At 44.2% G+C, this 144,179-nt stretch overlaps 3 protein-coding genes across 6 annotated transcripts in view; 2 read left to right on the top strand and 1 right to left on the bottom strand.

Moving 5' to 3' along the window:
* The window catches only part of acvrl1 (activin A receptor like type 1), a 19,000-nt gene extending 7,192 nt beyond the window's left edge, over positions 1–11,808 (top strand). The window contains exons 2-11 of one of the 2 annotated variants that reach the window (XM_036532627.1): positions 1,604–1,679; positions 3,110–3,142; positions 3,406–3,639; positions 4,172–4,377; positions 5,328–5,427; positions 5,767–5,913; positions 6,580–6,855; positions 7,127–7,324; positions 9,976–10,106; positions 11,068–11,808. In XM_036532627.1, coding sequence (XP_036388520.1) covers positions 1,610–1,679; positions 3,110–3,142; positions 3,406–3,639; positions 4,172–4,377; positions 5,328–5,427; positions 5,767–5,913; positions 6,580–6,855; positions 7,127–7,324; positions 9,976–10,106; positions 11,068–11,214 — 1,542 coding nt within the window. In that variant the 5' untranslated portion in view covers positions 1,604–1,609 and the 3' untranslated portion in view covers positions 11,215–11,808. Of the gene's footprint in view, positions 1–1,603; positions 1,680–3,109; positions 3,143–3,405; positions 3,640–4,168; positions 4,378–5,327; positions 5,428–5,766; positions 5,914–6,579; positions 6,856–7,126; positions 7,325–9,975; positions 10,107–11,067 lie in introns of both variants that reach the window. The other variant, XM_036532626.1, reaches the window with a different exon arrangement.
* Positions 11,809–31,762: 19,954 nt separating this feature from the next.
* acvr1ba (activin A receptor type 1Ba) lies at positions 31,763–55,648 on the top strand. Of its 2 annotated transcripts, none has more exons than XM_036532887.1 (9): positions 31,763–31,908; positions 50,207–50,449; positions 50,738–50,998; positions 51,471–51,701; positions 52,074–52,241; positions 52,447–52,603; positions 52,990–53,114; positions 53,687–53,817; positions 55,107–55,648. In XM_036532887.1, the coding sequence occupies exons 1-9, from the start codon at positions 31,818–31,820 to the stop codon at positions 55,161–55,163; spliced, it is 1,464 nt and encodes a 487-aa protein (XP_036388780.1). In that variant the 5' UTR covers positions 31,763–31,817; the 3' UTR covers positions 55,164–55,648. The 2 variants fall into 2 exon arrangements, with proteins under 2 accessions (XP_036388780.1, XP_036388779.1); XM_036532886.1 differs by lacking the exon at positions 55,107–55,648 and adding an exon at positions 54,073–54,430.
* A 26,403-nt stretch (positions 55,649–82,051) lies between these two features.
* On the bottom strand, positions 82,052–139,686 carry kmt2d (lysine (K)-specific methyltransferase 2D). Of its 2 annotated transcripts, none has more exons than XM_036534069.1 (55): positions 138,765–139,686; positions 134,010–134,094; positions 132,984–133,074; positions 131,505–131,707; positions 130,722–130,831; positions 129,899–130,061; positions 129,626–129,797; positions 127,954–128,068; positions 127,131–127,309; positions 125,433–125,596; positions 124,649–124,813; positions 122,037–122,845; positions 121,751–121,861; positions 121,514–121,627; positions 121,311–121,415; positions 121,024–121,205; positions 120,412–120,576; positions 120,186–120,295; positions 119,973–120,017; positions 119,055–119,225; positions 118,636–118,824; positions 118,156–118,278; positions 117,530–117,660; positions 115,162–115,315; positions 114,994–115,080; positions 114,815–114,901; positions 114,174–114,326; positions 113,611–113,680; positions 112,857–113,095; positions 112,402–112,475; positions 112,161–112,211; positions 110,157–111,740; positions 109,903–110,070; positions 109,384–109,517; positions 107,304–109,231; positions 106,828–106,951; positions 106,333–106,420; positions 105,856–105,922; positions 104,073–104,305; positions 100,562–103,618; positions 100,132–100,278; positions 99,594–99,758; positions 99,109–99,262; positions 98,918–98,996; positions 98,530–98,705; positions 97,852–97,994; positions 97,518–97,632; positions 96,901–97,037; positions 88,345–89,662; positions 87,935–88,071; positions 86,221–86,351; positions 85,501–85,786; positions 84,582–84,655; positions 84,370–84,478; positions 82,052–82,980 (listed from the first exon to the last, which is right to left on the bottom strand). In XM_036534069.1, the coding sequence occupies exons 2-55, from the start codon at positions 134,056–134,058 to the stop codon at positions 82,888–82,890; spliced, it is 15,228 nt and encodes a 5,075-aa protein (XP_036389962.1). In that variant the 5' UTR covers positions 134,059–134,094; positions 138,765–139,686; the 3' UTR covers positions 82,052–82,887. The 2 variants fall into 2 exon arrangements, with proteins under 2 accessions (XP_036389962.1, XP_036389963.1); XM_036534070.1 differs by having other exon boundaries at positions 119,973–120,014.
* Positions 139,687–144,179: the final 4,493 nt, after the last annotated feature.

Below are 144,179 nucleotides of genomic sequence, written 5' to 3'. Positions count from 1 at the left end.
CCACTGCTGAGAGTTTTTATTCTGTCCGTGAATGACATAGTGCTTTTTTTTTTGGCTGACAGGTGATATCACATTTCACAGGTGAAATAAGGCTGACAATCCTGAGATCCATGTACATCTATCAATTGCTCTCACTATATAAATGCAGGAATTAGGGAGAAAAGAAATTAATTCTGCTGTGAGGGAATGTTCTGTTCAGTGTTTCCCAATCGGTGAGCTTTGGGTGGTACAGTTTTCTGTATTCCTTATTGACTCTTATGAACTACAAATCAGTTGACTACGAGGTTACCTAACCCAAGAGTGTCACAAGGTTGCCAGTGGAAAAAGAGTGGTGACTTTAGAGTTCAAAGGTTGGCTGTTTGTATTTTACGTGGATAGTTTTCTGATTAGAGAGAAAGACCTGCGTGAAGTTGGCACCCCAAGTATTTAAAAAGTTCGAAATGGTATTACTGTACGTTTGTGCTACGTTTGTGCCGTAAAAAAATTCGTTGGTGCTGCTATAGTTTTTTAGATGTAACAAATTATATTGCATGTGCTGTGACGTCACCCAGCACCCCAACCTTCTCCGAATTGCTCCAAAATGGTCTCATTCGTTTCTGCTACGTTTGTGCCGTAAAAATTTTCGTTTGTGCTGCTATGGATTTCTAGATATAAGCATTTTATTTTGGGGCGATGACGTCACCCAGCACCCCAATCTTCTCCGAATTGCTCCAGAATGGTCGCATTCATTTGTGCTACGTTTGTGCCGTGATCATTTTCGTTCGTGCGTCATGCTTTGGATAAACACTGTACTTCATGGCAAACATTCTGTGACAACTTCCAGAACGCTGCTTTCTCCATAACGAAGAAAGTGGCTTCTACTGTGCAACGTTTTGCTGGTTGGTGCCCTGAAAAAAACCTTTGGCATTACATTATTTCCTGATAGGCCTACACAGAGCGCTTCAATGCCAAGAGCAGTAACATTACATGGGATCCCAGTAAACTTACGTTGCAGCGCTATTTGGAAATATCCAACACTTAAAAATGACAAGCACTTGTAGCTATTTTTTAAGCCAGCTAATTACTTACAAGGCCTGAGTTGCATTTGCTAATTAGCTGGTTAACGTTAGTTACATAGTAGCCATAGTAGAAGTGTTGGATATTTCCAAAAGTGTGGCAGCATTTAACTCTTAACTCTGCCAAGAAGGTTGTGAACTGCAACATTTGCAAACCTAACCTTGCCTGGCATGGGAGCACATCAGTTATGGTCGAGCATCTGAAGAGGTGGCACGTTAGCTCTCTGGATGATGAAGACTCGTCTCGTTAAGTTAGTTAGCTAGCTAGTTAATGTTAAAGGCCATGTTACTTCACGTACCAGTTATAACGTTTTCTATTTTGAAATACATTTTCTCTTGATCAATAAATTGTTAATGAAGGTGAACATAAAGTTTTCACATTCCAAATGTGCCCTGACTTTACAGTGTTAAACCAGAGCCCGTCTGCTATTTAGAAATTCTCTGCTTAAACGTTGCACTGAAGAGTTGCATTACCTCCATCCTTTTGGAATCTCAACAGTGTAGCCTAGCATATTAAAATGATATGATCTCTGTTCTCTCCCTTTTAGAAAGAAATGCCACAAGTCATTCTGTTCAAAGTGCTGCTAGCCGGGTGGGGTCTTTGGGTCTCACCAGCTCTTGCAGGTGAGTCAATATTACGGAAAATGTCACAATCACATTTTTGTGCAGAGGAGCAATGTTAACTGAATGGCCCAAACAGAAAACATTTATTAGTTACTGTTAGTAACTCACTTAATTGACATTGAACTAAACAAGATTAATGAAAGAAATACAATTAACATGGCTTGAACTGCTACTAAAGCACATAATTACATTATCTGTGTAAATAAGCATGTAACAAGTTTTGTGCTTAGTAGCACAATCGCTCTGAAATGTTCATATGTGTATGTATGACTCTTCTGTATTCATTTGATTGCAGAGTCAGATTTTATACTTACAACCCTAACGATATAACCAACTGAAAATGTGTAAAAACATTTCCAACTGATAAAAATGTGTTGGCAAGATGAACTGTATTGATAATTCATTATACACTGAAAATATTTGTATGAGGTAAAAAGCATAATAACAGGATAAACTATTTGCTATTTGCTAGCATCACAAACAGTGCATAAAATAGTTATAGTTTTAGTCTTGAAATGTTTTTATTTAGGCAAATTAATTAGTGAAAAATAAAACTGGATATACACTAAAATAATCTTAAAAATAGTTTTATGTGTTCCTCTACAATACATGACTTTGTCACTATCAGGTGATACTCACAAGATCTTGGCAACATCTGTGGTGTAGTTGTGCTTACCTGTGTGATTGTGTAGAGGACAGCCTACCCCTTATACTATTTTGTCATTATGCTTAATTAATAAATTGAAGTGCTAGATGAATTGGGGTGCTATTTTTTTAAATTCTTGCACCATTCTGTGACGATAGTTAAAAATAATGAAATAATTACTTTAAATTAATGTTTGAGTGCAAAACACCATAGTTGCTAGCTTAAAAGCCACCTGAAAATACACAAGTGTGTGTGTGTGTGTGTGTGTTTGTGTTTGTTTAGCTGATGAAGAGTGGGCTGAGTGCAGATGTGGAGATGTGCTTCTCTGAGAGTGAAACAATGGCACAGAGGAAATGTGTGTCTTCCTGCTCTACCCAGAGGCACAGCTCCTGGTGCTTGCAATAATGAACTATTCCAAACTCACAGCTCCGGGTACATGCAATACTCATCTATTCCAAACTCACAGTTCCTGGTGCTTACAATACTGACCTACTCCAAACTCACAGCTTCCAGTGCTTGTAGTACTGACCTGTTCCAGAGAGACAGCTGCTAGTGCTTGCCGCACTCTACTTTAGGGCAAACCTCTACAGTTCCTTTGCTGCTCATAGTTTCCCAGGACTCCCCATGGTCTCCACATCTCTACAAACTAACAATCCCCCATCAACTGCAGTGCCAGTTCTCAGGTTCATTTGAAGAGGAGAATCCTGTCTGGAGATTACTTCAGACATTGGATATGAATGATATGATTAACTCCTAGAAATAATTGTCTTTTGTTCTATTGCAGACCAGGTATCTGATGGGTCATCCTCAGGACAAGGTATATTTTGTCCAAACACATCTATATGTGTAAATATATATTTATGCGTGTATATGTGTATATTAAATCCTGTATACGTATGTTTGTAGATTTGAGTCTATGCATGTGTAATCTTGAAATTCTCTATTTTACTTTATTTTCTGGGTGTTCATTGTGATGACTCTATTAATATTCCTGTCTGTGTATATTTCTCTCTTTCCCTCTGTTGGCATCTTTGCCTGTGTCTGTGCCTGTACCTGCCTGTGTGATGCGGCATCCCCCAGCACGGCCTAGCACAGGCAGACTGCTGTGTGTGTGTGAGAACAGACACACCTGTGTGAATGGCACCTGTGAGGGTGACGCCTGCTACTTCACACAGGTCAAAGGTTTCGAGGAGAAGGGCTGCTTCATGAGGGATCATATGGAGCAGTGCCACACTTCTGGAATCCCGGGAGTGTATACTGAATGTTGCTTCACGCACCGCTGCAATGAATTTTCCACCCCGCCCCCTGACCCAGGTCTGCCACCGGGGGCACTCTGCGAGGTTGTGGGCATGGGGGTGGGGGTGGTTTGGGACCAAATTGCAGCCTACTATACTTGAGGCAGTGACCAAACAAGTCAAACTACAGCCATAGATGGAATGAAATGATGTCCAACTACATAAGTCTGAGTTGAGGCAAAAGGAAGCGGGTTATGCTGGAAATCTTGGGTTACAGTTTTAATGGCAGAAACTTTGTCAGGACTGCCACCTTGTGGCCTATATTATTTTAAGAAGCTGACAACTTGGTGAAGAGCTCTCTTTCTGCCACAGAATACAGATCAGGATTTCCTGTACTATGGTGTCACAAATACATGTTCTTTACTGATCAAATGCTCCATTCCCTACATTTATTTACAGATCTCATTTTTGCTTTTTTGTGTAATGAAACAATACAGAGCACATAGTACTGCACATATAGAGGAACTTTTGTGATTGAATGACTTTGGCTGAGGCACGTAGAGTCTTTGATCCTAACCCATCCTCACTGTCCCTCTCTCTGGGTCCAGTAGTTAAGCCGACAAGCCCAGAGGGCAGCATGGTTCTGATGGTGGCTGTCCCACTGCTGTTGCTGTTGGTTCTGCTCATCCTGTCTATGGGGGTGTGTGGGCTGGTCTGGTGGAGGCGGTCAAGACACCAGCATCACAGATTGGCTTACACCGATGACCGCGACACTGCCATGCTGAAGGTGTCCAATGGGGCAGACCCAACTTATGGGGTAGGTGTGGCCGTGATAGTCACCACCCATTCACCGTTCAGTCAAATCCAGTTACCTGAAATCATTCTGTTGTTTCTATCACTTGGAGGGTCACACACTCTGAGAAAAGGCAAAGAGAGAAAGATTTATTTTAGACTGCCCGGGTCCAGCACTTCCCCCTTGTCCGCAAAAGTTCATTGCTTTTTTCTGTGATCAGCTACAAATCAGTGGGTGATGATGATGGTGAAATTTATTTCGTATACTATTTCCATTCATGACCATGGAGGCCAGTGGACCCCTTGCCATTTAGCTGACCTAGTCCTTGTCATAGGAGAGGTGACCTGATTGCAAAGGAGGTTGTTTTGCAACAGGAAATCCAGTGAATGCTGAGAACTCAGAAGTTCCTTTCCAGCAGTGCCATTCAGACTGACTAATGCGATGAGCAAGGGATAGGCCTGCATCCAAATAAAGCAACAGGGAAGAGAAGCTGGTTTTTCACGTGAATGTGTTGCAAGTGTGTGTGTTCTGTTGTTCTTTGTGAGTCTGAAGTGAGTGCATTGGTATATCTGCTGATGTTGGTACATGGATTTGTGAGGTGATGTCTTTACATGGATACATAGGGTGATGTCAGTACATTGGTGTGTCAGTATGTAGGTGTGTCTGATGATGTCAGTAGAATAAACTAGAATAGAACAGATGATTATTTTCCTCAGAGAGAGCATTTGTTGTCACAGCCATGAACAGCATTATACATACAATATCACCAAACAAAGATACAACCCAGTGCAAGATCAAATATTTAGTCAGCAATGAAATATTTAATCAAAAGATTATAATCCACAGTGCAGTGTACTATATGCAGTAGATATCACAACAGTAGGAATGAGTGTCCAGTGAGTGTCTGAGGCCAAGTGTGTAAATGTAGATGCGTCTGGTGATGTTGACACATGCATGTCTTTTGTGCCCCGCAGGATATATTTGATGAGTTCTGTACATCGGGCAGTGGGACGGGCCTGCCTTACCTGGTACAGAGGACCATGGCTCGGCAGATCTCCCTGGCAGAGTGTGTTGGTGAGGTGCCTCCCTCTGCATATACACACCAGATGACACTCACACACTCATACCCACAGCCCCACATTGACAGGTATTTCCATGAATGTAAAAGTGTGCTTACACAATCAGTGAGTTACACATTCTCATGGAAGGAATGGTTTGGATCCAGCAGACCTGGTTCCTTCTTCAAGAAATATTTTAAGTGAAATGCAGAAATCCAGAAGTTTCCAAAAGCACTGATACCAGCAAATACCAACTCGTTTGTCATCATAATAGAGTGCCTGCCACTCTAATTTTTCTTTTGTTTGTTTCCATCTGTCTGTGATCAGGTGCATCTGTCTGTCTCTCTCCTTGCAGGTAAAGGACGTTACGGTGAGGTGTGGCGGGGCACCTGGATGGGTGAGAGTGTGGCAGTCAAGATATTCTCTTCACGGGATGAACAGTCTTGGTTCCGTGAGACTGAGATCTACAACACGGTGCAGCTCCGCCATGAAAACATCTTGGGTGAGACCTCCCACCAGCAGAGGGTGCTGTGTTTCTGAAGCCTGGCACAGGATTGCCTCGTGAAGACCTCTGCTACAAGAAACATTTTGACTCCATTTGTAAACTACAAATGAACAGATGCAGAAGTTGCCTGTTAATGATCTAGGACCAGATTTCTCAACTAACAATTCTAACCTTAACCATTATAAGATAAACAAAAAAACTGGTCCTAGATCAGGAATTCCCATCATGTATAGTAACTGTGCTTCACTCTTGACACACTGAGATCTGATAATGTCACACTTATGATAATAGATTTTTTTCTTTCCTGTTTCATGCTTATTTCAGAGGAGTAATTTATGTGAGAGGAAGCTGCAGTGCCCCCCCCCCCATTTAATTATGATCCACTCCACAATGATCTATATTTACAATATTTATAAAGATGTCATTGATTACTTCATGACATAAAATCCAGATTTATGGTACTTTGTTTAAGAGAACTCAAATAAAATTTGTAATCATTTGCACTCAACCCCCTTACCCCAGATCTGAATCAACACCTTTCCTTCCCTTCAGTACTAAAGTTCACATATTGCACTTGCCCTTGAGACCTCTGTAAATGGTACTCTTAAACAATTCATGTGTTGGTACGGTGTTACTTGAGCCTGACCTCCTTTCACCTGGCAGGATTCATTGCCTCAGACATGACTTCCAAAAACTCCAGCACCCAGCTGTGGCTGATCACACATTTTCACGAGCTCGGCTCCCTCTACGACTTCCTGCAGTACAGCAGCCTGGACCCAGAGAGCTGTCTGCGGATGTGCCTGTCTATAGCGTGCGGGCTGGTGCACTTGCACACTGAGATTCTCTCCACCCAGGGCAAACCTGCCATCGCCCACCGCGACCTTAAGAGCCGCAACATCCTGGTCAAGAGGAATGGCCAGTGCTGCATCGCAGACCTGGGTGAGGACAGGGGGTGGGGGCTGACATGGAGTAGTAGTGACTTTTGTGATGGTGGTGAGGGGGGGTGGGGAGGGCCTGGTAGGATTTGGGGTTGTTGGGAATGACCTGGTCACATGAACTAGGGGAGACCTTGACTGTTGTTTCATGGTATGTTCCTCCAAAATTAATATTGTCACCCCTGTGTCAAGTGGCCGTTTGTTCTTGAATGTATGATCTCTGACCTTGCCATTGTGTTGGACCTGTTAGCTCACATAACACTCCATGTCCATAGGGCTGGCTGTCATGCACTCTCAGACCAGTGACTACCTGGACGTGGGAAACAACCCACGAGTCGGAACCAAGCGTTACATGGCTCCAGAGGTTCTGGATGAGAGCATCCGGGTGGATGTCTTTGAATCCTACAAGCAGACAGACATCTGGGCCCTGGGCCTGGTGCTGTGGGAGATTTCTCGCAGAACTGTGGTTAACGGTGAGGGCTCCTGTTCTACACCTCATAACATTTCAGACAGGTCACTCAGATCTGTAATTCCGCAAGTGACCCCTGACCCACCACTGATCTAAGACTTACTGTGTATATCTTGCCGATTAATCAGCAAGATCATTTTCACAAGTCCCTTGAACACAACTCAGGAATGCAAGAAAGCTTAATGGTGGAGAACAGACAATTCATCCCATTTCACCAAGACATTTTGTCCCTTTTTACCACACGAGTCCGAGTGCATTGGACTTGACTTTCAAAGCTTTAGACTTAAATTTAGAATTCCATTTCATTGGAACAGTGGTGTTTTATCTCTTTGATAGTCCCAATGGAGAAGTCCATAATTTTGGTTGTTGTTTATCATATATATATAAGTAGGTGCAACGTCCACCGTAAAAAAAAAAAAAAAATTATTTTGGACTCAAACAGGCACTTACGCTCCCTGTATTTGGCTAGTAAAATAACAATTTCGTCATGAGTGAAATTCTTTTTTCTTGGTCTATGTTCACCGGACGTGGCCAAGCCTGAAATATATAACACCATGGTCCGTTATACAATGAATGAAAAGCGAAGCAAACACTTTTCTGTTATCGCCAACTTCAACAATGTTGCACTAAAGATTACGGCAATAAGTCAGCTGAACCTTTCTGTTACTATTGTTATAACGTTAACTTACCTCTTATTGTTTCTTCGTTCTTAACTTGGCTCTTTTGTTGGTTGTTCAGTGAAAGTTATTCCATTAATTCAGTTAAAATTTGTTGCTAGACAACCTTCTGCACCTCAAGAGAAAGCAGACTCCACAAACCATAGTGAATGAGCAAATGCACATCGGTACAAAACAAATACACACAAGAAATGAATATGTTAAGTACTTTGCTTTATTGTAAAATACACCGCTGCCCTTGTAAGACACACATATACCGGGGTACATTCATGTAGGGCAGCCAGGCAGCGATCAACAGGCTTGTATGAAAGTTTAAAAGAGGGCAAAATTGTCTATGATAATTATTACAAATTTGACACTCTGACTCGGAAGGTTGGAACACTTGAATTAGCACAATGACACATGCAGGCTACTGTGCACAGCAAATGTCGAAAATGCCGTATTTCCTGTATATATTGTATGGTGCCGTTGATTGGCTTGAAACGATGGAAACGTCATTAAATGCGACAATATTTTGATTAAGGATTGCTTTACGCACTATTAGTTAAGTTGCGTCTTAAGTGATCGTGGTGCAACCGAAATTCAGTGCGGCGCTAGTTTGAAACTAGCTACTCCGAACGTAAGGTTAAGATGGACTTTACACCCGAACTTACGATCGACCTTACGCTCTGCTGGTGCAACCAGCTGCTGCTGTATAAAAAGAAAAAAATTCAATACACACTGTGCAGACTTTTTTAAAATTTTATTTCCTGCATAAGTTAATATATGATGCTATTGAATGCAGTTCCCCACAATCTTGTGACCCCCAGCGAAGCATTGGTTTTCTCAATTGAATCTGAGATATTCCTAGAGAGAAATCTGAACTCAAAGCCAGTGACAATATTGACACGGGAGGAAAGCATTTCTGATATCCTTCATGACAGGAAATGTGTGCATAGGTGGCACAAATGTAGGCGTTAGTTAGGAATGCAAGTTAGGAGTGTGTTGTAAGCAAATAATGAATCCCAGGATCCTTTCTTACACTGAAACAAACCTGCAAATTTACACCAGGTCAGATCCAGCTCTGGAGCCAGGCAACTTTCCCAGGTTCTTTAACCCAGAAAGACCCATTCATACCAAAGGCAAACCTAAGAAATCCCAGAAAAAACCCAGGGTCCCAGGCCAGTGTAAAAGGCGTCATATTGACCTGTATTGGAGAGCCCTGCATCACATCTTCTGTCCCCCAGGCATGCCTTCTTCTCCTACTCTCTCTTTCTGTTCCCATCACTTCCTTTCTTTCCCTATTTCATCTTCTCTCTCTCTCTCACACTGTTATTCATCCCCCCCCCCCCCCCCCCCCCCCCCCGGAATGCTGTCTTCTATCCTCCTCCTTGATTAGAAGTCCAGTAATTATAAACAGTCTTATCTAGTGTCAGCACTCTTGCTCACACAAGCCAGACTCTTAGACATGCACTCACATGCCAGCCAAGTTTTGCTGAACACCACAAATACAGTCCTTGCCCTGGGGACCAGCCCATATCTCTGCCTCTCTCTGTCTAGCTTTCTTTACATCTGTTTCACTCATCGTCTATCTTAACATTCACAGCTAGTGTTTCAGCACTATACTCATCCATTGCTATGGCTCAACACAGACGTGCACACCATTTACAGATGAGAGTGAGTAAAACAACTTCAGCTTGAGCCAGGCTGAAGTGGTTTTAGCCTGTCTCTGTCCCTCCACCTCTCTGTAGCTGCATTTCCTTTCTCTGGCTTTTATCTCAGACTATGAGTTTTTCAGTTTTCTTGGCTGGCCAAAATTTTAAAGCTGCAGACTAAGCCCTCTTTCCCTGCAAAGGTTTGCTCATGGTCCTCCAGACATAACAGCTGTATGACATTGAGCTCCCAGCTTTCCCCTGGCCCAGTGAGGAAGAAGACAGGAAATGTCAGGAAGTTTTCCATCAGTAATTATAGAGTGCTGTCTTTTTTCTGATATATTCAGGGATCGTGGAGGAGTATCGCCCCCCCTTTTTTGATGTGGTGCCCTCTGACCCCAGCTTTGAGGAGATGAAGAAAGTGGTCTGTGTGGACCAGCACAGGCCTAGCCTGCACAACAGGCTTCATTCCCACCCGGTGAGCCATCCAATCACAAACAGCCGTTTAAGTGTCAAGTTAGAGTATGCACATCTTGGAAAATAATGAAACACACCCTAATTTTGAGCAACCTGCCCTCGTTTTGGACAAACTACACTCCAAACATACATCTCCCATATAGGAGTTTAAGTGGCCCGTGTCTAAATGCACTTAATCGTAAGAGAGGTGTGCAACTGTCTGCAGAAGCACTTAAGCAGGGTTTACACATGTGTATCTCAAGTCTGAATCGGCCCCACAGCCAGGAAACATACACGCACATACAGCCAATCAGATAACACGGTTGTATATTCACTAAAATACCCAGCCAAAAATTACACATGCAAATTTATGTTTACACATATAGACACAATAAAAAAACTGTCAACACAAGCATACACCCAATAAAATACTACCCAGTAAGAAGCTACCATCATATACAGTTACACAGAAAAAGGAGCCACCAGTATATACACACATACACCCAATTAGAAACTACCAGTACTTATACAGACACCCTGTCAGACACCACCATTACTTGCACAAGCATACACCCACTCACAAATCATCATTAGACATACACTGCCTGACAGAAATTACCATATCTCATTTAACCTTAGACACCCAATGAAAAACAACTGTCACTTGAATAAAAAGGCACAGAACCACAAACAGCCATTTCTATTCACACATACTGTACATTGCGTCACGTACAGACACAAGGACTTTTGCACAATACAATCAATACAAAAGTACACTTTCTAACACATGCTCTTGTTATCATCACTCTTCTCACTTTTCATGTCATCTCTGATTTTATTGTGAAATATGTTCTTTTTGAATGTTTCTGTCTTTTTTTCGTAATTATTTGCTGATCACACTTTTTGCCTTAAGTAGCACAGTAAGACTTTAAGTAAATTGAGAGAAGTTTCCCATTGCTTTCCCCTTTTCTTGGCATGTCCAGATTCTGTCTGCCATTGCGAAAATAATGAGGGAGTGCTGGTTCCAGAACCCCCCCGCCCGCCTCACCGCCCTTCGTGTGCGCAAGACCCTTGCCAAACTGGACCAGGATCATGACTACAGCCCTGACAAACTCAAACAGGACCTCTAGACCCTGGACTGCACTAAGCAGTTCACTCTTGCACTTTTCATTTGCTGGAACCCACAGACTGCCTTTACTGAAAACTGACATGTTTTAACCAACATACAGTTTTAATACAGTTATATATACAGGCTGTGTTCACATGTAGTGTCTTTTTTTGAAGAAAAACCCTGGCCAGAGCTCTTTTTCAGGTAGAAAAAAAGCTGGCAGCGTTTGTTCCAAAAAGCAATTGAGAGCGTCTTTTGTTGCCATAACAACAGCTACTGCAACATCTAGCGATCTAGCTGGCTGTACATTGTTGCAGAGCTAACGTTAGCTAACAGGCTAGTTCTGCTAACGACAAACAGTAAACACAAACACCAGAAACTCCTAGGATCCATCCAATTTGACTCCAAACTGCCTCTTTATGATGAACGTTATGATACAGTTTAACTGTCATGTACAGTTCACTGTGCTTGGAAACTTGCACAATTAACTTCACCGCTATCTTCTCCATTTTTGGCAGCTGTTATGGGAAATGACGGGTCTCACTACTACGCTTGTGATTGGTCAGCTGTCAAAAAAGTGCTTGACGTAGGGAGTTTTTTTCTGAGAAGTTGAACTTGAAAAAAACACCCTGAGCTGCAGAAAAAAAATGCAGGCGACGGCATTAAAAAAAAAACACTTAGGACGTTTTTGAAAACACGGTCTACCCCATAGGATTATTGTGTAAAACAGACGCTGACAGCTTCAAAAAAGACGCTACGTGTGAACACGTCCTAATATTTCACCACCACTACCCTCAGAGTTCCCTGTGTCTGCAATAGGTGAGGCCCTCACTCTAAAGAGTGTGGCATTGTGGCATATGCCCCAGGTAGCCCTGAGGCCCTCTGGTGAAACCTGTTAGTTTCTACAAGATGCTATTCATGCAATATGCTTTGTCATACTTTTTAACAGGAATGCAGTTTCAGTGTTGTAATGCATTTTTGTTTCCATGAAACTATCATCTGTGTTGTTCATTTCTGTGGAGTTGTATGATTTATTAGTGTCCCCTGCTTGTAGGGCCTGGCACAGCCCACACCACCAGCTGTAGTGAAATTCACCCAAGCTGGCACTGCAGATCAGATCAGAGTACCCACAGCAAAAGCACAGAAGTAAGATGAGGAAGAGTAGGGCATATTTAAACTGCAGGTATCCGTCGCTGTAACCATGGTCTTGGGTGATAGGAATCACATAGCTCAGTCAACTCAATCTTTCAAATGTGCAAATTTTCAATTATTTTCTTAAAGCACATCAAGGCTATAAGCCTTGATCAGGGTAGATCCTCTTATTTTTAAATTCTTATGTTGCAAGAATTCTGATTTTGCAAACAACCAATGGGAGCCCTGGGGGGGGGGTCTTTCTTTTCTTTGATCAGATGGACAGGGTCTTACTAAAAATGTTTCTTTTTCTAGAATCCTTTAACCAAACACTCCATTGACATTTCAGATATATTGATATATAAATGACAGAGTAATTCACACTACCACTGTTGCATGCTAACACACTCTCATTCTAAGGGAGTAATTCTACACCAATAGACCTGTTTTATTGCCAGGTCTTAGTGCCTGTATCTCTGACCAGCCTTGAATTTGGCTGTAGCTTGCTGCCACATGTACTTCATTTTATTTGCGACTTTGATGTATTTTTTTTCTTAATTGAAATATAATATGTTATATCTTTATTCTCAATGGGTAATATAATCAGACATAAGATTATTGTAATCTTTTATCTCATTCCACACTGGCAACATGTACAGAATGTTAAAGAGAAATAAAAAAGTACATTTGTTTTTTTTTTACCACTTATGAAATATGAAGTGGGATTTGTGTTGTTACTCAATTGTAATTTGTGTTTTTTTGTTTTTTGGTTTTTTTTTTGATTGCCTTGAGTATTTTTGTACACTGGATTTGTTGGAGTTGATTACTATATATGGAACACATGATCTTATATCAGAGTGAAAAATGAACCTGAAATACTACATTTTATCTGCTAGAGCAGTGTTTCTCAACCCAAATGATCAAATGATCAACTCCTTATGAACTCCTGAAGCTGCTTAATAACAAACTGATCATTTGAATCAGCTGTGTTGGAGCAGGGAGAGATCTAAAACATGCAGGGCAGGGGGTCCTTCAGGAGAGGGTTGAGAAACACTGTGCTAGAGGGTGCAAGATGTTTCCTCTTACCCTGCTGCATACACTGAAAACAACAATATCAACACACCTCAGTCCAGTGCTGTAAAGAATGTGCAAAGTTGTTCCTAATGTTCGTTTGCTTGTGCAGAAATTGCTGCCAAGTGATGCTTACATGATTTCTCATCTGCTTTTGTATGACAATCTCAGCTACTTTGAGTTTTACTGCTTTTGAGAAATGAAATTTTAGAAAACTGATGTAAATGGCACAGCAGAAATGCTATTCCACAGACATATCAGGTACTGTAGGACAGAGTCCAGCACAATGCTGCAGTTTCAATCAAATTCAGCCTGTCATCTCTGGTCAGATTTCATGTAGGTCTATATTTACTCCAGAGAAATCATGGTTGTTTCTCCATTCAGGTGGACCCTAGATTAACCTCCTTTTGTGGTAATACATCATGGGGGTTTAGCAGAGATTTCTACCCTTTGGGGAAAATCAGAGAGACAGACCCAAAAAAGAAGTTTATTCAAGTGTGCTATTAGTATACTTAAACTAAAATAAGTGAATATGCTTTCAGTTTACTTTTTATGTAGTTTAAGTATATTCTATAAATAGAATGTAACTGGTTCAAACCTATCATTCCCTCATTTTGTATTGGGGGAGGACACATCCTACCCACCATTGCTCAGGCCCTAAACATGTTACCGTTTTCAAGAGAATCAGTCAAGTTGGAGTAGGTGACGTCATGCGACACATCATTGATCAGACTATGTAGCTTATGGTACATACAGAGAACTAGAACAAAGGTAGCAATATTAAGTCCCCAGATACTCTAAGACATTACCACCCAAAGCCACCCACAAGGGGTCACAGTTGTCGCCTTTCTAGCTGCACTATGGTAGTGCTCATCAGAGCGTAGGGAGGCATCATCAGCTTCCCGAGTAGGGATGAGAGTGTGCTTAATCTCTGCACCAGTTTCTTTAACTAACCTCTCAATTCTATCAGAAACTGCCATAAGCGCTCTCCCAAAGGAGTTAATGGGGTCCAACACCCAGCTATCGAGTGCTGGAACGGAAGTGTTAGCGGTGACATCCGGAGCGACTAGAATAGAGCCGATAGTGTTAGAGATACCAATTGCGTTAATGCAGTAGGAAGTGTTAGGCATTACGCAGAGTTTTTTGCCAGAGCACAGAGGTCCAAACCCACACCAAGTGGTAGCATTGGTTCTCACTGCTATTGATCCAGGAGATTCAGGCAATACTTGTACTTGTAGGTCAGGTCCCATACTATCTGACAGGGCTTGTCCCGACTCAAATGAAGCAGTACATAGTACCCAGCCACCGACGATAGAGCACTAGTCCTGTGAAAAGGCGGTGTGTCTTTGGTGGTCGGAGATGATATACCTGATATTACGCACATGGCACACATGACCATTACAGGGGAACGGAAGCAGGTGTATGAGTTGTGCCTTTACTATAGGTCTCTGCCCTACTGGAATCAGCACCCCACCCCGGATGGTCTCACCATCGTTTCAAGCACCCACTACTGACAGGGACCCCTCCCGGGCTGCCACCCAGGGAGCTGGCTCTATATCCTTAAGGACAGCTGACCGCACCCAACCTGGTACACGTGAAGCAAGCAGGTCACCTGTCAAGGCTGCCACCTCCATGCTGAATGCCATGCCAGTCCTGTAAAACATCTCAACCCTCATGCGCTTTCTCCCACCAGAATTTCGCCATAAAATTTACTGTTTTTGGCCAAATGCTGGAGCAGAACAGTGATCACCTCCCCAGTATCATGCATAGCGGAAGCAAGATGGCGAGTAGCTTGGTTAGAAAGTAGTCTTCCTTTTGCCACCCATATAGTACCTGTCATTAACAGGTTATCAGATTAGACTCTAGTGCCATTGAAATTGCGTTTACTGTTGACCCAGCAGCTCCCACCCATGAAACACTTAAGGTTACACAGGTAACATTTTTCTAACATAGTGCTGATAAATGTTTGGATGGATTCTTCTAATTCTGTGAAAACGGAACAGTTTTTAGGCCATGTAATGTTGTAAGGAAAAACAAGGTGCAATTCCGATCTCCGCAGAAAAGACTTCTTTATTTACAGGAACGGCAGTTGTCAGAAATACGTGAAAACGCACTCTGGGTTCAGTGGAGTCAATCTGAACCCCGAGCACTCAGCGAAAGCATTCTTTATACTGATACAGAGCTTTGATCAGGATCGACAATAATTAGCATACAGGTGGTGAAATACAGGAGGTCTGGTAATTACATTATCTTCCCTAGCAAGAACAGTTCTCAATCACCCATCACCGGTTTCTTTAGAAGTACCAATTGCTGCAATGGCCAGCCACAGCCAAAGTGACAATTGAAGTCTGTGAGCAGAACTGTGGTTACAATAAGGCCATCTAGACAAATGAATACAGGTATTAGCATACCTTAAGTGAGAGGATCTGTGCTATCTTATGCTGCACTGAGAGAGCTGGTTTAGGGATCTGGACCAAAATCTTACAATATGATTCACTGTGACAATTAAACGAGGGTGTCTGATTGATACACCTACTAGGCCGGGCAGAGGTTTTCCTTTGGAGGACAATCCAATTTTAGGGCCATTGCACAATTTAGGGCATGCGCCAGGCTTCTCTGGAGGACTGCATTTAGCACGTGTCTCACCTCTTTGCTGAAGGGCATGCTCATATATGGCCTTCGCAGTGGGACAACCATCTTCTTCCAGTCCTGCAGCAGTTTTATTCCAGTTACATAAAACATCTCATGTATTCTAATTGCCTCTCCCCAGCCCATTCCTGTATCTACCCACACTCTTGGATCCTTCCAAATCAATATACCTGATCCATTACCATTCAAAACATTACAACAGGGGTCTTCTATCAATTTACCAGGGTTCCTTCCACCCCAAAAATGACAGTCAGTTATCCTCCAGGTATCGCTGTTGCATCGCATGGAGCCCCATCAGGTGCGATTGACAGTTGCGGGTCCATCCCAGGTCCAGCCTGCAGGGTTGGAGCACATTTTCGTACTGCGGATCCGTGTGTCCGCCTGGAGACACACAAGCGAAACGGCTCCCAGGAGCCAGAAGGGTAGACAGGGATTATTGTGCCCCATGTTGGGTCTCACCCTTGTATTTCTTCAGCCTAGTGATATGGATCCACACTGGAATTCCAGTCACTCAGACAGCTGACGGGGTTGTGAGTAAAACTGTATGTGGTCCGGACCAGTTCGGATCGGAGGTCTTCTTTTGGTATGTAAGTAAAACTGTATGTGGTCCGGACCAGTTCGGATCGGAGGTCTTCTTTTGGTATGTTTTTACCAGGGGATGGACTCCTGGTTCAACTGTACAGGTTTCCTCTTTGTCCCCTGCCTGGTCAAGTCCGGTTCTGTGGTCCTGTGAAATACACTGTGACAAGAGCCTGCAATATTCAACCAAACAGTCACCCATAACATGCAATTCACCATCACCAATACACAGATCACCAGGGGTCCTCATGGATCGACCTGTAAGCATTTCAAAGGGTGAAAGTGAATCTGGGTTAGTTGGCCCTGCTCTCATAGAGAGGAGCACCGCTGGTAGATTTGTCACCCAGTCGTCACCCAGTCCTTCCCTGAAATGGAGAACAGCTGTTTCGTTAATTTGTTCACTTTCAACACTGCCAAATTTGCTCACTTTCAACACTGCCACCCATCTTGGTTTTCTGTATTGCTTCACGTAGTTTCTTCACTACTCCCCCATTTTGTATTGGGGCTCCCCTATTCACCCACAAGCTCAAAAACCATATGCTTCACAAGCTGCGGCTAGAGTGTATAATTCAGCTACCTGAGCAGACTGGCCTGGCAATTGCCTATGTCTTATTACTTATCTCAGTCCCTCTCTCTGCCTCCCTTTTTGTTCCTAGCAGTATGCCATTTGGTTATACGCACTGCCCACGCCAATAGCTCGCTACAGTCTCCTGGGATATAACCAATTTCCCCAGCTTTGTCTTTAAAAACGGGAAGACTGCCCTCTATTACTGCACTCAGGAAATCGCCGCTATCTCTGCTGGGTTCGTTTCCTGGGTTACCATAAGCTGCATACAGTTTAAATTTCTCTTCAACGTATCTCTCAAAAGGCCCATTCTCTCCTTGTTCCCTAGCGGAGAACACAGAAAACAGGTTAGATCCAGTACCAAGAGCTTGCGTTAAAGCTCTTTTAAAAAGTTCTACAGCATCGCTCATTGTTTGGGTAGACTCAAACCTTGCTGTAGCCCATGCTGAGTCCCGGTGGTTGTCACTCAGATTCAGCCAGACCGTCTCCGGACATTTAGCTCTAGTTAGAGTATAGATCGGTAACGGTTCAGAGATTATAGTTATTTTGGTAAGCATAGCCTAAAGAATTTTACAGCTAGCGCCAAAGTACTTAGCTAATACTTGTCGGTAGCTATGTCCCCGTGTGTAACAGTTTCTAAGGGCAGGGGAAGTATGTGTTTTGTTTTTATCGTATAAGGACCTATAATTCCTATGTGTGTTACTATTTTAACTTTACTCCTTTATCTCGGACTCATAGACTACAACTCCCTTATTTCGGACTCATAGAATCAAGAATATTTAGGGGCTCATACTGTCCAGGGTCCTCATGCTATTGGACAGGAACCTCGACAAGTTTATATCAATATTTATGATAATCCTATTATATTATATATAGGCTATTATATTCTATAGGCTATATTTGTCAGTACTCCGCCTCCCTGGCTGTGGTGTTTTTTTTTTTTTTTCTTTATGTCCATGTGCTTTTGTTTGTTGTTTTTCCTTGTGTCTCAGCCCTGCCCCGCTCTCCGCCCACCTGATCAGTTCCACCTGCCTGCCCGCACACCTGTTCCCAGTCCCCTTATCAGCCCAGCCCTATCTCTACTCTGCTTGTTTCTGTCTTGTTTGCTAGTTCGTCTCAGTGTGTTTTTCGCCTGTTTCGTCCCCGCCTTTTTCTCTCTGTCTGTTAGTTCCCGATTTCGATCCTGCCTGCGCCTCGACCTCGTTTTTCCCTGCCGCTTTGTCCTGTTTGCCTGATCGCCTGCCTACCTGGTTCCTGACCCTGCCTTTTCCTGTTTTCTGCCCCTGGTTCTCCCCACGGACTGCCTTGCTGGTCTCGACCCTGCACGTGTTTGATTTCGCTTTTGTCATACGTTACAATGAACCTGCCTGGAACCTGAAGCTCCCGTGGTCTGAGTCCTTGTGTCGTTGCAATATTCGTGTAGGCTACACTTCATATAACAACATATCACACAGGCCTAACACAACAAATACAACCGTTATTCCGCCGGCATACAAGCACTTCAACTCATGCACATAAAACGCAAAACAAAAACTGAGCTCAGAACAAACGATAGTGCACTTTCTCACACACATTCATTCGCATTGGCAAACAACCAAGGTTCTTCTTACACACACAGCCCAGTTTCTCACAACTCACAATGTTCCTTTTTTACCGAAACCGTGAAAAAGGCTAAAGCATTACCCCAAGCGTAACGTACTTCCTACAGCTTTAGCTAATGCCAACAACAACTGCAGCGGTACTCGGAAGCACCCGCTAATAGAAACCAATGTGCCCAAACGGTACTGACACCTAAACATGTACGATGGCACTCGAAAGCACCCAACGACTGCGGAAGCAACCGCTAGCCGCAATCAAAAATGCCCGAACGGAAATGACACCCAAATGTGTCCAACAATGGGTTCGATCTGACCCCTCTAAATGCCCCAAACGGCAATGACACCTAAATGTGTCCAACTATGGGTCCGATCTGACCCCTCTTGATCATCCATTGGTTCAATCACAACGCCATCCCTTTCCACACTTTCTTTACAAAAACAGGAGTCACTCCACTATTTGGCTCAAGAACAATCAAAAATCTAAATGATAAAATGCAATTTAAATAGAATGTAACCGGTTCAAACCTATCACTATCTTATAAACTTGCATGTACAAGTTTATAGTGACAAGTCAGCTTTGGGGTGGAATAGCTTAGAGTAAATAGTAGTACATGGGTGGAACTGAACCGATAAACCGAACTGAACAGATAAACAGATAAACCGAACTGAACAGATGAACAGATAAACATTTGGCTGATTCTTCCAAGGTGTGAGAGTTAGAGCCCGATTGATATAGGATTTTTAAGACCGATTTCGATATTTGAGGATTTTAAAATCCGATAATGATATATTGCCGATATTCTTTTTTTTCAGAAACACATAATATAAAAGATTTTCTCTAACATTTGTTATGTGTAATTTACATTTACATTTTACATTTATTTAGCAGACGCTTTTATCCAAAGCGACTTACAAAAGTTGAGTCCTCACCAAGATAACATGACACAATGCAGTTTAAAAATTAACTTGTTTTATTGTCATAAATAGTACTTTGAACAAAAAAGTACAACAAAATATATTCAAGTTTTGATAAATAAGAGTATAATGTATAAAAATACAAAAAATAAACGATAAAACGATAACAATAATTATCGCGATATAATTTTCCTCGATAGAAATATAACAAATGTTCGATATTAATTTTCATGCTTAGATAACATGCACAGGAATGAATCATGAACTGCCAATCATGTCGCAGGAATAGAGGTAAACATTGCGCAAGCTAGGTTGCACAGTGAGAGGTATAAATTCAGGCCAGTACTTGGTATTGTTTACAGACACAGTGGCTGACAGGCTTGTAGTTGGAGCTGAATAATCAAAATAAGCGAAATGAGCGACACCGAAGAAAAAGCAGTGCCCATGACCAGCTCGAAGGACGAAGACATCGCCGACAAGAAAGGTCACTCAACTTCAGTAGTTTTGAGATATTTGGTCTATTTACAATCCGACAAAAAAAACAGAGGCACTAACTGTGCCAAAGACACATGCCATCAAAGGCAGGCAACACCACAAACCTGTTTCATCATTTGAAATAATATCACCCGTTAGAACACGCAGAAAGTAAGAAATTACAGTCCCAAACGAGTGTTGTTAGTGGACCCTCGACAAGCACTGGGCCAGTACCCAGTGCGACTACCTAGCAGCAAACGATCTTATCAGCATTTTCCAGCACCGTGCCTTACAGCAAAAAAAAAAAAACGAAACTGTACAGTTCGGTACGCAATTATTTGTGTTTCCATCATCAACAGTTGCGAACCTTACCAAAATAAGCGTACCGTACTGGTTTTTGGTACCCTTTGGTGCGTTTCCACCGAGCAGTACAGTACAGTTCGGTTCGTTACGTAACGGTTTGGTACGGTAAACCCTGGTACAGCTTGTGTCTCCACTGCCAACCGTACCCTACTTAATAGGCGGGGCGTATGCTGGATGGCGATTGCTGCGTCGGCTAGGTAGCCTAAGTAACGTGACATCATAAAATCGTGCGAAGAACGCAACACAGCAAAAATGGTTGATGAACTTTTGTGTTTGTATTAGGACTGTCAACGTTAACGCGTTAACGCTCGTTAATCTGGAAACTTTAACGCGTTAATGTTTTAACGCAAATTAATCATATTATCAAGTTTGACCGCAACTTCCTTCCGTAATTCCAGCGCGGATATTTACCTGTCTGAATTACTGAAAGGCGTGGCAAACGCAGATGTGCTGAACGGCAAATTTCGTTTTAACCCTGAACTGTACTGTACTGCTTGGTGGAAACGCACCATCAAAAATGCAACTGCATGTTGCATTGCAAAAGACATGCTTCCCATTAGCACTGTTGAAAATGAGGGATTCAAAAAGTTTATCAGCTGTCACAGGGCAGCTTTAAAACTTGAGACTGTAGACAGACTTGTCTTTCTTGCCCGTAACTTTCAGGGTAGGCTAATGGCTTTGCTTGCTTAAAACCTGTACAGAAGATAGTGACCACAGTTGAGATTTTTCTTTTGTCTATTTATTTTGTTTACATTGTCAGCTAAAACACTTACAGAATGTTCCAAACCATCTGTACAAAGGGTTTGGCATGCTGACCAGAATGAAGATTTCTTTGTCTATTTATTGTTTTATTTATTGACATTATCCTTTAAAACACTTTAAAACTTTGCACTCTGAACCATCTTACATGTGTGATGTATTTTGTTGAGGAAAAAGGACTGAAAAAGTATTTTGCTTAATTTTACTCATGCATATTTTGATGTTGAAAAAAAGATTTTATCAGATTTTATTATAGTTTGAATATTCTACCTCAGATTTGTGAAATGTTCCACTGTTTGGCAAGTGTTTGTCATGTTCTGACCATAAAGAATAGTTTAAAACACAATTAACTGTGGTGGTGGAATTGGCTGCAATGCAAGGGGCACCCACTAAAATCTTGCCTAGGGCACCAAATTGGTCAGGGCCGGCTCTGCCCGGTACAATTCAAGACCAGGTAGGTTTGAGATCTTTTGCCTATCATCACTTTGGAATCTCAGCCATGCAGGAGGATGCAGAAGTTTTTGGTTTAGATCTGGATGGACACTGCTATCATGCTCTCAAACAAGGCGGTTAGCCTAAATTTATTAAGTTAACATCCAGTTGTACTGATCGGTAGTGTGATAAAACGGTATGATCTCTGTTCACTCTCTTTCAGAGAGTTATGCAGAGAATCATTCTATTCAAACTGCTGCTTACCGGGTGGGGTCTTTGGATCTCTCCAGCTCTTGGAGGTGAGTCAAAACCACGGCACATATAAGATTACAGCGTTGACCAGTATAAACAAACTAGCGCCTAGACCACTTGATGAATTGACATAATGCAATATTAAGATATTTAAGATAAATGAAACAAATACAATGAAATGGCTTGAGCTGGAAATAAAACACGCAATAGCTCTATCAGTACAAGCAAGCTTGTCACGGGTTTCGGCTTATGGCTAATCTTCTGTACATACCTGTATAAGTGGTTGTTCCGCATATATTTGATTGCAGATTCAGATTTCATACATAAGACTATAACAGCACATTGAAAACGTATAAATAAGTCTGACTGAAATGCATTGGCAAAATGACTTGTTTTGGTAATTCAGTAATTGCTGAAAATATTTGTAAGGTCATGTGATAAAAAGGGTGGCCAATTTGCATTTCATAAATCTAGCATCGCAAGCAAAGCATAAAGAAGTTATAGTTTAAGTCCTGAAGTGCTTTTATTTAGCCAAAATAATTTGTTAAAAACTGAGAATTCATTTATTGCAATATTTTAAGACACTCTTTTTATGTATTTCTTTACAATACATTACTTTATTCCTCTGTGGTGCTGTTCATGAGTTCCCTATAACTTCTTCTTACTTACTTTTGTGTAATTGTTCTTACCTGTATGAATTAAATCCAATCGCAATTCTACTTTTTCCTTAATCTTGATTAATAAATTAAAGAAAATGATAGATTTTTATTCTTGCACTGTGTTGTGATGTTGTGTGAAATACAATGAAATACCTTCTTAAATTTGTTCTTCAGATTCAGATATAGTGTATTATAGTGGTTGTCATGAATGCCTCAGTGGAAATATGGTAGTTTATTTGGTGTGTGCGTGTATGTAACCCAGCTGCTGGTGCTTGCAGCACTCTATTTTAGGGCAAACCTCTATAGTTCCTTTGCTGCTTATAGCTTCCCAGGACTTCCCATGGTCTCTGTGTCTCTACAAACTAACAATCCCCCATCACGTGCAGTGCCAGTTCCCGGCATTCTCTGTGTCAGCATATATCACCTTCTGTGAGGATTTAGTCATCCCCCAGAAATTAATTTTCATTTATTCAAATAATAAACCATGGGTCTCCAAGTCTGTCAAAAACATAATTATCCAGAGAAATATCAGTTTTTGTCAAGGGGATATGACTCGGTGCAGGGAACTACAGAAACAAGTAAAAAAAGAACTAAAGCTTGCTAAGTGTAACTACAAGGACAAAGTTGAGAGCATGCTTGGTACTGGTAATCCACGCCCTGCATGGGAGGGTGTGAAAGCTATTATGGGGATGCAGTCCAAGTAATGTCCAATTTCCCTTAATGGCAAACCTGATCTTGACCTTTCTAATGAGCTGAACACCTTTTATAATCGTTTTAATGTCGATGATTTTAGTGAGAAGTGGTCAGTTTTCAAAAATGCTGCTCCAGAGCAGAACAGTGTACAAGTTGATAAGGGCATGGTCCTGAAATTATTCTGGGGTGTAAAGGTAAGGAAAAGTCCTGGCCCCGATGGCATTGGAGGTTGCATTCTTAAAAATTGTGCCAAACAGTTAGCAGAAATTTTCTGTTTTATCTTTAAATTGTCAATTAGGGTTCCTTGTCTTTGGAAGGATTCCATCATTGTACCTGTGCCAAAAAATAATGCTCCAAAGTCACCCAAAGACTGGGCCTGTAGCACTTACCTCTTTTGTGATGAAATCACTTGAGAAGAATGTGAAGGATGCGCTTCTGAACACAGTGCAGGCAAATTTGGACCCATTCCAATTTGCATATAGGTCAGGCAGGGGTGTGGTTGATATGACGGGAACCCTATTAAATATGAGTTTGGCACACTTAGAAGGTGCAAACACGTTTGTGCGACTGATCTTTATTGATTTCACCTCAGCTTTTAATTGCATCCAGCCTCATATTTTAGCAGGAAGGTTAGCGAGCATCCACAACATTGATCCTGGCTTGATATGTTGGTTGATGGATTTCTTAACTGGAAGGTCGCAACATGTGAAGGTTAATGGTGTTTCATCAGACGTTCTTGTCTCCTCCACCAGATCATCCTAGGGGTGGGTCCTCTCACGTTTTTTATTTGTGCTGTACACAAATGAGTGCCAAAGCCAATATGTGAGGCGCCATATCATTAAGTTCACCAATGATTCAGCGATCGTGTCTCTTCTCAGCAGTAACGACCCTGATCATGGCCCTGTAGTGGCAGATTTCACAGACTGGTGCAAGTCATCCTTCTTAGACATTAATGTGTCTAAAACTAAGGAGATGACAATAGATTTTAGGAAAAATCCTACGGTCACCTCTCCGGTAGTGATCAATGACCAGGCTGTTGAGTTTTACAGTTTTGCAGCATTACAAATATCTTGGTACTGTAATTGATGACAAACTGGCCAGAGCTTCAGGTGGATGCTTTGTGTAGGAAAGCCCATCAGCGTATGTATTTTTATCGCAAGCTTCGAAGTTTTAATGCTGACAGTACTTTTATGAAAATGTTTTATTCTTGTTTTATTGAATCTGTTTTTACATTCTCCTTTGTCAGCTGCTACGGGTCACTTAATCTAAAAAACAGAAACAGATTGCAGGGTATCGTCAAAGTGTGCAGCAAAATTGCAGGTACGACCCTGAATGAGTTAACTGATTTGCACAAGGTCAGGACTTTAAAGAAGGCCCAGTCAATTCTGGCTGACCCTAGCCACCCCTTGTTCAAGGAGTTCTGCTTGCTTCCGTCTGGCCGCAGATACAACCTGCCAATATGCAGGACAGATTTAAGAATTCATTTGTCCCAGCCGCAATTGGCCTTATAAATAACTTAATGTGATTTTTCATATTGTAGTCACCGTCCATAACCAGTGGGATTTTTTATGGGATTTTTAATGTTTTTTTTATATTGTTTTTAATTTGTGTTTATTGTTTATTTATTTATTATTGTTCGTCTGATGTTGTCTGATACTGCTGGCTGCACAACAAATTGCCCCTCGGGGATAATAAAGAATCTTTAATCTTGAATCTCCCATCAAGTGCAGTGCCAGTTCTCAGATTCATTTTAAAAGGAGAATGTGGTCTGGAGACAACTTCAGACATTGGATATGAATGATATGATTAACTCCTAGAAATAGTTGTCTTTTGTTCTATTACAGACCAGGTATCTGATGGGTCATCCTCAGGACAAGGTATATTTTGTCCAAGCACATCTGTATGTGTAAATATATATTTATGCACATGTATGCGTGTATATGTGTATATTAAATTCTGTATATGTATGTCTGTAGATTTGTGTGTGTGCATGTGTAATCTTGAAATTCTCTATTTTACTTTATTTTCTGGGTGTTCATTGTGATGACTCTATTATATATATTCCTGTCTGTGTATATTTCTCTCTTTCCCTCTGTTGGCATCTTTGCCTGTGTCTGTGCCTGTACCTGCCTGTGTGATGCGGCATCCCCCAGCACGGCCTAGCACAGGCAGACTGCTGTGTGTGTGTGAGAACAGACACACCTGTGTGAATGGCACCTGTGAGGGTGACGCCTGCTACTTCACACAGGTCAAAGGTTTCGAGGAGAAGGGCTGCTTCATGAGGGATCATATGGAGCAGTGCCACACTTCTGGAATCCCGGGAGTGTATACTGAATGTTGCTTCACGCACCGCTGCAATGAATTTTCCACCCCGCCCCCTGACCCAGGTCTGCCACCGGGGGCACTCTGCGAGGTTGTGGGCATGGGGGTGGGGGTGGTTTGGGACCAAATTGCAGCCTACTATACTTGAGGCAGTGACCAAACAAGTCAAACTACAGCCATAGATGGAATGAAATGATGTCCAACTACATAAGTCTGAGTTGAGGCAAAAGGAAGCGGGTTATGCTGGAAATCTTGGGTTACAGTTTTAATGGCAGAAACTTTGTCAGGACTGCCACCTTGTGGCCTATATTATTTTAAGAAGCTGACAACTTGGTGAAGAGCTCTCTTTCTGCCACAGAATACAGATCAGGATTTCCTGTACTATGGTGTCACAAATACATGTTTACATGATCAAATGCTCCATTCCCTACATTTATTTACAGATCTCATTTTTGCTTTTTTGTGTAATGAAACAATACAGAGCACATAGTACTGGACATGTGGGGAACTTTTGTGATGTAATATGTAATGTCCTGCAAGAGATGGAAGACCAGCCCTAACCCACATCCTTTCTTGCTCCGTTAGTTGAGCTGACAAGTCCAGAGAGCAGTATGGTTCTGGTGGTGGTGGTCTCACTGTTGGTTCTGCTAGTCGTGTCCATGTGGGTATGTGGCCTGGTCTGGTGGAGGCAGTGGTTGGTATTGTACATTACTCTTCACTTCTTAATAGCCGAATAGTATTAACTTCCATTAGCAACCTGATTATACACTTGTTGTTTAGTGCTTAAATCAGGAATTGACAGATAAAATAAATTGACTATACACACAGTACCATTCAAAAGCTTGGACATACCTTTCTTTCTTTATTTTTACTATTTTCCACATTTTAGAATAATAGTAAAGACATGAAAACTATGCAATAACACAAACTGAATTATGCAGTGACCAAAAAAATGCTAAACAAATGATATATTTTAGATTCTTAAAAATAGGCAAAAAAAAGATTATATATATTATATATATAATCTAAAATATATCTAAAATTAATTAATAAAATTAATTTTTATATATATATATATATATATATATATATATATATATATATAAATTAATTTTTGGAAAGAATTTAATAGAGGCATCAGTTTCACTGTTCCTTTTTTTCACTGTTCCTTTTTGAATATTCCTGTGTCATTCTTTTACTAATTATTTGCTAAGCACAAATTCAGCCTAAAGTTAACACAATAAGACCCCTTACACACTCCTCCTCTTTTTTGGCATGTCCAGATTCTGTCCGCCATTGGAAAAATAATGGCCTCTCATCTCACTACGCTCCATATGACCGAGACCTTCATCAAACTGAACCAGGGTCACAGCTACATCCCTGACATACTCAAACAGGACCTTTAAACCCTGGACTGCACTAAGTTCACTGCTGCACTTTTCATTGCTGAAACCTGCAGACTGCCTTGACCAAAAACTGACCTGTTCAACCAATCATACAGTAATTGGAATATTGTGTTTCAGGGAGTCTGGTGTAGGGCTAAAGGAACCATATTTATAATATTTCACCATCACAGCCCTCAGAGTTCCCTGTATCTGCAATAGGCATATGGGTGTGGCCCTCAGTCTGAATGGTGTGGCATTGTAACATTTGCCTGTTAGTCTCTACAAGATGCTATTCATGCAATATGCTTTGTCACACTTTTTTTTAACAGGAATGCAGTTTCAATGTTGTAATGCATTTTTGTTTCCATGAAACTATCATCTGTGTTGTTCATTTCTGTGGAGTTGTATGATTTATTAGTGTCCCCTGCTTGTAGGGCCTGGCACAGCCCACACCACCAGCTGTAGTGAAATTCACCCAAGCTGGCACTGCAGATCAGATCAGAGTACCCACAGCAAAAGCACAGAAGTAAGATGAGGAAGAGTACGGAAAATGTAAAGTGCAAGGATCCGTCACTGTAGCCGTGGTCTTGAGTGATCAGAATCACAGAGCTGTTGGAGATATCTGTCATGAAATGTAGTGTGAGATCTGTATAGATTGTTGAATTTTTTTATAGATAGGAGTTAAGGTCATTCCTATAATTTCACAAGAATAAATCAATTTTAAAGGTGGTTTGCACACGAATGTTTGGTCAATCAACTCAGTTCTTCACATTGCTAATTATTTTCTTAAAGCACAGGGAAATAAAAACCACAGACATTTCAACCTAAGCCTTGCTGAGGGTAGATCCTCTTATTTCAAAATTCTTATTTCGTAAGAGTTCTGCTTTCGCAAACAAACAGTAGGAGCCCTGGAGCCTTCTTTGCTCAGATGGACCTGGTCATATTTCTTTTTCTAAAATTCTTTAACATTAACTGCACAGTCCATTGACATTTCAGATATATTGATACATGATGACAAAGTAATTCACACTGCCACCGTTGCATGCTAACACACCCTCGTTCAAAGAGAGTAATTCTACACCAAGACTTGTTTTGTTATATTTCCAGGTCTTAGTGCCTTTATCTCTAAGCAGCCTTGAATTTAGCTGAAACTGTTATTTCAGCTAAATTACTGCTGTTATTTGTGGAGAATTTATTTTTATGCTGATATGATGTTTATTTTTATAACTTATTTTTTATGCTGATATAATGTTCAATATTTTTAGTCTCAAAAATGGATAATATAATCAGACATAAATTTTCAACCACCTTTTGTCAGATTCCACATTGAGAACAGAATATTAAAGGCAAATAAATTAAGTACATTTGTTTTTCATCACTTATTTAATATGAAATGTCATTTCTGTTGTGACTCAGTTGTAATAGATGTTTCTTTACATTACCCACTACCCGCATCCCTGTGCGTTAGCTTTGGATTAAGTTTATTATAAAAGTGGATATCAAAGTTTTTGATATCAAAGGGAGTGACAAATAAACTTGCAATATTAAATTTTAACTGCTAGAGGGCGCAAGATGTTTCCTCTTGCCTTGCTAAATGCACTGAAATCAACATCAACAGACTTTGGTCTACTGATGTAAACCATGTGTACCGTTGTTCTCAGTGTTTGAAATTTCTGCCAAGTGACATTTGTATTACTAATGCAAAAATCTCAACTACTTTGATTTAAAACAAAAAAATCTGATGTGATTGACACCTCAGAAATGCTATTCCACAGACATCCCAAGCACTGTGGGACAGAGTTCAGCAATACAATGCTGCAGTTTGAATCAAATTCAGCCTGTTATCTCTGATCAGATTTCATGCAGGCCTACGAACCCCATGAACACATGAACAACAATATTATTTAAATTTGTGCTTGTGTGAGGTGCTTGTGTGACTTAATGTTTGTACTGATCATTCTGTGTGAAAGAGGATGTGATGTAACATACACACACACACACACACACACACACATATTTGTCTGCCTCGGGGAGTGAGTGGACTTAAGAGAGATAATACTCCTTCAAAGCCCCTGTCTGTCTGGTCAGTCAGGTGCAAGGGGGGTTATTTTTAAAAGAGTGTTGGGGAATCGGGGGGAAGGCAGGATGCGTATCATAGCGCATTTCCCGACCAGTTTTGAGCCATCAAAACCTTTCCCTTTGCCCTTTAACTAGATAAACCTCCTTTTGTGGTAATACATCATGGGGGGTTTAGCAGAGATTGCTGCCCTTTGGGGAAAATCAGAGAGACAGAGGAGTGATAACAACTGTTGGATATTGTAACCAGCCTGCTCATCATCATGGTCAGAGTACACTTCCACTGATCCAGTGAAACACTGAAAAACAGCAGAGGTCTAGTGAGTTCCTCTTTCATGAATCAAGAAGAAATAATGTAAAATATCCTGGGAAACGTGGTTATTTTTCATCATGTGGATGTTACAAATCTGTTGGTACTGACAGCAAAATACCACATGTAAAATATCAAATGCCTCTTTTACATACCCTTGATTAAAATCACAAGTTCCCCTGCAGCTCTGTCCTCTACAGATAGTAAACATCCAAAGAGCTTACATCTGCCAGCAGCACGGACATAGCGCACATATAGCTGAATTTAAAGCGCTCCAGTCAACAGCACTGATATAGCGCACATATAGCTAAATTTAAAGCGCTCCAGTCAACAGCACTGACATAGCACCACAGCTGTATATGCCTTTGATTTGGTCTCATAACAATTTGTATTGTCTTTAGCAGTGTAGCATGATGGTTAAGGAGCAGAACTTGTAACCGAAAGGTTGCCGGTTCAATCCCCACTGCGACACTGCTGCTGTACCCTTGGGCAAGGTACTTAACCCACAATTGCCTCAGTAAATATCCAGCTGTATAAATGGATAACATTGTAAATAACTGTAACCTATGTAAGTTGCTTTGGATAAAAGCGTCTGCCAAATGAATAAATGTAAATGTAGCTTTGTATGGAAATGTTTCTCTGAATGTTTTTTTCTGTATGTCATACAATTATTTATTTAGTTGGCAAGCACTCTTAACTGGGGCAACAACACCCACATTTTACAAATTTTCCATTTATACTTCTTAATATTTACTGAAGTGGTTCAGGTTAAGCAGCTTTCTCAAGGGTACACCTAAAGTGTCAGGCCCAGGACTCAAACCTGCAATCTTCTGATGCCCCATCCAGTTCCTTTACCATTCCTCTACATTGCCATCTCATCTCCAGAAGCTGGCTTGGAGGATTTTAACGAGGATTTCCAATACAAACACATAAAAAGGGCTCTTTATTTGCCTGCTTTTCTTTACTTCTCTGGCCCTGGAGTCTGGGTCTGCAGAGAGAGCCAGAGAGAGAAAATTGTCTTTGGAAGATTATGAAGGAAGTCAGACTGGCGAAATATCACCTGCTACACTGCATTCTAAGTCTGAGCAAAGCTGCCAGTCTCCTCTCTCTTCCCATGTGCCAGGAACTCAGTCTGACCCATCTGTCTAGTAGATTCACACATCTCTGCCCTTTTTCCAGGGAGCCCCTAGAAAGAGCTTTGGAGGCTTGTTCACTTGCCATCATCAAGAGTCTCATAAATGTTTCTCTTCCGCTCAATGGTTACCAAGGCAATTCAAAGCGAAAGCTGTGCACACACTTGTCGTGTGTATTTGTGCATCACGACTGTTGTGAGCTGTCTGAAGTTTCTGTGCTGTTAATTTTTAGACACCAGATAAGATCCAGTTGTAACCCTGAGCCTCATGGTACATCTGCAGCATCCTATTTATTTACACTCCAGGGAAAAGAAATTTTGAATAATAGTTGCAAATGGCTGGTAACTTAAGGAAAAAGTACTGGTGTTGTTATAAGCCATCTCAATACAACTGTCACTATCATCCCAACTGTGAAAGGTGCAGGCATGTAGTTTTTTTTCTATTAACCTCAGCTTACCTCAGAATTAGGGTCAGGTATTAGTGTTTGGCTGCTGATGGTCTATAATAAAAAACCTGACCCCCCCCCCCTTCCTAAGTATGAGTGTTCCAGCTCCGTACAGATCGAAACAGGTTGGGCTGACTGTTTAGGTCTCCTCAGCACGAGAAAGCAGTAGCAACTAGATGAAAGGACAAGCATGGTAGAGCATCGCTATTAGAAAATGATTTCTAAAATGGACAAATAATGCTTCCCTTCTTTCTTTCCAAAGTTTAAAACACATCTAAAAAACGGAATATGCCTGGACAGATCTGATGTAACATATGAAAGCTAGTTGCCCTTATTATTTTTATACATAGCGGGAAAAGCTCATGTAGGCAATGGTGTATATTAGTTTACAATACCCATTGCACTTTAAAATAAATGGTAAAATCAATGATAATAACACGTTGGAAAAATGTAAGCGCCTTTGTGTATTTTTGTGTGGTGAATTAGAAATTTGAAAATGCATTTATGGTTACTCTATAAATAAAGAATGCTATTGATCTCAGTTATCACAAACCAGTTGAATACATGTTAAATTGCTCTCCGTGTAGGTATTTGTCCCGCTCAACCCTCCAAAGCCACCCTTTATCTTCTCGTCCCACAGAAAAACAACCTTCTACCCACAACAAAAGGATCGGAGCTGCGAGTCCTCCCCTTTAAGCCACACGCTCCTTTAACCGCGTCTGTGTCTGTCTGTCTGCCTGGCTGGCGTGTGTGTGCGTGTGTGGTTGTGTTTCAGGTCCGACTCCCTTGTCAATATCACACTTTGAATGTATTAATGCTAAGCAATGGGAATCTTGCAGACATGGCTAAAAAACGAACCGCTTTAACGCCACTGGTGCTGGTTGTGTTATTGTCAGCCTGCGATGGTGAGTAAAATAATGGAGCCCCTTTATTGCCGGCTATCTTTTGTTTCTCGCTGTTTATTTATTTGATGGTGGTGGTGTGTGTGAGGGCGGCTGGGGTTGGATTACGAGGCATTTCCTAGGATCGCTCAACATGGCGCTGCATGGGATTTATCAGCCGTCTCGGCAGGCATGATGTAGCTAATGTTGATTAGCTAGCTAGCTGACGATACATGGTTACCCGTGTTTACTCGACGTATATTTTCTGTCGATATAAACATTTGGAAGAAGCCTCGTCTGTTTTTTTTTCTTGGATGGATACTGTCTGGCTAGATTAGTGTTTCCAGTATTAAGTTGTTGGCTAAGCGTAAGCGCTGAGCACCACATGAGAAATTAACGATAGTAGGTTTGTTTGCTTTTTAGATGGCTAAATTTCTTTAAATGTGTTTTCTCGTTAAGATGGCTAGCCAAGAGGGTAACAGTGCTATGGTGCAGCTATTGTATGAAGCTAACTAGACGAGTATATTTTAGCCTGTAGAGTAGACTAAAATGGTCATCCCATAATATGAATCGATTCCGGTGCATTCAGCTAGGTAGATAGCCTGCCTAATGTTAGCATCGCTAATAGCGACCGGTCTGGGTGGCAAAGCAGTGAATAACACTGAATAAACAAGCTAGGTTCCTATTCAGTAGGCAATGCTTTGTTCTATCAGCAGCTACCAAACTGTTTTCCTGAAGCATTCCAGCCAACAGTACTGGATGTCGGGTATGGTTGGCCGCGAGTTCGAATCCATTGTGGCACACTAGGTACCGTCCCTCAAGTATTAACGTTACAGTATCTGAAAGAGTATGTAGCCAGCAAACTTTTTTCTACGTGTTGAAGTATTTGGGGGCTCTCCCTTGTAAGTATATAGGAAAACAAGACTAAGAACTACGTGGGTAACTATCTACATACAGTAGATATCAGTCTAACTGGTAACCCAAACTATTTATCTAGGCCATTTCACTGTAACACCCGTCAGTGTACGTTTCATTCATGAGCCCAAAGGTTTGTGTGGGCATGATGGACACAGGGTGCTGTAAGAAGTGAACAGTCTTGTGAATGTCCATAAAGCTAGCTACCTCAGGTATTTGAGGGGTGGCATTGAATTGTATGGGTCTTCACCTTGGGTGGAGTACACCAACCAGGCATACTTATGATCTCGCTGTTGTTTACACCAGTGTCACTAATACTATCTTTGTCTGACACAAGGAGTACACTCTACTCCAATTGCACTATATCAGAATCCTCCTTGGTGTACTATAACCCGCTCTGTGTGCTCCGTACTTTTTTCTGCTTTGGATTGTGTTAGCCTTCAGTTGATTAGGAACTGAATCAACCTGTTTGTCGTCAAACCAAGAGTTTCATACATCAAAGAATCATGAAACCTCTCAATGAATTCAGCAGGATTTAATTAAAACTTGACGGCCATGTAAGGTTGGCTGAAACAAGTTGTGTCTGATGCACAGCTGATAACCAAGGCAGCCGTGGAAATGGAGGCCATCTTAAATGTTTGCATATTCATTGGAAAAACTGTATCTTTGCAGTATGTGACTGGAAAGTTAGTTTGCATCTCTATTAGTTATTTTACTTTAACTTAAAAGTGCAGTTTTAGGTCCATGTGTTGAGTGGAAGCAACCCATCAGGAAGACTTCATGAAATGTGATTTTTTTTTTCCTGGATATTAATTGGTGTGTGCCTTAAGTAGGGGCTGGGGTCATGGATAGATCATGGATTGTGTTCTTAACCTCTGGAGTTTAACTTGCATACATTTGATTGAAGCAGAGCCAGTTTTTCATCCTTTCTTCCTTTAATGTTGGTCTCCGTTTATGAGTGTATTAAAGACTTTGTATGTCAATGTACGGTGGAATGTCACTGATTTAAGCTGTGCTTGCTTAACCAACATAATTGAACAATTATAGCTACAGATAAGACAAAAGGTAACACCCAGACAAATTTACGATGCCTGTCTGAATGTTCCTCTGCATCGTGTGTCAGTTGTCTTCATCACCTCCTGATAAGGTAGTTGTAGCCTGCAGGGGAAAGAAGGAAACCATGACTACCGATCCAAATTATCAATGAGTGATGTCATGCTCAAATGTTCAAATAATCAAATATTCAGCCCCATCCCTCTTTATTTGAGTTTACACTGGATTTAATAAAGTCAGACTGATGTATCTTTTCACTGATAAATTTGACTGTTAACTGCTCTGAAAACTAATCTGAACCTGTCTTCATGGGGCACATAATGCCTCATAAATATCTGTTTATCTCTTTGATTGGCTTGTTGTTTCTGTTGCATATTTTGCTGGTATGGAATATGTTACAGATGTTCTTCATATCATATTGTGATTAATCTGAATAATAAAAACTCTATTCACATGTTTCATTTCAACTCCTAAGTATTGTTATTTTAATAAGTCTTCTGTTTAGTCAATTCTCTGCTTGTTTAGTTTTAAAAGAAGGCCTTGAACCCTGAAAAATTCATATAACTTGAACTCTTAACACATACTAAATGATTTAAAACCTGAGAAGGAGGGTGGGGTGCGCACACTTTTGCTTGCAAGCTCAGGCTGTCATAGTGGAGTGACAGAGAAACATGCAGCTTGTCCAGACAAGAAGTCAGAGGTCAAGTCTGAGCTCTTTGCATTGGAAATGAGGCAAGCAAAGCCCCTATTGCACCCTGAGGCGAGCCACATGGCTACCTCATTTCTGCACGGCCTGCATGGTGTTGCTTTCAAATGAGCTAGTCATTACATCCCCAATTCAATGCACTGCTCAGCAACCTGGTACTTCTACCCTCACACACTCACATTTCCCTATTGATGAAGAGACTTATTTTGTCTACATTGGCTACAGAGATACTTGACAGAAAATATTTACTGAGAAAAAATTAATGGAAATGAGATCACCCACTTCCACCACTTTTGGGCCAGTGCTGGTATTATGATTGAAGTCTGTGCTCAGTGAGATTTAAAAATCGCGTGACACCTTTCGGGGGGGCGAGGGTTAAGATTGTTGTGCATAGCGGAATTTAGAAATGGTGTCTTAAGCTGGAGCTCACAACAGACCTGTTGGAACAAACTGCTGATATGTAAAACTCACCCACTCAAAGTGCTTTTTTAAAATAACATGGTGTAATACATGACAGAGTAGTGTACTTGTTTTGGAGGAGGGTTGACTGTAAGAGTAAGAGTACCTTGCCTGGTAAGCACATTTTTAGGCTATATATAGTTATTGTTCAGTCTGTCTTTAAAAAAAACAGAATGGCAGTTTGGTTGAGAGAAGTCTGTCTGCAAAAAGGCTGATATGTCCAAAAAGGCAGTCTTTTCCAAAACAGTCTTATCCTCACGTGACAGCCATAACCTTCACCCTAACTCATAGCTGAATTTTTCTAAAGGGATGTTGCATCTGCGGACAGGATTACTTGAACAAGGTTGTCTTTTTGGACAGATCTTCTTCTGGTTTCTGCAGTCAACACCCATTGATTTGGGCCATAGTTACAATGCTGCAATGGAGATGGCAGTCTGCTATTGTCTGTCTTGCTAGAATCAACCTGTTTCTTATTGCTCGGTTAAGGGAAATTGATTTCCTGAATGAAGTAAACAAACATTCAAGCAAAAACATTTGTAGGGCTAATCCACAGTGGAAACAAGTTACTGAGGAGTAGGGAGTTGTGGGGAGAAATATTGCAGCCATTTTCAATATTATCAGTGTTTCAATATGCAGTGGAATTTAAAAATACAGACATTTTCAGTCAGGCATCCTCCATACTTCTGTTTCACCATTGACCTCCAAGTCAGTAAAACATTTCCCGGGGTCAACTAGATTGGGAACAAACGAATTGAAAACTGTACAGCTAGCCGGCACAGTGTGGTGTGGATACAGCTGAGTGAGGCTAATGAAGTCATGGATTTTAAAGCAGTCCAGCCCTCTTTGCCGAGCTGGGTGGCTGGTAATCTGATTCAGCCACCAGTATGTGCCTAAAAAGGAAAACAATGTGCTCTCATTGCCCACAATACATTGCCTTACCATGGCTTTGCCTAGTCAAGCAGTGGGTCTTCTTATGGTGTTTGCACCTACTCCTTGCAAGGCCCTCCTTACAAACAGAAGTTTATCCTACATCTGCACTACATCTACCCATACCCTGTGCCATTATCGTTGGTTGCGTGCGTGTACGGGTCAAGGCCGGAAAATATTAGGTATATGCATGGGCGTTTGGAGCCCTCGGAACGGCGCTGTAATTAAAACAGGAGTGCATGTCGGAGCCTGGTTTTGGCATTTTCTGTAACTGTGTGATGTCTGAGACCGAAGATTTCTCCTTGTCCCAGCTTGCCAGACACTAGAGGTGTGAGGAAGACCCAAGTGAAGTACTTCACTGTTTCTGTTACGGTGAATTATCTAAACGAAATGAAGATAACCCCCTATTTAAAGAATCATAATATCGCTTTTCTGTTCCTGCTAGATAAACGAAAGTAATATATCTTCTCTATAATTCTCATTGGGAAAGCGTATGACCAGGCGTCTAAAATCTAACAAAGTAGACTTGGTAGGAAGATAATTACTGCACGACTAAATGCATCCATTTGTAATTGAATTTCACGTTCGGCTGTTGTTCAAACTTCGCACGTTGGTGTCACCGCACCGTTTTGAAAGGCAAGCAGTTTTTTGTACAGCTGGCATGAGTTTTCTTCGCAGGCAGCCTGGTGTGACCACCTCAATTCAGCATCTCTGCAAATGACAGCCTCGCAGTTTACTGAACTTATGAAATGTTATTTGCAACCGCTAACAATATCTGTTATCATTAGGGGAAAGCAAGTTTCAAGTTTATTGTCATATACTCGGTAACAGTACAACATCATTACCAGTATTGAAATTCTTAGTCTCAGAGCCAACTCAACTTTACATAGCAGCGTGATGTGGGTGCCGACAGGCATTTGTACGCCTGGCGCTTTCACTCCCCTGCACAGACTTTTGCCCGTGTTGTCGCGGAACAATACTTGCACTGTGCACCTTTGCCAGAGACAGTGCGAATTTCGCAAGCAAGTTGGTACTCGCTTGCGACCCGTGGCAGTTGCGCGACGTCAAATATTCCACGGCAAGAAGCACACAATTGGAGAAAGAGGCTTCAAGTGAAGAACACGCAGTTAAATTAGCTAAAGACGCCCACGGACACTGTTTATACCATGTTAAATCGCGCTCTTATATAGGCCTGTTTCGGTTCAGCTTGGAAGTGTTAAAGTTGACACATGCAGAATGACTAGGTTTATGCTGAAGCAGCTTATTAGAAATGGCGTTCTTTTCGTGGAACTAATTTTACATTGACTACCGCAAGTAAACAAGGGCAGAGAGCACGACTATTCGGGTACTAAGTGTTATAGTGATGTGTTGGTCGCGAACGAGTCGGTTCTATGAGCCGGCTCCCGTCTGAGAGCCGATTTCTTTTTCTTTTCTTTTTTTATTAATACAAGGCACAATAATAGGATGATCTTTTTGCCACACTGCTCGGCCACACGTACTCCATGCACTGACAATGTTAGAATTGTAACATACACTATATGGACGAAAGTATTTGGACGCCTGACCATTACATTGTATTCAAATACATATACTTTAATATGGAGTTGGTCCCCCTTTTGCAGCTATAACAGCTTCCACTCTTCTTTTGGCTTTTGGAGTGTTTCTGTGGGAATTTGTGTCCATTCATTCTGTAGAGCATTTATGAGGTCATGCACTGATGTTGGACAAGGTCTGGCTCGCAATCTCCGTTCCAGTTCATCCCAAAGGTGCTCGATGGGGTTGAGGTCAGGGCTCTGTGCGGGCCAGTCAGGTTCTTCCACACCAGACTCATCAAACCATGTCTTTATAGTCCTTGCTTTGTGCACTGGGGCACAGTCATGTTGGAATAGAAAAGGGCCTTCCCCAAACTGTTGCCACAAAGTTGGAAGCATAGCATTGTCCAAAATGTCTTGGTATGCTGAAGCATTAAGATTGCCCTTCACTGGAGATAAGGGGCCTAGGTCAAACCCTGAAAAACAGGTGTGGCCAAATACTTTTGTCCATATAGTGCACATCTATGCACGAGGACCAGATGCACTGTGTTTAGTGTTTGTAGTGAAACGCTAATTTACAACGTGCAATATAAATAAAACGTTCAGTACACATGTGTAACAGTGTTTGATGTTTTTACATTAATGGTTTTATACCAAACATAATGTAAAATAATGGTATTCTGGAAATTATAAGAGCCAGCTCTTATTGCTGAGCTGAGCCAAATGATCCGGCTCTCTAAAAAGAGCCGGAATTCCCATTACGAAAGTGTTCATTTTGTTTTGAGTTGAAATGTCATTTTTGCTGCAGCTAGAAACGGATCGCACCCACTTTCTCTGTCCCCTCCCTTTCCCTTCCTGTCCTCCTAACACATGACTAGGCTTGTTCCCATGTCCTGTATGCGATTTGAATGAAAGAGAAAGCATAATGCATTCTGCTTGGTCAAAAGTTATCAAAAAGTAGGGCTGGGCAGTATATTGACTTTTTAAGGTGTATCGATATATTTTCAAACACGATATAGGATGAGACAACACTGTTTTTTATATCGATATAGTTTGATGTTGCGTTACATAACCCGTTTCTTCCGTAAAGCCGTGCCAGTGTTTGCATCTCTCCTCTCTCACACTCTCTGCGCAACCCCGCCCCCATTCTCCCTCTGCGTCTGCGCACAAACCCGCTGTTCTGACGATTTGTCCTACCTTAGGCCAGGTTCATACTACATGACTTTCAAAGTCGTCAGATCGCTGTACTGTTCACACTGCACAACTTGCTGTCTTGTAATCGGGAATCTTGAAGTCATTGTGGTTTGCACACAACATGACTGATCAGCGACAGGGCGTCACACATTACAAGATCTTTCACCCGGAGGAAATCTCCAAACGAGTCTGTCTGGTCTCCAAGCTACGTTTTGTCACAAAAACACACGCGAGAAGTGACACGGGGAATGACGCGATACCCTGCGCGAGACAGGGATTTTAGTCTTCCAAAATGGCTACTGTAGACAAAGATATTATACTCTGTAAGCAATATGGCCAAAATCTCATCTCACAATATTTGTATTTTGACGGAGTACTGCTATTATTGATATTGTTTAATTGATATTGATTTTCCTCCATTTCTTGGGTCCAAGCAGATCGCGGAACGTCTGTTGTAGCCATGCTTATTGATGTTGTACAACTCCTCCCCCCGGTTTCCCCTCACCCTGTGTCTTGCCTTCTTGTTGCCACACTCACTGCCAGTCACAAACGGGTCACAACACTTTTCACACTACAGGATTTGGACTCCCTGACAGGTCCAGATATTTAGCCTGCTAGATGTCTGTCGGGCGTCTGCGAGACATCGGCGAGTCTCTCGGATGGTGTCTTTGAACAATTCACACACAGCGATCAAGAGCCGATTTGCGAGCCCCAAATGAATGCCGATTTGACTCTGATCTGGGGCTTTTCTCGGCAATCTCCAAAAACTGTCCGCGAGTGGAAAATCAGGGCTAAAATCGTGTAGTGTGAACCTGGCCTTATCGAAAAGTCCTACCGTAGCGTAGATTGATAGTCATATCTATAGATCTTTGCTACCCTATCGGGAAATACTACCTCAAGTAGGTTGTGCTACCTAGAAGTAATTCTTTTTTTTACCTTATCAAAAAGCTCATTTCTAAGCTAAAATCTAAGCTAATTACATTATTTTTTTCATTAATTCATCCAACCGCAATTTCGAAAATGCTGTCACGTAAATTTTAATAATAGGCAATAGCCTACTATTTAACTAAGTAAATAACTGGGTCCGACAAACATCAGACTTTTATTTGGTTGTTGCTATAACTATCAGCTGAGCGTGCATGCGTGAGTGTGTGTCTGTCTTGGTCTAAAAGGGGAGGCCTTCGTTTGGGCAGCTGAGGTCAGGGTCAGAATGGGGCCAGCAGATTCAGTGTTGCCAGGGGCGCCCAAGGGCAGCAGCAGGCAGTGTCTGCAAGGAGTGTGTGGCAGCCACGCCCATGTTAATGCCCCCCTCCCAACAGTTGACCAGGACGCAGAGCAGCCTAATTGCACATGGAGACAGGCTGGCCTTGGACTGACCCGTTCTGGGAATTCTTATTGTATTAGAGGAACAGGGATGCCTCAATATTTACCCTGGCCTCTTGTTTGTTCCTTCCCTTTTCGCTTGCTCACGCTCTTCTGATGCGGTTTGTTGTAGTTTAAACCAAGACACCAAGTGTAGACTGAATGCCAGAGATTCTGAGGCTAAATTATTAATGTGTGCTGTTTTAAGTCATTTTGAAAATGTCTTCAATAAGGGAGAATTGTATTCTATATGAGAATAACAACTTAATTTCAAACAAAGAAAGTTTAACTACAAACTTATTATGACAATGACTATTACAAGTATTAATAATAAACTGTATTTCGTGTCACGTTTGTCTCAGTTTTTACAGTGAGTGGGGGTTAGCCATCTGAACCACCACCAATGCACAGGAATGTCACTCACCTGGGGAGTGTACAGCAGAAATTTAGCACCAAAACACTCACCTCAGCTCAGATTGAGAGGGTGATGACATTTGGCCATTTAAAAGGAGCAGATGAGTTAGATGGTCAGAAGAAGAGAGTTTTTTTAAAGGCTAAAGCTAGTAATTAGTGTGTAGAGTATGTTGAGACATTTGGCGGTGTTAAATGGTTTTAATTGCCACTAACAGCGCTGTGTAATGCTGCATGCTCATTCAGAATGAGCAGCACAGACGGATGAGCTAAAGCCTTGGTTCTTCTGAAGCAGTGGCCTGTACTATAGATTAGAGCCCAGCACTCTCGACCTGACAGTAGCTTCAAATCTAGAATGGGTTATGGCCATAATAACCTTGGGAAACATTCATAATCTGAGGTGCAGTCAAGGGATATTACAAGAATGATGTACTCCATTCTTAAGGCCAGTCTGATGCCACCTTTTTAGAAAGGCATCATAAGCAACATGAATCATAATCAATCTGTGGTTTCCCCAAAGTAAATTGTCTTGTACAACTTAGTCGGCCCAGCGAGAGAGATCAGAAACGCAGAGTGTCAGGGAGAAGCTAATACAGGCATGTGTTTGAAGAGATATTTTTCCCCAGAATCTCTGACAGAGAAAGAGGATGAGACAAAAGAGATCAATATGAGGAGTAGAGAAAGGGATTCTGTGTGTGTGTGTGTGTGTGAGCTTGTGCGTATGAGTGTGTGCGTGTCTGTGAGTGTGTGTGTGTGTGTGTGTGAGAGCTTGTGCATACGAGTGTGCGCGTGTCTGTGTTTCTGTCTAGTGGCGTCTGCATGTCTCAATTAGCTCCCTGTCTGGCCGGCGTATGGATCTTGTTTCGTCCCGTGTCTTCAATAACAGCACTCCAGTGTGCACCAAGTGCTCACTTCAGAGAGTTGCTCTAACACAGCCCTCTGGATTTAAAGGAGCCACAGCTCTGGCCGTGCAAGCCTCTATTGTTCCTGTCACTCTCCACAAATGCTGTGACACTGACCGCTTGTTCTTAACAGCTCTCCATCTGTGTGATTGTGCTTTGTAAATTACCATAGAAAATTAGGATAAAAGGGAGAAAAGAAGCCTAGATTAACATGAGCGGGAGAGTGCCGTTAGTTTAGCAAACTTTGTTTGCTTGTAGTTGAGTGCCTGAGGAGACCAGCAAAAGTGTAATCACTCCTGAACTTGTATTAAGATCACTTGATACCGTGTCAGCAAAGCTCAGTGTTCTAATCAAGACAGACAGCGTTCAGACCCAGAAGGGCTGCTGACTCTCTAAATGAACAAAAAAAATCCTTCTAGCTCTTCAGTCATTGCCGTTGGTGCATCCATGATGAGTCTTTTTTTGTTTATTTATTTAATCAAATTGTGCTTTAGTAGTTTCCCACCGCTAACTCCTTGGTGTCACTACGACCAATTTAGGGCACTATTGCTTGAGGCAACAATGTATTAATTTTTTCCTACTGAGCTGAACGTCTCCTGTCTCAGACAGAACAGGAATGAGGGGAACTTTGCCCTGGCAGCGAAATTGCATCGCTGCTTCACTGAAATCCTGTTTTTTTCCCCTTTTCTTTTTAAGACAAAGTCTAGACTGGCTTTAATGATGGTCACAGCTGGTCACACAGCTAACCCCCTCCTCCCTGCTTCCCCTCCTCCTTGCAGCTGGGGGTGGAAGGCGGGGTGTTAAATACAATAAGTACCCCCTGCCACCTCTCTCAATCCGTTACTGTCTACTCATAGCCCCCCTGTGGATTCATGTGGGCACAAGGCTAGAGAAGCTACCCCCCCATGTAATTTTCCACGCATTCCACCCTGGCTCTTGGTTTATGCAGGACTGCTTCAGTCCCACTGTAGCCTTAAACATGCATGCACACGTACACACACACACATACAGCTCAGCTGAACAAATCACAGACAATCCTCTTATATTGGTTTCACAGATATATTTGTGCATGAAGATCAAGAAATCCACCTTGACAATCTCCTATGAATCAACCATTTTTAGGCACTTTAAAGCCCATCTCCGACTTTCATAATCTGTTTCTTTTGAAATGGCACAACCATTGCAGTCTCAGTAGTTTTTAGCCTTCAAAATGCCTTCTGATGGCAAATCAAAATTACTTCCCCTCTCCCATTGTTCTTGGGTTTTTGTTGTTACATTGGAGGTCAATAGATTTTACCATCCAAGTTTTTTTTTTTTGAGTTCTTGAGCCAGCAAACAGTGTTGTTGGTCATTGCATTTTGGTAGTCAACTGGCTGCAAAGACCCCTCCTTTCCCATACATATGAGCCAGACATTTGAGATATCCATGGCGTGGCGCATTTTCACAGCTCATTTCGATGCATGAGCTCCATTTCTCTACACGCAGCTCTACATCCTAGCCATTTGTCTACATTTTCATCACACAGATGTTTTGCGCATGTTTTGCTCAGGTTTACGCACCCGTCCACGTGGAAGTGCGGATCTTTAGCGCACGTGTCTGGAATGTGTGTCTGCTGTTTATTTGTAAATGGTTTCCAAAGCGCAGCAGAGCAGAAAAAGACGGAAACGTTCCCCACATCAGACTCTGGCAACCTTTTCCTATGCGGCCTCCAGAGGAAGTGTGCCAGACTGCTGTGCCCGTTCACAGGGCATTTGCGCAAGTGCAAAGGCAAGTCCCACATCGCTGATTACCCCACCACTCTGCAGGCAGCTAGCTGACTCATCTCAAAATAGCACTAGTGAACAGTCATTCGGACATGTATGCATGCATTTGGTGGCAGTGTGGTGGGTAGTGGTAGGAAGCAGGACTTATAACTGGAAGGTTTGCAGTTTGGATTCCCTGATAATTCACTGCTGTGGTACTTAACACAACAATTGCCTCAGTAAATACCCAGCTGTATAAATGGATAAAGTTGTAACCTATGTAAGTCACTTTGGATAAGAGTATCTACTAAATAAAACTAACTATAATTTAGTGTAATACACACATATTCTTCATTATAACCGCACTTCACATGCAGTTCTAGTTTCCATGCGTGCTACATGTTGTGTTAAATGGCTGGAGGAGGTTTAGTCTTGGAGAAGGTGTAGATGCAGTGGCAGCCAGTGTGGAGTCCTTATGAATTGCTGGAGTAAGGAAAGGCAGGCTGCTGACCATCAGGCATACTCGGAGACACAAAGGTTCGACAGAGCCAGATTCCCCTGCCTCTCATTGCCTTTTTTTTCTCTGGGACAGGGGGTCTCTCTAGACTGCAACAAGTGTGCTGGTGCCTTTTACCAGAATGAAAGAAAAAGGTCTCAGTCTGCAGATAACTATGTGCAGACAGCTCTCCTTTTCAGACCTCTTCAGACAGTTGAAGGTTGATTATCTCCACCATCTCCAAAAATACATTTATTCAAATGCTGCAAGATCCCCTGCTTAAGGCAATTAAAGTTTAGTTGAGTCTTTAAGGTTTTTTGAGCTTTTATTATTATTATTTTTCTGTTGAGTTAAATATGACATTAAGGACAAGTACACAAAAAACAACCTTCTCCTTTCCCTTCCATCATGTGGTGTTTTGGGTTTTGCCATTTTTGCTTATTTTGTTAATGTGAGGTGGTCCTCATTACAGCCACCCAAATGCTGTGTAAAGTTCAGATTGTGAAGCAGTGAGGTCAGCCATTGTTTTCATCTCTCCCAAACAGATCATGTTCATTACTTGCTCCAAGGTACCATGGGGTTGAAATTTTTCCTAAACCTTGGCATATTTGGAGAAACTGACTTTAACATACAATGAATAGATTTTTTCATTTAAGAAAATACTGAGCATGATGCACAATGAATCTTTTCAGATGGAATAACAATGGTGGCCAGTTTTCATGAAAACATGAACGCAGTACCTCATACCTTGCAACATCACCAAAATACAGATGATGGTAATTGACCATGGTTGTTTAAAAAAAAAGCTTGTTTGGGACTGAAGGGCATTATTTCCAAAATGTATTCTTAAACACTGCACATTTAGTCTGACCTTAATATTTAGTGGTGTTGAAAGACAGATTTTTTTTTTTCTTGAAGGAAGGTGAAGTTTTTAATTCATTCCCAAAAAGTCGGCTTTGCATCATTGCCATATTCTGCAGAGAGTGCTACTCAAAGAGCTTAGTGCGTGCTGCCAGTGAAGCAAAGAGATTGGGCTAAGTTGCTTTCTTATTATTATTATTTGCGTGGTATCAGGGCCTGATCACCTCTGTAAAGCAGTCAGGAATTTCCTTATGTGTGCACGCTTGGACATGCTCCACTAACTGTTCCTGGCACTCTTGTGAGCTCATGGACTGACGAGAACTACCAAGCAACACATTCCAAAATATTCTGCCAGTAACGGGTCTCTCCTCTTAAACCTGTTAACCTGTGCCGCCCTCCACCAGTTGGGGGTTTGTGGGGGAGGATGTTGTTGCAGTATGTGTGTGAGAATTGGTGTAACGGCCAGTTACTAGTGAGTCACAGAAATACCGTAAGTAGAAAGTGTGAGATTTGGGAAGACCATGGAAAAGTGGAGGAAGGGATGTAGAGGGAGAGGAAAGCAGAGAAGGGGAAATGGGTGAACAGTTATGTCGGGGAGTGAAGGAGAAAGTGTGTTTGATAGAGATTAGGGGTGAAAAGGAGTTGGTGCTAGTGGCTGAGAGAGGATGGAGGAGCCATCATGGAGAGAGATGCTGCTGGAAGCTGTCCTTTCATCAAGCTGATGTCTCTGAACTAATGGAACCCTATCATTTGTCTGCCCATTTGTCTGAACGCATTGGCATTTTTAGGTTCATTCAGGACAGACATATTACATCTACCTGCACAGTACCAACAGGTCTTCCCACTGAGTCTGTGGGAAGTGGACAGAATGGTCACATAACAGTCGGCTTGATTTTATCAAAATTACTTAATGGTTGCTGCTTTTCATTTTTGAATGGCAGACAAAGACAAATGTAGCTTACTAGTTCCTCTTCAACCTCCCACCCAATTTAAGCTGTTTTTGTAATTTGTTGCACATCACCTGGGTTTCAAAAGGGAGTTTCAGTCATGTCCACAAACTCCTTTTCTCTACCATCTGTCCAAATGGTTGTAAGTGGTGAGCAAAAATGAGAGCTTTAAGGCAAATGTAATGCTGTTATGAAAAAGTGCACACCACATGAAAGGGTTACATGTAACTAGGGCAACTTGATTCTTATGTTAAAAGTGGTGGATTCTTAGATGCAAGATCAAGGGGTAAAGTGTGTGTGTGTGAAAAATTCCCCTCACTAAGTTTTCCAGAAATGCAACTAAACATGACCAAAGTCATTTGTAAGCTATTTTATTAAATGGATAAAAACAACACAGCTCACATTAATTATTTGAGTGTCAAAGCACAAATTGCTGCTGCTGTTGAGGCTACAGTGGCATAGCACTGTCGATGTCCTGTACCAATTTTAAAGTCATCGTTTTCCTTGCATTATTTTTGAATGTCTCTGTGGCAATTGCTACTGTGGTGTCATGCCTGTTTTCATTGATTGATACATCCTTAGTTCTTCATTGAAGACTGTGGGGTGCCCAATTTCTAATCTGCTTCTCATTCATTTGTTGTAAGGCTATTGTTTTACATCAGTAAAAAGCACCTTTCTATTTCCTGTTCCATCACCTGTTATCCAGGTACTTGGCTACACAAAATTGTCTGTCAAAATATTTTGCAAGCTAGTGGTGCTTTGGTAATTGGTGCAAGATAATACACTGTATTCAATTTCAGGTGTTTTTTTCATGAAAGAGGTACTACTGCATTCCGTATTTCCACACATACATATTGGAAGTGAGCCCAAATTTATTCTTACAAGCAGATTGTTCTTACAAGTGGAGTTTTTAAATGGTGCAAGTACAGGAATAATTCTGTCCCAGTGTTTTTGTCACTTTATGGGGTTGATTCTTACATTAGTATTTCTTTTAAGTGGAGTGATGTGTACTTCCCAGTGCAGATACCCCCCTGGACACCTCATTGGTACCCCGCTTCCATCTGGTTTCTCTGATTGTCGCACAAGTCAGTCCACATATAAGCATCCTGTCTGTGGGGGGTCTCCTTATCTCCCCCTCTTCTCCTGTTCACCTCTGTTCATTCCCTCTAGTCCAATGTGTGTTGGCTGGACAGGTCCAAAGATGAGTCTTGCTGGGAGTCGTCAGCTTGATGCACACCAGTTGTAGTGAGGAGGTGCAAGAGGGGAGAGAGTGTTGCTGCAAAGGGTGAGGGTGGAGCAGAATAGATTGAGAGAGGATGGAGGAGGAGTGGGTGAATGTTTGATAGGAGGGGTAGATTCGAGGAGATGGAGATGGTGTTTAAAAAGGAAGGGCGGAGAAGGGGAAATGGAAAGTGTGTGTGTGTGTGTGTCAGAGTGTGAGTGAGTTTAGGGAGTACAGATAAGAATCAGAAGTTGAGAGCAGTTTCTAAAGGGAAAGTGTGGGCAAACAATAGAAGGACAAACTCGCAGTGGAGGGGGGGGGGGGGGGGGGGTGAGGAGGAAATGGAAGGAATAAGAAAGGATTCAGCATGGATCTAAAACTGTTGTGGTTGGCCGGTGTTTGAGGTGTGTGACAGTACTGTTTTTGACATGGGGGGCTGCTGTTACCCATTCGTCTCCCACTGACTTGGGTTCAGCCTCTGACCAGTGTCTGTCCCAAATGGATAGCCACTGGAGGGAAGGGTGCTCTAAACCAGCCACAGAAATTTTTGGTGCGCAAATCCAGTAACTAGAAAAGCAGTTATCTCTCGCAGAATTTTTTTCCGCCAACTACTGCCTAATTACACAAGGGTGGATAAGATAAAAAGTGTAGCAACTTGTTACTCGTGTAATTCATTAATGACCCTTTCCACTGTAGAGCCAGAACTGCATTCACCCACGTAGTTAAGGCTGGAATTGGCGTTCTATCGTCTTTTCTTTGCCATGCAGACCCATGTCGGCTCGGCCCGTCAGCGTTACTGGTGCTGGCCCGCGTCCTGGCAAGCTGTGGGCAGAGTTGGCAAGCTGCGCAATTAAAAAAACCTGTGCGATAAACATAGAAGGGAGTGCTGAGCACACTCCCGTCGCCCTATCGCCGTAAACAAGCAGAGGTAGACAGAAACAGTGTGGAGCCTTGAGCTTCAGACAAAGTCCAGCTGATAGTCTCCATCTGGGCAGACGCCAGCGTTTAACATGACGTAATGTGCTGCGGCTCTGGTTTTGGGGTAATGCAATGGAAAAACAGTCATGGTGCGCTGGGATCAGCCAGCTTTGGCACCAGCTCATGCTAACTGTGGTTCCAGTGCTGCAGTGCAAAGGGCGCATACAATGTCCCACATACAGTGCACTGCTCTATGTTAAAGATAATTCTGAAATATTTGAAGATGTGACATGGGAGTACTTGCAATACAATCCAACCGTCTCACGGTTTTATTGTGATTTTCCATATGTTCATGTAGTAGCGCTGTCTATGTAGTAGCGCTTACCACCTACTCCACCCAGCTGCTTGTCCAGGCCACCATGCTCTCTCGCTTGGACTACTGCAACGCCCTCCTTGCAGGCCTCCCAGCCTGCACCATTCAGCCACTGCAGCTCATCCAAAACGCAGCTGCTAGGCTGATCTACAACCTCCCAAAGTTCTCCCGTGTCACCCCCTTACTGAGATCCCTCTACTGGCTCCCGATTGCAGCCAGGATCCGTTTCAAAACCTTGACTTTCACCTTTTCTGCTGCAAAAAAGACTGCCCTGACCTACCTCCAGGACCTCATCCTACCCTACGCGCCCACTCGACAACTTCACTCTGCTACACTCTGCCTCGCTCCTCCCACAAACAGAACGAATGGTCCACGCTCCTCACAATGTCGCACTTCCATCACCAAGTGGTGGAATGAACTCCCCACCCCCCTGAGAACAACTCCTTCACTCCCTTCAGACGTGGGCTGAAGACACACCTCTTCAGACTCTACTCTTCAGACTGACACCCTTTTATCTAAGATTCTTGGCTTGTACTTGTAGCTCTATCTCTTAACTTGTATTTGTAGCACGTTTTTGCCTAGGTAGTATAGCAGTACTTTATTGTCCCAGTGATTGTATTCGATATATGTAACCTTAGATCAGATTAGTTCTGGCTCGCTACACTGACCTTGTGCTCAGCTTCAGCACTATCTGCATTGTATGACCTGTACACATCTTGCCCTTGTGCCTGTTTGCCCACTATATGTACTTTTGTACGTTGGATAAAAGCGTCTGCTAAATGAATACATGTAAACATAAATGTAGCACTTGATCCATAAGCAACATAAACATCAACCACTGCTGGAATGTTGAGCAAATAGGAAAAATGAAACTTGTATCAAACTTGCAAGTTGTATATAAACCTGTCTTCTTTCATTTTGATGTCAAACCCTGGCTTCCAACAAGAAGTCTCCTTTTGAAGACTATAGTCCGCGATACCTCATGCAACCTACCTCACAACCATTTACAACCCGTGGATTCTAACAGTTCTTCCAGCTTGTTTAAGTACAGATCACTATAAGCATGTTCTGTACATCCACATGAGGTTTTGGCGTCCCAGGTGTGAACTTAAGGAAATTTGTTCTTATTTCCTACGATTAGAAAATGGTATTGAACACTACATTTCCCTGACTATGTGGAGTTATACTTAAATATGTGTAGTGAAGCATTTTTTCCAAAAACCCCAACTCGAGTAGCCTACCGAGAAGACTGAATGGTTTGTGTGTGTGTGTGTTTACATTTACAGAGGATAGTATATGGTAAAAGGTAAAAGGTTTTTTAAATTAGCATTTTTTTCATTGCATAGTGTAAGCTTTGCGAAATAACCTCCCACACTTCATCCGACTACCAAATCCCTCACCATTTTTCAGAAACATCTGAAGACACAGCTCTTCTGCACTCGCCTGATCACCTGAATCACTACTCTTAAAACAATTTCTTATGTCCTAAACTCTGTTCCTTTTTCCTGGTTTAATGCACTTCTTTTTCTACCAGCTAGCTTGTACCTTGTCTGGCCAAGTATTGAAACTTGGTCATGCAGCACTTGTAATATTGTGGCTCCGTGTATGGCTTTCGCTTGTGTTGTACACTGCCTCACTTTTGAGTCACTTTGGATAAAAGCATCTGCCAAATGAATAAATATAAATGTAAGTTTAAATGTAATCTGGTTTCGCACTCTCTAAACCCTGTGAAAAGTGCAGACTGGTTCGGGGCTCATACACGCTGGTGCTGCCTCGCCTGACTTCAACCTGTCCGCTTCATCCCTGCCTGGTTTGGGGGGAATTCATCTGCAGTATAGTATCTGATTACATGTGATGCAGAGACCTCGCACACACAAAGGTTGCTTGTTCTGACCGTGGCTGCGGTGTCTTTACCGTTATCCACGTGTGCCCTCTGGTGGGTATATTGTGTGTTGCAAGGACAGGCTAGCTATTGTGACAGATCTCTAATGTCGATCACTTTCGTCCAACGTAGATCCCATTCCGGGTTCAATGAGGAATACTTTTTATATTACATACTTTTTATATAACGTTTTGCATTTTACTCTTAATGATTTTTATCGTTAAAGTGTGGTTATACTACTTGTTTTATTGTGGAATGTATAGAATAAAAATGAAATAATAATAAAGTCGTAATTTTCAAAAAGCATCAATCATTATTTTAATAAAAATGATGATGATGAATGGCAATGATGTGCCCCTCTCTCACCTCCCCACCCCATGACGCTAACTTGTGTCTCCCATCTCTACCCCTTCTCCTCAGCTCTGAAGTGCAACTGCACTGAATGTGAGAAGACGGGCTACGAGTGCGAGACGGATGGCGGCGCCTGCATGGCCTCCACCTCCTACATCCGGGGCCAGGAGCGCCATATCCGCATCTGCATCACACGCGACAAGCTGGTGCCGCCGGGCCAGCCCTTCTACTGCCTGAGCGCCGAGGGCCTGCTCAACACCCACTGCTGCTACACCGACTACTGCAACAGCGTCAACCTCAAAGTCCCTATCGGTGAGAGTCTCTCCGCTCAGCCACGCTTCCTGCACAGCTGACATCCCATGATGCATTTGGGGGCGGGGACTTTTTTTTGTTGTTGTTTTTTCTCCATAGTCGCCGGTAGGACAAGGGCAAGGAGACCTAGCCACTGGGAGGAGTTGACCGCCAGAGCTCTTATACTAATTGGCAATCCCTAAAACGCTTTCTGTGCGCAGTACAGTTGGAGCTGAGACGTGATGGTGCGCTGTTGTTATTTATCTGTTTGCTCACCCCCTGTACCCCCTCTCCTCCTCTCTGCCCCAGGAGTCCCAGAGAAGCCGGGCTGGGCAGGCAGCGCAGGCGGATGGGGCCCGGTGGAGCTGGTGGCAGTGATCGCGGGGCCCGTCTTCCTGCTCTGCGTGCTCCTCATCGTGGGCGTCTTCTTATTCCAGCACCACCAGCGCGCCTACAGCCACCGGCAACGCCTGGACGTGGAGGACCCTTCCTGCGACCACCTCTACCTGGCCAAGGACAAGACCCTGCAGGACCTCATCTTTGACCTGTCCACCTCAGGCTCTGGGTCCGGTAGGTACCTTCTCCACTAGCACATTCAGCAGACCAATGGCAGCGACCCGAGCAGGCGATCGAACCTAGCGTTTGGAACTATGTTAGAACAAGAATGGCTGTTTCTGATCTTTGCTGGGGCATTTAGTAGACCAACGGCAGTGACCCCAGCAGGTGGTTAAACCTAGCATTTGGGCTGCTGAACTATGTTAGAACAAGATTGGCTCTTTCTGATCTCTGCTAGCTCATTTAGTGGAGCAATGGCAGTGACCCCAGCAGGCGGTTAAACCTAGCGTTTGGGCTGCTGAACTTTGTTATATCTAGAATGACTGTTCCTAATACAGTCTTGTGGTCTGAACTTGTGGTTGAAACCCACACTGAGGTCAGAACAGCTGGCTCCTGGTGTCCACCACAGATCGTGGAGAACGGTTTCAGTGAAAGGGTGTGAAACCCAGCCATTAATGCTTATGTCCTCCTTCCGCCCCCCCCCAAGGTCTGCCTTTGTTTGTGCAGCGGACAGTGGCGCGGACCATCGTGCTCCAGGAGATCATCGGGAAGGGCCGCTTTGGGGAGGTGTGGAGGGGGAAGTGGCGTGGAGGCGACGTGGCGGTGAAGATCTTCTCGTCCCGCGAGGAGCGCTCCTGGTTCCGAGAGGCCGAGATCTACCAGACCATCATGCTGCGGCACGAGAACATCCTGGGCTTCATTGCCGCTGACAACAAGGGTGAGCCAATGGGGGGGGCAGTGTTCTTTCGTGTTAAAAATCCAGCATGGCTCACCACTGTAGCTCCTCGCTCATCTCTGTGAAAGTCACCCTCTGACTCATTACTGTGGCAATTAAGATTTTGTTCTTTCCTGGAGAGTGGGGGAAAAACTCAGGAAGGATTCCAATGGCCTTTGATGACTCAAAGACCTACAAAAACATGCATTTTTTAATGTATGAATGGGATTTGCTTTTATCTTGTGGTTTCTAAATTTTTACCCCACAGGAGGTTCACTGACTATGCACTAAGGAGAATGTCTGTCATGCTCTAAATCCCCATTGATTACAGTGTGTCTCCCCTTTTCTAACCAAACCTGCTCTATTCCTCCTCAGACAATGGCACATGGACGCAGCTGTGGCTGGTGTCTGACTACCATGAGCACGGCTCCCTCTTTGACTACCTGAACCGCTACTCGGTCACTATTGAGGGTATGATCAAGCTGGCGCTGTCAGCCGCCAGTGGGCTGGCGCACCTGCACATGGAGATTTTGGGCACACAAGGTGAGGGGAGCTTATTGTCATAGCAACCCTGCAAAATGAACCTAAGTGAGAGGAGCTGAAAGTAAAGAATAGAGGTAGAGGTTGAATAATGGCATGAATATTGATGATGCCCTGTCTCTCTCTCTCTCTCTCTCTCTCTCTCTCTCTCCCTCCCTCCCTCCCTCTCCCTCTCCCTCTCTCCCTCTCCCCCTCTTACCCTCTGCAGGGAAGCCCGGTATCGCCCATCGTGACCTGAAGTCCAAGAACATCTTGGTGAAGAAGAACTGCACATGTGCCATCGCTGACCTGGGGTTGGCTGTGCGCCATGAGTCTGTCACTGACACCATCGACATCGCCCCCAACCAGCGTGTGGGCACCAAGAGGTGCAAAGGCACTGCACACCACTACACCTGTCACAACAGTACTCTATACTTACTCCACCTCCACATTCCATCACAACACCACCTGTTTATTCTACACTTAGTCCGTCACTACACACTATCAAGACACCACCTCACACAATTTCCCTATACTTACTTCACCACTACATACACCACCATACGTACTCACTTACTACTTACTCCACTTCCAAATACACACAGAGGGACCTCACACGCTTACTATTAACTTACTCCACTGCCACACATACTTGTAGAATAAATTCACACACTTGCTCCGCACTTACTACCCTTCAACACACAGTCATAGAATGACCTTACGTAGGCAGGTGACTGCAGGGTACACACGTGACCCTGCATTCTGTATTCAGGTATATGGCCCCTGAAGTTCTGGACGAGACCATCAACATGAAGCACTTTGACTCCTTCAAGTGTGCAGATATCTACGCCCTGGGACTAGTGTACTGGGAGATTGCTCGTCGCTGCAATGCTGGGGGTGAGAGAGGGGGGCTGGGAGGGTCATGAGGTGGCCGATGCAGGTGGCCCCTGTGTACTTACTTCCAGGGTTTGTGTGAGGCTTAGAAGAGTGTTACATTAGGTGAATGTGTCATATTAAGAATGCCATTGCAGTTGAAGTCAGCAAATGATTTCAGCTCTGACTTTAAACAGCTGATTTCATGTTTTTCTCTTGGCAGACATGGTAGCCAAAATCTTGACAGCCATGTTCATAAGTAACATAAGTAACATGAGCACTAGTAGAATGTCTCCTGACAGGCCATGTGGGTCCATTAATTGTATGAAAGCTGAACCGATTCGTTGCTATTATTTGTTTGCAAGGCACGTGCCCTTGTCCATGGTTGCTTTGATAGCATACTATGTTCTTTTATACAACTGGGTACTTGCTGAAGCAATGCAGGTTAGTTCATGTAAATTCAGGTACCTTGCTTCAATGGTACTATGGCAGTGTCCAATCCAGGAGTCAAAGCTGCAGCTTCATTAAGCGCTATCCCACAATGCTATGCTGGGAGGGACCAGTGACAGGTCACAAGCTGCTGATTCTATGTGCAGGTGTCCATGAGGAGTATCAGCTGCCGTACTACGACCTGGTGCCCTCTGACCCCTCCATCGAGGAGATGAGAAAGGTGGTGTGTGACCAGAGGCTGCGGCCTAACGTTCCCAACTGGTGGCAGAGCTATGAGGTACAGACTCGCAGCAGTGGCACGTGTGCACACTAAGATTTAACAGTGCTGGACAGAGAATCTGACAAATACAAGACAAAATAGCCTAACATGCTGTCCTTCCCCCCTTCCTTTCTGTTCCCCCTCTCCCCCGTCTCCTCCTAATATCTCCTTTACCCTCTTTGCCTCTGACTCCGTCCCCTGTTTTTCTTTCTGATTCCTCCTGCTTTCCTCATGTGTCTTCCTGTTTCTTCCCTCTTCCCCCCATGTCTGCAGGCCATGCGTGTGATGGGGAAGATCATGCGCGAGTGTTGGTACTCCAATGGTGCGGCGAGGCTAACGGCTCTGCGCATAAAGAAGACCCTGTCCCAGCTCAGCGTGCAGGAGGACATTAAGATCTGACAGGGGACAGGGGAGCTGTGCCGCTTTCGTTGGGGTCTTTTTTTTTTGTTTGTTGTTTTTTTCTCTCTATATTTTTGGAGGCGCACAAAAAAAGACCACAAGAAAAGGAACTGAAAGAAAAAAAGACTAAAAACCTGCCAGTTTTAATGCCACAGTCCAAGTTGTGACCAGGCCTACCTCACCTTTTCAGCCAAAACTACTGAGTAAAACTATATGCCACTCCCCCGCCCCCACCCACCCACCCATTTTTTCCCTCCCACCCCACTCCTAACTAATGTCTGAGCTCCCTTCACCACCTGACTCCAACTTCTGCCTGACCCCACTGTAAAGGGCCACAGATTGCTAATACAACTCCAACTACTACTTCTACTAGTGCTATAACTACTAATACTACTTCTGATAATACTACTGCCCCTACTACTGAGTTTTATGTTGTTCGTAATGGCAGGAATTATCACTGTAGCTGGCATCCCTAGGTGTGTATTTAACACTTTAATTTATTTTAAAATAATGATCTTAGCTTATTCTTTGTATCTTCATTGTTTTATTATTGTCCATACAAGGCCATATGGTTGCTGTCGTGAGAAATGAACAGAAGCTCTGACATGTCCCTCACAAATATATATGTGGTGTGTAGCAGTGGTCAAAAATGTCAGTAGATAAAATCAAGTGAGACTGGAACTAGTCTGTCTTGCCTGTCCTCCAATCCATTTACAGCCTTGGAATTCAGAGGGACATGAGCTTTGGAATGTTTTTTTTTTGTTGTTTGGTTTCATATTGGTTGTATTGCAAGGGTGGAAGGTTGACTGAACTTCGAGGTTGTTCTGATGGCAGCCAAGAGTCTGCGACCGTGAAGACACTGAAGAATTCCGAGCCAATTCACACCTGCTTCGATCTTTCTTCTGCAGGCAATAAAGGTGGATGACTTGTACAGAGTGCTGTATCAGGGAGCAGAACAGTATTAAAACCAGCGAGTGCCCACAGGAGCCTGAGGACCACGAGAGACATCTGAACTTGGGCTGAAGACGCTGCTGTAGTTTTCAGGCATCGTTTCACTTTACTTACGAGTCGCATTCAGTACACAGAGCAAATAAGAGATGGGAAAAACGACAGAGTAAAAATTGTGATCTTTTGGGGAAAATATCATCAATGTACTTGTGTTGACAGCCGACAGCAGCCAACACCACCCTTCAAAAACAACTGGATGGTACATTCATTTTTATCGAATTTCACTGGGATTTTTTTTCCTCTTCATATATTTAATTTATTGAGGAATTCTTGTGTGGTCTCTCATAGCAGAAAGCTGAGAACCAATTTTATGAGATGGGAGCCTGTTATGACAGAGGTTTTTAAATTTGGGCTTTCTATACTTCTTACTGCCCACAGTCCTCTCACAGTGGACTTGATTTTATACTGGAGATTGATGCCCTCCATTATTTTTCACCTGTTTCCTGCCTCTATATGCAAACTGTAAATAGGTTGTGTAAAGTATTGCATTTTGGTTTTTCCAATGATCATTATAATGACATGCTTGTTCACTTCTGGTGGTTTTGAAGTTTGTATTTTCTTGAAACAAACAGATCTGTCTAATTTACAGCTGCAGTTGATTTTTTTGTGTAAAACTCGAGGGTACTGCTGATCTCAGTTTCTTTGCTTCATCATATTTAATCCTGCCAATCTCTTTGCAATCAGGGCTGTTTGATGTGTCTAGTAAAGGATCCTTGTATATATGTAGCTAAAGTTGTCTGTTTTTGTTTTGTCCCCCACACTGGTGGATAATGTTTAGCTATCATTTACGCAATTATGACATTTACACAATTAACTGTGTCTCAGAGCTCAAAAACCAAATCTTTTCCAACAAACATAACTTCAGTCCTGTGATCTTCTCATAACTGCTAAATTCCTATCTGAGTTAACACTGATAATTATTTTGAGTAGAATCACAGACAGCATAACTTGAACCCAGTGAACACTGGGACATATATTGCAAAGTATCTTGTTATAAACCAACTCAACACTGGAGCATTTTTTTTTTACAAAGTATTGGATCCTAAACTGAGCTAAAACCCAATCAGTACTAGAGGGCATATTAAACAGTATCTAATAAAGGGTCTGATCTAACCCTGTTGATGCTGTAGCGAGTATTGAATAGTGTTTTATAACTGAGTAACTTAACTAGTCAGTAGTTATCCCTTCAATGAGAAACCATCTCTGTGACATCATATTTTTATATCTTTAAATAAAAAAGAACCGTCATTCAGTCCTTCCTATGAAATAGGATAAACATAGGATGGGATGTGATAAATTATGTATATTTAACAGACTGCTATGTAAAGGAATTGTGTGTTATGTTTGAACCATTTCAGTTGTTGTACTTTTGATATACACTTGGCTTCAAAACTGGCTTCAAAGATTAAATTTTTCCTGCTATTGTGAGAAGGTTTCTTGTTTGGACATACTCACTGTACATGTCATAAGCCAAGGAAAACAAACAAAGCCATGTTGGTTGCTTTTACCAGTTTTGTTAAATGGGATGATGTGTGAATCTAGATGATTGATGACTGTTTGATTGATTAATTGATCCTGCCAGATAACCCCCTCGCACACGTACACAAGCAAGTGCAGTGAAGCAACTACACCATCCACAAATAAGTGACATCATACACATGTACCGTACTAAATGATTTATTGAACTGATGTTGCACTACCTAATTACTGAATTAGGGGGAGTTATGTTATTTTGTGTTACTTTAGTATGTTTTTATTCTAAGTAAAGTTTGTTTTGGCAGAGGGCAGTGGGAGCTTTTGAGTTCCAGTTTAAATTTGCATCAGTCTTGACAAATATCATGTTGGGTGCCAAGGTAACTGGATATAGAAGTATGTCCTGGAGTTTAGGTCGGAGTGCTAGCATGGCAGCCTTTTTTGGTCCAGAGATTTATTGCTGTGTCTGATTTATCAGCACTACTGCTACTACTGCTACTCACAACCACTGTTGAATAATATTTTGGGCGCCATGAGACCTGGAAGGTGCATAGTTCTCATTCCGACATTTGTCCAGGAGAAACTGGACACTTGTTTTAGGTGCTCTGAGGAATCCGTCCCATCCAAAGGGGTACCTCTGTCCACTTCAGTAGAAATCAGAGGTTTTCATTTTTAGGTGTGGCTTCAATGTTGATGTCTGCATAACTCAGTATTTCAGTCACACACACCTTTGACATGCTACTTATCATTTAGCATTGTATGACTGTAATCTTGAACAGGTATATCAGGGATCCACCCAAAACAAAGCAGTCACTTGGGTCAGTAATAACAGCAGGAAGTAAAATTGTGTGTGTGGGTGTGTTTTATATTTTATGATTGGGTAGAGTCTGAAAATGGTGCTCCATCAAGGCGTCTGTAGCATGAAATAATTTGGGCCTAACTCTGCTGCAAAGACCACTACTGAATCTGCAGTCAACTGCTGTTCCATAGGACAAGAAATAGTGGAGAAATACATATTTTCTATATTTTCTTTGATCTTTGCTTGTATTTTACTTTTGTTTTGAGTGGGGACTGTGTGTGGGAACAGCGTGTATATAGTTTCCTGAAAATGTTGCTGCTAACATGGGGAAGGGCGTGTGTCCTACTGGCCAGAGTGTTTGAAGTGTTTGGGGGTGTGCAAGATGCTATAAATACCAAAAGTCCAGCATAATACCACTGGCTTGTTATTTATAAGTATTAGGCGTATTATGGGAATTACTCCAATAAGCAGTATTAAATGTTTAAAACTCCAGCCCCTACCATTGACAATAAGGAAATGGATTTCCTTGGTCTGTCTTGTTGACAACTTCAAAAAATGTTTAAAATCATGTTAAAGACATCTTTTCAGGATTAGTTTGCAAACGTGTATATAGGCAATATACAGTAATAAATACATTTTTTTTCTAATTCCGTTTTTGGCTTATTATTTGTGTACTTCTGGTTTGATTTCCTTGTATTCCTGTATACACTGATGAGCCAACACATTATGACCACCTGCCTAATATGCCATTGGTCCTCCGTGTGCCGCCAAAACAGCACCGACCCGCTGAGGCATGGACTCTACAAGACCCCTAAAGGTGTCCTGTGGTATCTGGCACCAAAACATTAGCAGCAGATCCTTCAAGTCTTGTAAGTTGTGAGGTGGAGCCGCCGTGGATCGGACTTGTCAGTCCAGTCCATCCCACAGATGCTCAATCGGATTGAGATCTGGAGAATTCGGAGGCCAGGGCAACACCTTGAACACTTCATCATGTTCCTCAAACCATTCCTGAACAATGTGTGCAGTGTGGCAGGGCGCATTATCCTGCTAAAAGAGGCCACTGCCATCAGGGAATAACATTGCCATGAAGGGGTGTACCTGGTCTGCAACAATGTTTAGGTAGGTGGCACGTGTCAAATTGACGTCCACATGAATGGCCAGACTCAGGGTATCCCAGCAGAACATTGCCCAGAGCATCACACTCCCTCCACCGGCTTGTCGTCTACCCACAGTGCATCCTGGTGCCATCAGCTCCCCAGCTAAACGGTGCACACGTACACGGCCATCCATGTGATCTAAAAGAAAACGGGACTCATCGGACCAGATGACCTTCTTCCATTGCTCCAAGGTCCAGTTCCGATGCTCATGTGCCCATTGTAGGCGCTTTCGACGGTGGATGGGTCATCATGGGCACTCTGACCAGTCTATGGCTACGCAGCCCCATACACAGCAGGATGCGATGCACTGTGTGTTGTAACACATTCCTCTCGTAACCATCATTAAAATTTTCTGTGACTTGTGCCACAGTTGACCTTCTGTCGATTCAGACCAGACCGGATGGCCTGCGTTGCCCTCGTGCATCGACGAGCCTTGGGCACCCAACACCCTGTTGCCGGTTTGTGGTTTGTCCCTCATTGGACCATTGTTGGTAGGTACTCACCACTGCTGACCGGGAACACCCCACAAGCCTTGCCATTTCAGAGATGCTCTGACCCAGTCGTCTGGCCATAACAATTTGGCCCTTGTCAGAGTCACTCAGGTCTTTACTCCTGCCCATTTCTCCTGCATCCAACACGTTGACTACAAGAACTGATTGTTCGCTTACCATCTAATCTACCCAGACCTTGATGTGTGCCCTTGTTTGGAGATGATCAACGTTATTTGGTTCACCTGTGAATGGTCATGTTTTGGCTCAGTATATATGCTTATTAGGCTGTCAATAATGGCTAAAGCTGACCTGAGCATTAATTGGAACATGAATAATATGAACTAAAGGTTAGAAAATAGGTAATAGGTTACAAAATAAAGTTACAATAATGTACAATGGATCTAGAAAGTATTGTTTGTATTGCCTTGAGGCCTGAAATGAAAACCCATTAAATCAGATTTTTTTCCACTTTCATTTAGTCATGGTAACCCACAACATCAAAGTAAAATGAAAAGGCAACATGGTATACAATATTAATTTAAAAATTGAAAAACTAAAGCACCTTGGTCACATAAGTTCACACATCCTTTATAATGGGAGTTGTAATTGTGTTTGTTTTATCAGGTTTTATCAGCAGGTTTCCTTGTTTCTTAGTGCATACCAGTGTAAGGAAACAACCATGGGCAACAAGGAGCTACCAAAACATCTCCAGAATCAGATTGAAAGGTACAGATCAGGAGAGGAATATAAAAAGATATCCAAGGCCTTAAATATATTATGGAACACAGTAAAAACCATTTTCAAGACATGGATTAAATATGGAACCACCAGGACCTTCCCTAGATCAGGCTATCCCTCCCAGATGGATGACTGTGCAAGGGAACTCATCAGGAAGACCACCAATATTTTGGTTTTAATTCCAAACGATATGTGTGATGCAAAACCAAAGTGGATCCTGCTGTCAAGCAGCATCATGCTATGAGGCTGTTTCCCTTCAGCAGTGATAGGAGCTCTGGTGAGGATAGAGGGGAAATGAATAGTGCCAAAAGATTGAGAAAAACCTGCTACCTTCATAAAAAAAAGCTAAACATAGGGAAGAATTTCGCCTCTCATCATGACAATGACCCAAAACACACAGCCAAATCCACAATGGAATGGCTGAATAAAGACAAAAAAATGATCAATGTCCTGGAATGGCTCAGCTAGAGCCCTGACTTCAACCCCATTGAAAATCTTTGGACTAACCTGAAGACAGCTGTTCATAAGTAGTCCCCCTGCAATTTAAGTGAACTCAAACTGTACTGCAGAGAAGAATGGGAGAAACTGGCAAAATCTAGATGTGAGAAGGTGGAACAGATTTAATAGACTCACTGCAGTTATCAAAGCAAAGGTGCTTCCTACAAGTATTAATTTAAGGACATGCAGACTTATGCAACCCAGACATTTAATTTTTTCTTTAATTTTTTGAAAAATTGACACATTTTATTTTAACTTTGATAGTGATTACAGTGTGTAAATAAGGCGAAAAGTGACTTCACCTGTCTTGATTTCAGCCTTTAAGACACCAAAAACAAGACATTTTGACATGGTGTATAGCCTTTCTAGATCCACTGTATTTAGTCTGTGGATAGTCATTGTAGTCATGTATATAGTAAACTTAACTGCTTCTTTCATCAAGATGAGAAATCAGACTTCCATTGCTGGATGCTTATTTCACCATGCTGATGTACATTAAAATAATCCTTGAAGTGATTTTCTAGAGAAAGCAGACCTATTATTGAATATAACTCGCTCAAAATTGTCATTTTAGCAGATAGTTACTTGCACAGCATAGCAAAGGAACCTTGAAATGAAGTATTGTAGAACTATGAAAAGTCACCCAGTGTATCCTATGTGACATAATGGAGCTTACCAGGATGTAGCTACTTTCATAATAGCATTCAAGCAAGGTCTGTGTTAGGAGCAAGGTTATAATAGTTTTACATTTTCAAATTCGTTTTTATTTTGATAATATGTTTGTATTCAGTCTGAATTTCCGTTTAGTTTTAGTTAGTTTCACCAGTGTTTTCATTAGTTTCAGTTTAGTTTTTATTTCATGGACTCATTTCTATTTCGTTTTAGTTTATTATAGTTTCAGTTTTAGTCATTTTAGTTAAGGAGAAAAAAAATGTCCAAGATTAATGCAGCGTGAAAAATAATCTGCTTATCATTGAAGATATCAACATTTCATTTAAACTTTAAATTTAACTAACATATGCGATACATTTGTTTCAGACTACACAGAATTTTGGGAGTGACCATTGGCGGCTCCTGCCAAATCTCTCTGGGAGAGGGGGCAATTGTTGCGATGATGGTTAAGCAGTGACCCGTTCAATGGGTAAATTAACAGTTAGCTAACTTGACATTGTCACATTGAATTGAGCAGGGGTAGCAGAACAAAACGTTACCTACTACTACTAGCTCCGCGAAAATCCCCAGTTATATGATTACCGCCCCCCCCCCCCCCCCCCCCCCCCTTTGTAGATACTTGCTTGATGTTTAAATTTGGTCTGGGTGGTCCTAATTCTTTAGTTGCCAATTTATCCTGCTTACTACGACGACTGAACGGTATTTTTTTAATGCCACGATCGAGTTGCTCTCAGTTGAGGTAACATTAGCCATGTTGACCTTGAATGTGACAAGATCACTGGCTGCCCCAGCGATCCCTACACCAGGTTCCGTATGACGAAAGCACATTAGTGCAAGCCCACCCAGAACCCATACAGATTGCATTGCAGCGCCTGCAGTTCGAAAAAATTGCCTTAACATGAGAGTCTATCAAAGCGATCTGTGCGATTTTCAACCAGACTGAAATCGGTTGACACGGTTGAACACGACTTGACACTGATTGGACTATGATATTCAGAGGCAGGACAAACTGTCCAGAACAGTCACAGCTAGCGTAGCGCTGTGGTAGGATGTGTGATGTGAAAAATTCCCTCCCTTTCTTCCTTTGGTGGTGCGTCGCCCAATCGCCCTAAGGAACAAACCGCCCCTGAGTGTGACCTCCGCCGTCTTGAAACGATAACGACAATTATTTTTTGTCTTTTCTTATTTTATTTTTATTAGTTTTTTTAGCAATCATTATTAGTTTCGTTGTTTTAGTTTTACATTTTCTTCGGGTAAATTATTTTATTTCAGTTTACGAAAATGTCAAAAAAACATTACTTTTCGTCTTAGTTTTAGTTTTAGTATACGATAATAACCCTGGTTTGGAGTAGCGTTGAGATCCACCCACCACAAAGGACGCCAGGACAGAGTATGTAGAAAAGAATGCGAGACTTTAACAAATAATTTAAAAACAATGCATACGAACAGGGACGCCAAGACTTTCACCACCCCCCCCCCCCCCCCACTCCAGGTGCCGGAGCACTTCCGGTTTGGCGATGTAAGAGGTAGATGTAAGACAGAGGGTCTCCCGACAATCTTTTAATTTTACATTTTACACACCAAGCTCTTTATTAAATCATAACTTAAAGCATTAGTATTACCATCTAGAGCAGTTTTGCTAAAGAAATGAGTAGTTCTAAAGGCAAGCAATCAAGTTCTCAGCAGCCACCAACAACAAGGGCTACTAGCTTGAGTAGCAAACTGGCGAACATGGTGGCAGCAGCTGCTAACAACGTTGCTAACCAACCTCTAGACGAAAGTGATGCAGACACAATTTCAATGACCAAGTTAATCGCCGAGCTGACAAAGCAGCGGGCCAGCCTCAAGGAAGACATGTCCATCCTGATCCAGGAGTCGATCAGACCCCTACAAACATCAGTAGATGCGCTACGCAGCACAGTTGATACATTTCAGGGGCGCCTTACCTCTACAGAGTCGTTTCCTGGGGAGAACTTTGAAAGGGTCAATGTAGCGGAACAAACTATCAAAACGCTGTTCTTTTAGAAAGAATTGAAGACCTTGAAAACAGGTCCCGTAGGGCAAACTTATGCATTGTTAATGTTCCTGACGGCAGCGAAGACAGCAAGGACCCAATAAAATTTGTCTCTGAGATGCTAGCTAATATCATGGGCAGAGAAGTGTTCGAGAAGCTGCCAGAATTGGAGAGAGCACACCGTTCCCTCGCTCCAAGAGCCTAGAGAAGGTGCACCCCCAAGGCCTTTTGTGGTGTGCTTCCATCGTTTTCAAGACAAAGAACGCACCCTGCGCTGGGCTAGGCAACATGAGCTACGTTACCGCGGTCAAGTCCTGAGATACTACCCAGACCTAAGCGCTGCCCTTTCCAAGAAACGCATGGCTTTCAACAGCGTTAAATCAGCACTTTCATCACAAAGGGGTCCAATTTAGGCTCTTATACCCAGCTCGTCTTCGTGTTTCTTTTCAAGGTGAGACTTTCATGTTTCAATGGCCCGAGGAGGCCAAATTATTTTTTGAGCAGTGGATTGAGTCCTCGGATGGAGAAACCTGCTAGTTTTCGGTCATGACCAAGAACTTCCAGTCGGACTGGATTTTCATTCAACTAGCAAGCTGTATGCTTTTGGTTGGAAACTTTGAACAGAAAAGTGTGGATATATCGACACATACAGACGTTAGTGAGGAAAGACATTTTCACAGTTTCCAGATGGATTATCGCATTGTCTGCTTTGCTTTGTTCATTGTTGGAACAAACATTCTGTCTGTATCAATATCAACCCAAAACGCACAGCAGCTGGTAAGGTATGGTCATGCCCCCTTCCCTTGTTAACCCCATGTTCATTACTTCTGTGTCGAAGTACTTTTTTTTTTTACATTGCACACGTTGCAGTGGTGTAACTGTCTGTATACGTGAATATTATAGGTTAGGTTTTTATTATCAATCTGTTTAACCTGGCTGTCTGTATAGGCTACACTGCAACATGAGGTACAGTTTCAGTTCGGCGCTGTAAGCTAACAAAAAGCAATAGCATCACCGTTAGGTATCTCAGTTAGCCACGTTTTGGATTACCTGTTAGTAAACTGAATTATTTGTATATGTCTATTCTTTTTTTTTTCCACCTTAATTAGTCGGGAACCCTCTTAGATAGGAAAGGTTGTTAGACAAGATGTTCTACCGGAAGAGATGTGGTACGTGCAAGATCCTGCACCTTGCCTCAATTGGGGAGGCAAGCATAGGAGGGATGGTGTTTACTCTGTCTTGTTATTTTCCGGGTTTAAGGCATTTCTGGGATGAGGGTTTTGTTAACGGAAGCACTGCCTTTAGGGTTTATTTCATGTTAATGTTTTGTAATTTTGTCGCACAATTGAGCATGGATAGGCAACTTTTTCTTATCTTTTCAAAATAATAGGCCTACACTAAATGGGATGGAGCATACTGATGGTTACTCCCACCCTACACTCAAATCAACTTCATATGATTATGGCTAACGTATCTGGTGGTAGGGATAAGGTTGGGGGGTCAACTGTGAGATTTACCTCCTGGAATGTGAAAGGGGTCAATGGCTCTATGAAGAGAGCCAGAATATTTGCCCATCTCAAGCACTTTAAAACTGAGGTAGCTTTTTTACAGGAAACACATCTAACTGTTAAAGACCATGTAAAGCTCAGGAAATCTTGGGTAGGACAAGTGTTTCACTCAAATTTCAGTGCCAAAGCAAGGGAGACAGCTATTTTAATTCATAAAAAGATACAATTCATCACTGCTAATATAATATCTGATCCACAGGGCCGTTTTATTATGGTATCTGGCTCCCTTTTCCACACACAAGTCCTGCTTGTGAATGTGTACGCACCCAGTTGGGATGATATGAGCTTTGTTAATAGGCTCATTTCATCTTTACCTATCTTGAACTCACATTGTCTGTCTTTGGGTGGTGATCTGAACTGTGTGATCGACCCAGCCTTAGATCGATCTAACCCCAAATTTAAGACTCCCTCTAAAATGGCGGCAACCTTATCAGCATTTATGAGCCAGGTGGGATGTATCGACCCCTGGCGGACTCTTTTTCCTCACAACAAGGAGTTTTCCTCTTTTTCCCATGTGCATCCCACATTTTCTAGAATAAACTACTTTTTCATAGATAGGACCTTTCTCCCCTCAGTTAAGAACATTGAATATTCAGCCATGGTTGTATCTGATCATTCCCCTTTATTGCTAGATATTGCCTTCTCTCTTAATTATTCAGAACGCCCTCCCTGGAGGTTGAACTCTACTTTGCTGACAGATAAAAATTTCTGTTCGATGGTGTCACAGCAATTGATAGTTTCCTTGAAACAAATAAGACCGATTCAATCTCCCCCTCTTTACTTTGGGAGACACTTAAAGTTGTATTAAGGGGGGAAATTATATCTTATACGGCAATGTTAAAAAAAGACTGGGAAAATTGCTCAAAATCGACTCATAAATTCTATAATTCTATAAATTCATAATAATTCTATTGGACCATCAATACTCTGTCTCTCCCTCACCTGAGTTATACAAAGGGAGGCTGGGCCTCCAAGCACAGTACAATTTGCTTTCAACAGGCGGGGCGGAGCAGATTCTGCTTTGCTCTCATAGTTATGTCTATGAGCATGGGGAAAAAGCAGGGCGGCTCTTGGCACATCAGCTTAAGTGCAGATCTGCTTCTCAACTCATCTCACAGATTAAAAATACCTCTGATGAGCTGATAGTAGATCCAGTCAAAATAAATGAAACTTTCAAGGCTTTTTATTCAGAACTGTACACATCAGATGCACTAGATGACCAATTACCTATGCTGGAGTTTTGAGACAGTCTGGAAATACCTACAATCAGTCCGTGCCAGTTGGGGGAGATGGAACAACCCTTAAAGCTAGAGGAAATTAACAGGAAATTAACAATGCAAAGTGGCAAGACCCCTGGTACAGATGGCTATCCAATTGAATTTTACAAAAAATTCTCATCTAAATTGGCCCCTCTTCTACTTGAGATGCTTGGGGATTCTCTGGAGCGGGGAACCCTGCCACTGTCCCTCACTGAGGCATCTATTACACTCCTGCTTAAGCCGGGAGGCTTGCGGCTCAGCATGCGGGTCTTATCATCCGATCTCGTTGTTGAATGCTGATGCTAAAATATTAGCCAAGACACTTGCCTCCCGATTAGAACCCATCATGAGAGATATAATTTCTACAGACCAGACAGGGTTTATCAGACAGCGCCATTCCTTTTCTAATATTCGCCGTCTCCTCAATGTAGTGCACTCCTCTGCATCTAGTGGGTTCCCTGAAGTGGTTATTCCTTTGGACGCAGAGAAAGCATTTGACAGGGTGGAATGGCCCTATATTTAAAGTTTTAAAAAGATTCGGTTTTGCACCCAACTTCATTGCGTGGACCCGCCTTTTATATTCACCACCTAAGGCATCTGTGGTCACTAACAGGTTAAGTTCTCAAAACTTTCCGCTATCAAGGGGTACATGACAGGGATGCCCATTGAGCCCTCTTTTGTTTGCTCTGACAATTGAGCCCATTTCAATCGCTCTCAAGTCCACACCCTCCATACGTGGGATACACAGATGGGGGTCAGAACATAAATTGTCCTTGTATGCTGATGACTTATTGTTATATGTATCGGACCCCACACTGTGTGTCCCTGTCATTGTGGATTTATTGAATAGATTCGGCACATTTTCAAGTTATAAATTAAATTTGGCTAAAAGTGAATGTTTCCCTTTAAATGATTTGGATCTCCATATTTCTCAGAATGATCTACCTTTCCATGTATCAAAGGATGGGTTTAGATATTTAGGAATCAGTATTACCCATGACTTGTTAAGCTTTCATAAGCAAAATTTTGGGGCTCTGGTTGATAAACTTAAACTTGATTTTCAGAGGTTGAGTACCCTCCATATGTCTTTGGCAGGTCAGATAAAATGTGTCAAAATGAATGTCCTACCCCAGTTTTTGTACTTGTTTCAATGCCTTCCAGTTTTCCTCCCCAAGTCTTTTTTCCACTCATTAGACAAGCTTATATCATCTTTTAATTGGGGAGGTAAAAACCCAAGGATACGTAAATAATACCTTCAAAGGCATAGGACTCAGGGTGGATTGGCTCTACCTAACTTTATGTTTTATTATTGGGCGGCACATATACAGAAAGTCATTTATTGGCTCCAATCCCCAGAAACAGACTGGTGTCGGAATGAGGCGAGATCTTGTATCTCGTCATTCCTTCAGGCCCTGGTCACTTCAAAGCTCCCATTATCTCCTTCACACTATAGCCCCATTGTTGTTTCTACTCTTAGGATTTGGTCCCAGTTCCGTGCACATTTTAAATTAAGTGGTTTTTCAGTTCAAGAGCCTATATGTCATAACCATCTCTTTCTCCCAGCCAGTCAAGATTCAACCTTCCCTTTTTGGTGGCGCCTGGGTCTGACAAAATTTAGTGATCTTTATATTGACAATATCTTTGCCACCTTTAACGATCTCTCTAGAAAATTCATGTTACCCAGCTCAAAGATGTGTCATTTAGCAAGATAAAGACAAAATGGGAAGGAGAGCTTGGGGGGAGATATCAGATGAAGTATGGGAATGTGCATTGGACAGATTAAACGGGAGTACTTCCTGTGCTCGGCTCGGAATAATACAATTTAAGGTTCCTCACCGTATTTACTTAAGTAAATCCAGACTGTCAAAGCTATACTCCAATGTCGATGAAGTATGTGATTGGTGTCACAGCGCTCCTGCTGACCTCACTTATATGTTCTGGTCTTGCCCCCAATTGAATAGCTATTGGTCTACTATATTCAATACACTTTCCGAGGCTCTGGGCATAGACGTACAACCCAGTGCTCCTATTGCTATTTTTGGTGTTCCAGATGGTGATCAACCAATGGAAAACAAACAAAAGGATAGCATTGCCTTTGCTTTCCTATTAGCTAGAAGGATAATCCTTATAGACTGGAAATCGTCTTGCCCACCAAAGGCATCACTATGGCTAAGTGATTTGATGCTTTTCTTGAAACTAGAAAAGATAAAATATGCAGTAAGAGGATCATCAAATAAATTCTACTCTACCTGGGGCTGTCTGATCTCTTATTTTGATAAATTGAAGGTTTTACCTGAAAACACATCCTCTGAGCTATAAGAGAATTTAGTAGCTGTTTGACCCCTTCCCGTTTTCTGCTTTTTACTCCATATCTTCAGTCCACTGTTCTAACTAGGAAGACAGGAGTAACCATAATACCTGAAGGCCTTTCATTTTATGTACCAGGCTTAGGCTGTGGCTTATGACCTATAAAGTACTTTGTATGCACCTGTGTATTGTCACTCTTATTGATTATTGTTTTTTTCCCCCTGTATTTGTATATTTTATTTTCTATCCTTGTCATTGTCATGTAGAGGGGAGAGAAAAGGAGAAAATGTTTGTTCATATTACATGTTAAGTCCTTGTATTCAGTGTTTGAATAAGAATACATTAAAAAAAAACAGGTCAACAGGAAAGGGGGGTTGCACCACGCACACACTCACCCACAGACAAAACAAAAAATGTAGCCACACTTCACTGCCGGGCCTTACTACATCCCAAAATAAAAAAAACACCCAGAGGCAGAGGGCATACTCTTGCTCTCGCCGTCAGGCCTCCCAGCGGCTGCTGTTGTCCCCAGTCGTCGGCTCCTCCTCGGCGACACCGCACTGTCAGTTCCAGAGCTATGCGGCACTGTACTGTGGGAAGGGGGACGGCAGCTAATCAGTGTTACCCCGGCCCCCTGCTGTTACCGCTGCTACCAGTCACACACACCCACAATGCTTCCCTGGGGCGCAGACGTTCCTTACGACAACAGGGTGTCCACTCCCCATCTCACGCCCAGCACTGGGGGGTCTGAGGCCACTGACTCTCCACCTGCTGTCTTCCCCTTCCCAGGCTCTTGTCAGTCTCAGCCTGTGTCGCTCCGTCTCAGGGAATGCCACCAGGAAGGCCCATAGTCCACTCCGCCCTGACAGACAACACAAGACAACACAAACCATACAGCCAAGAACCCCAAAGAAAAAAAGAAAAAAAAGATAATTGATAAATTAACAAAAACAAAGTTCCCAGTCCGCAACCCCAAGGGACTTAAACCAAAACCAAACAAAAGAAACTACAAAAATAGGAAACTCTAAGTGGAGTAAATTGGAAAAACCCCCGCTCAGAGCCTTCTTCCCTAGCATACCTTACAACTAAGCCTCGCAACCCTCCTAAATTACCTGCCCAGCATCCTAATCAGGAACAAGGAGCAGCTGCGAGCCCGTGCTCCAGCCGAAGCTGCCGCCCAAAAGCCAATCGAAAAATCATTCAATTTGTCCTGGAATACATGGTCCCGGCGCCTCACCAACGTACCTCCAGGGAATCCAGCCCAGCCACTTAACTCTGTCGGAACTCCTGACATCTGTCCATTGTTTTCATTTGTTTTAAACAGGAATGCAGTCTTGAGCGATAGCCATTTCAAAGACCTATCCAATGGGCTCATAGGGAGTTCTGGAAAGAGCCTCAAGAACCAAGGGCAAATTCCATGCCAGAGCCTGGCAAGTTCTGCATTTCTGCAATTGTATGCTTATCCACCGTAACAACTACCCAGATATGAATTACAGATATGAAAACCTTCAGAGTGCTCACAGATCTGTCTTTGTCTAGCAATGTATGGATAAAAAGGAAAATCATGGAAATGGGTAAGTAGTAGGATCTACTACCTGTTCTTCCTACCAACTATAAAATCTTTCCGCCTCAGGCTTTCCCCTCAGAGGGCGGATGGGGCCCTAGCATTCCCGTAGATAGAACCCAAAGAGAGCAGTGTCTTCAGTGGCCAAACCCATAGCTGTAGTTTGTGAGAAAGAAGGTCCTTCCTGTAAGGTAGGGGTGAAAGTTCACCCTTCAGGAGAAGCTCATGTGGAGGCCCTGAAAAATCAGAGTGAGTGGTGGGAAAGCTTATCTCAAGCCCTCATACCAAGTAACCCACATAAAGGCGTTCATTCGAACTACAGGCTGAGCACTATAGCCCAAGACCCAAGGCTGTGTGATTAGACAACAATGAATGGAGGTCAGCAGCAGTGAAATGTAACTGACTTCATTCCACCAGTGGAGGATAGGTTACACTGGGACGGGTTACCTTGTTACACTGTCCATGAGTACCCTCCAGTATCTTATCAAGGAAATTCAACTATTTTTGAGAAGGCAGTCAGTTGTGTCCAGTAAACTACCTAGGTAACATGAGCTAATGTTGTCCAGTGAATGGCTAAGTAATAGTAAAAGTAACAAAAGTACCAAAATACACCACACATTTTTATTAAAGTTTTATTTCATTAAAATCACTCACAGTTGGTTGGGTGATGCTTGTAGCACGCTAGTTGATCCAATATTGCCATTTACACCATGAGACTGACTTAATTCCAACAGCCAAATGGAGAAGAGTATTCTGAGAGATGAATCACATGTGGTGCAATGTCACCCACCTTACAAATAAATGGATTACTACTGTGTCACCATTGCTGATGTCTTCCATATACGCCATTGATTTTGGAATGAATGATGTCATTTGATATCATTTCTTGATGAGACTTGTCCAAATATCTGCTGGAACTCACTAGTTAAAACACCTAAAATTCCTAAGATGGTGGCATTATACTACTGTGAAGTCAGTATAAAAACAGGTGAAAATTTATGCAAGCGATCCTCTAGATGAGTTTTAAAACTGTTTTTGGCTCTGTAACTCCCCTAGTGAATGATTATCACCCCAACATCTCAGTCATCTGATATTCATTCCCTCCATACCACATCCCTGTTAGGAAACCAGACAACACATGCTGCAATCTGTGCACAGGAAACAAAGATGGCAGTCACTCCATGAGCTCAGCATAAAAACAACACCGCTGTCAACAGCCCTGCAACAGAGTGGTGCCGTGAACAAGACATCACTCAAGATATTGGTCTTGCAGTGCATTTGTACATTTTGTTCGACATTTCATGTGTGTCCTTATTTGTAACATTTGATCAGGCTCTTCATCTCAGCGAGTCGTCAGTCTTGGGCTGAACTTGGTGAGGGAGCTCTCAGCTGACCTTCTGAAGAAGAAAGGAAATGGGGAGAAGAGGTTAATTCTGGAGCAGCACAGGGGGCAGTAATATGAGCTACATTCCATTTTTCAAGATTTCACTTGTTTTGCCTTTTTTAAAATTAGTAATATGGTCTATAATTTGCTGTTGTGGCAATGTTACAAAGTTACTATCTTAATATTAATTAGGATTTTAATATTCTTAATTATCAATTATATTATTAATCATAATGAATTTATTTTACAATATATTTATTAATTTAGTACGATTTATTAATTTTATAACAATAAAAAACAACAGCCCTTTACAGGATGGTTAAGACATGCCAGAGCTGAAATGCTTTTTTGGTTGACAGGTACATTTTTCAAAAGTCATTTACTCCTGTACCTCACTTCCTGCAGAGAAGGTGATGGAGGCTGGGTGAATTTTCTCTGGTGAGCCGGCCTCTTTGGCGACGCCTTCCTCGAACCTGCGGATGCTCGTGGTGGTTGCTGGTTGGGTTGCACTCAGGGGCAGAGGTCAAGGAAGAACCAGAAGTTACATCTGTCTCCAGCGTAAATCCTGGTTTAGAAGCACCTGTATGAACAGGGGGCAATACTGTAAGTCAGCGTTTCCCAAATCTCTCCTGGAGGACCCCTTGTCCTGCATGTTTTAGATCTCTCCCTGCTCCAACACAGCTGATTTAAATTATCAGTTTGTTATTAAGCAGCTTCAGGAGTTCAGAACGAGTTGATCATTTGAATCAGTTGTGTTGGAGCAGGGAGAGATCTAAAACATGCAGGACAAGGGGTCCTCCAGGAGAGGTTTGGGAAACACTGCTGTAAGTCTAAGTGGTGTGGGCTTTTTTAAGGCAGGGCAAATGGCACTTCCTTGAGTCAATTTCCAGTCAAGTTAAATGATATAAAGATTAAGATTATAAAGTATAATAAAGTTATAAAGTTATAAAATATATATAAAAGTTATAAAGATACCACGTCTACATATCAAACAAATTGTCCAGCACATCAAAAAGTGAAGTATGAAACAAACATGTCTGTGAGTTATGTGGCATAACATTGCATAAAAGTAGAACACATGTAGGTTGACTTTGCTACTGCAGGATGAAATATGCTAGAAAAAAACCTTCCATATACTCAACCGTCACCTGCAGAGCTAGCCACAGCAGGGTCAGACTTACTGGAGATGCTTTTGGGAGCAGAGGATTGAGCAGGGGCAAAGGTGTAGAGGCAGTCACAAATACAAACATAGCATTTAAACTGAATACAAGTAAACAATATAAATACACAAATGACACTGACACTAATCCATTTCTCATGAGGGCATTGTAGAAAATAAGATCAAGCAGGCATATTCAAATAAACGTCTATTTCTCTTCAACTGTGGATATCATCCCAATGCTGAATGATGGCTCACTGGTCTCAGCTGCATTAGGTTTTTCTTCAGGTTCATTTGTGGGCAGGTCAAACTTGCTACAGGGGCACCCACATGTAGGAGCAGCTTTCTCTGCCTCATTGCAGGGGAGGTCTAGAGGAGGTGTGATGGTCTGCCGCTTCTCCTCTGGCTCCTTAAATCTCACAGTGGGGGCAGGAGCTGGGCCAGGCAAGGGGAGGGTGTATGTGGATGACCCCCGGGACAATTACTCTCCAACAGGTCTTTGAAAGAGCTGGTTGCTGGTTGCTGTTGTAGTGGAGGCAGAACCAGGGATCATCTCAGGTCTATCCTGAGGGGTAGAGAATGCAATCTCCCACTCCTCATTCTTTCTGTTCTCACCCTCCGCTGTAGAGGGGCTTGTTTCTAATTGGATGTTTTCTGAAGGGGTGGTGTTAATTTTGATTTCACTCTGATCATCTGTTTTTATGTTCTCTGAGTTGGTTGTTGTAGCGTCTGTCCTGGGGGAGGAAGGCTCGATGTCAACAGTGGAGGTAGAGGTGGAACTTGAGGTGGTGGAAAGGGAAACAGAACCTTAGAAGTAGGGGAGGTATGAAAGAGTCAGTGCTTGCTATCACTCATTTAACATCACAACCCTTTTAACATTTTGTTTCAATGTTAAATATAAATATTTTAACATCACCAGGACACTCACTGTCATCTTCAGACTAGCCAATAATTTATTATATAGGAGTATAGATTTGCTGGGTGGGGTAGTGAGGTAAAATTCCAGGAAAACGTTGACTAAACTGACGTTGGTTAGCTAGCTTGTCATAACTGCATTAAAAATGTCTGCATGCCCACTGAACTCAAAGCACCTCCATATAGACTCACCTTCCTGTTTGAGGACGTCCAGGACACTTCCCTGTTTCAAAGTCTCTACTGGCTGACATGGACCATTAAACTTCTCCTTTTTAGCTTGAGTGGGGGCAGCTGAGGAAAAATTCACTACGGAAAACATAAGAAAGTATATTGAAATGTAGCTATTCTACCAGCTGTGGGGTAGTTGTACTATTGGAAGCAATGAAGACATTGTCTTTCACGTATGTGACTTTTGACCTGGTAATGCGTATATTCAATGCTTACCTGGTGTCACTGATGAGGTGGTCCTTCCAGTGAAGTCAGAGAGACCTGTTTTCCCAATAGGAGCTGTGGAAGTCAGGGGCATGTAGGAGAACTTGAAGGTGGGAAGGGAGAAGGTGCTGATCGGAAGAGATATGTGGGACAGCTCCAGTGCCTCCACGGTCTAAAAACAAAATGTATTCATTATATTTCAACATGTTTTCCTCTACGTTTATGTACACTGACATACCTACCTAGATTTCATTTAATGTTGTATTGAAATGGCCTCATGAATTGGATTAGGGTGCCTAAATGATTATGATAGTGATCATAAAAAATAAAAATTATGACAATATTTTCCAAAATCTACTTGCACTGTAAAGCATAGCTAGAGCAACATAGCTAGAGCATATACTAAGAACAGCAGCAGAGAGATTTCAAAGATTCACCTTGACCTTTCTGTCTTTTTGGGTACTTTTAGAGGATGCTTTGGCAGTCCTTTGCCTTTTCATTTTCTGTTCAGATCTCTGTGAGATTGCAGCACTGGCTGAAGGCATGCTGGACAGAGCACAGTGGCTGCTGGGACTGAGGAAGACAGGACATATAGCACAGAGTTTAATATGGATCCTTTGGTGGGAACAGCACTATGTTCCATGGAGGGGTCAAAAAGGACTATATTACAAGAAATGAGGGGAAATAGAGCATGTTACTTCTTTATTTTCAGAGAATGAGTTTAAAATTCATTCATTTACTTTTAACACTTTACTCTGTGCAAAAAAGGACTGACCTTTCAGATGGTGGCCCTGATGCCTTTGTTGTTTGGGTTGCCAGTATCACAAACTGGAATAAGAGAAAAGAGTTTACTACCTCATTTCTATGCTGAACATAGCCATTACCCAGGCATGTGATACATGTTTCTGAGGGGGACAGTAGAAGTATTATGCTCTACCAATCCACCTCTACATTTCAGCTGGCACACTATACACACACAGTATACAGTGTTATATTTCTTATATTTCCTACAGGGAAGAACTGGATAATGAAATCTGCAAAATTAAGAGTTAAAAGAGAATTCTTTATGCTGGGGTTGGATGCCCATGCCAATTCTCTACCAGCTCACAGGTCATCTCAATATTTGTGAAGCAAGAGTTACAAGTATTCTGTAAAGAGGACCACACTTCCATTGTTTAAGTCGAAAAGACCAAGTCTTTAGGGCACAATCATACCATTTCAGCACATTTTCTGCAGTTCTGGGGGGAATGGATGATGGAAGATGTGATCCTTACTTTGTCTTTGTCATTCTCCCTCTCCAGTATCCTGTTCTGGGTGAGCCAGGGCCAAATGAGGGCATGAAGGACATGGTGTGATTCTTGGTTGTGCGTACGGTCACCTCCTTCAGCACAGGAAGGCGCAAGCAGTCCTGTGGGATAAAAATGTTACAATCAGTGCCTCTGGAGCAGCACAACGGTTCTGTGAGGTAATAAAATGAGGTACTCAGTAAATGACCTTGCAAAGTTTTGTTAGTATGTGAACGCTGGCAAGAGGACTTACAGTGACAGGGTTGGACTTGTGCTCCAGTGACCGTAGGATGCGGCGTGCAGCCAGACTGACACAGCAAGGGGAAAACATGGGCTTAGATATAGTCTGTCTCCTCACTGGAGCCTGGGATACAAGAACACAAGGAGGAATTTTGTACAACTTCAACATACTGTAGCTTTAATTCGTTAATAACTGTGGCTTTTCACACCAAGTCCATGGAAACTTACCACAATAGATGTTTTGAGTTGGACCCTAACACTGCTCCTGGCGCCCCCATATGTCGTCTTGCCAGGGTAGAAGGGGGAATCTGCCAGTATTCTGCCATTCAGTATCAAACTCTTGGCCCAAGCCTGAAGCAAAAAACAAAAAGATGAGTTAAATACTGTCAACCTAGAGATGTGTTTTTAAATGACCCCTAAGATCACCTCTTGGGACACTGAAACACTCTCTTGTTATCTTAGGGACTACATGTGTAGCTATCAATCCTATTTTTTGGCTTGGTAGTTGTGTGTTACAGGATATATGAGCTGATCAGTGAGTTAGCTACCTGCAAAAAGAACAGGCTGGGGTTCTTGGAGGGACAGTGGAGTCCCTGACCTTATCTATGTTATGACAGATTGGGAATCTATGGGAGGGCTTGAAGGGCGTGGCTGGGGTCATATCTGTCTTCACAGGTAGGGACGGAGAGTCCCTCTGTGGGAAAGATGTTGCACTCTGAGAACCGTTCAGAAGGCACCTAGGCTGGTTATGGGAGGTATTGGTCATATTTATCAATAACAACATTTATCAAATGTCTTTTGGGTACTTGGTATGTGCAACTCATTGCTGTAGTTCGAAAGGTTCCAACAGGGCAGTTGATGCTGGACTGTTCAAATTTACCAGACTTGTATTTAGTGCTTTGGTTTCAAAGGTTTGCAAAAATGAAATGGCAGCTGAGAAGTGAACCCTCTCATCTGTAAAACATCATCACTGTCTTACTAATTCCATATTGATCAAGGATCAAGGATATCTTTATTATCCCCGAGGTGCAATGTTTTACAGCCAGCAGTATCCACACAACATCAGATGAACAGTAATTAAATAAATAAACAATAAACAGTAAACACAGAATAAAAAAACAACATTAAAAAATCCCATAAAAATCCAACTGGGTAAGGACGGTGGCTACATCATGAAAATCACATTAAGTAATTTATAAGGCCAATGGCAGCTGGGACAAATGAGTTCTTAAATCTGTTTGTCCTGCATGTTGGCAGTGATGTAACTGGTGCTGACCTTTGGAGAGTCATGTATCCCAGGGCAAAGGGAGACCTCCATCTTGTCAGCAGAAAAGGGTGGCTGGCTGTCCTGTTGGTACTCTGTCTGTCCCACACCTGTCCCTCCTTCCTCCTCTGACTGCCCCACACCTGTCCCTCCTTCCTCCTCTGACTGCCCCACACCTGTCCCTCCTTCCTTCTCTGACTGCCCCAGGCCTGTCCCTCCTTCCTCCTCTGACTGCCCCACACCTGTCCCTCCTTCCTCCTCTGACTGCCCCACACCTGTCCCTCCTTCCTTCTCTGACTGCCCCAGGCCTGTCCCTCCTTCCTCCTCTGACTGCTCGGCACCTGTCTCCCCTTCCCTTTTTGACTCTTGCCACAGAGAGTGGTTCTGCAGCCAGCTCCTCAAGATCATTGCCACTAGGCCACTGAAGGCCAGCTGAATGCAAGAACAGAGAGGGAGAGACAGACCAGGAGAAGGAGGGGAAGGTGATGGAGAGGGTGGGAAGAAGTGAGAGAAAGAGTGGAAGGAACAATGGAAGTAAGACAGAAGGGGACAGAAATAGGAAACAGACGACAACAGGAGAAATTAGAAATAGTTTTATTTTCTACACACTTTTACTATGTCAAAATGGATTTTAAAGATGAAACTGACCAGAAAAATGAAGAAGGTATTTGAAAAGAGTCAGTAGAAAGGAAAACAGCAAGACAGCACTGCAACAGAATTTGTATTCCACAGACCAGGTGGTCCCACTTGATTTGGGGCAACAATCCACAGTGTTGTGCATGAACACGTTAAAAGAGCACATTCATTTTTTCTGCTCATTTTTTCGGTGAACGGTGAACTTGAACGTATCCATTTGCAACTAAACAATGTGAACTTGAGGTCGTTCAGGTTTGCATGAGATTTGGAATCCTTGGGTGTGTTAAAGTTACTGCTTGATGAATAAACACAGATGGCGTTATTCCATACTTGAGACATTTTTATTAGTGCAACTCATCAGGTAGACAGCTCTACAGCTTGCAACCAATTGCCGCATACACATAAAATAGTCCCTGGAGCAGCTCATTTAAAAAATGGAAGAAATGAACTGGGACTGTGAACTTGTTCAAAATTCAAAATTGTGAACTATGAACATGGACTTGTTCATTTTAATCTGTGTGAACTAAACTTTGAGCTAGCTCTTGTGAAGTGTGAACTTGCACAACACTGATAATCCACTTGATAATAAAAAACTCACACTCTAGTCAAACATTACATATTACCTTATGAGGCGATTGAATCATTTTACCAACCAGCATATGACTTGAAATGACAAAGAAAAGACTTTTGAAATTATGTTAACATCAGAAACCAAAAATTGAATTATGACACTCTACTGTACATGTTATAAACTATTTAATTGGCTAAATGACCGAACAATGTTTAATTTATGGTTAATTTGGGGCTCACACGTGGCTCAACAGGTAAAAGTTTGATCATTATGGCCAGAGTTCAATCCCTGCTGTTCACCCAATAATGCCCGTGAGTCCATAACTCATAAGGGGTGGGGAACAAACTGACTTTGCTCCACCAGACGGATACAGGGGAGGGTAGGTGGACAAGGGACTTATCCCTTCTGCTGCTCATCAGCGACCCCTGCTGGCTGATCGGGTGCCTGTGATTCCGCCTGCATAAGGCTGTGCATTATGTGTCCTCCTCTCCCTGAAGTCTGCGCAAACTTAGCATGGGAGCTGGAGTGCGTAAAGAAGAAGGACTAACATCATGTTTCGAAGGAGAGCACGTGGTTGTCTGTGCCCTCCTGCATTGACAGTGAGGGTTTCAGCAGCAGGAACAGCATATCTATGGACACAATTGGGCAATCCAAACTGGCAAAAAAAAAAAAAAAAAAAATCACAAAAAGCATTGTGCTTTCCAAATTTTTGATTCATGATTTTTTTCAGACAACTAACTTATTTTGTGGACACACGACTAATGAATGATATATTGCCAGAGCGGCAACTATGGACACATTATTAATATTCATTATTTGGTCAAATGCTCATTATTTTTTTAAGTTAATGTTTTAATGACAATTTTTCCTTCTCAACAATGTGACCTGGGTCAGTTTCGACAAAAATATGACTGTAAGGGTTAACGGACGGTGAAATGAGAGGAAAAGGGCACGTCATTCAATTGCATTGTTATTGTGTTACAATCCTACCCACAATCTATTGTATTAATGAACAAGGAAGAAGAGCGAAGATTCCCATCCCTTAGTAACCGTCTGAGAGTTCTATTCCAACCAATGTCATGACATCAGTTACCTTGATTCTAGAACACTTTAATGTCACAAATGTTGCCAATTTAGTGATGTTCCGAAGTTTAAAAAGTAATCAAGTATGGAGTAAGGCTGTGTGTGTGTCTTTTTTGATGAAAAACGCTGACCAGAGGATTTTTTCAAGTAAAAAAAAACCGCCGGCAGTGTTTTTTTTTTTTTTTTTTTTTCCAAAAAGCAGTTGAGAGCGTCTTTTGTTGCCATAACAACAGTAGCATGTACAGTAGGATCTAGCTGGCTATACATTGTTGCAGAGCTAACGTTAGGTAACAGGCTAGTTTTGCTAACGACAAGCAGTAAACACAAACACTTTCCAGAAACTCCTATGATCCGTCCAATTTAACTCCAAACGGCAGCTTTATGATGAATGTTATGATACCGTTTAACTGTCATGTTGTGCAGTTCACTGTGCTCAGAAACTGGCACAATTAACTTCTCCACCGCTACCTTCTCCATCTCCGCCTGTGATTGGTCAGCTGTCAAAAAAGCGCTTGACGTAGGGCGTTTTTTTCTGAGAAGCTGGAACTTTTTTCAACTGAAAAAAAACGCCCTCAGCTGCAGAAAAAGACGCCGGCGACGGCTTTAAAAAAAAAAAACACTCAGGACGTTTTTGAAAACACGGTCTGCTTCCTAGGATTATTATGTAAAACAGACGCTGACAGCTTCAAAAAAGACGATTCGTGTGAACACAGCCTAAAAGATAAATCAGAACCTTTTACATTGCAGAGGAGAAGAAGCAGATTATAAAGCAAAGTACAGAACTAAATGTGCTGCAGCTACAGTACTTCTGCAACATTTTTTAGAGGAAACAATACTTTTTACAAAGTAAATTTAATAATCATAACAATTGTAACAGTCAAATATATATTGCAGTGTTTCACTCACCATTCCACAAACCAGGTGGTGCCACTTGATGTTACATAGCTCCCACATGGCTCGTTAATACGTAAAACTGGCTTTCATGCTATTCATAATACTAGGAAAATGCAATGGTAGTGAGAAAAGAGATTCTGAGCTTGTGTTCTGTGCAGTCTCTTTATTGGGGTTCTGTGCTAGCCAATGTCATAGTGTAAGGACTGCTTTCATTCTGGAACGTTAACTGTGATATCACAGGTATTGCCAGCTGAGCAACTGAGCAACATTATCAACCAATCTAGAGTCAATTAAAACTGTGTAACCCACAGAGATAATGTCTTCTCAGAAGAAAAAAGAAAAGCAGAAAATGAGGTCATTATTTCCCCTATTAGCCCAGCTGTATTCCAAGAAACCTGTCTGAAAGAAAGCAACTAAGACTAAAAACTAGACAAAATGGGCTTATATTTAAAATGCATTTTTATTTTTCTTTACAAGAAATAAAGACAGACAGAGATATATGGAGAGAAAAAAAGGGTATCGAAAGAGAAAGATACAACCTCTGGCATCGTCAAAAAATATATACAATTCAAAATTATATCCATACAAAACATGCCACATACAATAAAAATGATCGTTTTATTTATTCATCTTCCCTAAAGGTAGCTCTGCTGTACAGATGCAACTCTTTTAAAATGTATACTGCTTTTAAAAAACAAGCAATCCTTTTTCTCTTAAATTAAACGATATGCTGAGAACTTAAATTAGGATATTCAAACTAAAGTAAAAATGGTTTATCAGGCAAAAATCCAGTGAGCTTCACTATATTTTGTCATATATAGTCTTAACCTTGCAAAGAAACAAAAGGAAAATGAAACCACAACTTCTTATAACTTATTCTGAATGACAGTCTACCCCTTTTTTGGTTAGTACTCCACAAACATTGATTGAGAGGACAGCTCTTTCTCATAAGCAACGGGTGCAGCTGTAGGTCAAATCAACACAGAAGAGACTGTCTAGTCATTTCACACAGGCTGTTCAAACACATACACACTTCTGTAGGAAACAACCAATGGTAATAAAACAATAATAAAATAGTTTAGAGGGGCTTCAAGAGCTTTCAAGATTTTCATTCGAGTGTACAAATCCTAACCTGACCTACAAAAGGCCAAAAGTGGTCATCCAGTTTTGTACACCCACACGTCAAGTCCCAGTCAGCGGCATAAAACAAATATCTTGTCTTACCAAGCTGCACACCATCTTTACAAGCTTATTTCAAAATCTACTAATAGAAAAAACAACCAATGTAAATGCCAACAAAAGGTTCATAAACATTACTTAAGTTTGTGGTTTTTTAATATATATTTATATATAGATTTATTTTTTCTAATAAAATGATCTCCAGTGGTTGATGTCTTATTTTCATTATTTCACTGTATTTGATTAAAAAGGGGTTTGACACAAGTGTTTGCACCCCCTGTTTATATACAATTTGTACACTTTTGCATCTTTTTAAAGTTTTTCTTTTTTAACAAGTGAGGTCATACTGTAGGTCAAGGTAAGAGGGAAGGAAGTAGTTTGGGATATTGGAGAGACTTACTACAGCTCCCTTCTTCAAGAATTGTCCACCCCCACCCCCCACCCAAATTATATTCATTAAAAAAAACATACAATGCCCTTTTTTAAACATCTTTCTCTGCCATTGCATCTAGCCACTAAGACAGCGCCTCCACCTTTCAACCACAAAACAGGGAATAAACACACCGGCTGTGGTCAGGCAGAGAGAGACACTACAGTAAGTATGCAACAACTCCACAAAGGTCCACTACTGTACGAAGGTGTGAGAAAAATGGGCCTTTGTCAGAGTGGTATTTAGAGACACTGAAACGAGTGTGTTAATGCGAACAAGGGGTGTTGGGATTCCAAGCCGAAAACATCCCAAATGTCATAGTAGTCTTGTATTCTCAGTTCATCCCTCTACCAACTGTCTCTTCTTTCCTCAACACTTCCTTTAGGTAAGGAGTGTGAGGACTTTTGCTATGATAAACCAGACATTCATGGAGAGTTCAGATTTCACCCATGGACCTGGTTTGCTTCTGTACGCCCTGGTTGTGGAAACAGCTCTTCCATTTTTCAAGCTAATCTGCTCCCCATTGCCCATAGCTACTTAAAGAATATTGATTTAGTTGTGCGTTGTAAAATATTAACATCTAAAGTCATATTTACAGACTTAAGGGGTAAAAAGAAAGAATTTTGCCTTTAGAAACCATTACCCAGAAATCTCAAAGTGAAGAGACCTGAGATGGCGTTAATAATTAGGTTTTTTCATCGACAAACTCTTGCATAATATGCATAATCATGTTCAAACTAGTCATCATTAATCTGTATACATAATTTTATATTATATATATATATATATATATATATATATATAGGATAGTTACTTTAAATTATCACCACCATTAATCTAGATAGAAGCGCAAACCTGCTGCTAAGTTTCCCTGCTTGTCCGAGAAAAGCATTTGCCACAAGAACACCTCAACCTTTTCCCATTTCCACAGTAGCGGTTGTAGTTTACACAAAGCCAACACAATCCCACAGACTCAATGAGGTAGACTGGATCCAACCAACCCATCTTCAACAACATGCGTTAACACACCTCTCGCCTTTGAGCCCCAGGTCTGTATCAACTTTACTTGGACAATCTTACGGCATCTCTGGCCTTCCCCACCCCCCCCCCCCCACCCTTGGTAAGGCTCCATTAGGTTCCACTTCAGGATTGTCTAGCTGATATCCACATTGTCAATCTTTATTCAACAACTCATAGGACAGATTGTTTCATTTAGGGTGTGGGGGGAGGTTTAAATAGTAGGTCCAAGGTTAAAATACAGGTACTTAACAATGGCTTTTTGTTCATGTTATTTAGAGAACCCTGCCCAACAGAACTCATCCCCAAATCATTTGGAGGAGATCTTGGCCAAAAAGTCATCAGCAGGACAAAGGAAGAAAAAATTTTGGCAAGACTTTTTTTCCCCTCAGTAGTCCCCAAATCAAAGAATGTCCAGTCGATTACATGGGAAAAGTGGTTGCTTAACCGCCTCAAGTTCGCCCCTCTGAAAACTTTGGCTCCAGGTACAAGTTATCAACAATTGGGAGTCAACTTCTCCTTCCTTCTCTAAAACAGCTTATAGGTGTAGGCTCATAGGATTCCCTGGGCTTTGGTGCCCAGTCCTCACAGCCATTGTTCTGGCCACAGTGGAGCTGAGAAAGGCCTCATCTGGCATTCTCCCCCTCCTCCTCAGTTCATCCACTTGCGACAGTTCCATGCTCCACAGTGGCAGGGGATCTTGTGCTGATCATCCTCAAAGTCAAACTGATAGTCGTATGTCAGCTAGAAAGCAGGTAAGAGACACAGGGGTGGGATGAGAAGGGAGACATTAAGAATAGCCACTTGAAACGACCCGTTAACAGCATATGCTAGAGACTGTTGTAACATCACACACTTAAACAGGTTTGAAGGTGTATCGTATTAGTTGCCCTATAGGCTGTAATTGTACAAATCTGATAGTACTGTGTCCTCAAACAGACCTTGCTCTCAGCTGAGAACTGTCTCATTGTGGAACTGTACACGTCCTGTCCCCATACTGTCACTATACATGCTGTATGCACTTTTGTAAGTCGCTTTGGATAAAAGCGTCTGCTAAATAAATAAATGTAAATGTAAATGTAAACACATTACGCATGTAGCACAACCACCCCTGTTACTCTGTATCAGTGTTTCTGTTCCATGTTTGGATTTTTTTAAAATAAAAGACAAAAACTATTTCCCCATCTTAAATTATATATTAAAGTATTAGAGATGGACAAATGCCCTCATTCTTCCAATTTGTATTTTTGGTCTAATTTGTATTGTTTACTCATGCAAAATTTATACACTAATAAGATGTTTAATGACTGAAAGGCCATATACTTCTTACTTCTTCGATTTTGTTGATTTACAATTATGAAAAGAAAAAAAATCTCTGGACTCCAAATTGTGAATTGATGCTGGTTGATGTCTGAATGTGCTAGGCCATTCTCAACCATGGTTGTACTGTGTTGATTATGCAAAAGGTTATAAAGTTGTTGAAGCTGGTATAAAACTTACAGGAAACGGGAAACAGGAACCTTTTAAGAAGGTCTACACTTACTTGTCTATTAGTTAACAACTGACTTCTATTGTTTGGATGGCAAAAAAAACTATAAAAAAGGGAGTGACGGTCATTAATTTAAGACACAGCAAGTGATTTTTGTGTTTGTGATAAAAATCCAGAAACAGAAATAATGTGTCTTTTTATCTTTCCATATACAAATAAGAAAAGAGAAACAGACAGAAGGAAAGTTCACAGCCATGAGTACCATGAGACTTTCCAGGATGCAAAAAAAACACATCAAAGTGTCAAAAGTTGTTTCTCAACATTTTAACTTGGGTCACTTCTCTTGAATACAGATCAAGGGATTTCCTTTGAAAGACATTTAAAACGACCCCACACATACAGATGCTATTACTAAGCCAAAAACCCCATTTTTCTGCTTTTTCTTTTTTTAGCAAAGGCATCAATCAACAGGCCTGTCACTGAAGTGAAGAGCAACAGGTTCTTGGATCATAAGTTCTCAATCCTCACTTGAATATTTCTTGATGAATTTTCCTCTTTTTTTAGCCACAGGATCTCTGTGATGACCCTGTCCTGGGCCATACATGTGAACAAGGGTGTCTGAAGGGGTCTTTTCAACAGCTCACCTCCTCTCCTTTGGGGATCCTGCGGCTGGAGATAATGATGATTTTGTCCTCCTTATCGAAAGTCACCACCTCTGCCACACAGTTCGGGGCGCACGAGTGATTCACATAACTGCAGGGGGAAGACAAGAGTTGGAGTCAGGGAACCCAGTCCAGGGTGGACAACATGCAGATTAACAGAGGACAACACCATGGAGGGGCAGGTTGGGGCTTACCGGGCTGGACCACCCGTTAGCGTGGCATCAATCACATGTTCATTGTTGATCCTAAACATGTAGATCCCACGGTTCTGAAAACAAAACCATATCATTAAAACAAAAATTTGACTGAACCCAGTACTACAAATACAAGTCCAGGTTTGTACTCAGAAACTTGTTGGTTTAATTTCCAGGTGGAACAACTTGAACAGCACTAGCATGTCCAAGCTCTACCCAAGCTCTTTATGGGGGAGACATTACTAAAGCTATTCAGGTGAACAGATGGGGCAGAAAAATATCACTTGTATCTATATGTTCGTTAACTTACCTATTAACTTTGAAAAACACATAGCATATGTTTTCACTCTTTATCTTTGTAGCCATATGTTTCTATCTACCACATGGAAGCAGCCTGAGGTCACATTAACTGAATATTTTCCGTCTTTGACTGAATTTTTTAACAATGACGGAAAAATCTGAAAGCCTAAAACCAGTGACTGACAACGAGAAACTCTAACGCAACCTCTGGAAGCAGCATAATGCTGTTGCTTTGATATCAACACTTGAATAAATAAATTTTTTCCCCCGGAAGCATTTCACATGGCCTCGGAAAACTGGAGGTGTGCTCCTGCATCAGGTTTGACTAAAGGGAAAAAAATACGGGAAGAAACCTAACACCACATTCCGGGGATAGCTGTTATTGCGCTAAAAATAGCTATTCGATGTATCGCGACAGCTATACTGCCCAGCCCTAGTGTATCCTTTCTGTATAATTTATACTTACTACAATCCCACCACCCAATAAGCTACAAACACCCCCTCATTATAACCCCTACCCCACACCCTCTACACAACCTTCACAACTACAACACCGAACCCACCCCATCTCCAACTGCCCCTAACTGTAGACCTGCGTGTCCAAGCCTCCATGACCCACCTGCTCCTCATAGATCTTCTCGCGGCGGTTGGCCACCTCGTTGCGAATGATAGTGCCGATGTACTCGATGACCATGGTGTGCTTCTCCAGGTCCTTGGCGGCGTACAGCCCCAGGCCCTGGATGCGCGAGCGTGCCAGGTACACATTGTTCTTCCACTCGGTCTTTAGCCGTCGGTACTGCGAGGACTTGGAGTGGACGAACTGCTTGCTGTAGGGCGTGTTGATCTCGCCCGTGAAGGTGCTCTGGTAGGCCTTGGACATGCTAGTGCTGTTCAAGGTGTGGGGCCTGTGGCAGGGAGGGGGAGAAAGGAAGAGTGGGAGGGAGAGAGGGAAAGAGGGAGAGAGAAGGAGAAAGAAGGACAGAAGAAGGAAGAGAAAAGAAGGAAACAGAATGGTGTGGGCAAGAAGCAGAGAAAGTCAGAGTGAAAGGGAGAGAAAGAGAGAGGGAAAGAGATAGAAAGAAGTTAGAGGGTGGGAGTCAGTCAGGCATTAGAATACAACTTCCTAATCTTGGTTATTTCCTCATTTATTTTTTTTACAGAGGGTTTTTAGTATCAGATTTCAGACATGACCACCAGGATCTTGTGTACAACTGTGTACAATTTTGCTCCAAAACCTGAAAAACAGCTCACTCCTAAGTGTATGAACAAATCACCCTAGACCCTCGCTCATGTGCACACCACCACTCCGATGGGCACGTGCCCTCACGCACTGTCTCACCTTTTGCAGTGTGTGAGTATTTTGGGTTCGGAGCGGGCGCAGCCCGTGGGGTTGATCATGAGGGGAAGCTCCATGAGCGGGTGGCGGCCATAGCGGAAGACATAGTTCTGACAGTTCTCCACCCCAGGCAGCTGAGAGAATGAGAGAGGGAGGTATTATTGTCAAAAAACATCAAATGTACCACCTAAAATGACAGGACCCTGAGGTACTATTTGGAAGGGGACAACAAATGGGGAATGCAAACTATTCCCTATCACTCTCAGTTCATGGAGAGGGCAAGTTTACCACTGAATTTCTGTCCCCACATGTATGATTATTCGTAACACAGGAAGAGCCCTCGGGTGCATTAATGATAAGGTACATCCAGTAATGCTGAACTTCGTGGCACAGCAATGTATTCTTGCACATTAAGAGGCAGAAGGAAGAGATGCTACTGGGATCCAGTCTAGCCCCTAGTCCTCAGCTTAGCTCTTCCTGTTCTATACCCTCAAAATTCAAACCCAGTTAATAATGCATGTTACAGTGCCTTCTACTGCACCGGTTCTGCAGACTCACTGATAGTTACATCCTCTGGATGGACCATCCCACTCATTGTACCTATTACATCAGCTGATCCACATGTTATCTGGGTCAGTGACTCTGCAGGATATACACCAGGGGTCTCCAGATGTCAGACAAATTTGGTGATCACTAGATGGTATTTTGGAACATTAAGCCACGTTAAGCCTTTTCATTATAATGGGCGTCAATAGAGAGGAAAATGCTTAATATAAGATAATAACCGAAATCCTATGAGGAGAAGGCTTAACATGGCATAATGTTCCAAAATAGCGATCAATGATCACCAAATTTTTCTCGGACATGTCTTATAAACACTTCAAAAACACTTCCACCTGTCAAAAAATAACGTCCATACTCATAGGATTTCAGTTTTTATTTTTGGACAGGTGGGAGTGTTTATGACAAGACATGGAAAACAGGAAAATGCTTAATGTAAGATAACGTCCATACTCACAGGATTTCTGTTTTGATTTTTTGACAGGTGAAAGTGTTTATTAAGACAAGACATGTCCAAGAGAAATCTGGTGATCATTGATCGTGGTTTTGAAACATTAAGCCATGTTAAGCTGTTTCACGTTAAGAGCTTTAGAATGTCCCTGAAGTGGCGCTGAATGTTGCATCTTTTACTGTCTGAAACCCTGGTACCGCAGATGAGGCACACACACACTTGTCCTTCACATTCGTGGGAAAAAAAAAAAAAAAAAAAAACTTGTGTTCCCATTCCTCATGGAAATAGCGTGGTTTTTTTTTTTGGCCTGGCCACTTTCTTTGTTCATCATAAATCTGGCTATTTTATAAGCTAAACTGGCTTCCTAACACCACCGAACTCCTTGCTTTAGCTCAGTAGCTACCTCAGTAGCTAGCCCACAGGGTAACTGATGTGACAATGTGTTGGCAAACTTGACAGTAGCCTAACTTATTTGACTGACAGCTGATATCATTTTGTGGATTTTTTTGTACATAATCTTTGAACCTTTTGGTGAGACCAATAGCTCACGAGCGACGTGTTGGAGACCCCTGATCTACACATTGTGACACCCTAAAAACAGGGCTGCACGATATGGACTAAAACAACTTTGTAGTTGAGTGCTGCTTTTCCACCGGAGTTGTGTCCAAAGTGACGGAGACCGTTGGCAGCCGTGGAGGGACGTACCGACTCGGTGATGCGCACCACGGCATGCAGCGTGAGCCCGTACATGTCCTCGCCTTTCACATGCTCGGTAAACAGCTTCAACATGGCCGCCTCCTCGCGCAGCTTCGCCACCCGCTCCACCACTCTGCTCCAGATGCCTACAGACAGGAGATGGAGTCAAAATGCCCCCCCCAAAAAAAAAGGGGGGGGGGGGGGGCGTGGTATATATCTGCCTATATATGTATGTGTATATGTATATGCGTGTATGTGCGTGTGCCCACTAGCATATTTTTTGGTTAACTGTCCTTTTTTGCACATTTACAAGAAAATTGCTTTGGCAATACTGTACATCTGTTTGGTCGTGCCAATAAAGCTTGTCTGAAGTGAGCAGAGTTCAGGCGGGAGGGCAGCGGTTTGGTGGGAGTACCTACCATCGGGGGTGGTGTCGCGGAAGTGGAGGTCCTCCTGGCCCTGCTCCAGCACACGCACCTCAAAAAGTGGCCGGCCGTCGGCCTCGCTGATGCGGCAGCGGTAACGGCAGCGGCGGTTGGGCACGCGCGTGCTCCAGTAGATGCGCGTGGCCTCGTAGCCCACGGGGAAGATGGCGGTGGGCGAGTGGAAGGCCGCCATCTGCGAGGGCAGCAGCTGGCCAGCGGCGTGGAAGATGAGGCCACCCACGCGGAACAGGTGCACACGGTCGCCCCGCTGCAGGATGCTGGCGATCTGCTTCACCTCGTCGCGCTCGACGTAGACGCGGCGGAAGACAGCGAAGCTGCTCAGCTCCTCCTCGCTCGGGCCCTTCAGCTTGTGCTGCGTGCACAGCATGGTCTTGTCCTTGAAGAACATGCAGCGGGCGCGCACGGCACAGGCGAAATGGTAGACGTTGGGGCAGCGTAGGCGGCCGCAGCTGTTGGTGGCGCCCGTCTTCTGGCACCAGGCGCAGCGCGTGCGCAGACCCCGCCGCAGCGCCACCTCCACGTTGATGAGCGCGCCGCCCTGCGTCTCGTACACCTCGGTGGACCAGAGGGCGCAGTTGAGGTGCACCCACAGGTCAACGTCGATGTTGAGGAGGCGTGCGGGCCCGTCGGTGGCGCCGTCGCCCTCCTCGTGGCAGAAGCAGCACTTCCGGCGGTCGCGCGGCAGCTTGTCGGGCCGCAGCGTGATGCGCAGACGCTCCATCAGCTCGGCCACCTCGCGGCCGCTCTCCCTGCGCGAGCCGCCCTTGCGGATGCTGAGCACCAGCTGCAGCCGCTTCCAGCGCAGGCCCTTCCACTTCTTGGGCTTGGGCCGTGCTTCCTCGTCCTCGGAGGGCGGCCGGCTGCGCGGCTTGCAGGGCTTGGGGAACGCCTCAGGGGCGGGGCCGAGATCCAGGGAAGGGGCCAGGGGAGGGACTGCAGGATCAGCCGGAGGGGGAGAAGCTGATGGGGGAGGTGGAGGGAGGAGCGCATTTTCCTGCTCAGGTTCGGTTTTGACCTGAACGCTGGTGGGGCTGGAAGGGGCAGGACCGGGGGCGGGGGCGGGGGTAGGGGTGGGGGTGAGGGAGGGGGAGGCGGCCTGGGCCAGATGGTGAGATGGTTCAGGAGGTAGAGGAGGTGGAGGAGGAGGTGGTGGTGGTGGAGGAGGAGGTGGAGAGGGAGATTGCGGCGGAGATGCCTCTACAGGGTAGATGGGAAGCTGCCGCACGTCCAGATCTGACACATTGGTGATGTAACAGTGCTGGACCGCTCTGTCCTCTGGCTCTGGACACTCCTGAAATACAAAGTATCATTAATTCAAAAAACTGTTTATTGCATGTCTGCTTCAAGACTTGAAATAAATAAAAAATACTGCTACTATCCACCTTATGTGCGGTGTAACAATGTGTGGCGCCATGACGACCATTCCGCTTTCCCATTTCCGGTCACCGCTGTAGCGACCACTGAACTGGACATCATTGGTAGCGACATACTAGGCAACATGAGTTCAGGCTCTACTTATTCGGTTGTTGGTTGCAGTAACAACAGCAGAAAGATCAGAGATTTTATGGAAGCAGAGTGTTACACACACAGAGTAACCAGGAGAGAGTGCCCTTGTCCACCACCGTACTCTCTACATTCCATGCCAGCCAGTAGGCGCCTGGAATGGCTTGCAGCACTAAGGCTAAAATATCCTCCAAAGAAGCTCGCACCACTTCGTGAACAAGCGACCCACTGATGAACATCCAAATCTCGAACTCTTTCTTGGCTACGAGAGACCTGTACATAAGAAGAGGCGGCCAATTGTTCGTGGGGAAACATCAGGTAAGTGAATATCAGTATAGGAGCTAAACCAGTTACCGAATGTTTTCTGCTAACGCAGCTAGCTAGTTGGCTCCAGTTGTTTACCAGATATTGCCTAGCTGTCAGCCTCCCTGGCTTCTCTCAAACGTAAATGTGCGATGCCAGCAGCAATGTAATCTACATTTTTGCGAACAATATAGTAGTTTTAAAGCGGTAATACGTTAAAGCATGGTTACACTTGGCTTGGCAGGCATACGGTCTTGGCTACAAAATTGTGTTGTTTCATCGCTATAAACCCAACTACAGAGTAGCCATCCTAAGATTTTGCTGCTTACTGGCTGTTCATTACATTTGGAGCCTCGCTCACTTGTTACAAACATATTATTGTAGCAGTCAAACCTATGGTGTAGTTGAGAATAATATACTGCTGTAGTAGTGATACTAGTAGTGATACAACAACACATGGTTATTGGCTTTGAAGTACAATTGCCAGCAGTAATTTGTTGCATTGTTATCAACTATTTACTCACCTCTTAAATGTCAGAAATGTGCACCGAACCATTAAACACTGTTATGGATTAACCATTTTTAAATGTCTTTTTGTTAACATCTAATGCAGCTTAATGCAATACAACATGGGTGACATGGTGTAGAAGTTTGTGAACTAATCTGAGTGTGTTATGTTTTACAGCAGTAGCAGAGGAGGCGAGCCAGGAGGATGAAGTTCCTGAGGTGCCAGAGTCCTCACACAGGACTGTTGCCACACAACGGGAAGACCCTTCACTCTGGGACCACAGTTATGCGAGAAGCCACGGAGTGGACGCACCAATACAGAATCATGTGGTCACGGATGCAGCAACACAATCTGGAGACTTCAGCCATTTCATGCTCCAGAGTGATGCTGATTCATACCTATACACTAGCCTCCCACTTGACACATTTAACACTCTTGTGTCAACATTAGACAGGTTTGGAAATGGGACTCTAGCTCTATCAGTGCTAGAGTAATCATGAAACTGAAATTAAACCGTGTGCTGGGAGTGTTGCCAGTAGAATCATCACACACTGGATTGATAAAATGGAGGAAGGCTTGCAACCCCTTATTGTCCGGCTACCAAGAGAAACCATCAAGGCAACAATGCTGGCTTCATTTCAGAAATTTTTCCCAAATACCACCTGTGTCATTGACTGTAGTGAAAGCATTTTGCAGAAGCCCAAAAATCTTGACTCTAGAGGGGAGTCCTACAGTCATTATTATTCCCATAACACAATCAAGTACCTTGTTGCTGTTGCCCCATGTGGATTAATCATGTTTATATCATCTGCCTATGGAGGACGCGCCAGTGACAAGTACATTACCATGAACTCTGGTATCCTGGACTACTTAAGGGCTGGAGATGAAGTCATGGCAGATCGAGGCTTTGTAATTCGGGACATTCTCTTTGAAAGAAGAGTGAACTTGGTTCTGCCTGCTTTCACCAAAGGTAGTGGTCAGTTGACAGAGGAACAGGTTACCAGCACACGAAGAATCGCAAATGTTCGAATTCACGTTGAACGAGCAATTAGGCGACTAAAAGTTTACAAGATCTTGTCTCAGGTAGTACCCATAAATATGTCACCGAAAATGGACAAAATCCTCCGCATCTGTGCTGCCTTAGCCAACTTAAGAGATGATCTCATTCGTGAATAACCATTGTGATTCCCTTGACAAATCGTTACAAACACATTTGTACTGACTGCAGTGTTTACACCCTCCCTCCTTATTTCATCCCTGTTGTTTTCCCTTTCCCTGTCAGCTGGGCCTAGTTGGCCCATGTCATTGCAGCAGCAGCAGTAGTGACTACCCCTGTTGTTTTGCAAAAAAAAAAAAAAAAAAAAAAACTGTTTTGCAATGTATATTCTTAACATTTAGGTAATTAATATCTTGCTACATAAATATTTTAAATCAATAGAATCTTTAATATACATCATATGTTCATATTTCAACATGTTTAAAGTACGTTTGATTGCAGTTGTGTAAATATTAGTGAAGCATAGTGTTTTTTTTAATAATATCATATTTTTAACATTTCTTTTTTTAAAACAATTAAACTGATTGAGAGGGTGCTCTTGTTATGAGATTTTAGTGTCTGAGCAGTCCTTAGGAATTCATTATGTTTGCATATGTGCTATGCAGATTCAGTCGCTGACCAACAAACTCATTGACAAGCTGAGGCAACATTGAAAAGTAAAATCTTTTCAGATGTCCTACCCTCTCCATAATATAGAGCTCATCAAATGGTACAGAGAATGAAATGGTGTCATTTGGGCTCCAGATAAACAATTTAGCCATCCTGAGGCCGGTACAAAACATGCCCAGTTGCATCTGCATGTAGTATCTGCGGATGCCTGTTTTTTGAAGTTGTGGTATTCCATCTATTAACTTCACATCACTGCCATTTTGGGTAAGTTGATCCAAGAGGGTGGAATAGAGCTTGTTGGGGACTGGGCATTTTATTTCCAGAAGAACAGAGGAGTCGATCACCCCATCTGGACTTACGGACAGCCATGGTTCTTTCTCACTAACAACAATCCCTCTGTGTGTAATGTTCATGCCCTGCTCTTCAAGAATGTTGCAGGCAACCACCTCATTCTCCTTTCCATAGTTTGTGGCGTAGTTACCACGAAATGAGGGGTACAGGTGCTCTGCCAGAAATTTATCAGGGTTGGTGGATGCTTTTGATGGAACCTTTTTAGCAGAGCTTGCTGTTAATCTCAATTTTCTCGCAGTGTGCCAGAGTTCTGAAGCACTCTGCTGTCTTGTCTCCAACTCCAACCTAGCCGCCTGTGTGTTGTTCACCTGCACAAACAACTCATAGAAGGCTTTGCATGGCTTACAGAGAATGTCAGAACAGTCGTGAGTTTGATGCGGTCCTACTAACCGGGCATCAATTGCAATGTTTGCAAGGTTTGGCTAGGCAACAGGATTAACGTTGTAGCACTTGCCCAACAGACAGTTCTTTAGTAGGAAAAGTGGTTGTGCTGGATCACGATCAACATGCTGTTTAAACTCAGAATGAGACAGATACCGTGGGTTGGGGGGTAGAGGGTGTGCTTGCAAGACACTGTTGTCAAATTCGCTCCCTGCCCTGTGGTGGCTGAATCTGATGTCTCGGAGTGGTTTATTGCTGTGAAAATAACTGTATGCCTCAGTACTTTTGTAGTTGCGAAGTTCTTCACCATCGACTCCCTCAGACAGGACAAAGTAGTTGATGATATCAATGTAGCTGACTGCTGGCCATAGCCTCATATCATCGACCCATCTCGCTAGATTAGAAGGGTGCGGAACACTAATGAGCTGACCTCCGATATGACGTCTATCGCTAATTAATTCATTGGTGGTGTGTAACCACCGTTTATGTGCCATCTTCATGGCTTAATGAAGTTGAAAGTGCCTCCCACCACAGGCGCTAGCCGCTAACCTTCATACAGGTTCGACGTAAACAACACATCGACCGGAAATACGAAACCGTACGTGTCCGTTGAGCCACAATGTATCATGGAAGATAGAACGTCCAATACATAAGGTGGATAGCACTGTAGCCCAGCTGTCTAGTTTTTAATGAATATGTTTATACATATTAATACTTATTTTTATCACCTGCATCTCAGGTACACTTAAGCAAATCAAAAGATGCCCTCAGAGCCCTGTTTTCAATGCAATATAGCTAAACAGAACATAACTCAAGTTTTGTGATTGGTAATGGCTCCAAAAAGGTCACCCTATCACAGGTAAGCAACCAACTGAGTCTGAACACTGAAGCTTATTTAAATATATTGTCCCAAAGTGAAATATGACCGGTCTTTCCAGAGAAACACCCTAACCCACAAACATGTCTACCGGACATATGAAAATCAGCTGCTTTACAGTCAAGTATGCTGATTCTATGGTGGAGACGGGTTAAAACAACTGTTTGAACTTCAGAAAGGACCAAGCAAATTTTTAATATCCAAGAACGCACAGCTTGCAAGCTATTTTGCAAATCCCTCAAATTCTGCCAGCAGCCTGACACATTAGACAGATTACAACTATTAAATGCTCTCAATCAGATGAGGCAAGGACATAATGTTAATATATTAAATACATAAAACAAAGTCTGTGTATTCACAGAAAAAAGAAACCCGCTAAGGCAAAGTACATGAGTGAGGTAACGGAAAAGTCCCTGTGCCTTCACGAGGAGCTGAAAACGTCCTGTGCCAAAGCAAAGGGCGCCCTGGACCTGAGACTGCCACACCTGGTACATCAGAGCTCAAGAGCACCTCCTTGATTTGAGGTCAGAAATCCCTTTGCTTCTGAATCCAATTGTTGACTTGTCCCCCTTTTCCACCAATGTATTTCGAGGGCCGGTTCGGAGCCAGTGCCTAATCTCTAACCAGTTCTTCGCGTTCCGACAGCCAAAGCACCGGCTCTTGGCCACGAAAACTGGTTCGAGAACGGCAGCACCAATTTGCTGGTCTAGATGCAAAGCACCGCTACGTCAGGGGCTGGGGGTGGGATTATCGCGACCAATAAGACCAACAAAATTTAGTGACCACCATCTAGTCTGCCTAACAAGAAGAAGAAGAAAAGCCAGTTTTATTTTTCAAATGTTTCACCTTGTTGCCAGCCAGCCATGTATTTCTTAGCTGTTTAGCGAGCTACTTATTTCTCACATCAATGTTACAAAACACCGCAGATTGTCTGAAATTTGTGCACCATTGCGGAAGCTACAGCGTGAGATTGTTTAATTAACAAGGATGGCAATTTGAATAATTAAGTGGCAACTAATCCCAAAGCCTTCTCTTAAATGTGTCACAGTATAGCTTTATTGTGTTACAAAATTCAAATTACAGAACGGAGCTAAATTTAGTTAAATCGATTTAAAGTACTTAAGCATTTTTTTTTCTTAAGTTTTACTCTAAATACTTAACTTTTAAGTTATGTTGAGTGCAATGAACAATAACGTTTAGAACACAGACCTCACAAAAGCTGTGATGTCTCATGAGCATTTAACGTAATTTAATTTGTTAAATGTCATCCTCGTTAATTAAACAATTTCACATTGTAGCTTTCGCAAGCACACAAACTACAATCTGCGGTGTTTCACAAGCGTAATTCATTTACTCTATTTACGTGATTGGTGTCGATTATTCTGTGAATTATTTGTTTTATTGTTAATCAAGGAGGATAAAGAGGAACAGGTTGGAAGTAAAGATAGATATAAAGGTAGTGTTTGGGCTTCCCCTGTTTCCAGTTCAACAGCCACCACTGCTAGCTTGGCTAGAGACATACACAGATGTATACAGTGACGTAATGACATGGCTGTATGGTGGCTCTTTATCCCGTGGAAAAGCAAAGCGGTTCTTAAAAGGTTTGCAAGTTGAAGCAACTCCGAACTGGCACTAGCACCAGCCCAGCACTAGCACCTAGGGCCATATGTATCAATCTTTGTGTATAACTTGCCGTAGGACCATGCGTACGCACAACCTCATGATTTGTGTACAGAGGTTTTTCGTCAGAGTTATCAAACACCACGTACGCCTCACTGCCTTCATAAATCTGAGCGTAAATCAGCGTGAGATTATGTGCACATGAACGCTCTTAACGTCCACTCCCACAATTGTTATTATATGGACCAAGACACACGCCTTTAATTCGTCAAATTAGCATATTAAAGATCCCAGGTAAATCTGAGTGAAATGCAGAGACTGATGTTGAGGATGAATGGCAGGACGTGAGAAAAGAAATTATTCGGACACGGAGATAGAGGTGATGGTTGATGAAGTGGAGAGGAGAAAAAAATGTCCTTTTTGGAGGCCAGACTAGCAGCACTTCAAATTGACGGAAAAATGCGGAGTGGCACAAAGTGGTGACTGCTATGAATGCAGTTTCACCAGAGGTGCGTACGGTGGAGGAGGCGACAAAGAAGTGGTTTGATTTTAAACCTGAGTGTCCTCGCACCATTTAGGGAATCGGAGCATTCGGAACGTAGGTCTACAAGATGCAAAATAATGGAACTTATGAACGATTCTAACCACTGACAGATGACTGCTAAAATCAACAAAATAAAAGGCAACAGTGTTAGGGTCATTAAGTTAAAAAACAAAGATAATCATTGTTTTGTCTGTCTTTCTGCTCATGCCATGCAGCTGTCTCGCTCGCTCGCTCTCTCTCTCTCTCGTTGACCAAAACTTTACTTCCCTGTCGTTTCCAACGAGTATTCCAACGTTTCCAATATTTTTGTTGACTGCCCCCTCAGCCACTTCATCCTGGTGCCAGGACCTGGCGCAATTACACTCATCAATGATTGACACAAGAGCCATTTACTTGCATCACCGTTAGTTCCTCTTGCATACGCCACCTCGAGCCCATGCGCAGAGGTACGCATGTTTTCCCGGGAAGTATCTTTTCATAAATACCATTTTATGTGTAAAACGGTATTTTTGCTCAGCACGATTTTAGTGCGTACGCACCATTGATACATGTGGCCCCTAGTTCACGTTGGTGGAAAAGGGGTATGGGTTGTCTCAGGAAGAACTGATTAGCGACATGTCAGTTTGATTCTTAAACTTCTTTCCATTTCTGTCCCATAGCTACGCACCCACTCGATTAATGAATATTCAGTACTTGGCTGTAAGGGTTGATGCTTGTCAGAACTGGTTTGTACCAAACAGTGGCGCGATGTAGATAAAGGAAAAGTAGCAGCCCACCTGTTTGATGAGGGACAGGATGTCCACCTGCTTCTTCAAGGTGCAGCCAGGCAGTGACACGTCATACTTATTCAGCCAGTCAGCAGTCTCCTGGTCCTGGTCGGACTCTGAAGGGCCAGGCTTCACACAGAGAGTGCCTGACAGAGATATTGCGGGGGTCAGGTTTAATCTCACCCTCAACAACTATTTCCCATCACTATTTAAAATGAACTGCATTTACTTTTTAATTATGAACACCAACCTCTTGTGTTCAAAGAGATTACAAAAGAAGGTGATATGGCCCACACAATATGCCACATACATCATGATACAGTACATTAAACATCAAGGTTTATTTGTTTTGTAACTGAACACAGAAAATTGTAAATTGAAATGTTGTAAACAAATGTTTACACAGACAAAGAGAGCATGAGAGCACACAGACCAGTACGGATTTTAAACCCAATGGCAAAACCTCACGAAATCTGTCAACTAAATTTCCACAAGTCAAGAAAGTGGTGCTTGCATACTAACTATAATTATATGTCTAAGATTGTAAACTTGTATAAGTGCGGCAGCAATTGTGGGCAACAGACATTGAGGATGACCTGTAGGAGACCGTCAGCGGGGGTAATTACCTGGGGTGGATGTGTCGGTGAGCTTGCCAGGGCTCTGGGGGAAGGCCACTTCGTAGGACCCTGGCATTCGCACCTGCAGCAGCTGGGCCACTGCCACCATCACCGTGTTGAGCTTCTGTTTGGTCAAGAGACTTACAGTGAGGGAGGGGTGGGGGGGTGGGAGTTATGGCGAGGGATGGGTGAGGGATGGGGGTTATGGTGATGGAGGGAAGGGGTGGGCAGGACTTACGGTGAGAGTAGGGTGGGGGAGCAGGGGGCGGGGGTCATGGGACAGAGCTTTCAGGCTTGCAGCCGTGGGGAGTGAGGCACAGACGGCAGAGCGGTCATTCAGTACCTTGGCTGCAGCGGCTGACAGGGTGAAGGTGACGGACACCTCGCTGCTCTTGGCTTTGTCCCAGGGGCCGGATCTGGGTGCCACCTTCATAGTGTGCTCTGAGAACGAGGTCAGGCCTTCAAAGGGCTTGGTCTCGGGAAAAACTAGCAAATCAATAAAAGAAGGAAAAGGGGAAAAAAACAATATTAGATAGATCTCTGTGTAAGATGCGCGTAAAGCACAATCACATTTACTGATCACATCTCTTTCTCTAACAGACCGTAACTTGTTGAAAAACAGGTATTTCAGCTGTACTATCATCACTGAAGGAAGTGCACTATAAAAGCCGACCTTTAGCACTGGCTAATAAACATGTGCTAAGCTTCCCCTTCTACTTCTCTACTGGGCAGCAGTGTGGAGTAGTAGTAAAGAGCAGGGCTCATAACTGAAAGGTTGATGGTTTGATTCCCCCCAGGGCACTGCTGTTGTACTCTTAGGCACGGTACTTAACCACTGATACAGTTCGATAATTACTGAGGCAATTGTGGGTTAAAAGAGTAACCTAAGTAAGTCACACTAGCTAAAAGCATCTACAAAAGGACAATAAGGTGAATGGTAGTAGTTACCCTCTTGCAGTTTGGTTTAGAAGCTTAAAAAACTAAGAGTAGCCCTGCCTGCCCTGCTGCTTGGCGGACCTACCTGGGATGGAAGAGCGGGGGATGATGGGAATGATGGGTGAGATGGCCCTCTCCTCCTCCTCCTGCTTGACCTCCCCCAGGAGGGGGAAGCGGGTGGCCTCGTCCCCTAGCACGCTCTCGGGGGAGGACGCCGGGACGATGCTGTCGGGGGCATCGCTGTCCTCATCGCTCTCCATTCTAAAAAACACAAGAGGCGGTTCTGGGGCACCACTCTGACACGCAAGGCGGAAGCGTGTCATTTCCTATTAGGCTTCTCAGCTAACAAACAGCAGATCAAAGCCTCCAGGCCACTGACATATAAGGCTGATGTATAAGGCATCAGCTGCTTCAGTAGGTAAGAGAAAAGGACCATCCGCATTGCGCTGTATACAGGTGTGTGCACACTGTACCTGATGTCTTCATTCTGATTGTGTGGAGGTGTTGGGAGGGCTGCCAGCAAGTCCATACTCTTTACTTCAGCTGAGGACTCTGCATACGGACACAAGGGGGCACCGTAAGACACCCGGCGCAACTTTCATTTCTTGGAGGGGTTAGGGGGGTGAGGTGCTGGGGGGTGGTGTCACACGCGGATACCCCTTACCCATGGTCTCCTCTACAGCCTCCCTGTCCCTCTCCTTCTGGCCTTCTGGGAGCCCCTCCACAGCAGTCACGCCGTTCAGCATCTTATGGTGCACGGAAGGGGGTGGGGTAGGGGGCAGCGAGGAAGGTGGTGTTGGCGGGTTGCTCAGGTTGCTCTGCAGTGAAATGGGGGAGCATGGGATATTAACTACTGATGGAAACGGATCTTCTACCCTAAAATGGAAAGAGCCGCTGCATACCATCAACTGCTAACTTGTCTAAGATTGACAGTCTTGCTGTGGAGTGCAACTGCCGAGTGGCTAACCGCTTCACCCACTTTTGGGTTCACTGAACTACGTTCTCCTGGCACCGATAACACTGTATCCCAAAACCTAAAACTTTCGAAATCTATAGTTGGGGGAAGAAAAAACAGTGACAGCTATGACTTCCTGACAGACTTCTCCCGCCCTGTGATGAACACGGTGTGTGACATGTCGGGGGTCCTACCTTGGTGAGCAGCTGGGAGTAGTAATCCGGGATGTTCTCCAACACCGCGTTTCCGAAGGAGCCCTTCAGATGAGCCTTGCCGTTGGCTGGGCTGCTGCCGAAGGGCGCGAACAGATCCAGGCTGGTGGTGATGGAGGGCTCCATCAGGGGCAGGAGAGAGAGCTCCTGCAGAAAGCACAACGTCGGTCTCTCACAGCGCACAAAGCATCCAACGTAATGTTGCCGCAGCTTAAGGCTGGCCGGAAAGAAGTCTCCAGAGCTCAGCAGGAAACAGAGTTTGCCCATTCGTGTGCTTCACATTCTGAAGTCCGCAGCAAATTACACGAGCTAAGATCTCCTCTCTGTTGCGGAGAGCATGCAACAAGGCCTGTATCCTATGGTGCTCTTATTAATAGAAGACAATGCTTTCATACAATCCAGATTTTTAAGCAAGTGAAAATGAACTTTAATTACATTGAATATATCGTTTTTGGGTGGTTCTGTCCAATCTTTGAAGAAACCCAAGGTATTTCTCTGATCTGCAGTTGTCTCCACTCACCTGCTTCAGTTGCTTCATCAGAGCTTCTGTACTCTTCCCCGTCTCCTCCTTTTTGGTCTTCTTTCGGGAGTTGGCAACTCGATCACCGACCTTTGGGGCACGCTTGGCCTTTACCACAGGAGGCTTCTTGGTTATGGACTGGAGGTCCTGTAGATGACCACAGGGCAGAAACCTAAGAAGTCAATGCAACTCCAGACTGTAAAAGGGCGCTATGACTTCCTCCATGGATCCTCAGATTTGTGTTGCCCAAACAGGAAGGGAAAATGGATGTAACCGGAGTGGCAGTGTGCAACAAGTTTCAGATTTTTCAAAAGTAAACATTCATAAAATTTTGAATACAATGCTACAAGCCCGCACAAGAATGACCGGAAGAATTAGCCTGAGGGCACCAAGCAGCATGAACTAGACTGAAGTCAGGAAGGATCCTCACCTCCATGTTGCGTGGGGTGCCCTGCAGCTTCTGCTCCAGCATGGCCAGCTTGCTGTTGATGTGGCCGTTGATCTCACTGTGGACGCCATCAGCCGGCCTCTGCGCAGCCAGCTGCAGGTTTTTTGTGCGCAGCAGCTTCTGCAGGAGCTGCTGGCCCGTCTCTGCACGGGGGCCGTGGGGTCCAGGTGTGAGTGGCATGTCCGCCAAGTTAGCCGAGTTGCCACCTCCGGACTCATGCTTGACAGCGCCAGAACGGGACTCGGCCTCACCCCCCGCGCTCATGCCACACTGCTCCTCCCGGGGCTCCTGCTTGATGCTCTGCAGGGCAGCGGCCTCCATGCCCTCGGCCCGCCCTGATGGCCCGTTCACCTGGCCAAGCATGGCCAGCGGCCCCTCGGCGGGTCCCCTCTCTGAGGCCTGAGGCTCGGCCTTCAGACCCGGCTGGCTCAGAGGCCGGCCGTTGCCGGCCGTGGGGGTCCCTTTGGGTTCCACCCCAAGTCCGGCGGGGCTTCCGGTCACAGGTGTGCCCTCCGCCCGGGCAGGAGAGGGAGCAGGTGTTCCGGGGCAGGGGCTGGAGCCAGGCTCCTGCTTCCGAACAGAGGAGGGGAGGAGGCCGGAGTCTAAGGAGGCGGGGCGCATCAGGCCAGCGGGGGAGCCTGTGGGGGTGTGGGGGGCCTGGAAGGGGCTGGAGGCCACGGGCGTGTGGAGCTGCTGCGGCTGCTGGAACTGTCGGTGTTGCTGCGCCGCCTGTTGGGGGAAGAGGGGGTCCCCTGGGGAGCTCTGGCGGGGTGACATGGGTACAATTGGACGGCCCTGGGAAGCCACACGCACCTGTCCCATCGCCAACCCCAGCTGACTTGCTGCCTGCTGCTGCTGCAGGGCTTGCTGTTGCTGGGCAGTCAGCTCGTACTGTGGGGAGGATCCCTGTGGGCCAACTGGATGTTGCGATGGTGACGGCACCATCATGCCCTGCGACTGCTGCTGTTGTGGCGCAGAACCCATCAGGCCTGTCTGTGGCTGTGGCAGCATGCCTGGGGGCTGTCCCATCATCCCTTGCTGCTGCGGGGAGCCCATACCTCCGTGGTGGAGTTGCGGCTGCCCTTCTGGACCCTGCATTCGAGGACCTGCCTGCTGTGGCTGTCCCGTCAAGCCCTGGGGGCGCACCTGGCCCAGGACTTGCCCCTGGCTCCCTGACATCCTCAGCATTTGCCCCTGGTGGAGCTGTCGCTGGGCAAGCATGGCCTGGATGTGCTGGATCTGCTGGCTGGGGGTGAGGTGACGCAGCTGCGGGTTCTGAGCGATGATAGCCTGAAGGCTGATAGGGGTCCGGACCGGTCCGAGGGGGCCTCCCGTTCTCTGGCCCATCATCCCTTGTGGCTGACCCCTCATTGTGCCCATCTGTCCCAGCATGCCTTGCTTCTGTTGCTGTGCCAGGAGGGCTTGCTGCTGCTGCTGGTTTGAGTGAACCATCACACCTGGCTGAGCTTGAGCAGGGGCATTTTGTCCCATCATGCTTTGCAGCTGCCCCATACCATCATGTTGTTGTTCCATGAGCTCTTGTGGCTGTTGCCCAACAGTCTGACCTGTCATTTGTCCCTGCTGCTGCTGCTGCTGGGCCACATAGCACATCTGCTGTCCTTCCTGCTTGATTGTGACCAGATTGGACTTCTCCCCAGCCAGAGAGTTCTGCCTTTGCAGGGAGAGCTGCTGTGACTGCATCCCTGCCTGTTGGGTGTTCATGTAGGCATGCTGCTGCTGGAGATCTGGCACCTGCTGCTGGGATGCTTGCTGCTGCTGCTGAGTCAGGAAGACTTGTGCCTGTTGCTGCATCACTGGCCCCTGCTGGTCGTCCATAGGGCCTGTGTGCTGCATGGGGACAGGGGGCCCCGGCTGCTGAGGGGAAGCTTTCGGACTGAGCATCCCGCCTTCTTTGGAGCCCAGGGTTTGAACTTCCTGTGGGCAGTTCGGCATCCCTTGCTGCAAACCCTCCGGGACTCCCTGGAGCTGCGTCCCCTCTCGGGATGTGCCTGTTGGGGGAGAGGGACCCAAGAGCGTCTGGCTTTCTGCTGAACCCATCTGAGGTGCAGGAGGCTGCAGGTGTCCTCCAAGGTCTTGCTGCTGGTTGGTTTTGCCAAGACATCCCTGCTGTTGCTGTTGCTGCTGCAGCTGCGCAAGGTTCTTGGCAGCGTTCTGCTGCTGTTGAGAAAGAAGCATGCGCTGGGCAAGAACGTTCTGCTGCTGGGGTGTGAGCTGGGCTTGTGGCCCTCTAAGCGCCTGCTGCTGGGTGCCAGCTGAGCCCTGGTGACCCATAAGAATTTGCTGCCTCTGTTGCTGTTGCAAGATCTGCTGGTTTCCCATCATCCCTTGCTGGTTTCCCATCATGTTCTGCACCTGAGCCATTGATTGTCCTCCGATGAGGCTCTGCTGTGACTGTGCCGGGTTGCCCATCATGCCTTGCGGCCCCTGAATCTGGCCTTGCTGGTTCTGCTGATTTCCCATCATTCCTTGCTGCATAGCTGCCTGCTGCTGAGCCACCATTGGGTTGCCCATCATGCCTTGTGGCAACTGTCCAGCCATACCGCCAGCTTGCTGGCCCATCATTCCTGGCTGCTGTGCCTGATGGGGCATGGGCGGCTGTCCCATCATGCCTTGCTGCTGCATCTTCTGGACCATCTGAATCCTGTGCTGAAGCTGCAGCTGTCGTTCCTGCTGGAGTCTGGCATCAGTCCCCTGAGTCCCGGCTCCCGGTGGAAAGTACCCCCCCGAGGGGCCGGGAGCTCCGACCGCCCCGGGGTGTGCGGGCTGGGCACCTCCGAGGAACGGCTGTCCCTGCGGCATCCGGACTGGCATCCCCCCAGAGGCCATGCAGACAGGCTGCTGCCCCATCACCGGTGCCCCCTGCTGGCCCATCATCATCTGCCCGGGAAGCTTGGAGAGCAGACGGGGCCCCTGTGCTGAGGACCCAGGGGCCAGGATCCCCGAGCCCTGCTGGTGCTGCTGCTGCTTGCTGCGGTACTCCGCTATCAGATTGGTGTGCTCTTTCTGCTGCTTACGCACCTGAAAAAAAGCAGCGTCAATAAAACCGTCAGGGGAGTGGCAACATTAAACAAATCCATTTCAGCCGGTTGATGCGATGATCAAGTCAGCCCTGTGCCCTCATCACAAAAACTATCGACACAAATCAAAACTGCACGTTCCAGTAAAATGCGCAATGCCGCAATGGGTAATTGTATATCAAACATTAACTTAAGCTTTCTCCTCTAACATGTAAAATATGCATTTGTTCCTACAGACATAGAGCTGTATCCACAAAACCTTCATCCAGAGTGAAACTTGTCACAGTTTTTGTAACCAATATATTTAAGGTTTATTCCTTTGCATGCCCTTGCTTTCAAGTCATATTTTGTGAATACTGCTAGGACAACGAATAACAGAAGGCTGCAATGGGATTTGGGTTTTGCATACCCCCTGCATGTTTTTACACCTGAACTGGCTCCAGCTTCCAGCTCACCTGGTCCAGCTGTTTCTGGATCTTGCTCTGCTGCTCGGTGACCAGTTTGAGCTTCTCCACGTCGGCCTCGGCGAACTCGCGGCCGGCCTTCTTGGCGGTGCGCTGCTTGGCGCACAGGGCCTTGCGGGACTTGCGGTGCACACCGATCTGCTCCTCCAGGAACTTAAGCTGCATCTGCAGGAGCTGCTGGGTGTGCAGGAGCCACTCCTCGTACTGCTGCTGCTCGGCGTCGTCTGGCGAGGGGAGGGAGGGACATGACCCCAGAGGGAGTGAATCACAACTTCATGTGGCCTCACCGCCTAAAAGCAGCACTAACGTCTTGCAGCTTAGATCAGTTTACTCTCATGCAGCACTTATGTTGTAATGTTACATTACATACAATCTAGTACTGACATGTTGAGTGTGGTTGAGAACAGATCGGTTCACAGGTTCTACAATAAATTTGTGAAGCTATTTTGTGAGGTAAGGGCAATGTAGGGCTATTCCAGGGCTAAAAGCAACACAATTTTCTGAGCCTGAAATGTTTTTTTTCTTGGTGGGGGGTAACAAAATAGGACGCACGTACATTTAGCGTTACCACAACAGCTGTAATTCAAAATTGTAAAAAAACAATAAATAAATAAATTAATACAATTTTGTACTACCGTGCTCAAATTAAAAGTTCTTCCTTTTTTCTTAAACACTACTAAAAATGAAAAGTGCAACTTCAATAAAAATTGGTCGAGTTGCAAGATGCTGTGTTACAACTTTGTCCAAGTCATCATCATAGAATCAGACCAAGCCATTGAAAATTCTGTCCATGTTGCAGTTTGTGGACTTGTCAATGTTCAGTGAAAACACCTGTTTTGATAGTCTGTACCCTAAACGTTGCCAAATGTGGCAGGCAATGCCGTGAGTTGATAGGTAGCTGGCCTGTATATTTGACACACAAGTTTTGAAGAGTGCAGTTCTGTCCTGTGATGTTCAGGTCAACTAGCGCTGGCGCTATCCTGAAAGACAGGTCACGTTTCGCTATAAATTCGCTATAAATGTACAAATGTATGATTGCACACACGGACTTAAATGGATGAAGTGGCAGCAGCTGCAGCGGGCACATCTCCCGGCAATGTTGACATATAACAAAGAGCCCAAACAGCTGCTTTGTGAGAGGGATCTGTATCATGCCGATACAATGCCTTTTGCCGCTTGTCCCATACTTTATTTTTTCGAACACATGGTGCAAAGCAGGTCCCCAGGCTCATTTAATTTGTAAAAACATAAGCCGAACGTTTGTCCGTCATTACCATTTTCATCTAACCAAGCCCATCGACATTTATTTTTCACCTCCTGTTCTATTGTGCTTGTGTCTGTGCCAATCTTCACACGTTTCGCTTCCATGCTCCATCTATTTCAATGCATGCTAGCCTATTGCGCAGTAATCAACTGATACAGTCCCCGCAAATATTTCCTGGCACCGCCTCACAGAAAGTTGAAACTAGTTGCCGATTGGATAAGATCAGTGATCTCATGTCAGGATGTCGCTTAAACAGGCTACCACTGGTTAAAATTCATCCGAAAAAACACCACATCAGTGATTGTTTTTAAGAAAATTGCGTTCCGGTCTGGTAATATCAGAGCTTGGATATGCTAGTAATAATTCATTGCCTGATCTAAAATCTCTGCACGGATTTTCGGTGTGGGGCTGGAGATCTTTAACCCATGCTATTCTGATCTAGTTGCAACCTTAATGCAAACTACCAAGCAATAAACTCTGCTCTCTCCAGACAACCTAAGGACAACTTACTGATGATGCCCTGCACAAACTGCGGTGGGTTGGGCCTGGCCTGGGTCAGGTCACTGCTTTCTCCCTCCTGACGACAAAAAAAAAAAAAAAAAAACCACAGTGCCTTCCCAGTTAAACCACAAGAAACGCCACACATTTGACATATCATCAGGTATTTATATGGCTGGCTACTTCTTAGAGTCATTAGGGGACATGAAGTTGCTCAAATGTTTATTTATTAATAATTTGTTTACAGTTGACAAGATGCAGTTACTTAGGTCTGCTGGGCAGACGCATGCTTAGACAAGTCAGCTGGTTCATATGGCATATTACTTACTTTATCGTTGTTACATTAGTAATACATTTCTAATATTAGAAACTATGATACAAAAGTATTTTCTTTCTGGTGCTTTACACAACTCTACCAACTTCAGGACCTTTCCAAGAAAGTAAAAGAACAGACAGCCAGACAGACAGTAAAGAACAGACAGCACTCACCTTAGCTGGTCCTGCCAGGAGCCTGGCCTGGGCGTCACTTGGCCCTGGGCCTGGGGCAAGCCTCTGCGCCAGGAGAGACACCTGCTGCCTGAGGGAGCCCAGAGGAACACCACGAAAAGTCAATTCCCAATTTTTGGCAATTCTCCCTTACTTACTTCCTCAAACAGCTTCCAAGCTTCCAACTATAGAGCGCACACAAGCAACAGACACTGTACACAGTTGTGGTACTATGGCAAAACAGTCAGAGTCAGTTCTAGCTTTAACACCTAGAATCCCTCCCAGAGTGATTTCATTTATAGTAGTATACAGCTGTACTCTGTGCTACACCTCTTTACTTGAAGTTGATCTCCACATTGTCAACAAAAAACAAAACACTAATTGTACATGCCTTCCTATGAAAAACTCGACATTTCAAAAGGAAACGGCCAAGCACCTTAGCATCCTCAGGTAATGTGACACACCCACCCAACACACACCAGGACCTTCTCCCCGTACCTGTTTATCCCTGGCGGCACGCCAAGGGGGCCCTGTGCCATCACCCTCTTGATGCCCTTCAGTGCCACCATCTTTGCCTTGGCAATGGGGTCCATGATGTCATCCGCCGCAAACTTTTCCAGATCTGTGAAAACAACGGAGTCTCAGAAGGTGGGCTTTATGCTCACAAAAGGCTACACCAATATACATGCATATTATTTTCCCACTTAAGCTTTATTTGCCAAGGAAGATCAACTGAGAACTCAGTTCTCTTTTACAGTGATGACTTGGGAAGTCAAAGTCATTAGGAAATTCAAGGGACCACGTAGCCTGCCAGCTGTGATTCGGTGGCCAGACACTTTCAATAAGTGCACTGGAATCTTGGACCACAGCCAGTAAGGATTTTGGTATCAAGTCTCACCTGTAAGTTAGAGGCAAAGAAAGAAATGACTAACACAGATTAGGAAAGGAAATGATTCATGAGATCTGTGTGTTACCTTTATCTGGGAAGAAGTTGTTAGGCAGTGGTTGCTGCTTCACTGCTTGCTGCTGCTGTGGGTTAAGTCCTGTTTGCCCTGGTCTCATCATTCCTTGTTGTTGAGCCATGGACATTAGTGGCTGTGGGGGTATGCCTGCTCCCATGAGCCTTTGCTGCTGTTGTTGCTGGGGGGTCATCATTGGAGGCAGCCTGGGCATCATGCCAGGGTGACCCATCATTCCCTGTGGCAGTGGGCGGTGATGCAGCATTGGGTTCGTACCTTGAGTTGGGGGCTGTTGCTGCGTGGGGAGGCCATGGAGGTGTGTGTTCATTGCCCCCTGGTGGAGGGAGCTCAGCTGTTGCTGCTGCTGCTGCTGTTGTTGTTGTTGTTGTTGTTGCTGCTTCTGAAGCTCCTTCTTCTCATGCTCTAGCAGATCCTGGATCAGGAGGGGCAGCTCGCTGGCCTCCAAGGAGCTTTCTACTTTGTCCAGATCCACGGAAGGGGAATGCTGGCCGCCATCATCAGGCAGGCCCAAGGGGTCCTCATCCAGGCCCGGGTGCGGGGTGGCTGGGGGGAAAGACAGGGGGTCGGCCTGCCCTGGGAGAGGGTATGAGAGCCCCCCTAAACGGACAGAGCTCAGTGAGGCTGCGGGGTTTGCCACGCTGGGGGGCTTAGCTGTGGCCGATGCCCCGGCCAGCAGCATGGAGACAGCCTCGCCCATCTCATCCTTCACAGGCTGCTGTGACAGCGCCTCTGCTGCCCCCTGGAGGTGGGAGGCTGGCGTTTCGGTGCTGCTCAGGCCCTGGGCCAACCCCCCGTCCTCTACCTTCAGAGCAGGCTGCTCGGAGGAAGGACCAGGGTGGGACACTCCGGCGGAGGCCATGGGTGTGGAGACCGCAAGGAGCGGTTTTGACCTGACGTCCGCCTTGACATTGGTCGTACTGGAGGAGGTGGCCGTGCCCGGGGCCTCACTCTCAGCTTCCACCAGCCGCAGCTGGTCGGGGAAGGTGTCCTTGGGCTCACCCTGATCCAGCTCAGGGTCAGCGTAGGCCAGCAGATCGAACTCATCGCACTTGAGCAGGTCATCCAGGTGCGGGTCGGTCGCCTCCAGGCTGTCCAGGTTGTCCAGCTCGTCGTCCCCCTTGCTGGGGTCGAGGTCCAGTGTAGCCAGGTCATCCTCGTCCTCCTCACCTGCCTCTCCGCCTGCCCCGCCCAGCCCCTTGGGGACAAAAGGGTCCTCCAGGTCGGGCTCGGACAGGTCGAGGCGGCAGCCCCTGCCAGTCAGGGCATCCACGGTGGGCACCTGCGGCTCTCCCACGGAGCCAGAGAGTGGGAGCTGGTGCTGTGAGCTGGAGTGGGGGTGAGTGCCGGTGCCATTTGGGGCTGGGGCGGGCGTCTGGGGCTGCGGCTGGGTTTGGGGGGAAGGGGCAGTGTTCGGCTGGGGTGGGGCGAGGCCGAGGCCGCCCTGCAGCACCCCCATTCCGGGGTCCTGTAACCCCTCAGCCTGCGGGGCCAGGGAGGGGGGCAAGGGCGGAGGCGGTGGAGGGGGCAAGGGGTGCTGCTGCGCAAAGGGGGTGCCCATCTCCTGCTGGGGCATGTACAGGCGGGGGCGCGGCTGGGGGCCCCGGGGCATGAACTGTGGCCCCAGGGGCATCCTCTGGGCATTGTGTCTGAGCTCGATGAACTGCGGCGGGGGTCCAGGTGTGCACGGCTGCTGCATGGGCTCCCCCCCAGGGCATGGCACTGCGGCGCGGGGGTTGGGCATTCCTGCCATCCCCTGAACGCTGTGCGGGTTGCTGACAGGAGGGCTACCGACATGGTGCCGCGGTCCTCCTGCCTCCATCACCCCAGGCTGCGGCAATCTGCAGAGCCCTGCCTGGCCCTGCCATTGGGCAGGGAACGGGGGACGGGGATACAGCCCCTGTGGGCCACCAGGAGCCGGTTGCCTGGGCACAGAGAAAGAAAAATTATCACACTCAAAATATAAAAAGGTGCAAACGAAGACACAAAAGACTGAAAAAAGTGCAAAAGAAGGTTTCTTTAATGCTCTTATTCTTGCATTCTTTAATTCTCTCTCATTGCCATTAATCTGAAATACCTGAGCAAACTGGGGTCCATCATAGCTGGTGTCCCTGGTGGTGGCAGACGGCCCATCTTGTCTTCCACCAATCCCATGGGAGGGGCAAGCTTCCCCGCCAGCACAGCCGGCCCACCCGCGGCAGCTCCCCTGTCCTGAGGACGAAATGCAGCGTACACTGTATATCTGGCAGCACAGTTAGCGAGCTATATTTGGCTGACAGCCAAAACGAAGGCTGAAACTGTGGCTCAGCTGTGGCAATATATTCATTTAATGACTTTCTTGTAAAAATAAACACACAGACCAGATATCCCACTCCAAAATGGCACCCTCCTTGCAGTGCAAACACATTGGAGTAATGAAAGAGAGCATGCAAATACACCATAAAAATGACCTCCTCTCAGAGGTCAGATATGATCATGTTATTGATATTCCTCACTCATTCATTTCATAGTTTATTTCTGTACAGATACGTGCAATAAATTCAAACTTCCACTATCAAAATAAAAATTCCTGTACAATGCAGAACTGGTGCTGTACCTGGGGATATGGAGGAGGTGCACGCTGGCTCTTGTCTTGCTGGTAGGGTGCCATCTCTCCAACAGACCAGGTGGAGGCAGCACTGTTGGCAGCAGCCGCTTCTTTCTCCTGCCGTAGCGAGTTTCTCTGCATTTGTTGTCGAATCAACCGTTCTCTCAGTCTCTGTCTCTATAAAGGGAAAGACAGAGGCAAATGCTTCATCTCAATGGCCAGTAAAAAGCAAACTACAAGCCTGTATTGTACAATGAACGCACTTGTCTGTGTTTCTCCAGCTCTGATTGGCTGAGGCCCGTGAGGGCGGGGTCCTGAGTCGTCGGGAGTTCGGGCAGCTCCTGAGAAGTTGGTATGGCTGGGACGTGTTGCGCCTCCTGAGGCCGTATAGAGGTGGCGTCTGCGGGGCCCGGAGGCAGCTGAGCCCTGGGTGGGAAGCCGTCAGCGCTCAGAGCCTGGGGCAGAGGCAGGGGCGGCTGGAGCAGGGGCAGCGGGGGCTGCGGTTGAGCCCCTGAGAAGACGCCCATGTTGGGGCTGCGACTGAAAGCCTGTGGCCCGGGTGGCTTCCCAGAGAGGGGGTCCCCAGCAGCAGGGGAGGGCCCTGGGAGCGGTGCCTGCTGGCCGAGGTGAGCCGGGCCCCTTAAAGCTGGGCTCCCCTCAGGGGCCACGGAAGCAGGGCGGGGAGGCTTGTGGAGAGTAGCAAAGGGGTCCCGGGACTGCGGTCGAGAGGGCGGGCGGGAGTAGGGGTCCGGGGACTGGAAGCGAGGCGTGGCAGGAGACGACACAGAGTAAGCCTCGTTAGAGAGAGCGCCTGGGGTGAGGGGGGACTGTGAGCTGCCCTGCGACTGGGGGCTGGAGGGGACACGGGTGTAGGGGTCCTGCTGGGGCTGGAGGGGTCTCAGGGGGAGGGGGGAGCAGCTGTCCCCAGACTGGGGGCGTGGGGTGAGGGGCGCCTGGGCATACGGGTCTGAGAACGGGGCAGAGGGGGACTGGCGGTAGTTCTCAGAGGGGTGGTTCGGGGAGGCGCCGGGCGGGAGGATACCCGGGGTGCTCCCTGGGTCCCCCTGGTGGACTCGTGGGGTCATGGGTGCCTTGAACAGCCTGTCCCCTGAATCCAGCATCCCCGCAGGAGAGCCTGAGCCCAGGTCCTGCCGCCCAGCAGATGAAGAGCGGGGAGAAGGGACGCCAATGAATTCCGACCGGTGCTGTCCCCCTCCGGCCGGGGAAGAAGAGGCTGTGGAGGGGGACGGGGTGGAGCTATACTCCTGACGCCCCAGTGGCTGCTGGCCCCGGAAAGGGTCTCCAAAATGAGAGGTGTGGGGGGGGGACAGTAAAGAACATTCCCCAGGTGGCCCGCCCCGGGACTCCTGGTGCTGCTGTGGTCTGAAGAAAGGGTCCACCTGCTGGGCTCTGCGGGGGGTTCCAGGGGTTCCAGGCTGCATGTCGAGAGACCCTAGGCTGGGCGAGCGACCCTGAAGGGCCCCCTGGTGGCCAGGCGGGGGGTAGCCCGAGGGGGTCATCTGGAGGGGGCTGGAGGAGGGCTGGGAGTAGGGGGTAGAGGGGTGAGATTGAGGGCGAGGGGACTGAGGGGGCAGCTTGGTGAAGGGGTCCACCCGGGTGTCTGCTGAGCCGGGGGTCTTGAGAGGCCCATCAGGGAAGAAGGCAGCAGAGGCAGAGGAGGCGGAGTCGGGGTGCAGTGGGAAGGGGCTCTCCGCAGAGCTGGGCTGGGACGGGGTGGAGAGAGACGCTGAAGAGGGGGGTGGGATCTGGAGGTGCAGGCTGGGGCGCTCCCCCTTCACACGGACAGCCTCTGTCTTCACGGGACGGCACATCTGGCTTTCCGCCTGCTGCAGGAGGGAACAGTGTCACGCTTAGAGAGAAGACACATGTCAACACACACACACACACACACACACACACACACACACACACACATACACAATAACACGCACTAGCACACACCAAGGATAAGCCCATAGACACCTGCAAAATGTTTTACTCATGCATATGTTTTATTCTCTGTGTTTTCTGCTTGTTTCATCCCTATTTCCTGAGTCTCAGTGAATGAAATTCAAGGTAGACCAAAATGCTTTTACACCTCTACTGCTGTGAATTGCTTCTGTTTTGTATGAGATCTTACAGTACCTTTCAGTGGGATTATTGTGATGTTACAGTCTGATTTTTAAATACGGAGACCAACACAGAGACACACACACAGAGCCGTTTGCCTGCAGCATCCAAGTCAAAAACTGCCACCATGTCCTTACCTTCTGTGCCTTGTTGATGCGCTGAGCAGCTCTGTTGTCTTTGGCCTTTTGCTAATAAATGAATAAAGAATCACTCATTACTGATACCATATGCAGTGATATCTCACTTTAGGTTGCCTACACATTACAAACGCACTTTATTTCCCTGTCTGCAGTGTTACCTATACTTCTTATGTAGCACTGCATTAACAGAATAGAATATTTTTAAATCAGTCACAAAATGTTCAAAACTAACACTTACAAGAAAGGGAACTTTGTCTGCTGCAGACACCTTTCTCCAGATCTTCATGATTTGTTTGCAGCGACTGGACCAGTCTATACAGAGGGGAAAAAATGCATTGTTTTAAAACAGACAACACGCCTCTCACTGCTTTATGACAGACAAAATAATGCTGGAGTCTATGTACCTCCGCTTCAAATGATCAGATATCCAAATACTCTTCACAGATCACATATTTGACTAAAAGCACCCCCCCCCCCCCCACAAAAAATGTGTTTTTCCCCCCTCAACACTATGAAACTACATGCTTTTCTATATGATGAAAGCAGTGTTCCCTCACATCAGGACAGGAATCATATTACCCTTTATGGTTGAATGCAATAACAGAAACAAATAAAAACCACTCTTTTTCTGTGCTAGCGACCTCATGGTCCATTACTGAAATATTCATGCCTAGTTTTCAACCCCACAGTGACCTGGGTAGTCCTGCTTGAGGCTGGGGAAGTTGATATTGGCGTACAGCACTGGCGAGATGGTGGACAGCTCCCCCAGCTCCTCGTCCTTCTCCCAGCGCTGCAGGCTGCGCTGGTTGTAGGACAGTCCGTCGCCTTCCGGCTCTGTCGGGGTGGGGGGTGTGGAAGGGGTGGCCGGGGTGGAGGGTGTCGCCCAGGGGCTGTCGTCGCCCTGGTCCGGGCTGAACAGCCCTGGCCGGTCCCTGCAGGAAAAGGAGGAGAGGAGAGCAGTGAGATTCATCACCGCTCTGTATTACTCAACCCATAAAAGCCATGCAGAGAACTTCCTCACCTCCTCTTTACAAGAGATTAGGGTTTTTGTAGCATTTGACTCATGTCAGTAACTTCTTCACTGACCTGCTTTTAAATTAATCGCAAGTGAATATCCCACCCCAGTGATTTTCACAACAAGAGGTCACCAGCAAGTTTTCCTGTTAATGATGCCCAAGTGAGAAACGCCAAGTGAGGTCCCCAGGTTATACCAGAGAGCAGCAGGAGGTTGTGCGGAACTGGGCTCACAACTTCAAGTTAGCAGGTTCAATTCCTTCGTGGGGACCGGCTGTTGTACCCTTGAGCACAGTACTAAACCTGACATGATTCAGTAAAGACCTAGCAGTGTTAATGGATGATATGAAAATATGAGGCATATAAATCATCCAGGATAAGTGCTTGGCAAATTTATAATGTAAATAACGATCCCAATACAAACATATCTTACCGGATGTCAAAGAAGGGGGACTGGGAGAGCCCAGGGAATGACTCCATCACACCTGCTGACAGGGAGCCGCCTGAGGACACACACAATATATATATTACACACATACAGCAGTGCAGCATAGTAGTAAAGAGCAGGGCTTGTAACCAAAGGGTTGCTGGTACTGGTGCCATACCCTTGGGCAAGGTACTTAACCCACAATTGCCTCAGTAAACATCGAGCTGTATACATAGGTTACTATTTTTACATGTTACCCGCGTAAGTTACTCTGAATAAGAACATTGTTAAATGACAATAATATAAAAAAGCATACTCTATAAAGACTTACGGGCAGGCAAGGTATTTAAACTAAAATGCTTCTACTAACATCCCCCTGTATAAATGAAAATGCAAAACACAAGCTGTGTAAAAATGTAAAACATGTGAACAGCCCTGACGCTGACCATAAAACACACAGAGGTGTACCTGCATGCCATTCTCCTCACCTACCAGTTCCTTGTTTTCACTATGTGAACTACACATTGCTCTTGGTCTGAGTGACTGGTCTCTCCATTCTCTATCCGTACCTGGGAGCGAGCTCCTCTGTGGCAGGCTGCTGCGGCTGTAGTCCCCCTTCCCCGGCTCCAGGAGAGGCTTCATGCTGGATGCGCCTTCTGTCACTCCCAGAACCTTTCGGAAGAACTCCTCCGAGTCCTGGCTCTTCATCCCCTGCAAAAGCTCTGGGACATGGGAAGAGCAGCAGGGTCACTCGTGTGGAGGCAGACATTGCAACGCCCCCGTCCCTCTAACCCAATCAATGGCCGGTGGGTTGCAGGGTGCAAACAGCCACGTGTCATACCGAGGGCTTGAAACCCATTACCATTTACTGTCAGTCCCCTTTGTACAAGGTGATGGGTTCGGTGTAATGTTGATGTGAAGGACTACTGTCCTGCCTGGGAGGGGGGGGGGGGGGGGGGGGGTTACTGCGAGGTCACTTCTCCCCCTTTCAGCAGACTGGCACTAACTATAAAGATGGGGTTCATCTGCGGTCCTGGCCAAATTCCTGACCAAAATCTGCCTCTCTCAGTCTGGCCACCTAATCACCTCCCAGAACAATTAGCTAACTAAACCCCTGTCTCTATAATCTGACTTGTGCATGCTGAGCATTCAGAAGGAAAATGGCTGCTATGCATTAGCAGTGTGAAATGGTGAAGAGGAGGAAGGACACCTTCAGATTTGTCAAATCCAAGGCCCTGTGGATCGGTGGGGGTCTGGTCATTGGGGAAAGGGGGCTGCCCGGCCGTTTCTGCATCACCTGAAACGAGAGACCGTAGCAAAACCTTCAACCCCCAAAAAACAGAAATCGCACCAGAGCTGTTATCAGTCATTACTTGTTCAGGGACCCACCCGTGCCTGCCAGCGGCACATCAGGGCGATCGGCCCCCTCCCGTTTGGGCTGCGGGACACCTCCAGCTTCTCCCTCTTTGGCCTCCGCTGCAGGGCGACACACACACATATTGATGGAAATGCAGCAGCCTTTGGGATGAGGGGGCAGGCCCAGGCAGGCAGCCTCACCTGACTCGGGGGCTGTGGGGCGGGCTCCAGCGGCCTGCACGGTGGGCGCAGAGGGGTGCGGGGCGCGCAGAAGGCCGGGGGTGTGCCGCTGACCCGGCGGGGCCAGCAGGGCCTTCTTACTTAGGTCCAGCAGGGTCTTGCCAAAGAAAGCCTCCTGCATGGGATGAGGACGGGTCAGTGTTCAGCCTTAGGGTAGAAGGCAGCACGTCACAGTGTTTAAAGAAATGGATCTGCAAATATGCTATGACAGATGCAAATTATAATCTATAATGACAGATTATAACCTCCAATTACGATATCTGGGCACTACTGTTGCACAATCCAGTAAGGGACTTAACCTGAATTGCCTCAGTATACACACTGTCCTCCATATTCATTCATAACCATGATATGAATGAAATTTTCCCCTAAACAGTAACAAGACATGTTATAAAACAAAAAAAAAATCCAGAGGCAGATGTGAAAAATACTTCTTTAGTGCATGTGAATGAAACAAGAGTTTATTCTGAATTCGCATTCAAGTTGTCATTAACATTAAAGTTAAATAAAATTTTTCAGTAAAATAAATTATCCACTACACACATTTCTTTTTATAGCATTTCTTGTTCCTATTTAGTCAGGGATATGATTAAATATGAATAGCAGAGCTCCAGACTGCGACCATTTAGTCGCATTCTGCAACCATTTTTGGAAACAGTGCAACTAAATTTTATAATTAGGTGCAGCAGTGCGACTTGCAAATATGCCCGCATATGCGACCATTTTTTGAGTGTGTGAGTTACGTAATGTTGCTGGTATGATGTCAATATGACTATCAACAGATTGTTTTCACTGTGTATTTTTGCTGAGAACTGTGAGCGTCAAGCGGGAAAAATAGGCTCCACGCCAAAACTCTAGATGACTTGCCGCTGCAGCAAGGTTGGAGCCGTGCGTCTCACGCAGGCTGTGTGGCTGCTGTAACCTGTTAACATGCGCGCCGAAATGAAAATCAAGACGTTCTGCAACCGTCACGTACACGCGACGCAACTGGTGTGGCCCCGGCCTCAGTCGGTCTCTCCCTGCCTGCAGACACGCACTGATAATGAAACGTGTGAAACAATCCATTTAGCTGTTACTGTGTAGCAAAGATGAAGTGGTCTATAGCTGATTATTTTAACCCTTTCGTACGTAACTTATTTTATCTTATGTAGCGCGCCTAATTTTACATAGTTCGTTATGTTTTCATTAGCATTATTAAGCTTCTCATAGTTTTCACCGCTGCATTTGCTATAATTTTTTAATGTTAAATCGCTGTTTCCTCAAAGCTAGAATTAGCTAGAATTTTTCCAGTCTCGTGTTCTAATCGCACTGGTTTTAGCATACGCGCTAAAAGACTAATCACACCGGTGTGACCATACATGCAAAAGGGATAAAAAACAAAATGAGGGGAGAGAGGAGGAGGCTGGTGGAAAGGGAGAGCCAAAGAGAGGCCACGACTCAGACATAACTGATGATGAGAGTGCAGGTGCAGGCAGGGAGAGAACGACTGTGCCAGTGAAGAATAAAAAGTACTACTTTCAACCACAATGGCTAACACAGTACCCGTGGTTGCGGTATGAGGGAAACTTAATGTTCAGATTAAAATATTTTGCAAATATTAAGTCTTGAGTCACTGTCAATCTTTACATCAATGCAAAACCAGGGTATGAAAATTAACACAACTATTCATCAGCATGCAAGGTCACTGATTAATACCATGCTGTACCAGAAAAAAAAGGGTGTGACCAAATCATGTGCTGGTGCGACCAACTGAGAAAGTTAGCACCAGTGCTACCAGTGGGAAAAGTTAGTCTGGAGCCCTGTGTTTACGTTTGCAAATTTATTATTTGGTGTTTATATTTTAAAAAGCACCATTTAACTTAATGATTTTTTCTCTTAAAGCACTACTTCACCTTGTGACTTTTTCCTTTAAAACAGCACATTGTTATTTCTGTAAATTGTCCTATTTATTACCAAAGCATTTATCGATAACACAGTAAAGATGGAAAAAAATATGAATGTGTTGCGTTGCATGTCGATTTAAGTGGTGCGCCTAAATTTTGTGCTGGTGCCCCTACAATTTTCAGTAAGGAGCACCAGTGCTACTAGTGGAAAACGTTAGTCTGGAGCCCTGAACAGGACAGTGTATTAATAGCTGTATAAATGGACAATGTTGCAGAATGGCATCATAGATACTCCAGATAAGGGTGTGTGCTAAGGAAATTTTACTATAAGCTTGTTTTATTTTGAGGCTTTTGTTGGATCTTCACAGGCAGCCTTGAAAGACGATCGTTTGGATATGTAAATCCAGACCTAGAGAGGACACAAGTGGTTGCCGTTGAGGCTGTACCTGCAAGTAGGCGGGAAACATGTCCTCCAGTTTGCTCTTTTTACGGCCTCGCCGCTTCTTGGCTTGCTCTCCCTCTGCCTCACCCGCCTTAACGTCTGGAGGACCTTCCACAGGGGTGTCTGGAGCTGGGCCTGAACAAAAATACAAAACAAAAAGCTCAGAGTCAGCTAGTCTTATCTCTGAAAGAAAATGACTCATGAATCTGTCTCGCACACAAACACACACACACACACACACACACACACACACACACGTGCGCACACAACACTCTTCCAGATTTTGTAGAATACAACTGAAGACACACCACACACGTTCTTCCACATTTCTTAGACAACATCAGAAGACATACCACACACATACAAGATGGACACAGCTCCCCCAGTGTTCCAGGGTAAACAATTCCAGGTCTTGCCATGAGCAGATCATTGCACCACTAACTGGAAAATTCTAGTTCATCCACCCATGCATGCACACATGTAAAAACAGATTATAGGCACAAAAATTCTATGCCTTGTTTTCAAATTAATGAGATCAATAGAAGAATAAAATATCAGAACATGTGGTCTGAGCTGTAAAGAGTTAAGTGACCAATGAGGTAGTCAAAGCATTGTTTTTTTTGTGCTTGCCTTCCTCTGCAGTCTTCTCTGGGGCTTGTCCATCAGCCACACCCTCTCCAGAGAGTGACAGGCTCCGCCCCTTTTTAATCCGTGTTTGGCACTTCCTCTGTCGCACCATGAACCCACCAATCCCTGAGGCACAGAACAGGAAGCCGTTCATTGTTTGGCTTAAAAGTAAAAAGGAGGACTAAACGTATCCAAGCTGCAGACTTGACTGAGTTGAGAAGCAGGCTGCTCGACATTAAGACATCAGCAAACCATGTGACAAAAAAGACACAGACTAGCACAACACTGACTGGATGTCGCACAAAATCACTTTCGCAGAAACAGACTAACGCATACTCTGTGGGATGAGCTACAAGGGTTTCAACTGCGTTTCAGAGAGACTGAACAGGGGTTTCCACAAAGTGATTGAGGGTAAAAACTGCTTGATGCGATACGGGCATTTCACGCGGCCGCGCTTCAGAGCGGGCCGCATTACTCTCTGACCTGGCCTGTACGGCTTTCTCTTCCTCTTTTTCCCATCCTCCGTCTCCTCGGCTCCTCCCTTCATTGCTTCACCTTCGACCCCTCCCTCCGCAGGCCCAACGGGGCCCACGTCTCTCTCAGGACCTCCCTCTCTGTCAGGACTCCCAGGGGCTTCTAATTTGGGCTCACACTCCATCGGTTCTCCACAGACTATGAAAAGAGTAGAGGAAAATACTTATGATCCAGTGGTTCCTGATGGACATGCTCAGCTGAAGCACACGCAGATCCGTGTCTGATCTAAACTGTGCCGGTGTTGTGCGGTGATGCTCTTGCATTGAAAACAAAGCACACGGCCTGGCTTGCCTTATAAAAGGATCTTGAGATGGTGTGCAGTGGAGTGCCTGGCTGTTCCACCTGTGCAGACAGCTGGGTGACCTTACCTTTGGCCTCCTCGCCCTCCCCTTCTCCCTCCTTCAGCTCCAGGCTGTCGACGGTGCCGAGGCGCGGGCGTCGCGGCCGCCGCTTGTGCAGCGGGGAGATGGAGATGCTGCGCAGGAGGGACATGCCCGTCTCAGTCAGCCACACCCCCTCCAGCCGGTAAAACTGCGGCTCTGAGACACAGAGAGGTCAGGGGTCTCAGCACAGCACAGCAGAGACACAGAGGTCAGGGGTCTCAGCACAGCACAGCAGAGACACAGAGAGGTCAGGGGTCTCAGCACAGCACAGCAGAGACATAGAGGTCAGGGGTCTCAGCACAGCACAGCAGGGACACAGAGAGGTCAGGGGTCTCAGCACAGCACAGCAGAGACACAGAGAGGTCAGGGGTCTCAGCACAGCAGAGACACAGAGAGGTCAGGGGTCTCAGCACAGCACAGCAGAGACACAGAGGTCAGGGGTCTCAGCAGAGCACAGCAGAGACACAGAGGTCAGGGGTCTCAGCACAGCACAGCAGAGACACAGAGATCAGGGGTCTCAGCACAGCACAGCAGAGACACAGAGGTCAGGGGTCTCAGCACAGCACAGCAGAGACACAGAGAGGTCAGGGGTCTCAGCACAGCACAGCAGAGACACAGAGGTCAGGGGTCACAGCACAGCACAGCAGAGACACAGAGAGGTCAGGGGTCTCAGCACAGCACAGCAGAGACACAGAAGCACAAGATGCTGGCACAGCCCCTTGACATGAGTGACAGACACATTAAGGAAATTTTAGCACTGAGCATTTCCCCTCCAGTCTGTCAGTTTGGCATGTCTATAAATCTGGGTTTCACATTATCGAAGGCTTCACACACATGTGGCACCAGGTACCTGCCCACCCATCCCCTCTACCAAAATAGCCATACCATGAAATCTACACATACCTGGTTCCTTCACTTTCACAACTGTTGTAATGGGAGGCTCCACTACTGCCAGAAAGACACATAATTAGAAATCAGACAGAGCAGAGAGTAAGTGTAAACACACCTGCCACTGGTGCCATGTCATAAAATGTACTGTGATTGAAACTTGCCAGCAACCCCTCCTTGCAACTGAATATTGTCTGAATTAGCCTCCGCAGAGGGGTGTTGGTTTACCGATGCGTTTGGGGACGTAGGGCGAGCAGGCAGAGCAGGCGAAGCCCTCGTCGGATGCCTCCTCCACCTCGTCCTCTGTGTACAGGCTCTCGCACATGGCGTGCACCCACCTGCGGGGGAGAACGTCGTTCCTCGTCATTAATGGAGGTAAACCACCTTTTTTCTGTCATAGACAGCATCAGTGTTTGAGTGGTGCCCGGCACTCTGCAGGTGGCAAGATACCCGCCTGTCACAGTGCTGGCACTGCAGCAGCAGCTCCTCCTCCATGAAGTTCTCGCGGCACACGGGGCAGGTGACCAGGCTGGCGCAGGGCCCGCAGTGTGTGTAGTTGTTCTGCCACTCGCAGTGGAATCCAGGCGAGCTGGAGCCGCACTGCATGCAGCACACACACCTGCAACAGAGAGAGGAACGCCCGAGAGAGAGCACAATGTCAACGCCGTCATGGGTTTTCGCAAGTTTCTCAGCGACAATCAGCAATTTAGGGCTTGCTGTGTTAGGGATCATTATGAAATTTATGAAAAGAAAGGCCGTTTGACCTTCATCTACATACATGTAGGAGTACTTATGGATGAGCTCCACTTCATTTAAAACTAGCTGTTTAATATATACAAGCCCTCTTCCTCCTACATGTGTCTACAGTTTCTAGTCACAATGATCTTATCCACTAAAAACACATAACTGGACACAAAGGCCATGTGCTGTCGATGAAACAGCTCAATGAAAATCTCATTTTAAATATGGCCAGCTCATCTCCCATTTACAGTTTACCCCCCCCCCAGACTAGAGCGAGAGAGGACTGTGTAATAAACACGCCTGTCGTAGAGGGCGGGGTACGCACCACTTGCACTTCCAGCCCCCCTTGGGCACGGTGTGCAGGGGCGGGTCCAGGCAGTAGGTGTGGTAGCTGACGTCACAGTCGTCGCAGAGCAGCAGGCGGGCGGGGTCGGAGGCCTTGCCACACACCTCGCACACAATGCACTCCAGACAGCGCCAGCCCTTCCGCAGCATCATCTTAGTGATCTGCCAATGAGAAAGAGGAGGGCGGCGGGGTCAAGCAATAATGCAGGATGCTACCAGAAATCCACTGTTACAACTATCAACAGGGCTGCTCCTGCTGTCGCTCACCTTGCTGTTGACACAGTAGGGATGGTAACACTGGGCGCACTGCGCACAAGCCAGCAGCTGGCCCTCCACACCCCGTCCAAAACTGCCACACACAACACACATGTCCTGGAGGGGGCACGAGAAAGAGGGGAGCACAGGGTCAGCGATACCACGGGGGCCAAGCGCACACCAGCACAACAGGAAGAGCGTCACAGCACAAGCACCTGCAGCAGGACGAATTTGTCCGTGTTGGAGAAGAGGACCACGGTGTTCTGCATGGTGTCGTCTTCCTCCTCCTCTTCCTCCTTGCTCAGGCCTGTGTCTGCCGTCATGCTAAGCTGGGGGGGGGGGGGGGGGGCAGGGACAGGATTTAGATGTATGTCTGTGAGAGACAGGGTATTCACCAAAAAGTTAAATAAATGTGTGTGTAAGTATGTGTGTGTGAGAGAGAGTGCATTCACCAGAAAGGCATCGATGCAGGAGGCCATGGCTTTGAGACGTGATCGGCCACGCCCCCTCCCACTGCCTCCCCCACGAGGGCGTCGCTTCCCTGGGAAACTGCTGCTCCGCCCCTAAAAGACCAGGGCAAAAAAGCGAGAACGACCTTGTGAAACCTTGTGCTCATGGTCATTTCAGGAGCTGTAGAACAAAAAGCCTTGCCTCTCAACAAAGCTGTTTATACATGGAAAAAAAATGAGAAAATGTTATGCAAACACCTCCCACAAACATATTGTTGATCAAGGGTACCTGTTTGACCCGGGAGCGACCAGGGGAGCCCCTGCGCTTGACCTTGTCTCCGTCCAGTTTCAGGGAGTCGAAGGGCAGCGAGTCGTCCGTCTCAGTGAGCAGTGAGTCAGACCGCGATCTGTTGGCCGGCACCAGGCTGAGCTCCATAGACAGGGACTGGGCGTCAGGCTCTCCGGGCGAGCCCAGGAACCCGCTGCTGCTGCCGTCTCCGTGGCTCATGTTTGACGCGTCGTCCAGCAGATGCTCAGGTTTGGGCCCCACCTCCTCGGGGGGCTCGGCCTTTGCCTTCACATCGCCCTGCAAGCCCTCCTTTCCCGGCACCTCCTCAGCAGCCTCCTGCTCTTCTTCCTCCTCTTCCTCTTCTGACTGGGTGACCCCGGTGTCCATGTCAACGACGGGCAGAGCGGTGACCAAAGGGGAAGAAGGACTAGTCCTTGGCTCCACCTCCATTGGCTCCTTAGGAGCAGATTCCTCCCCGTCCATGGCAACAGGGTGATTTTCTTGAGTGACAGCAGGCGGGGTTAAGGGGCCATGTGGAGTGAGAATGGAAGCATCAATGACACATGTCCCTTCACTGACGGTCTCCTCCTGCTCCTCCCCAGGCTTGGTCTCTGCAGGGGAGCTACATCCATCTCCATGCTCAGCAGTGCCCCCTGTGTTGGTTTCCAGAACGTCAGCTGGTGTTTCTGCTGTCCGACTGGGGATGAGGTTATCCTGAGTTGACTGGCTGGGACCATCCCCTGTCTTTTCCTCGTCATCCACAGATGGAGGTGTACACGGCTCACATTCTGTGGCTCCGCATTCTTTCACTAAACCAAAGACATGAAGCTTTAATACTTCCGTTACAATGTACAAATCAGAACAGGCAGACATGCACATTTAAATGGGCACATGTGCAGTAATATACATGATGTAAAAGAGAACTTGAAGAATTTAAGGAGCACAGCCTGTATGTGCACCTTCACTATGAAGGCCCGTGTGCTGTGGGGTACTCTTTAGAGCCCGACCGATAAACTGTCGTGCCGATATTGTCGGCCGATATGAGTTAATTGCAGACAAATCCGTATCGGCGTTTATAACAGCCAATAATGACAATTAAAAAAGAAACGGAAAGACAGAAGATGCATCCTTCAACCATGTTATGAGTGTTGTCATTGCATAGTTAGTCCACCAGAGGGCACACTGCAACTCCACTGTTGGCAACACGTTTGGAACACCACAAGCTGACCCAAGCAGAGTCCAGCAGAGTAGCCCACGACGGAGATCATCCGTGTTCATGGTAAATTGATAATTGTCACGTGAAATATACTTAAGTAATAAAAAATATCCCCCATCACTTCTCCTCTTAGCCTAAATAAGCCTGACAATGTTCATGTCAGCCATGCCTGGTTTTGCTGCAGTAAGGTGAAAGCCGGTACCGTCAGTCAAACATCAACATTACGTTTAACGTTACGGTAGTTGAGTGGTGTAGGCTAAGCTGTTGACAAACTTGATTGTAGGTTTATTTATGAAACAGTGTGGCAATTCTATCGAACAAACAACGGTCCTTGTCACTTCTAAAAATTCTCTGGCAACATCGCTTACAGCAGCTTATACGCTGTCCATTGCTAAATTAGGTTACCCACAAAGCTAGCTAATGCTATAAGTGGAAGACTGCTAACGTTAACGAGCGATTAAAAACTATAGCGTTCAGCTTATACTGCCTAAATGAAGCAATGGTAAATATATCTGCGACTCGCATGTCTGTAGTTACAGTTGGTGCATTGGAAATTATTAACCTTTTCGCGCGTACAGTCACACCAATTACCTGTTCAGTGCGTATGCTAAAACTGGTGTGATTACAACAATAGATTGGAGAAATTCTAGCTAATTTTAGCTTTGAGGAAACAGCGATTTAATGTTAAAAAATATAGTAAATGCTAACTGAAAACTATGAGAAGCTTAATAATGCTAATGAAAACATAACGAGCCATGCGCTATATAGCATAGAAATAAGTTCTGTGCAAAAGGGTTAAAACAAAGGGAACACGTAAATAAACGTGAGCTGAACAAGTATCTAGCATGGCTTGGTAGCCAAACAAAGTTATCTAGCTTCTCTTTCTTGAAAGAAAGAAAACGTGTAGTATGAAATCCCAAAGTCGCAAATCCTCGTTGCAGAGTCATGTAGTATTAGATGCATTCAACAGCACTGTTTACTGTAGATTACTGTATCAGTTTACTGAATAGTTTAAGATGGCACGATATTTTTTAAACTTTTTTGTATTTTTAAACATTCTTATTTATCAAGACTTCAATATATTTTGTTATACTTTTGTTCAAACTATTATTTATGACAACAAAATAAGTTTATTTTTAAACTGCATTATGTCATGTTATCTTGGTGAGGACTCAAATAACTACACATAACAAATGTTAGGTAAAATCTTTATGTTATGTGTTTCTGGGGGGGAAAAAGAATATCGGCTGATATATCATTATCGGATTTTTAAATCCTCAAATACCGAAATCCGTACTGGTCTTAAAAATCCTGTATCGGTCAGGCTCTAGTACTCTAGTACTAACGCATAAGTAGGCTGATCTTCCAGATGAGGGCCAGGACCACCCAGCCTTACCTGCAGCCTCAGTGGGGGCGGGGAGCGGTTCTGATGGAACTTCAGCCGTCTCCAAGCTTGGCGCGTCCGTCGTCCCCAGATGGGGCCCCTCTTCTGTCGTGTCCTCCTCCCTCATCTCGGCCATTTCCTCTACCCCTGTCTCACCATCCATTCCTCCTTCACCCCCTGCATCAAACAGCCAATCAGCCCGAAGTCACGACCTTCTGCCCCATATCAAGCTAATGCCCGCCCCAAATATCCTGTCTTTCATCCATTTTACATCTCACTTCACCCACAACTAACTGCCACCACAACTGCCTGTGGTGCAGGACTTAGAGAGACCTTCAGATTGGCAGGGTGCAGACTCCAAAGGGCTTCAGGAAACACCCGGCTACATGAATGGACAATACTGTGCAATGTAAGAATAGAAATTAGCCTTGGGTAAGGCCGTTTGTTAAGCAAATGAACATAATGTGAAGTAATCAGGTTTCAAGGCCACAAACGATCTGCAATCTTCAGGCAGACGTGCAGCCCTCCATGCCTCCCCGTCTGCCAAAACCTCAGCTCGCACCAGATGCATCCGCTTAATACCTTTTTTACACTGATATCATTTCTCCCTAAGGCCTTTTCTGTGCATGCTCTCCTGAGAGCCTTAGCTAACCTCTTTGTGGGTAATAAATCTATGATAAACACACACTGCCCAATCCGCCCGCCTCCTTCAGCCGGTCAGTTTCTGTTCCTAATCCCTCCTGACCCCGCAGGTCTGTGGACGCACCCGTCATGGCTCCCCCCTGCCCCTGCTTACCCAGCTCCTTGGCCGTTTCCATCTCAGCCTTCTCCTCCAGCTCTATCTGGGCCGCTGACGTGCCGGGCCCCACAGCACCCTCCTGTGGCGGTTCTTGGCAGAGGGAGCAGGTGTACTGGTCCTCCACAGTGTCCGAAAGATAAGCACATTCGTCATGTACCAATCTAGTGGAAAGATATCAAACAGGACACGCAACGAGAGCAAGTAAGAAATGCCTCAATTACAGTATTAACTTCAGAGAAATGAAAACTTATGGAGAAATTCCAAATATTAGGTCTGTATCTCTTGAAACTACAGTCCTTTAAAATTTTAATTTTATGCATTTTGCTGAACAAGCCTTTCAGTCCAACTTCCGACATTCACAGCTCCTTTGATATGGTACGTACAGTTTTGAAACTTAGTGACTAGGGCTAACATTTTCTGTAGAATTCAAAATGTAATGAGATCAGGTGTATCTTATGTACTTTTCCTCCTACAAGGCTCTGAAAATGGCCGAAAATTCAAAACGTAACAAAACAACACCCCCTTTGAGAGCTTGTCACTCAAACAGTATGCTAGATAAAGCACTCAGTTTTTTTTCCCTGTCATTTATGACATATTAGGCCTTGTGTATGCAATAACCATATTTATTACTGTTATAGGAGTGTTAGAATAATTTCTTGAAATGTGCTCTATTTCCAAATTTCCTCAAAATTGCCTATTTTCATGTCCTCATTTGACCATGTGGGCAGTTAACCATCATTTTCATATTTTTACCATGTAATCTTATATATCTGAATATGATTGGACAAAAATTTGATGTTGATGAGCTTCCTTCTGGAGTTATGACAAAACACAAATATTACATAGTTCACAGTTTCAGAATTGCCACATAGACTTATTTCAATAAGAGGAGCATACTACCCCTTCATAAATTAATTCAAAATAGTGAAAATAAACAACATTTTTTTCAAGTTAGGCAATTTTATTGATTGTCAAAAACATGTCAAAGCATTATCACCAAGTAATCACAGCAAGAACTTTTTTCTTTTCAGAACATAAATAATCATTGTAAATAGCATTCAGATTCACAGTGACAGAAGTCAATACTTTCATAGTTACAAGTCAGCATTTCAGCAATTCTGAAACTGTGAACTATGCAATATTTGTGTTTTGGTTGAATTTGTAAGGCAACAAAAGCATGACAGCTCATTCTTTAAAAAATCATAATTCATTTAAAAATAATTCATAATTAATTAAAATTTCAAAGGACTGTAGTTTCAAAACTATTACAGACACAGACCTAATATATGGGATTTGGTATAGTTTGGTATAGGAGCACCTGTGAATTCCCAGGGTGACCTGGGAAATTTTTTCCTCAGAGTGATTTGATTTGGAACGACTCTGCTCTCAGACACCCTACAATTCATCAGGCGCTTGTGACTTGCTCAGCTGACATCAGTGAGGTAGCAACTATTGCCCAACTAGCTCAAACTTCACTGTGGTGTATTGTGGGACTTGTAGTGCAATAAATAGCATCCTGTGACCATGTCAGAGAATTACAACCGTCTCGCTTCAGTGCTCCTGCACAACTGCAGAGGTTATCGTGGTGAGATAATCCTAACATAGAACCAGCTATGCCAAACAGGGTTGCATAAAGAGGGGAAAAACAGACCATTGCGGTCACAGTTGCACTAACAGTGAGAAGTGGTGACAGACCTCTGGCAAGTGTGGCAGGGGCGCAAGGAGGCCACAGGGACTGGGCCCCTGCTGCACACCGCGCAGACGGAGCCGCGACGTTGCCGGCAGCTCTCGCACACCGTGTAGTTCTCATACCACTGCACAGAGCCCTGGAGGGCAGAGCCACAGGCGCCACACTCGCTACACACACGACACCTCTGAGAGTGAGAGAGAGGGACAGAGACAGAGAGGGAAATCAGCCACATGGGTCCTACAAATCTTCACTTTATAAAGACAGCAGAAATCTCAAGAAACATTATAACATTATTACGGTTTCTTTTTTCCCCACCAATACTTCCACCAAGCCCCTTCTAGGACAGCCCGGTTTTTGCAATTTAAAGGCTGCTTATGTTCTCAGGCTGTGTTCCAACAGACAGCACATGCAATCCAACCCTTCCCTCACCAGGAATATAGGACTTAGTGACAACCGTATAACCCCACCCAGCACCATCCTCACAGATGCACCCCAGACTCGCATATCATACCCCCGAAAGGAGACAGTAAACCACATACACCTGAGGCAGATGCTGAATGGAAGATGTAGATGTTGCAGCTATCAGAGAGACAAACAAGAATCCTGACCGTGTTTTTTAGCTGCTCCATGCACTCTAATGAAATCTAATTGTTGTCAAACTAATCATAAGACATAATATGAACCAATGTTGCAATTTGAGCTTGAAGTTTGGCATAATGTCAGGGAGTGAAGTAGGCATAAAGACAAGACTGTGATTGGCTATGCTGATTGAGAGGATGGGCATGGCAGCAGTCTGACACTGTCGATGAGGCGGGTCTCCATGCTCACCCTGCACTTCCAGGGTTCTGAGGGGAGGGAGTGCATGGCCGGCTGCAGGCAGAAGGTGTGGTAGCCCTTGTCACAGGAATCGCACACCAGCATCATAGAGTCTTCCCCAGGCTGCCTGTAAAACCAAACATGCCCGCAGAGGAATTTACAACACAGTCTCTCAAGCATGACAGCAAACAGGAATGGTCACCACACACACACACACACACACACACACACACACACACACACACACACACACACACACACACACACAGACACAGACACAGACACGCACACAGAGGCAAGCATGTACGCCCATATTAGAGCTGGAGAAAATTGAGCTGGAAAAAATTGATGCAGAAAAAGAAAATAATCGATTCTTAAAAACTGTAATTAACCCTTTCACGCATACGGTCACACCGGTGTGATTAGCCGTTTAGCGCATATGCTAAAACCGGTGCGATTAGAACTAGGGACTAATTCTAAGAGCTAGGGTTGGCCGATGGCTGACAGATATCACAATGTTGAGTCGGCATCGTGATTTAAACCGCCCCCCCCGACACAGACAGCTGGGCGCATCCTGCCACACACATTATAATTCCAGTGTCTCTATTATAATGTGAAAAATAAAATTTATTGCTTATTTGCTGGGATTTCCCCGGGGATCAACTTGAGCCGTAGAACTGATGAATGTGTATTTCAAGGAGTGTCAGCCAGAGAGCGCAAAAATGAAGGATGGGTTTATTATAATTATTATATTAGCTCCTTGCGCCTGATTTAAAGGAAAAACAGCTTATTTAATCACACTATACCGCCCAGTGAAAGCATGTTTTAATTTAGGCGCACACATAAAAATTATTTTTAAATTTACCTGGTTTGCACCTACCTCAGTAAATCAGGGGGCGAGTCTTTATTTCTATTGCAAAACTGAGGATTAAAACTTACCTACAGAGCGAACTCTCCCGTTCCTTGCTATACCGGTCTTAAACAAATAATTCCCACCATGTCTCGCCCTCAACATTTAACTATATTTCATGTTTAGAAAAAATACAATCAATGACTTATTAATATTGTATTGACTAGAGAAAATTCTTGCTGATTTTTAGCGTTATTAAGCTTCTCATAGCTTGCAGTTAGCATTTGCTATATTTTTTTATGTTAAATCGCTGTTTCCTCAAAGCTAAAATTAGCTAGAATTTTTACAATCTAGTGGAAAAGGTTGAAAAAGTTGAAAAAAAAACTTGTCTTTTAAACAGTGGATTTTCTTGAACTTTAAATATAATTCCACTGAAAAACAAATAACCATAACCACTAACTTACAATGCACTAAAAACAAAAATGTTTTGCGTTACTGTTTACATATACCTTGTGGTAATTTTACTTGAAAAAGATTTTTATGTTGTATGACTTGATATGATTTTTGAAAACAACTGTTAAACAAAAAGTTGAAAACTAAAAATAGTTCAAATCTGAGGGCTTGTATTCTTGTATTAATAAAAAAAAAGCAAAAAAACATGGAGGACAAGATGCATCATGATGCATCGAGAATCTTTTTGTAATCGAATCGCTACCCTTTGAATCATAATTAAATCGAATCGTGAGACCAGTGAAGATTCACACCTCTAGCGCATACACACACACACACACATACACACACAGGCTGTAGGGTTTATCCGCTGCTGCGCCTCACCTGCAGGTCAGGCAGACCTTGCACTCGGGACACTGCCAGCCCGACCTCTGCAGTGGTGTGGCACTGATCTCCAGGCAGGCAGCGTGGTAGTGCTGCCCGCACCCTGTGCAAAACAGCAGGTCTGTCAGCTCGCCTGCCGAGTCGCACACAGCGCACCGGGCCTCCTCCGCCGCTATGGAAAGGGTGGGAGGGTTAGGGTTGGGGGGTGGTGGAGTGAGAACACATCTCAATTGGAAAACCTCAGTTTTGTATCCCTTTGTGATGTCACCGTACCCATCTCCACTGCCTTCTCTATGTGCTCTGGACACAGGAGGGCCAGCTGCTTCATGGACTGGAAGGATCCACTGGCCGCCGAGCAAGGAAAGTGATAGGTCCGCAAGCACCCCTCCGCCCGGCACCGTACGGTCGCACCCAGCCTTTTACAGTATTCACATCGCTGAGAAACACACAGGTGAGACGCAAGACATAGCCAGAGAATCAAACAGTCAGTCACCACGAAAAAAGCTGCCATGAGAACACACTCGTAAGGTAAACACACATTTCTCCACCTACTCCTGGTATCCTTGACCGGACATGTGGTTAATTTGTTTTACTGATTTTACTCTTATCCTCATGCTGAGGGCCTGTGGAGGAGAGTTCACATGTTCACCTGAGGAGACTTCACCTGTATTCAACATGACTGCAGTGTTTGTTAATATGGCGTTAATCTTGTTGTAAAGTTTGAGTGTTAAGGATGCTTTGTTTTTGAATTTACTTCATTTGCAATAGACAGACCTCATACCATCAGCATCTCTACAAACGTTATTTAACTGTTGATTGTGATGGTCATTAAGTTAAATGCAGACAATCAGCCAATACCAAGCCACACCTGTCTAATTGAGGGCATATTAAATACATGTTTATGTTTGCAGAGCAGAAGAGCTCGTTTTTCTTGTGTGATGTGGGTGATGAGGCTGGTTCCTTTTATTTGTTGGATTCTTCAGAATTATTTTTTTTAAATATTTGCTCTGCTGGGCAGCTTTTCCAAAGGGCCCATATGATACTGTGTCAGGTGATCTGCTAGCCTGTGGGGAGCAAGCCCCTCTGCCTGACTGACCTGTTGTATCCCTGAGATGACAGCGCTATCCACGTTCAGCAGCTCCTGGCCCTCACCGTGTTTAACCCCATCTGACCAGGCTGCACACCAGTGGTGGACCCAGCAGTGCCCTGCTCAACACCGGCACACAAACACAATCTTACACCATGTACTGGCATGTTACAAGAACACACACTGTCACAAACAGCCTTAGCACCATGACATGCAACAAACTCACAGTCACAATACTAGTCAGTACTACATAAACAAAACAACGTGTGAAAACACACACACACACACACACACACACAGACCCAGGCCCAACAGATTTCACAGTTAACTGAATTTAAAACTAAAGGGTAAGACTTATGAAGGTGTCTTAAAGGCTTGCATTGAGCATTAATTCTGTCCATTGTAAAAAAATAAATAAATAAATAAACCCTGATGTTAATATTTTGTGTATTGACTTTTTATTATTTGCTAGACTGATAGGTCAAAGCATTTCTCTGAGCCCGAAATTACATTATCAACATTTAATGGATGCCGTTATCCAAAGTGTCTTACACAGGCTACAATTTAATCCATTTAAACAGTTCAATGTTTTTGCAGGTTAAGTACTTTACCCAAGCAGTGCCCCAGCAGGGAATCAAGCCAGCAACCTCTTTGTTATGAGCCCTACTCCTTAGCACTGTGCTACACTGATGCCCTAAATAAGGCCAGGAGAAATGTCTCAGCTAAAATCCCACTAACCTAAGGATGCTAGTACAGAGTGAGACCCCCCACCCCCGCTGAAGCTTTCCATACCGGTTTCGTCAAAGAGGGAGGCAATGGAGGCAGCGTCGGAGAAGCCGATGGAGGACAGGTCGTCACTGGTGGCCGCCGGGGGCAGCACAGTCGGGCCCTCTGTGGGCAGCCGGACGGAGAAAGGCCCGAACTGCCGGAGCTCCCGCTGGCCGTGCAGGCTTGGCTCTGTGCAGCCGCAGAGTGCGCACAGCTGGCCATTCCCCCTGGACACGGGGGGACACAGAGACAGAGCCACACTGTCAACGACAGCGCCATCTACAGGCAAGCCCATGCATGCACCGAGCCAAACCAAAATCCTGACTAAGGCTGTTTTCACACTTGGTCCGTTTTGCTGGTCCAGACTCCTCCCCCTGCCCCCGCTGGCCTCCTTTCACATTACATTTTTTGGTTACGAACCCTGGTCCGTTTACATCATCAACTCATAAGGAACATGCAGCTTTTATTTACCAATGTTGCTAGACAATGACGCAAAAGGGAGGTTTACTTTCTGGTTTTAGATCGGATAGCTTGCACACCAAATGCGAACCACACTGGAGTACGGTCCCTAGGTGCGCACCCGAGTTCAGAAAACAGCTTTCACTTCAACAAAACGAACCGAACTAACGGCTCAAGTGGACTCGGGTCCGCACCAAAAGCTCTAGTGTGAAAGCACCCTTAGACACCAGGGTTTCCGTCACAAATAACAGAGGCTACAGTTTTTTTCACAGCAGGCTTGTTGATGCAGAAGCTTTAACTAATGGTTTGCACAATTCAGTGTTGGACATAATCCCCACTTAAATTTTTTGGCATCTACATTTCATTTCAAATGATACAAAGTAGTTCCACAATCCGTAAGTTCCATAATCACAGGGTATAATAAAATGTGGCACAGTCAGGCTTTGGGGCATCTTACATGTAAAGTTTAGAAAATACACGTTCCATTCAGGTTAGCCCAAAAGTACCTAGACTAAAGATTCTCTGCAGCAACAATACATTACACTTTGGACCCTTTACACTGGAAACTGCCTCTGCAGCAAACATTTTAGCACTGGAACCAACTGACTCCTCTGCTTCTACGGAGACTGCTACTCTCTCGCAAAAACAGGAAAGAATGCAGCGTGCACAGCTCTCCAGATTAAAAGCACACCTTCCTCACTCCAGCAGGGCTGGATCACACCCAGCTCCATACAGCTCCAACAGGGCTGAAGGCAGATTTGACTTATTGTCTCTCCTTGTCAAAGTGGACTTATTACAGCAACCATCACCTACACCAAATCGGATTAAGTGCAAAACCTCCATTTCACAAGTCTGTCGCGATCACATAACTCCCTGTAACTCAAATGCAGACAGACCCACTTTCCATGGCAATGTAGAAATCAGGTAATAAAGGCGGCTTTCAGAGATGCTCCCTGTCCAATCAAAATGTAATCCAAGTGCGAGCAAACAAGTGTGTCTCCAGAGACAGCAGTAGGCTGTTAGCCATTAATTGATGGGACTTACACGGGTGCACCAGCCGTGTCCACATCTGGTGTCACTGGGGTTTCCTCCACGGCAGGGGAGTCTGGCTGCTTCGGAAGTGCACTGTCATCAGCTGCGTGTGGGGATGGCAACAAATATGCAAATGAGAGCTCAACCCAAAAAAAAAAGCAGCATGCATGACCTTCAAACTCTCAAGGCTACATGTATGCAAGTCACATTTCCCCACCATCCAATGTGGAATTGCATCTGTACACTAAATTCTCAAAGACTTATAAAAAGCAATGGAGAACTGAAGCATGCCTTATCTGCTGGGGCATACAACTGAGGCCTCTATTACAAGAGCATTCAGACTGAAGACAAGAGACCAGACTTACAAGAGAGCATTTAGTTACAAAAACCTACCGGGCACTGAGTAAAACTGCAATGCTTGGTAAAATGTGTTATTCAAAATGAAGCATAAAGCATCATAAGAGATATTACTGAACACCGTTCCCCAAGGTCGCTTCAAGTAAAATCCCAAATCATTTCCTGTTCAGTTACCTCTACAGCCTTCTTGTGCCAGCTCCTGTTCCGTGAGGTATGGCTGCCTCATCAGGTCCTCTTTACTCTCCTGTCTGAATTCATCGCAAACATGCCTTTCCTGCTGCTTTGTGAACACTGGCTGTCCTTTGATTTTTTTGTCTCCCCTTTCTTGCTCCTTTTGCCATGTCGGTCTGCCATAGTTCTGCCTGTTTTCCTGCGGTTATTGTGACTGAACTTCTACCTCAATAAAGATCTGTCAATACAGACATCACCTCGCCTTCTTGTACTCACCCCCTTCACCTTCAATGTAATAACAACCTTATGTTTGCCATTCAGCAAACACCTAAAGTAAGAAGTATGAGTAATAGAAAAACCCTGACAATCTATACAACAAAACATGTCATATGGATATCAAGATCTTCACATTATCAATAATAAGACAAATACCCAGACCTAGCAATTGTTAAAACATGATTGTTTTTTTAATCACAGGTAAGTGTACCTTTAGAACCATTGCTTCCTTACCTGCTGTTTCAGAGTCATTCTCCTCACAGTTTGATTTCTGCTCATCCATCCCTTCTCCCTGTTCTGATCTCCCTCACAGAGAGACCTAGCACATAAAGAGAACAGAGTGAGCTAATGAAATGGCAAAATGTATGGACTGTGGGGTCATTTCACTGTTTTACAACACCAGCTGGCTATATTATACAAGCCTCTACAAATCCTTTCAGTAAATACAACTTTCAACTACTACAGTCGCCACAAAACTGCAGGATATGTAAGGGGCCCTACTGCCGTAATGTCAAGTTCTAATTCTAATATAATATTTTGTCCTCCACGATTAATTTATGGGTTAATTATGGGGCTACAGTCCGACCGCAGCAGAACGGAAATGAAGTATAGGAAAGTGGGAACATAGTTTAACCGAGTTACCGTTTACTCACTCCACTTATTAAAATGTACTACACAACAGATATCGAATTGGGGGTTGAAAAAGCTTTCAGCAGCCAGCTGCCTCACTAGCCAAATATACATCGTTTTGGCCAAATTGCCTCAACCACACTGCTATCTAGATAACTAGCTAACGTAACAGCTAGTCATCTTGGCACGTGAGGACGACCACGATTCAACGATTCATGGATTATTTTTCAACATTTGCAAAATCCACAGATTTTAAAACAATCATTGCTTTAAATACAAACCATAGCTAACAGTAAGGAAGTCATGCCATCATCGCTTTGTTGGTCAGAATCAGACAGGTCTTCAATGATGTGAAATTATTGCTAAATATGGTTGCATAGCAAGCCAGCTAGCTAACTCCTGTAACTCATTAGGACAGATGGGTAGATATCGAGTTAGCTAGCTAGCAAGCTAGCTTGTAAGGGCTCGCAAACTCTTTGCAAAGAATTGTCAAATAGTCGTCGAGCGTTTTATAGATATTTCAACTAAAAATTAACAAGCCTTGTTTACATAATCCCAACCGGAGAACACATTTTTTTTTGCACACGGACACATAAATACAAATTTCATCACTGTTTTCTGTAAATAAAACTACCCTCTAACAAGATACACAAAGAAAATACTGCTTCCGTGTGCTTCACTTCCTGTACCTCGTGTTGCAACTTCATTTTGCAGGCAATAGTTCCGAGGCATATGCCGCAAACCGAGAAATTAACATTACATTGAATTGTAAATATTTAAATGCAACAAATGTGTGCGTTTGGGATTACTTGAATTTATATGAAAACCTAATCAAGCAATTCTTATCAAATTAAAGAAAACACATCAAAATGAAACCATGACCAAGTGCAAACATCCCATGTGTTATTTTAGACATTGATAACAATGGCACTCACGTCCCCTTAAAAACGAACACATGACAGTTGTACGAACTCTTTAATCTGTAATCGAAATCAACATCATACTAAACAAGATGGGAGAAGAACTGTTTCTCTTTGCAAAAGTGCAGACCACGCCCTTTTATGACGCTAGACTGAACCACATGATTCCTTTCGATATTGATACAGAAACGCACACAGGAACTGTGCTATATTCTGCCAGCTTTTGACCTAGAAGCAATCTACATTGCTGCATGTACAAATGAAGTGTTTTTTTTTATTATTTTCCATACCGCACATATTTGATTCAATGCAGTCGGTGACATTAAAAAATGTCGTTACACGTCTACAGTGAAATCATCATCCAACGAAGGTTCCTTTGCACTCTCGGTTTGCCACAAGCCTTATCGTAACTTTCAGACATACTCAAGGAAGCGCACTTGGATGTTAGCTACCTCCTGTTGTACATGCCGACCACAGACACACATCCCACAGCTAACTGCCTCACTACCGTTCCACTTCCTAACACTGCACCAGACCGTTTTTCAGGGGAAGTGAGCGTAAAGCTGCCTAGATGCTTAGTAGTATAACCAACTGAATCTTAAGTCATTCAGCAAAATGTTATCGTTAGGAGTATCTATTCCATTGTTCGAATTACGTTATAATTTAAACTATGGACGTTATACTTTCCAACACAGCTGATTTAAATTATCAGTTTGTTATTAAGCAGCTTCAGGAGTTCAGAACGAGGTGATCATTTGAATCAGCTGTATCGGAGCAGGGAGAGATCTAAAGCATGCAGAACAAGTGGTCCTCCAGGAGAGGTTTGGAAAACGCTGCTTTAAACTATGGAACAGGTTCTCCCATAGGGATCGAGTCGCTGAGTGCTAATCTGTTTATGGAGATCTGGAGGTTCCGTGGGTTCAATAAAGGATAAAGGTCATACTTGTCATATAAAATAAATAAATACTCGATTTCGGCGTTTCGCATCACAGTTATGACACCCCCAGGCCACAGTAAAACCGCCGTTAATACCACCTGCATGTGCTGTGATCTGACCTAGTGAGTTTACCCAAACATTGCAACTAGCTAATCTAGCTACGACTCAATCAAAATGAAAACTCTATATTAACATGAACGCGTGATTCCCTGTCTTAATTTTATTTGTCTGTTTGTATCTCTTAATTACGCTTTACTTGTGTCACGGTAATCTCACATTAACCTTGACTAATGAGATGAGATGATGTTCTTGTGAAGGTGATGTCCTCATATGCCCTAAACTTGCTAGGCCTCCTACCTTGCCGCTACAAGTAGCTAGGTAACTTTGTCTCACTCGCAAACTTTACACTTTGGGTGCGTTTATACATCATTTGGTGACCTTAAAGTCGTATTATGACAAAAGGAAATTTAAACAATAAAACATCGAGCTGTTTAGCTAGCTAACGTTTAAAAATAAACCCAGAGGTCTAAAGTTAACAATTGGGGCTTTCCCTAAACATTGTAGTAAAACTTATTGCTACTTATTAGAAAACTATTGGTTACAAGTAATGTGATATGAGGGGGACCTGCAGAACTTGCTCCAAATGGGCTTTTACGTACCATACCACCCGAAACCAAATGTATGGCAGCTGGCTAAGCTAAGGCTACCTAACGACACCTAAAGTTAGCCAACCAAATAACGTTACCACAGCATAGTCCGTGTTGAATCAAACTCATTACCAGCGAGTTGAGTTTTACTTATTATTAGTTAGCAGTTTTGTCTGTCACCCAGTTGTACTGAAGGATCCGTAGCAATTGATTTCCTACAATAAGGCAACCAATGAACTAACGTTAGCTTGCTAATCGCTTTGTTTCCAGACATTCTTTAAGTGGTCATATTAATGTAATTTGCCGAGATACATGTTTGTGGATATTGATCGCCATGTCCACGGCGGGGATTTAATAAATTGTGTGGGAAAATTATCGGGGTAGGTAACCCACGCCCAAGCTGTTTTAGACACTGAAGCGCGGTCGAACTTGTCAGGAAAGCTCGTGGACAACCCATGGCCTATATAATCACTAATGTAAAGAAAACGGCAACACTCGACTATATCCCTAAACGCATCCCCGTTGTTTCATGTCTTCTTACTGTAGATAACATAACGGTTTAAATATGAACCGAATCGCAAACGTTATCAAACTATAAATATCCATCTAACCCCAAATACCTGATGTACTTCTAAACTACAAAGCTACACCCTACGTTAGCTAGCTAGTTATCAAGCTAAAGCATAGCTACAATGAAATGATTAAGACACTAACTAGTCTTTATGGACGGTTACCTAGATAAACAATCATGACAATCTATTATGTTATTCCGCCGCACAACCTGAATCGTATAACGATGTAACGTTCAGCTAGCCTGCTAGCGCTTAGCCAGCTTGCTAACTAATGGAATTCTTAGTACGACACAAACTCTTCAGTCAGCTGGCTAAGCTACATACATCAAGGTTTCCAATTAAACAATAGTGACTTTTAAGTTACATACAACTGGTTAGTTTAGACAGGTGAGCGTGGCCCCAATATGACTGAGCCATACCTAAAGTCATCTTGATAGGGTGGTGACAAAACATGATATTTGTTCCATCAATCAGCTAGCTACCTAACTCTTAGTTAGCAGGAAAGCTAAAATGGTAAGATCCAATATTTTGATTCTTACTAAGGCAGCCCTCCATGGAAGCCGAGGAGAGTAGCTAGCGTGTCATCTATCACATATACGTCAAAACTCTTCTATTTAGAGTTTGTTAGTTAGTCTAACAAAATCGAGAGAAGTTAGCTTCATGTAGGAAAAAAACCCCACTGGCAACCAGTTATCGCTTGGTAAGTATATTAGTTTGCTAACGAGAAATATAACGAAACGAAGGGGAAGGGACCCTTATTTATAAGCTTATACTGGAGATAATGCTGCATTAACTTATTAGCGTTAGCTGATGATTTCGTTTTCAAATTTGCCGGCGTAACCGATTTAAAGCGTTTCACACACCGCCGCGTTTAGCTAACAACATGAACTGGAAAGAACTGAAGGGATAAAAAAGTTAGCTAATATTAGCCGGCTAGCTAACGTTATTTTAGTTACAGAGTTAAGACAATTTTACCATCTAACTATCAACCAAAATCACCCCATGCCCATAAAGAAATCCATCCATGGCTATTTAGCCAACTAGCAACTTGGGTAATTTGGCTAAGGCTAATGTAACCCAGTTTGCACAAGGTTTTGCAAACAGTTCGATTTCAATCACGTTAGCTACCTAGCTAGCTAGCTCTCGTAATAAACACGCACTTTAAATTCTAGCTGTTTTCACTGGCTAGCAATAATATATCACTTGCTGGGATTAGCCGCGATAAGACATGGAAATGACAAACCAAGACGTCTTACAGAAAACATAATAAACATTAAACTCACCTTTTTATAGTGTAGTCCAAATGTGTTGGTGCATCAGAGCAAGTCTCTGGGAATAAATCGCGCGTACGACTCTCATTTGTGTAGCTACCTTGCTAGCTAAAATGTGTTTGGTGAGCAGGGGAAGTGCTCGGTGGGTGGCTAGTTAGCTGAGCACTTAGCTGGCTAGCTAGCAAGTTATTAAGTATAATGTTCAAGGCGTAATCCTTTACATGATATGACGATCCGAACAGGACCTGAAGTGCCGCAATCTCTGATCTTGCTGTCCCAGATGCGTTCCCGGTTGCAGCTATCTATGTCCGGCAGGTTGCAATAGTAGTTGTGGTTTACGCTAACGTTACACAAACGTTGCGTCCCATACTTTTTAGTCCAAAGTAAAGTGCTATTCGAACTGGCTTCTCTGAGACCGTCGACAGATTTTAAGCACAAAAAACATTACGGGGTTTGCTGTTACCAACTTTATTTCTGTTCCGACAGCTCATTACTGACTTCCATTCTCAACCCATCCACGAGTGTTATTCCTTGTAGTTTGCTGGCTAGTTGACGCCTTAGCTTGCTATGAAAATCGTGTTGTGAGCTTACTTGCCTGGTAGATAACATTGCAGGGAAATCATTTTAAATTTTCGTTGCTATATATTGAAGACAATCATTTGGCGTGTAACCAGTTAATAGGTTGTCTGTGAAACATGTTATTTTTTATTTTAATCAGATAACTGGGGGGATTGAAGCAACAGAACGGGAGAGAGGGTAGATAGGGGAAGCCATTTTCAAGCACGGCGAAATTAAGTCCCATGGGCGCCACATTTTATTCGAACACGCTCGCAACACAGAAAAATAAATGGCCAAATTTAAACAGCAAACAAAAATTCTTACGAATCCACTTCCCAAGTATAAAATATTTCATGTCATGAACTAATTCCGTTATATTTCATTCATCAAAATATATTGAACGATGTCAAACTCGAGGAAGGATACAGAGATAGATGTCGAGTTAATGAGCCACTATCTGGCCCCATAGTTGGAACCTACGAACTAACCAAAACTCGCGTTTTAATTGGTTACTTAACATGATTATGCGATTTCATTGCACCCCGCTAAGGTTGAGGCGGGGCCAAGAGAATGGACTTCATTTCCATAACGCTCCCTCTCTCTTGCGCTCTTCAAAACTGAGCGTTTCGCGTGACGCTACGGAGTGACCCGTGGTCCGTCAGCGATAGGTAAAGATAAGTGTCCCAGCACTAGTGGTGTTCAAAACGATTCTATTTAGTGATTCGGTTCCTTTCGTTCAGTTCAATAAAATGATTCGAATCTTTGATTCACTGATTCGTTCATTTCGATATCCGGTCGGGATACACGAATATGTAAATAGTTTTATTGCATTTTAAAATTACTCTACATTGTTCCAAACATCATGTCCATTATTAGCCTGCTCTGCGGCAAAACAGCACGTGAGAAACCAGATGTCAATGAAATTAATCATAATTAGCTAAATCGTAATATTCATTACGTGAAACTGCACCATGCTATTCAAACAATCATGCAGCCGCAAAATACTTCGTCTTAGAAATAGAACTCCACATTTTATAATAGCCTAAGTACATGTAATTTGCTAAAACTAAAAAAAGCACTGACTAAAAAAGAGCCACGCTTATATCCAAAGCGAAATTCTTCGTTTTACAAGTTTTGAACTAACCGAGCCCAAACATTTTAATATACTTGTAGGCCTAGTCAGTGATGACGTATTTTTATTTGTTGTTAATGTAGAAATAGTACGCTACAAGTGTGATGCATAGGCTTATTCATCACATTTCTGCTTTGTTTTGTAGCCTACTAAGCCTATGTTGATTTGTCAGTATTTATTAATAAGGACTTTATTAACTTTAAAAGGAAATGTGATGTCAACATTAAATAAATCATAGTCTACGTAAGATTGCAGTTGAGATAAACAAGAACTGCGATACATTGTGCGCACCTAAAATATGCTACTGTTAAAAATGTAAATAATGTAAAAAAAAAATAATAATAATAAATAGGCCTAAAATAATATTCCAGGTAGATGAGCAAATAATATTTAATAATATATTTAATTCCTATAATAATGTCACGGAAGCGCTGATTCCTTTAGCATCGTAACAGTCAATGGCGAATGTAGCCCAAGCCTGCTATACTGAGAACAAGCGATTTTGGCAACACGTAGTCACCAGGTCTTCATAGTAAGTAACTCTTTTGAGGGGAACGGAACCGGTGTACTGGGAACTTGTCAGCATAAAGTCAGTGAATCTTTGGAGTCCGAAGGATCTGTTGTGCTGAGAACTTGTCAACAGTTCAGCAGGTCAGTAGGGGGAGTTTAGAGTCTTCGTAGTCACCGGATCCTTTGTGTCCGATGGAACTGCTGAACTGAAGAACTTGTCAACAGTTCATCGGGTCAGTAGGGGGAGTTTAGAGTCCTCGTAGTCACCGGATCTCTCAGCTATTGGCTAGTTGTCGTCATGAACGTACTGCTGATACAGTTTTGTGATAGGCTTCTTCATGGACAGACCGCATATTTATTAATATCCGCTGGAGGGAGAGTTATAGCTGCTATGCCAGCTAATCAGCGCGCAGGTTTGCAAAGAGGAATGAACAAATCTTTTAGACTAGGGATTCAGTACACTCAGTTCACCTCAAAGATTCGTTCAAATTGATTCGTTCGTTCCCAGTCCCAAGAGTAACAATACACAGTCATTGTTGACACCCCGTTTAGAAGAATTGCAACCAGGGCTTCTATACCTGAAAAACTCACCTGTTTTCTGGTACCAGTGGCACAGCTGGAAAGAATCACCAGTGTACTGAATGACAGTTTTCTAGTTCAAGTAGATATTCATTCATTAAAACATTTACACCCCCCACCACCACCTAAAAAAAGTTTCATTAACCCTTTCGCGCGTACGGTCACACCGGTGTGATTCGCTGTTTAGCGCGTTTGCTAAAACCGGTGCGAAACAGCGATTTAACGTAAAAAATATAACAGATGCTAACTGAAAATTATGGAAAACTTAATAACGCTTAATAACGAACCATGTAACAGGCGCGCTACATAGCATAAAAGTAAGTTACATACGAAAGGGTTAGATATCCAACTGAAAAACAAATTTAAAAAATAAATGTAAAAAAGAGATAAATGAATTATAAATGAAAATGTGGCACAATAACCGTTTTATCTCGATTATCTAGCAACAGCCATCTTGTTCCAAGTGAGCGCTAACCATAATCCGAAGCAGTAAAGGTATGACGCCATATATGAGAGCTCAGAGGAAGTATAGTCTGAACAGCAAGAGGATTGAGGCCCCATCAGAGCTGACATGGATCAGAAAGAGAACTGAGTCCTCTTTCAAATGACCTCACAACGTGAATGCAAAAAGAACTGAGTCCCTTTTCTGTTGGTCCACTTTTTGGCCCACTTTAAGAGGACTAAGTCTGATTCATTAAAAAGGACTATATGTGAAAACACCCTAAATACCCACAGTGACTAATCATAGTACGCACATAAACCGTGCGAGGAACCATTCGTGGGTTCTGTTAGGAAATTAAAGATGGAAATCGTGTTTTGATGACCTAAAAAGCAATTCTGGCATTTCAGCACAGTAGTTTTGTCCGTAACAGTGTACTGTAAGTTATATTACAATCACGATAATAATAGCCAAGAAACAATTTGAACAATGTTATTCATGTGAGGTTAGTGGGCGATACATTCATGCTCTGGGTCTGGATTCCATGGATTGTTGCTAGCAGCTCAAATTCTGGAACAGCAATAAAAGAATGTGGACTACATTACCACTAAGAAACCATGAATCTGAATATTTTACGGCATTTTGATTTCTGCATTCTGTTTACTTTGTTAACTGAAGTGTCAAGCTAACGTTCAAATTATTTGTTTACAAGTACAGTATCATCAACAGCTCTTGTAATGGCCATATTTATATATTTATATGCTAATTACAAATAAAGTTTTGTTGTGTATGCTGACAATGGCATTAAAAATTGTTTTAAATAACTAGGCAGATGGTGTTTAAAGTTCAAGAAAATCCACTGTTAAAAACACAAATTCGAGAAATGCATGATGTTTCCAACGTCAATGAGTAATCGTGTTAATTAATCATAATCTCAATATTGACCCAAAAACGACCCAATGGTTCGTTTCAGAGGGGTCTGAGTTCGTTTGGAGTGTTCACATATGCGCAAAAACTGCTGACTAATCGCTCTGAGTTCGTTTTGAGGGCTGAAAGGGACCAAGGGTGAAAACACCCTTAGAATGTGTATTCTGCCATTGCTGTAACCTATGGAGGACAAAAAATGGCATAAGCATAAATAAATAAATACATTTTGGTAATGAAAAAGGCTATTTCTGTATTTCTACATTTATCCATTTATTTATTTCTGTATTTCTACATTTCTACATTTATTTATATAGTATATAATATATTTATATTTATATTTATATATTTCTCTGTATTTATTATATCTGTATATCCGTATGTTAACTGAGTGGGTGGTCCTATACCTCAGTCTAAAGCCGGATTGGTCAGATGGGCGAACCAGACAGAAGCAAACGATTCCTATCAAATCTACATTACACAAGCTGGTTAGCTAACCTTGGTAATACTCTGCGCAATGACTCCTACAAAACTTTCCATCAATAACACATGGCTACATTAAAACATACTGTGGACAACTCAGTTTAGCTAAGCGGCTAGTAGCGAGCGAAAGGCAAACCTCCCGTATAGAAGGTATGCACTGACGTCACTTTCCCACCGGCAAAAGTCGCCCCTCAATCGACTGAGAACTGAGTGGCAAAATATGCTGTAACATTGCTGCCTTTAGTAGGGTAAACTGCGAAACCGGGAGTAAAACAAACTATTGTCTGGCTAAATTAAAGGCAGTTGGACTCGACAGTGACCCTTACAACTTACCAAAGAATCAGTAGTCCATGGACATTGACATGTGGCCAGGAATCGGGGTTTCCTCACATTTATATGTAGCTGATTTCGACGCCGGGGAAGTGGACAAAGCAAAGCCTGAAGGCATACAAAGCTGCGACATTCTAAAACGCTTAACGTGGCTTAATGTTCCAAAACTGCGATCAATGATCACCAAATTTCTCGCGGACATCTCTTGTCAGAAACACTCTCTCCTGTCAAAAATCCAAACCGAAATCCTAGGAGTATGGTCGTTCTCTCACGTTAAGCGTTTTCCTCTCCATTGACGCCCATTATAAGAAAAATCATAACGTGGCTTAATGTATCCAAACAGCGATCAATGATCAAATTTGTCTGAAATCTCACATGCCATAAACACTATCTTCTGTCAAAAAGCTAAACTCTCCATTGACGCCCATTATAAGGAAAACGTTTCGTATCTTAATTTTCCAAACAGCGATCA

Source organism: Megalops cyprinoides, chromosome 7 (genome assembly GCF_013368585.1).
Source record: "Megalops cyprinoides isolate fMegCyp1 chromosome 7, fMegCyp1.pri, whole genome shotgun sequence".
In the NCBI taxonomy this organism is placed as follows: domain Eukaryota; kingdom Metazoa; phylum Chordata; class Actinopteri; order Elopiformes; family Megalopidae; genus Megalops; species Megalops cyprinoides.
This window is presented reverse-complemented; position numbering and strand designations above follow the sequence as displayed.

Excerpts from the sequence above, each read along its gene's own strand:
- acvr1ba (XM_036532886.1), top strand. The coding sequence starts at position 31,818 with ATGCTAAGCAATGGGAATCTTGCAGACATGGCTAAAAAACGAACCGCT. Across the intron at positions 31,909-50,206 it reads GTTATTGTCAGCCTGCGATG|CTCTGAAGTGCAACTGCACT; the intron begins GTGAGTAAAATA and ends CCTTCTCCTCAG. Across the intron at positions 53,818-54,072 it reads ACTGGTGGCAGAGCTATGAG|GCCATGCGTGTGATGGGGAA; the intron begins GTACAGACTCGC and ends CCATGTCTGCAG.
- kmt2d (XM_036534069.1), bottom strand. The coding sequence starts at position 134,058 with ATGGATGAGCAGAAATCAAACTGTGAGGAGAATGACTCTGAAACAGCA. Across the intron at positions 130,832-131,504 it reads CTCCCTCTTTGACGAAACCG|GGCACTGCTGGGTCCACCAC; the intron begins GTATGGAAAGCT and ends GGTGTTGAGCAG. Across the intron at positions 128,069-129,625 it reads AAGGTCTGCCTGACCTGCAG|GCAGCCTGGGGAAGACTCTA; the intron begins GTGAGGCGCAGC and ends TTGGTTTTACAG.